We start from the raw sequence: 101,354 nt of genomic DNA on the forward strand, positions 1-101,354 counted from the left end.
TTTGTTTGAACATTTGAAATGTTTTATTACATTTGAAGTTATTTTTCAGTTGTTGTAGATGGGATTGTTTTAATTGAACTAGTAATTAATGATAATGAAGCTTATTGATTAATCAAGCCTTTTTTAAAAATGGAATTTAATTTTGAATGTGAAGTAAAAAAAAACAACTAACAATGTATTTGTTGTACAATTTAGTGTGACATCTGATGGGACAAGGTATCACAAGCGGACACTCAGGTTTTAAATATGCACAAGTCTGTATTGAAATAAGATATGAAAATGTAGCAAAACAGAAAGTAATGTTATGGACTAATGATCGATACGATATATATATTAAACAATTGGGAGCGTAAAAGGTGCATGGTCTTCTCTATTCGGCTTAGCTGGATACTCTCAGAGGTGGTATACTTTCAGTGGGCGGTGGTCGCTCAGTGGTTAAGGTGCTTGACTAGTAATCAGAAGGTTGCTACTTCAAGCCCCACTGCTGCTAAGTTGCCACTGTTGGGCCCCTGAGCGAGGCCCTTAACCCTCAATTGCTCAAGTTGTACTCAGTCATAATTGTAAGTGGCTTTGGATAAAAGCGTCAGATAAATGCATACGTAGTTCTTAGGAGTCCCCAGTGACCATACAGGCATAGCATGTATTCTTTCTATGACATTGTTATTTAAGGAAAGATTTGTAAATTGCATTCATCACATATTTTATTTATGTGTTCTAAACTATATTCGGAAGTTATGCTATCTAAATAAAACTTTTCTTTCAAAATCTAGCCTTTTTTCTAATGTCAAGGGGAAAATGACACTAAAATCGTTAGTATCAAGGGCAGTGGTAGCTCAGTTAAGATACTTGACTAGTAATCAGAAGGCTGCCAGTTCAAGACAGGTTAAATGAAGAACAGAGAGTTTGTGTAACAGGTTAAATGAAGAACAGAGAGAGAGAGAGAGAGAGAGAGAGAGTGTGTGTGAGAGTGTAACGGGTTAAATGAAGAACAGAGAGTGTGTGTGTGTGTGTGTGTGTGTGTGTGTGTGTGTGTGTGTGTGTGTGTGTGTAACGGGTTAAATGAAGAACAGAGAGTGTGTGTGTAACAGGAAAATGAGTGAAACCTGTCAGCAGCCTTAGCCTGGAGTGAAATATGAGCTGAAGTCTGGAAGCAGAGCTGTCTAATGTTTGTTTTCAGCGTGTCCGCCCTGTAGAGGATCCGGATGCATGGTTCCCGTTGGCTTTGCGGTTCACTGCTATGCTTTTCGCCAGAGGCAGGGTGAAATCTCTGGGAGATAGTGCTTCATTCAAATGTGTACCTGGAACTCTGCATGCAAAGCGCCAGCCGAGCGGGTTTGTAAAACTTCCAGGGACTGAACGGACGCCACAGTCTGGTGCGAACGGGAGTCGACGAACGTCCCATTAGGTTCGCCTTAAGAAGACACTCCACGAGTTATAACTGTGGCCTTTACACCGGTGTGACTCATGAAAAGATTTACATATGCTGGAGGCTCTAGTTTGGAGTCAGTACAAACAAACAAATAAAGGTGTGTACCAACAACAAAATAAAACCCACTTCTAGTTTTCTAAAGGCTACAGCTTTCTGTGTTCTCGGTCTAAGCCATGTAAGCGATCGGCTTAAAGTGCGCTGTCAGAGACACTGGCACATTTGAGGACACTCCCTGCAATTCCCATCTCTCCAGGTTCAACTGCTTTGACAAACAAATTCTTTGTGATACCACTGTGCACACACCAGCACTGTCAAACAAAAGAGACAGTTAGAAAAAACCCACCATAGCACGACATGGCCTGTTTCACACATTTCATTTCCTTCTTTTTGTTTTGGCTATTACTTGTGACGATACTAACAAAATAAATATTTTTTTATTTTATTATAAAAATATGTTTTTTTTTAATTTATTGATTTATCTTATTTTACCAATTCTTCAATTCAGTCGACTGAGCCCACTCGGAGCACTGTAGTAACATCTGTGTTGGCTATTTTTGGTGTGCTAATGATAAAACCAAACAGCTTCCCTGCGTTAGCTGTGTAAGGGTGGTGTGTTATTCCCTCAGGATCAACAGTTATGGAGACCAGAACAATCAGACCTCAATTTCTAAATTGAGGTACATGTCAAAGTGGTGGAAGCTTTCTACAGCCAGCCCACGGGCCCTCCGCCTTATACGCTGCCACACCTCAGTGAAAGAGGGCGGATTGGAGAAATCAGTGTCCATACGCAGGCGACGCGGACAAGGCTTCTACTGTTGTAGGGTTGGTAAACAAATCTGTGGTGCCCATGCAAATGATTGTTTATGTATTACCTGTCACTAGGGTCTGTAATGAGGACAGTTAGGGCTGCATCCTGGTTCAGGCAAGCAGATCAAATCAGAATACTGCACAGGCTGCCAATCAGAAAGAGCGGAGGGTGGAAGGCAGGGCCACAGCGAGCAGGATCCGAGTGCTGAGTCAGTGGGGCGGGACAGAATCGTGCCTGGGGTGGTGGTGGGGAAATGAAGGGACTTCCTCGAGTGTGTGTGTGTGTGTGTAGTGGGGTGTGTGGAGGGTGGGCATTTGCTAGCCTTAATATATATTTTTTATTAAACAGACAAGGATTAAATAGAGATTAATTATTCATTTGCCCCTGTAATAAATTGGCTCGTATTTGCTCACCAGTGTAAATCTTTGCCACATAAACAGAGCTTTAAAATCAACTTAGAAAATGATTAAATTAACATGTGTGTGTCAGCATAACAAATAAAAGGTCAGCTTGATGCAATGTGGTCACTCGTGCAAAGTGCGAAGGAGCAAAAAAAAGTCACAAGATGCCAAAAGATTCAGAGACGTGGTCAGGGCAGCAGCAACAAGACAGGTGATAGTCAAAAGCTGTTAAACGTCAAAAATGAGGCTTTCCCTCATGACAAAAACCCTCCTGTCTACAGAGAGGGCCCAGGAATAATATGTGGCATTCTTCACAGCTTCACAGGACTCCGTCTGCCACGACGTGTCCACACGCTGCTCCCTGATTGGACACGTTCGTGTGCTCATTCAGCTAGACTACGCTTAAAGCATGACATTATTCAGCCGGAATGCACATTTATGAAGACACATGGTGACACGAGAGAAAGAGAGAGAGAGAGAGAGAGAGATTAAAAGAGAGAGAGAAACATTTGTTTGGCAAATGAGTCTTATGCAAATGAGTGTGTCTGTTTCTGCTGAAGGGTTGTATTTTGGTCAAGGCTGCAGTATGAGGTGGACTCACAACAAGGGCTATCACAGATGAAAACGTTTCCCTTCAATACAGCTGCCACTCAGCTGTCTATCAGTGTGTTGAGAAGGCCAGACTGGGGTGTATGTCCAAAATACTTTGACATTATTCCATTTTTAATGACACTTTATTTAAACTACACAGTTGGTTTATTTTAACCTAACTTGTTTTTGTTTCTTTTCAAGAGTCAGAATGTCTCAAATATTTATCCACATGTGATTGCGTCACTGGGTTTTGTTGGAAACTAGCAGCTAAACTCTGAAGGATCAGCTTGTTGCTAACTCTGATGTAAGAAACACACACACCCACACACACACAGGTCTGCAGACAGATGCACGTGTTCATCTAAGACACAATTCACAGTTAGGTTTCTTTAATGACGTGCACGTCACTGAATTGCCTACATACTATTAGGTGCTTCCATCATAGCTGTTTTCATCGTAATTACTCAGAGTTTTGAATTCAATAAACGCCATAGTGTTGCAGTCCAGACCGAGCCACAGTATCATTTACATATCATACATTTTTTGCTTGTTCATACACACGTGATGCCTCTGCCGGCTGTATGATAAGTGGCATCACTTTGAGTCATCCTGAACTTCTGGACACTTCTCCACAGGCACTACGGGTGTCCTTGCCTTTTATGAGACGAGAGATGACAAAGAACCGCAGGCGTGAAAAAGCCTGGCTTGGCTCGGACAGTGAGAACCGGACCACACCAGAAACGCACAGATTACACACAGTGGCACGGAGATAGCAGCCAAGCATTATCTAAATGCACAGGGACGATTATTCATGCATGAAAAGTGCACACGTGGACGCGGAGGAGCCGCAGCCGTGTGGTTTGGTGCCGGAGCAAACGCCACACTCGTCCTGCGGGCCGGCGTAACCAACAGTAGCCGTTCTCCTCCTCCAAAAAGAAACGGACATTCGGAAGAACTTGAGGGCATTTCAAATTTCCCCCTGCGGACGACACTATGGTTTAATGTATTTTTTTGTAAGCAGTAATGTCAGATCGTGAAGCTGACCTGGTGGAAGCTTGAGCAGTAGCTCAGTAACAGGGAAGAGGCAGTCAATGGCGCTTTTTCTGGACACAGGAAGTGTGTGGGCTTTCTTTCAGCAGGGTGGTGCGGGCCGATATTACGTGATTGACAGATAGAACATAAGACAGTGTAAGCCTGTTTGCAAGTTACAAACACTGAAGGCTGAGAGTTTCCTTCTGTGAACTCTCTTCTCCCGTTTGTGATAAAAACCAAACATGGCAACCTCGGCTTCCACAGAGAGAGAGAGAGAGTGCGTAGCAGTGAAATCTGGAGTGGCAGGCTTTTGGGAACAGGCCTCTGATGGCCAGCTGATAGGCTATCTGTCCCGAGCCAGGCCTCAACGGTCAGAACATGGCAGCCAAGTGTCAGGGTGGAGCTGTGGTCGTACGGCAGAGATACATCCCATAGAACCATAAGCAGCCATAATCAGAGAGCCGCAGAGCCCCCGGGACAGATCCTCCTCTCCGTCTGTGCACAGCGCCGAGGCCACAGATTGGCCAATTCCATCTTTCCTTCATCCATCCATCCTCATTTTTCTCAAAGCACAAAGTTCCGGGGGGGGGGGGGGGTGATGCGTCACATTTTGTGTGTACAGAGGGAGCGCAAATACAAAGAGCTGATTTCAGGAACAGAATATGAATGTTTCTTGATCAGAGGCTTCTATTAGCATAGTCATGTGACAGAGTAAATGTTGTTGTTCAAGATAGCTCTCTTCCAGATAACCTGCTCCGATCCAGTCTCGGAGGAAATACTACAAACATTGCAGTGATAGAAAACATTAGTACTGAATCCTGTTATAGCTTTTATGGAAGCATTAGAGCTTATAGGAAATTCCAACACATAACTTTACATTTTTAATTGCATTTGAATTAAACTACATAGTTTGTTTTATTTTAAAAAATAATCACTAACTTGGGTAAATATTGTTTTTACATGTAATTGCTGCACTGGGTTTTCTTGAAACTACCAGATAAAGTCTTTCTGGAGGATCAACCTGCTGCTATAAGATATACACGTCATATAAACCCCCCGTCCGTTGTAGCATTTAGGACACTACAGTGAAGAACCAACGAGTTAAAGGAAATTCCCACTCAACACAGCATTCAGAAGAGCAACTGATCCTAGGAAAAGTTTCTTCTGCCTTTTGGAATGAATATTCATGTGACATAATAGGATAATAAATGTTAAGAATTAAATAATACTGCGGAAATTTAAAAAAAAATAATTAACCCCCCCCCCCAAAAAAAAAACAATGGCATTGTGGGACTCCACAGACTTCTGTTCGGTTTTGACTGCATTCTGTCATTTATTTCTGTGTACAAAAAAGTATTTGATTGTTTTGTGCAACCACCATCGATAGATTTGCTTGACCTAAGCTAAACACTACTGCGCCCATGTGGGCGTATTGAGGAATTAAAGAATACTTGGAGAACGCACACCGGTTTTTCATTGAAGATTTAAAAAAAGAAAGACACTGAAACAACAATTACATAGATAAAGGAGGCTTTATTTATCATTTGTGTACAAACAGAGGTTGCAAACGCCTTCCAAACTGTTGAGTTTTCAGAGAGAAGTGTCCCTTTTAACAGCTCCATACCCAGAACACCAGCATGTTGGCTAGATAGGTCAGTAGTGGTTGGGATGTTGGCAAGATACAGGGGAGAAAACACCACATGTTGATGTCCACCAATCTTCATAATTACCCTTAAAGCTTTTAACACAATCTAATATAATGTCCAGGGGTTTGACAGACATGCCCATAAAATAACATTTCAAAAACTATTACAAAAGGTTTTTGGGTGTCTCGCAATTTTTAATATTAACCAACTAGGAATTCTGCTCCACACTTCGAGCGAGCCGTCATAGACTCGGTTAGACTGGAGCGTCTTCGCTTCTCTCAAGCTCACACTCACACTCCCTGTTCTCCAAGGCCCAGTAAGGAAGGAGGGTCACGACCTCTCCGTTCTGCGCTGGTCTTCTCTAGACCAGACTGCGATATTACGCTGCTCTTTGAGAAGTGAAGCTTCACCAAAGGCCAAGTGGCAAGATTTCTCAAAATCGTGGCCGAATGCAAACAAACCATTCTTAAATAAATTGTTATCCTTCCCCTCAGTTGATGTCTATTTCTATATGTAATTTCTTAAACATTTAACAACTAACAGCACAATAAATAAAGAAATAATCACAACCAGAGAGTTTTGTATAAGGTCCTGCTTTAATTACGGGAAGGAGATGAATTTGGCTTCTGCCTTTGAATCTACTGGCAGAAACCTGGCTGGCAGAGACTCGCCTCTCAGCAGTGCCCTGCACTAGCGACTGGACTGAAGCGTGAGGAAGAGGAGCGTGAGGAAGAGGAACACGGTTTCATCTCCCAGCAGATGAGAAGGGACCTGAGATGAGCAATGTTGTGTTCAGGTCTGAGAAATGCCAAGCATCAGGTATTAAAAAAAACCAAACTCAAACAAGCATCTCCCCACTCTTTCCAGTATTCCCAGTATACCTCTGTAAGCAGCCATAAGGGTATGAGGCAGTGAGAGAGCAAGAATTGCCAATATGAATATTCAGAATATTCATATGAATATTCCGCTTAAATGGGAAGAACTAACTGACAGGTGATCTTACTGACATGAAACAAAGTGGAATGATGTGTGACAGAACGAGAAACCGATCGGGCGATGCTCCAGTCGGCGGTCAGTGAAATCGCGTCCTGCCGCGGGTCAGGTGCTTTACAGTGAAATTAAAACGAAGCCCCGCCCCTTCCTTATGGGGCCGTTATCTGCACATTTGATGCGGGCGTCAACGTCTTGAAAGCAGTAGCCAAAATACAGTTTAAAATCAACCGCAAGCTGAACTGATATTAAAACAAAACAGTCCAAAAATACTTTAATCAATGAACATGCCTGCATGTTAAATAAAGGTACTAAACCACTTGTAACTTCCTTAAATGAAAATAATATTAAAAAATTAAGAGCTTTAATCTTCTCCTGCATGGGTAAATCACCTGCGTGGAGACTGATATGAACAGCGGATGCTAGTTGGCACAGCAGAAAATGGCTTCTGCATGTTACAGTGCTGAAGGTGAGTAAGGTGTAACAGGGAGGACAGCCTCCCTCAGCAAAGCATCCTACAAGAAATCAGGGGACAAAAACCAGTGCTGTCTGTACTTTTGGCCATGACACCACATATAGGACTATATACAGCGTTACTTAGACACATACTGTAATTTCTTACACAGACACAAAGAGGCACTGCTGTATAATAGTGAGAAAGAGAGACAGAGAAAAAACATACACTGTGCTAAACATCCACATGGCTGAGGCATCCATATACCTCAGGAAACCTCTGTGACGAGGCTGAGGTGAGACGGATGTGTCTGGCGTCTGAGACAGAAAAGACTGGAGTCCCGCCGTGAGCTCCGTCTCCGTTTTAAGCTCTAATTCTAAGAGGGCTTTGTGCTAGCTCGAGAACGCGGCGTCCTTCACAGGACGGGGTGTGCGGGAGAAGACTTCTCGCCTGTGCATCAAACTGAACACAGAGAAAAGGTCAAAGGTCACTCCAGCTATCAGGTTGATGCATCTCATGAGCTAGACACTTAATTATAAGGGAGCAAGCTCATAATGTCTGTCCCCAAAATAAATAATGACAATATATATTAATGCGAATTACACTATTCCAAAAAGTCGTGACTTCAGAAAAAGCTAATAGTAGTAGGCTTTTTAAGTTATGTTCTTACACATTTTTGCAAGGCTGTCTCTCAATACAAAAACATGTCGGCAGAACAAAAAAAAAAGAGAAGAGAACAACTAATCACAACAGAAAAAACTGTCTACTGAACATAACAACTTGAAGAAAGTTAACCTACTGCTTACATAAGGCCAACACAATACTAACTGATAACAGCTGTACTCCACTCAGTAAACCAGAGACTAGGAGAAAACACAACTAAATATTTCAGTCTTCTTTCCCATGTTTCATATATCTCAGCAGAGTAAGCTAAAAACCTAAGAGATCCCCGTGAGTAGTGTGTGTGCCGCGTGCAAAACGGTTAGACACCCACTGCCCCGGAGCTCTCGCGCTGACGTCCGGCGGCGGTTACTTCAGTATTGCTTCCATGAGGCTGAAATGGTTGTAACTTTCGCCACGTCAACACTGGCGATAAACAGAATCAAGTATGTGGTTTGAAACTTATATCTCCTAACTTGTGGACTTTAACTACTGAAAAAAGGAAAGGTCCTAAGAGCTGGGTGTAAGCTAGCCAGATGTAGCTGTAGGAGCCCTGGCGATGAACCCAGCCTCTGTCAGACTGCGGAGGTGTAGCACAGCCTGTCTGTTAGCAGCCTAAGAGCGCCACGGCTTGGAGCAGGCGCACCAGAAAGGAAACGCAGGGAGGTAGGAGGAAGCAGCAGGCTCCGAGAGGCAGCGTCGATGGCGGCCGGGCAGACGTGACAGAGTCCAGGGCTGTGAGGTGGGTAAGGTGGATTTGGGAGCATGGCGTAAGGGCCCACAATCTGTGTAGTTCTTCACTGGAGAGCAAAAAGGCAGAACAGAGGACTAACGTTCAGACATTGCTAAGCTGTGTCCGGATACACTGGAGGTGTTAGTACAGCGTTGTTATCCATGTCTTCAGTTTGGTGGCGGTGCCATCTAGTGGTGATATGTAGAACAGAAGCGAGAGAGAGAGAGAGAGAGAGAGAGAGAGAGCACCGTCGTCATTCCCGCTACTGTCCAGCAGGGGTCTCCCTCGTCCCTCGCGCCTGGGTCCAGTGAGTAAGGCGTAAACAGTGGCTACTGGAGACCCACTCTACACCTCAGTGGAAAAGAGTATGCTCTGTCTCTTACTGTCCGGTGTGGGAATGGTCTCCAGCTGAAGGAAGTACAACAAAACCTGCACCTAAAGCAGGAAATGACAGAACACAGGAAAACACAGATCAGCAGAGAGAGAGAGAAACAAAAAAAAAAAAAACCTGGACGCTAAGCGCGCCTATTAAGTGCAGAGTCTTTGCTACGATGGCTTAGTCTGACATCTGACTCAGGGAAGGACGAAGGACCGACTGTGTCTCCCCTCAATCGTGTAACGCCACAGTAGGATTTGTTTAACATCAGCAGCCAAGCGGCGCGGTCGGCTCTGGAAGGTACCTGGGACATGACCTCCAGGGACCAGCTGTCACCCATGCTGATTGGCTGCGTGGGATTGGCGGGGATTTTGCTGTCTTTCTCAGCCGGCCGAAGCAGAGTTGGCCCGAACACGGTGGCCAGGTTGTGAAGGGACATTTTATTCACACTCTCCTTTTCCGCAACCCTTCAAAAAAAAACACAGTCTGGTTGCTTAATGACACAGAGAGACATGCGCAGACGCACCGCGAGTGAAGAGTGGGAGGAGTCTGAGTGCTCCTACCTCTTCAGGTGATCCAGTAGGAAGAGGAAGGTGACTAGGTTAGGCTCAGGCAAAGACAGGAGCAGGTTCAGCATACAACTCTCCTTCGCCACACTGTCAGAGAGAGCTGCACACACACGCAAAATCAGACGATCTGAACACACGCGCAAAATCAGACGATCTGAACACACTGTGTGAGAGAGCTGCACACACACACACACACGCAAAATCAGACAATCTGAACACACTGTGTGAGAGAGCTGCACACACACACACACGCAAAATCAGACGATCTGAACACACTGTGTGAGAGAGCTGCACACACACACACACACGCAAAATCAGACGATCTGAACACACTGTGTGAGAGAGCTGCACACACACACACGCAAAATCAGACGATCTGAACACACTGTGTGAGAGAGCTGCACACACACACACGCAAAATCAGACGATCTGAACACACTGTGTGAGAGCTGCACACACACACACGCAAAATCAGACGATCTGAACACACTGTGTGAGAGCTGCACACACACACACGCAAAATCAGACGATCTGAACACACTGTGTGAGAGAGCTGCACACACACACACGCAAAATCAGACGATCTGAACACACTGTGTGAGAGAGCTGCACACACACACACGCAAAATCAGACGATCTGAACACACTGTGTGAGAGGGCTATACACACACACACACACACACACACACACACACACAGACGATCTGAACACACTGTGTGAGAGAGCTGCACACACACACACGCAAAATCAGACGATCTGAACACACTGTGTGAGAGCTGCACACACACACACGCAAAATCAGACGATCTGAACACACTGTGTGAGAGAGCTGCACACACACACACGCAAAATCAGACGATCTGAACACACTGTGTGAGAGAGCTGCACACACACACACGCAAAATCAGACGATCTGAACACACTGTCTGAGAGAGCTGCACACACACACACGCAAAATCAGACGATCTGAACACACTGTCTGAGAGAGCTGCACACACACACACGCAAAATCAGACGATCTGAACACACTGTCTGAGAGAGCTGCACACACACACGCAAAATCAGACGATCTGAACACTGTGTGAGAGAGCTGCGCACACACACGCAAAATCAGATGATCTGAACACACTGTGTGAGAGCTGCACACACACACACACACGCAAAATCAGACGATCTGAACACACTGTGTGAGAGAGCTGCACACACACACACGCAAAATCAGACGATCTGAACACACTGTGTGAGAGCTGCACACACACACGCAAAATCAGACGATCTGAACACACTGTCTGAGAGAGCTGCACACACACACACGCAAAATCAGACGATCTGAACACACTGTGTGAGAGAGCTGCACACACACACACGCAAAATCAGACGATCTGAACACACTGTGTGAGAGCTGCACACACACACACGCAAAATCAGACGATCTGAACACACTGTCTGAGAGAGCTGCACACACACGCGCGCAAAATCAGACGATCTGAACACTGTGTGAGAGGGCTATACACACAGGCGCGCAAAATCAGACGATCTGAACACTGTGTGAGAGGGCTATACACACGCGCGCAAAATCAGACGATCTGAACACTGTGTGAGAGGGCTATACACACACGCGCGCAAAATCAGACGATCTGAACACACTGTGTGAGAGAGCTGCACACACACACACGCACAAAATCAGACGATCTGAACACACTGTGTGAGAGAGCTGCACACACACACACGCACAAAATCAGACGATCTGAACACACTGTGTGAGAGGGCTATACACACACACACACACACACACAGACGATCTGAACACACTGTGTGAGAAGGCTGCACACACACACAATCACATGAACTGATCTTCCAAATGTTATTACATGTGCACATAGTAGAAATAATGGGACAATTAGCACATTAAAAATTAAAGTGTTAGAATATTTTAGGGAATATGAATAATAATGGCAGATGGTGTGGAGTGCCACCCAATGCCGGTGTCTACACGGGAGGGAAAGGCCCTGATAGGTTATGCAATCTAGAAGCCAAACGTGTACGTAGTCCTGAGTGTACTTGGGAGTGTGCCGGTAGGTAAAGTTCGGAGTCTGACCAATGCCCCCGGCGAAGTTTGGATAGAGCTCGTCCGTGAAGAGAGGCTCTGGAAGTTCCCGGAAGTACAGCTTTAATGTTCCAGCGATGGCGTTCACATCCATCTCACTCATCATTACTGATACATCCTTATTATCTACGTGTGGAGTGAGGGAGGGAATGATAGAGAGAGAGAGGCAGGCAGTCAGCCAAGGAATCATTTCTGTCACTCACAATAAAAGCTGTTCATTAAACCAAAAGCACACTCAGCATGCGCACGTGCGTGCACACCCACACCCAGACACCCACCCACACACACACCCTTACAGTGTAAGGGGTGTCAAAATTTGAAGAGTAAAAAGCAATGCTGGCAAAGATCAGCACTTCAGTGGTCAGTGATTATATGACCATCAATAACAACTAATATCCTGTAATCATGAAATAAATCTCTTAGAGAGCTTGTTAGTTTATCAGACAGCAAGATTGGGTCATTGGTAATCAAGTGCGCCTGCTCAAAGAGACGGAAAAGATCTGAGGATGGTGTTTTGGCTATTTTGAATAATAAACAATTTGACATCCCTTGGAAGCAGGGTTCTCGGGACTTTGCCCCGACCTCATTTAGCATTCAGGGCCAGTTCTCCCTGTACTGTACCTATAGGGCTGAGCTGTGTTGACTGGCAGGCTGTTCGCCTGTGCATACTCACTGGTGTCAAAGGCCGTTTTGAGAGCCTGGATGTCAGTGGCCACCCCCGAGACGCGGTAGATGCCGACCTCCTCCATACCTCTACGCTCGATCTCCTCCAAGCACTGGCGGACGATGTAGGGTACCTTCGAACGCTCTCGTCTGGATGGGAGAGTGAAAGCTTCAAGTCACTCCAGCCGCGTGAGCGTGCACCGGTGTTCGCCGACAGGCAGGTCACTCCAGCCGCGTGAGCGTGCACCGGTGTTCGCCGACAGGCAGGTCACTCCAGCCGCGTGAGCGTGCACCGGTGTTCGCCGACACGCGGGTCACTCCAGCCGCGTGAGCGTGCACCGGTGTTCGCCGACACGCAGGTCACTCCAGCCGCGTGAGCGTGCCCCGGTGTTCGCCGACACGCAGGTCACTCCAGCCGCGTGAGCGTGCCCCGGTGTTCGCCGACACGCAGGTCACTCCAGCCGTGCATCAGAGCAATCGGGTCACTCCAGCAACTAAACTGCACAACCCTTAATCTGGGCAAGTCCTCTCTACCCCTGCCTTACGGCTCTGTTGCAGCAACATGCAGGGAACAGCTGCATTGTGCAAGCTGCCTGCTACTAGCACCCAATGCCATCAGAAGATGGGGTGTTTTCTGGGGTGTTTTCTGACTAAAAGCACCGTGTGTGTGTGTGTGTGTGTGTTACTAGTGTTACACCGACTGCCTCCTCCCTTTAAAACTGATTAGGCTCAGTAATGGCAATCTGTGTTAGAGTCAATCCACGTCAGCCACAAAAACGTGGCATGGAAAGGTGAAGAGGTTTGTAATTTTCTTCTCTAAAGAGACTTGCCTTCGTTACAACCCTTCTTATTTAGTGTGCACTGTGTCTTCTCAACTTCATGGGCTTTTATCCTGAACTGTCAGTTTCACTCCAAAGTCCCCTGTGTTATCTCACACCCCTTTAGGAAATCAAGTGTGCAGATAACATCCCCCCCATCAGAGAGAGTCCGAGAGTTCCTTATCTAATTACACGCTAATCCAGTCGCAGTTCTGAAGTAACCCTGCCACCAGTTAAAGATGGTTTTTACTCCTTTTGTTTTTTCCCCCAGTTTATTTATTTATTTATTTTTACTTTCTCCTGCATTTCCAGTGAGTGAACTTTTAACCCTTCCATGACTTGTACTGGGATCTCCGGTCCAGCTGGGATTAGGATTATCCCTGGCCAGTGTGGCAGTGACCTCAGAGGAGCAGGAGGAGCAGGCCCCAGCCTTGTTATGGGATTATTGTGGCACTGCGTTGCCATGGGACACAGTGATGGGATTAGGAGGCGGAGAGCCTCTTATCAGGAGAGCTCGTTACTGCTCTCTATTGCCTCTCAGATTAGCATGTCTGTGGATCAGTGAGTGCTGGCCACCTGGCCCTACACACACACACACACACACACACACACACAATCTTGACCCCCAACTTCCAGAGCTGTTCCTTATCCACCTCTACAGCTACATCACCTCTCTGGACCACCTCTCTTCTGTTGGCCCGCCACAGCAAGAGTTTGTTTGAAGTGTGCAGCCAGGCGTGGTCAGCAGCGCAGGCAATAGGATCGTTTACTCACTTGGTCACTGTGGAGATCTTCACCCCAAACACGCCTGTTTGTTTACACGAAGACATTCGCTTCAAGCTGAATTCCCTACTGGTGAACTTCATGGACAACTTCACTTCGATCTACACGGCAAAACAACCACACACAGACCATCAGAAAACAGCAATTCAACAACACACAGACCATCCGAATTATGTAATAATTCAATACATTTGTCAGTTTTATCTCTTCAAATGTTCTTTTCACACTTTATTATGGCGTATATATCAAGAGCTTGGAAAACTACGGCTCCTGCCGGAATCACATGTCAAATGGACATTGCATATGCCGGGGTGTCTGACCTACAGGTGTTGGAGCACAGTGGTTTGCACTCTGGTTGAAGAGTAGGGAACTAGTACGGAATTCTTCACAGCACATCTACAATAGGAAGTCAGGGAGGAAACGTTCTTACGGGAAGGTAGCTTCCATACTCACTCCATTCATGGGAATGACCGTCCGTTGCCAGTCTTTACCCTGGAGCATCTGAGTGTCCAGCTGAGTGACACATACACACACACACACACACACACACACAGAGCTCAGCATTAATGGCATCAGATGTTCTTTAGGGTTTTATCTTCTATGACCTGCGTGGAGCTGTGAGCCCGGTTCCTCCTGTCCCCATGTTCTCATCCGAATCTGAAACCTCCATATGGTCGTACGAAAAGTCAGATCGCATGCACAGATCTGATCAGATCATCATCATCGTCGTCATCGCAGCCTGTTGTGCGTCCTCACTTGCGAGCCAGGGTGAGTACTAGGACATCACCCAATCACCCACACCCACACCCAGGTATTTCCACACACCAAGTGCCATCTCCCCTTGGCACACACACATTCCAAGTGTGTTAACATACACAAGACTGACTGCACTGGAATATTCAATTTCAGATGGAGTTTATCAGTCTAAGTGTAACCTCATAAGATCTTGGCATATTTATCAGTTACTGGTTATTTTTTTAACAACCACTAACAAATATGTAGTGACTACAGTGAAACGAATCTAAAGTTGTGTTGTTAAAAGAGGACTAAGTGAGAGTCTGTGTCCAAATGGATTCCTTAAGAAATAATTCCACCGTCAAAAAACCCCCATACAACCTGTAACTCCAGCACCCCATCATACATACATTTTTCTGTAATCTTATAATAGAACCTTCACATAAATTAACCATATGAGGCATTTTGAATCAAAACGTATTTTACAGGGAATCGTTTCGACATTAGTGACAAAAAAAGTAAAGCACTGGTATGTTGATCTGCACAGAGCCCAGTCTGTCCCACATACAGTGCTCTATAGTAGAGACATCTCAAATGCGTGTGTGTGACCCTGCGTCGCCCCAGTTGGGAGCCTCTGACCTCAGCAACCTTATGGTCAGGGAGGGTCCAGCTCCCCCCACAAACATCCTGGGCCTGGTGGAAACTCTCGCCCCATAGCGGTCACTCTGCAACACACCTTTAGCCATCTCCAGCCCGGCCTCCGTGAGAGCCCTCCCACGGCACCGCATTTCCCTGCAGCCGTGCTGGATGCCCTGAGAGGCTGCTTACGGCTTCCGCCCGTCACTAAGGGCACGCGACAGAAAATTAAACCCCGTTTTTTTCCAAAAGCCCCAGCAAAGAAGAAAAAAACATCAGCACAGCCCGCTGAGCCTTGGTCCAAACGAGCAAAATGGCTGGTTTAAACGCACCCTTCGAGTGCTACTGGCCCTACTGCCAGGCTGAACTGTTACATTCTCACACACGCACACTCTCTCTCACACAACGCACTCTCTCTCCCTCCCTCAAACATACACACATACTCCCTCTCTCACTCACACACACACACACACACACACACACACACTCTCTCTCCCTCTCAGACACTCTCTCTCCCTCACAAACACACACACACTCTATCTCCCTCACAAACACACACACTCTATCTCCCTCACAAACACACACACTCTATCTCCCCCCACACACACACACACTCTCTCTATCTCTCTCACACACACACACTCACTCTCTCTCACACACACACACTCACTCTCTCTCACACACACACTCACTCTCTCTCACACACACACACACACACACTCACTCTCTCTCCCTCTCAGACAGTCTCTCTCTCCCTCACACACACTCTCTCTCTCTCACACACTATCTCCCTCACAAACACAAACACACACACACTCTCCCTCTCTCAATCTCTCTCCCTCCCTCACACACACACACACACACATACACACACACACACACACACACACACACACTCTATCTCCCTCACAAACACAAACACACACACTCTCCCTCTCTCCCTCCCTCACACACACACACACTCTCCCTCTCTCACACACACACACACACACACACACACTCTCTCCCTCTCAGACTCTCTCTCTCACACACACACCCTCTCTCACTCACACACACACTCTCTCTCCCTCTCAGACACTCTCTCCCTCACAAACACACACACACTCTATCTCCCTCACAAACACACACACTCTATCTCCCTCACAAACACACACACTCTATCTCCCTCACAAACACACACACTCTATCTCCCCCCACACACACACACACTCTCTCTATCTCTCTCACACACACACACTCACTCTCTCTCACACACACACACTCACTCTCTCTCACACACACACACTCACTCTCTCTCACACACACACACTCACTCTCTCTCACACACACACTCACTCTCTCTCACACACACACACACACACACACTCACTCTCTCTCCCTCTCAGACAGTCTCTCTCTCCCTCACACACACTCTCTCTCCCTCTCAGACACTCTCTCCCTCACAAACACACACACACTCTATCTCCCTCACAAACACACACACTCTATCTCCCTCACAAACACACACACTCTATCTCCCCCCACACACACACACACTCTCTCTATCTCTCTCACACACACACACTCACTCTCTCTCACACACACACACTCACTCTCTCTCACACACACACACTCACTCTCTCTCACACACACACACTCACTCTCTCTCACACACACACTCACTCTCTCTCACACACACACACACACACACACACACTCACTCTCTCTCCCTCTCAGACAGTCTCTCTCTCCCTCACACACACTCTCTCTCTCTCACACACTATCTCCCTCACAAACACAAACACACACACACTCTCCCTCTCTCAATCTCTCTCCCTCCCTCACACACACACTCTCTCTCCCTCTCAGACAGTCTCTCTCTCCCTCACACTCTCTCTCTCTCTCTCTCACACACACACACACTATCTCCCTCACAAACACAAACACACACACTCTCTCTCTCTCACTCTCTCTCCCTCTCACACACACTCTCCCCCCCACACACACACTCTCCATCTCTCACACACACACACACACACACTCTCTCTCACACACACTCTCTCTCACACACACTCTCTCTCACACACACACACACACACACACTCTCTCTCACACACACACACACTCTCCCTCTCACACACACTCTCTCTCTCCTCCTCTCTACCTGCGGACGGGTGCTTGCGCTCTCAGTCAACCCCCTTCGCCCCACGCTACGTGCTCCCAGCTGGCTACTAGCCGTTGCTAGGGAACGCGGCCCAGTGCAGTTATTTCACCTGATCCTTTTTGGTTTACACAGCCGATTGTTAGCTTCTTGGTGCAGGGCTTTTAAAACCAGGTCTCATCTGCGGGAAACATCAGTCCCCGCTCACTGCGTCTGTGGATGTGTGTAAACGTTCATTTGTTGGTAAACTGGAAGTCTTTGGTTGCTGGGTTGCTTTTATGTGATCGAGCCCTTCTTGAGGGAAACAAAGCTTTCAATCATTCTGGCCTGCTGAGGCGGGGAGGATTGGGGATTAGATAAGACTCCTTAGGACACGTGGGAGAGACTTTAGGGAAACGAGACATCCGTACGGACTGCCAGCAGATCAAAGCGCAGTCCTCGTCATTGCTGAAACACTAACCCATGGCAGGAAGAGTCAAGGCCTCCCAGGGGCTGACTTACACAGGCTAAAGAAGACACTGGAGTAAAGCAGGCAAATGCACGCTGAGAGAAAAACCCCGTAAACCCCAGGGACGAGAGCAGAAAAGCCGATCATACAGTTACGTTTCCTGCGTTGACATTTCCGAAGAGAACAGCTGAATTATGGACGATTTCATTGAGGTAAACCCAAGACATGCAGGAACGCTGTTACAGAAAACCTTCTGCCTAGAAAAGGCCTAGAAGAAAGAGTTCAGCGCCATGTGATGACACTGCCTTCCATCAGCTTCACCTTTGACCCCATCCAGGCCAGTCTGAAGCATGTCCTGAAGTAGGTCCTGACTAATGCATGAAAACCTTCACTATGACACATTTCCACTAAGTGTTAAAAAGGAATCATCTCAGGAAAATGGAACATAACCCAAAGGTCAAAATGGGGTCAAAGAAAGCATGAAGTCTTTGCAACGGTCAACTCACAAAGTCCTGGCGGGAGTGCCAATATAATGCAGGTGACCGGACGATACGGCTCCTGTGAGCCAAGGCGACGTACCGGGATCTGTCCTTTGCCAATGATGCGGTCAGTGCCATCACTGCTCTCTTTGTTCATCTTTGTTTTATTGTAGCTCTTCTCATAGCAAAGCAGCCTCAGTGTCTGGGAGCCTTCTAACTCGATCTCAAACTCCTGCAATACAAAGGCCAGGGGGGCGTTACAAAGATTGCCCATACTGCAGTGTGCCAGCATAAACACAGAACTCTGCCTAACCCACATTATTTTATATGTAGCGATGTCTTTTTTTAAACACTTTTTCAAAAAAACCCTTGAGGTGTTTGCTGAAGAAAAGCAGAGAACTGCTCCCAAGGCTGACTCACTGCTCGCAAAGAAAAAGGGAGGAAGGTGGTGAATGTGAGCATGTGCCTTGCAGGAAGAGGAAAAAAGCATTTGCACTCTCTGTGGAACTTTTGCCCTCTATTACAACCCCAAGCCAAGCCACTAATGGCATTAAAAAAACTACACATCCAGGCAAAACGTCACCCTTCATTAATAGAGGACCATTGCCTTAATTCACTTGTTAATGATTTCATGTGTAAGACACTAAATAGATTTTTGCTCTAAAAACAGGAGTATGTAGTCTGTTTTCCAGCTCTCAAGTCTGCTATAAGGGGAAGACGCAATCTCACCTCATTCCACTTGGGCTCTGTGGTGTACCTGTACACCCGCGTTTTGGCTTTGTTCACAAACAGGCCGAAGGAGTCGACCTCCAGCGTACAATAGAGATCTAAGATTGGAAAAGGGCCGTCAGCAGTGGTCAAGGAAGCGGAGAAAGACTAAACCAGTACCAGGGTGTATGGAAAAAAGTGAGTGAGTGTGCGCACGCGTGAGCAAGAGTGAAGGAGTGAGAGTGTGAGCCAGACCACCAAAAAAGATGGAGTGTGACTAAGAGAAAAAAAGAACGAAGACAAAAAGAAAACGAAGAGGAAGGAAGTCAGAGACAGACAGAAACATTCACACAGACAGAAGGACTCACTTGAGCTCTGCTTGAGACCGGAGGCAGAGTGGATGATCACGGTGAGGAAGCCATGCAGGCCAGGAGTCTCCTCCTCTACAGGACAGACAGAACAAGAATATGACTCACACATACCATCTCTCACTCCTCCACTACCTAGCAGAGGTCTGTGTCAACACCGCCATGTTGTGTCTCAAATGTTAGGAACTTTTTTTTCCCCTAGGTCACAGGTGAGCTGCTGATTTGGAGATATAAATGGGCAAGATGGTGGACAGTTTGACCACTCAGCTCACAGAGCGTAGCGTTGAGGCGACTCCACCTCGTCCTAACGTGTGCCATTGATCGTGCTCACTGGACAACACCTGAGAGGTGTTGAGGAAACCTTACCTTCTTTGTTAATGCTAAGAGGGACGTGGTGGACGGTCTGGAGCTTCAGGCAGGAGTTGGTGAGCATCTGCAGTTCCATGGAGTTCAGGGAGAAGCTCTTAAAGCCTAGAACAAGCAATGCACTCAGTGTGTCTGAAAAACGAGCCACTAGTTATGAGAGGCTAATACACATTTACGGTCAAAGCCTTCCAGTGCATGGGATGGTGGATTAGTGCATTAGCTGTACACACATGGTCACCTATGTTTTCTTGTTTCTCAAACACAACACACTTGTAATGTCAGGGTTATGCATGTTAAAGAGGTCAGCAGAGGTCAATGCCCTTCGGGCAAATGATGCCGGAGAGAGAGGGAGGCCCGCCCACCGCCTGCACGCGCGGACACCTACATTTCTTCTGCTGCTCCCGGATCATGTCCTTCCACTCGGCACGCTCGTAGTCAGACGAGGTCAGGAACATGTAGCTCTGGAACACGGACAGAACACATAAACGGGAATTCAACGAGGAGAAGTAGGGCCAGTGTGTGTCTAGACGCTGGGAGAGGAAAACCGGAATGGCCGTGGAAACGGCACAGGAAAGGAGGAATGGGAAGCAATCTTCCTCCTCCCCTGGGGTTTCACACACTGGTTTTTCTCATCCCAGTGCTCCGAAACTCCATGGTGTTGTGGGGCCCAGGATGAGAAACGCCGGTCTGAAGGGGAAGCTGAAAGGGTTTCGTACCACTGGGGTGGTATACTGCACCTTGCCGTTCCTGTTGTGCACTCGGAGCGCCATGCTGGGTGAGGTTAGCAGCAGCAAGGACTCCTGTTCGGACAGCTTCTTCCTCAACCTCTCAATGACCTTCGACCCTTTGTTTGCTCTCTGGGGGAAAGGAAGAGAAGTGGAGCTAAAGGCTTTCCAGACCCGTAACTAGTGCTCCACTCGTTGGCAGCACACCTGTACAGGTGTCCCCTGGGAAAGGAACTGCCAAACTGGAACTCCTGTTTTGCCTGATCATAAATAAGCTATTCTGCTGGCACACTCCCAACAGTTGAGCATGTTAACCAATCGGCAGCCAGCTAGCTCTGCCACTGTGGAGGAGGAGGAGGAGGCCAGCCAGTTGTTTAAAATGACTGGTGGGAAGGCCATGTTACTCAGCTCTGCAGAGAAATTCTACCCAAGATGGCTGGAAATAAGCAATACGTTGTGATTATACAATCCCCTCCAGTGTCTATAGTGGGCAGTACCTTCTCTCTCTGGATCTCATTCCTGAGGGAGGAGATCTTGATCTTAATAGCGTCGAGCTCCTCGTCCGGGACCTGTGGGATAGGGAGCGGCTCGCTCTCTTCTGACGCCTGGAAGGTCAGATCAGGCAGAGGGACGTACCATTTACAGTCATACTGCTGGCTCTTCCTGAGGAGAGAGAGAGACAGCCAGAGAGACAGAAAGAGAGAGAGAGAGAGACAGCCAGAGAGAGAGAGAGAGAGAGAGAGAGAGAGAGAGAGAGAGAGAGAGACGGGAGGACGAGAAATAACCAAATAAAGCAGACAAAAATACCCTCCGAAATCTAATAAGAGAGAAATCAGAGTAGAGACGTTTGCGTTGTACAGAGGCTGCTCCCGCAGACCAGTCTCAGTTTACAGACTAAACAGACTCTAGACAAAACGTTCTCGTAATGGGGGACAACGGCAAATGAACAGCATCGGCGGCACGGAAGATGGACGCAGTCTGTCACTCACCCCCCGATCTGCTTCTTAAGCTTGGCGCACAGCAGCAGGTCGGTGAAGAGGAAGACGTGACGGAGCTTCCTCGTGCCCTCCACCAGCTCCACCATGAAGCCGTCCTTCAGGAGCTGCCGATTCTACGACGCAGGAAGCACAGCACACGGCGGCGCTCAGCACGGCTGCACAACGTATCGCTCGCGGACCGTTATCGAGATGCTGGCCTATGCACTGCCAACATGGCATGAGGATTCAATGTGCACGTGTGCCCTCTAACAAATCCTGACATTTTGTTGCTGTGCGTTGAGAAGTAAGTGTTTTGTGGGAGTTTCGATGAATCACAGCCTTCACACGCCTCAACAAACAAACAATTTTGGCCACAATAATGCAGGTAAATGTCACAGTCAAGGGTTCACGAATGTGTTTTGAATATATTACAAAGGCATATTGCAGTTTACCTGTAATATGCAGCAGTATGCGTTCACCACCCACTTTATTAGAAACATGTACTAATTTGAAAAACCTTGTTGGATGTCCAGTTAGACTAATACCTAATCTGTTGTCATTAACAAATGATCCTGCACTGGCAGACCATGCTTGCACTGCTGAGAGGGTGAGAATGATCAGATATACCCAGTAAGCACTGGTGAGAAAGATCAGACATGCCCAGTTAGCACTGGTGAGAAGGTGAGAATGATCAGATATACCCAGTTAGCACTGGTGAGAATGATCAGACATGCCCAGTTAGCACTGGTGAGAGGGTGAGAATGATCAGATTAGCACTGGTGAGAATGATCAGACATGCCCAGTTAGCACTGTTAGAGGGTGAGAATGATCAGACATGCCCAGTTAGCACTGGTGAGAAGGTAGCTGATCAACTGCATGCCAACAGGTGCACTACAGTCTGTTCTTCTACAATAATAAAATGCAGACACTTTGAAGACATCTGTAGTGAATGAGGCCACTAAACATATGCACACACTAGGTGTTTCTAATAACTTTGGACCTAATTTGGACCTCAAACCCTGTCCCCACAGGAAAGGTAGGATCGTTACCCACTACACTATACCAGCCAAAACAGCAGAAATATGTAGGGATTGACTTTAACAGTGTTCAAGATTTCACTGTTTGCTGCATTGCCGAACCTCCGGAAGACTATATATTAGCTACTCTGTGAACAGAGCTGCACTGAAAGAGCTACTGTAGTGCTGAAATTCCTTGATTTTGCCAATAGGGGGCAGTATTGTCATATTTTGACACAGAGTCACCAACCCCCAGGAAAGGGCATTAGAGAACGGTGTCTGGAAGCCTTTGTGTGATTTTGAAATGAGAGCATGCGGAGGACATTTTGAAACAGGTAAACCCTGTATACGGATCATATGCTGAGATAATGACGGGCCTGAAAGTGAAAGTTTAATAAAAACCCTAGCACGCACGCACACACACGCACGCACGCACACTCGTACCTCCTATGGCTATGGTTCATGCATCAGTGCTCCCAGAGCAACACGTCATTCCTGCAGTGAGGCAACAAAAGATGACATCACAAGCGTATCATCCAATCTGATGCCTCTACCTGCAATCCCCCTCCACAACCCCCCCACCCCCCCGGACTGGTTACCAGGACAATACACCGATACTGACCCAGACACATCATTCCCAACACACGTGCATACAAAAATGCATGCACAGAATTACACACAGCCTATGGTTACAGATCCCACAGAAGTGCTCCCAGAGTAAAACATCACTCTGAAGTGAGACAACAGAAGATGACATCACAGGCAGATCGTCCAATCTGATGCCCCCAATACATTGCTACTTGCCCAGTCACATCACTCACACACACTCACACACACACACACACACACACACAAGCAAGCACACAAGATACTACTTCCCAAGAGATGTTCCTAGTGCAGCAAGTATGTGTATGCATGTGTAGGTGTCTTGTGTGTGTGTGTTTGTGTGTGTGTGTGTGTGCGCTAGAGTTCCAGAGTCTTTACTTGGCGCTCTGGATGAATGAGGGGCACTCACACATGGCGAGCACAGCAGCTCGGCTGATGGCCTGTTTCCGGTAGAGTGCCCTGCCAACATAAGAACACGGCTCCACTCCAAATGGGCATTTGCCTCCCCAGCAAGAGGAGTGGCAACGAGTCACTGGACTCCTGATCCATCTACCCACTGTGCCACGCAATTTAAGTGTTCCAGCAGCGGTTGCTGAACAGTTGGGAGAGAATAATAAAAGCAGACTCTTAATACTTGACTCAGCTGTTCTGTCTGGGTCTGAGAAGAAAAGCAGCAACTCGGAGCTGAAAACCTAAAAGGGGAAAAAGAAAAGGGGAACACCTAAAGGTGACCGTGGAAGCCCCACATGCCATTTGAAACAGAGCTGCGTTTCAGATCTCACCCCAGAGCACGCCAATCTGACTCTGAACAGCTCCTAGCCACAGCGGCTGCGCATGTTCCCTAGGCTCTCCCCTCCAACTTTCTGGTCCTTCTTCACACAGGACATCCAACAATAAGTTAATATCAAACAGCCGTCTGAAAGAGGAATTCTGAGATTAAAATGAGTTGATCCCAAAGCCCCGCTGAGTCAGATCAAAGCAGACGGATTCGTGGGAATGAACCAACGCTGTCTGGAAGTAACGCTTGCCTAATGACATCACCGGTGGCTGATGGGAGCAGGGATTCTCAGAAATGCTGCTCAGAGGGTCTGCGGTCAGATAACATGGGTCCTCAGAGGGGGGAGAGACATGCAAAATTAAGGACTGGATCACCAGGGATCCACCATAAGGGTCATGAGAGCTGGCTTAAGAGCTTCTGATTGGCCGGTTGCAGGCTCAGGCTGAACGCACCAGTCCCCACGTCTGGAGGTTTACCCTCACACCAACGAGGCCTCTCAAACCCGCACTTCAACGAGCGTCTGAAAGAGCAGTCAGAAACAACGGCTAGCTGGGTAAAAAAAAAAAAAAAAGAAAGAAATAGAAAAAAAGTTTAAATCTGTTATTTAAACACACAGGGAAAAATGTATGTCTTGTCTGGAAATACTTGCTGCTTGCTATCAGTATATGCCACTGAGTAGTTGCTGTAAAATATTAACATTTATATTTATTTATCTTAAACTAGCAATCTAATTTTAACTCTGCCCATGTTGGATTAAATCTTATTTAATAATAATTATTAAATAAGAAGGAAATAAGTTGCTGTTTGTGACAACAAAATGATGTGACAGTAATGGTGATGTGTCAGCTCAGAGTTTCTCAGACTGAAAAGACAAAATCAATAGAAATTGCAGAGTGCTACTCACCCTGAAACAGACCTCAAAAGACAAGACAGGAACAAAAAAAAAAAACAAAAAACAGTCACACAAACACACACACATGCACACAAACACACAGGCATGTGCACAGCACAGTGCATAAAGCTGAATTAATCCACTGTCCTGCACACAGGACATTCCAGAACAACACAAGCTACTCACACACTATTCTACCCCCACTATTACCACCACACACACACACACACACACACTCCTAACATGGACATGAATGTCTTGCTTCCTCCATGTCTGAGGAGGATTTGCTCATCAGGGCAGCTGTCTCTGCGCATCACATGCCATTTTCCTAAAGTCCGCCACCAGTAGCCATCTTGCATAATTGCTGATGACAAGCACAATTAAATGATGCAGCTATAAAAAAACCAAAAAACTTTTAATTAAAAAATGACAACAATAAGTGCCTTTACATCCAGCAGTAGTGCATTCGCTTTACACTACAAATGCCCCTGTATGTACTAGAATCAGAATACACATGGTTAGTCATTTAGCTGTATTCTTGTCATCTGATACATATTCCAAGAAATGAATTTCCCCTTTGCCTTGATAAAACATTGCACAAGCAATTCCACATTATCTGACCAAATCACAGAGTTTATAGTATACTTACTGAGCATTGCATTGTTTACAAAACACAGCCAGCTCTGTGGGGTCTTACAGCACCCATTCTCTCTCCGTCTCCCTGAAACTACAGAAAGCTCCAGAACACCTGCTACACTGTACCAATACTTAGATCTGGTTGTACCGACTGTCTCAAGAACTACAGGCCCGTGGCACTCAATGCACACGCAGCTCACCATCTTTGAGAGGCTGGTTGACACGCCAGGAGCACACAGGTATGGTCGACATTCTGATTTAAATGCTTCACACTTGGAACAACAATGTTTTGGGGTTTTTTTATTTCTTAAGTGCTTTCAACACAATTCTTCGTGCACGATTCACTAGGAACCAGTGAAGGGCAGTGAAGGTAGCCTCAAACACACATTAGGACACAGCTTGTGAGGCTCCAGGACGGTGGTGAACAGGACTGGGACACCAGAAGAACTTTACCGTCCCCTTTCCTCTTCACTTACATTTACGGCATTCTGCAGACACTCTTATCCAGAGAGACTTACGAAAGTGCTTTGTCATAGCCAGTATAGTACGTCGCAGTTCAAGATACCAATGATCTAGAATGCTGTTTAAATACAGGAATCGGTGCCGATACCTAGAAGTGCTCAGACAACGATAAATGCAATAAACAACACCCTGCAATAAGTAAAAGAGTTTCAGTTACTCGATATAGGTGCAGGATCAGTGGTCATTTAAATACTCCATAAACAGATAGGTCTTCAGTCTGCGTTTAAAGACTGCAAGAGTCCTGCTGTCCAAACAGCCAGCGGAGGTTCATTGCCGCTGGATTTAGCAGATAGGAACAGAGAGGAGGACTAGGCAACATTCTGAACAATCCTGTCCATCCTCTCCACGACAACACATCCACGCACACCTTCAGCCATAGACCTACCTACCTATCTATCTAGAATTGAGAGAGAAAGTGAGTGAGAGTCAGAATGTGTGTGGGATGGAGCAGGTGGTTTCAGGTCATAGAGGGTAATGAAACATGACATCACAAAATGACATCATCTGCAATGATCTCCATATGTGTATGTGTGTAATCTGTGTCACTGAGATATGGTAGGAATTTGGTGTGTACGTGTATTTGTATATAGCTCTGGTTATGTAAGCTGCAGGTGGGATTCATGTACACATGCATTCACAGTGCTTTGTGCACTTTTTTTTGGAGGGGGGGGTGTTTGCGCTGACAACATGAAGCGTTTGTGGGGGCGTGCAGACGTGGGCCGAGGTGAGTGCACAAGCACACTAATGTGCACGGTGCAGGATTGTGATGTTTCTGTGACGGAGTTCAAACGATGCCTCCACACTGCAGAGTGTGTGTGTGGGGGGGAGCAGCACAATGTGCATGTTAATTAAGCAGCTTCTGCCTGGCCCCTCCCCCCACGTGACCCGCGTTGGTCCCCAGGGCCCCGCCCATCCCAGATCTTCTTCCTCACTTTCTCATGCCAGGACACACCTCCTCAATGCATTGCCATCATCCTGCACACTGTGCACTTCTGATCTGCACCGCTGCGCTATAAAACACAGCTCAGCGTTTTTTGTTTGTTTTTTTTCCTAGGACTACCTGCAAAGTCGTTTTGACCAGACACTGCACCGATGGCCTACAGAGCCTCACTGGAAAAGACCAACGGTCTCCCTTCACCCAAACCGATGGCTGACATTTTTACCGGGTGTTTGGGAAGGTGTTTTCTGGATTGCTTCTGTGGTCAGTGTGAGATGTAAGAACATAACTGATCTGTTTCAGTGTCAGAAAAGCCTCACTGCTGTAATAAGGCTGGCGATATCTCTTCACAAGGGCATGGTTAACAATAGCACAAAGACAATAATGAGGTCCACAGCAAGCCAGTGATTCCTATCTGCTCCTTTGATGTAAACATCATCAATATTTGATGATCGGTTCGGTTTGTCCACCAGGGACTCCGTGTGGTTTATGATTGGATTGTGTGTGTTTTTTTAAGGGAGGAACCATCACTTCACGAGAGGGCCCATCTCATGAATAATGAACGTAATGCGAATCACAGAGACTTGGCTCGTTAAGGCGCATTACACGCAACCCTTCCTCGCCATCAGTCAAACGACAACAATTCATCCAACAGTCCCACAAGACTGCACTGCTGGAATGAAGGGGGTGGAAACTGTGTGTGTGTGTCTGTCTGGAATTAAGACAGACATTTGTGTGTGTGTGTGTGAGAGAGAGAGAGAGAGAGAGAGAGAGAGAGAGAGAGAGAGAGAGAGAGAGAGAGAGAGAGAGAGTGTGTGTGTACTGGGGATTCACCCAGTTGAGCAGGTCTTCTTTCTAATTGCAGTTTTGAAAACAGACGTGTCTGTAATACAGGCAGAGGGTAGCACTCCCTCCTCTGAGGTCAGCGAGGACACTTCCTCCATCACAACTTGATAAGATCATAATGACTAAAGGTCATTAAAACCAAATAAGATGATGACTATGTAATACATCTTAATTATACTTTTGATCCACAAGCACAAACATGAAAGATTAAGAAAGAATAAAGTTGTGTGTGATGCACAAAGGCATGTGATACACACCCACACACCACACATGAGCACGCACACACACAATTTAAACGGATTCCACCCAGACCAGCTAGCAGCGGGACAAGAACCCTGCGAGTGCTCATTCATTGTTATCCACGTCAGCCGTTGTAGTATTCCTTCAGGAAAGAGGCCGAGAGAGCAGGCAGCATCTCTCCCCACCTGGCCCCAGATCACAGGTGAAGGTGACTACGCCCCCTGGGCAGGTGCCGGGAGATGGGAGGGGCCCAACACAGGCGACGATGACCACGCCCTCTGCTCACCTCGCCCTTTTTCACAGTCATGGCCTGCCGGCGCGGTGTGCTCTCCTCATTAATGCTGGACAGGAAGTTCTGAGAGATACGCAGGGCATCCTGCAACAGTGGGTGGTCCGGATGACTGGAAGGGGTGTGCTTCAATAGATCCTAACACACACACACAAACATAACACACACACACACACACCCCATAACACACACACCCCATAACACATACACCCCACACACACCCCATAACACACACACAACACACACACACCATAACACACACACACACACAACACACACAACACACACCATAACACACACAACACACACCATAACACACACACACACACCATAACACACACACACACACCATAACACACACAACACACACCATAACACACACAACACACACCATAACACACACACACACACCATAACACACACACCATAACACACACACCATAACACACACACCATAACACACACACCATAACACACACACCATAACACACACACACACACAACATAACACACACCCACACATACAACATAACACACACCCACACATACAACATAACACACACACACATACAACATAACACACACACACATACAACATAACACACACACACATACAACATTACACACACACACACACAACATAACACACACACACACACACACAACATAACACACACACACACACAACATAACACACACACACACACACACAACATAACACACACACACACACAACATAACACACACACACACACAACATAACACACACACACACACACACAACATAACACACACACACACACAACATAACACACACACACACACACACACACAACATAACACACACACACACACAACATAACACACACACACACACACACAACATAACACACACACACACACAACATACACACACACACACACACAACATACACACACACACACACAACATACACACACACACACACACAACATACACACACACACACACACAACATACACACACACACACACACACAACATAATACACACACACACACACACACAACATAATACACACACACACACACACAACATAATACACACACACACACACACAACATAATACACACACACACACACACACAACATACACACACACACACACCATAACACACACACACACACCATAACACACACACACACACCATAACACACACACCATAACACACACACCATAACACACACACCATAACACACACACCATAACACACACACCATAACACACACACCATAACACACACACCATAACACACACACCATAACACACACACCATAACACACACACACACACAACATAACACACACCCACACATACAACATAACACACACACAACATAACACACACCCACACATACAACATAACACACACCCACACATACAACATAACACACACACACACATACAACATAACACACACACACACAACATAACATACACACACACACACACAACATAACACACACACACACACACACAACATAACACACACACACACACACACACAACATAACACACACACACACACACAACATAACACACACACACACACAACATAACACACACACACACACAACATACACACACACACACACACCATACACACACACACACACACACAACATAACACACACACACACACACACACACAACACACACACACACAACATACACACACACACACACACACACACAGACACACACACACACACACACACACACACACACACACACACAACACACACACACACACACACACAACATAACACACACACACACACACACACACACACACACACACACAACATAACACACACACACACAACATAACACACACACACACACACACACAACATAACACACACACACACACACACAACATAACACACACACACACACACACAACATAACACACACACACACAACATAACACACACACACACAACATAACACACACACACACACACAACATAACACACACACACACAACATAACACACACACACACACACACAACATAACACACACACACACAACATAACACACACACACACACACACACAACATAACACACACACACACACACACACACCATAACACACACACACACACACACACACAACATACACACACACACACACACACAACATAACACACACACACACACACACACACACCATAACACACACACACACACACACACACAACATACACACACACACACACACACAACATAACACACACACACACACACACACACACAACATAACACACACACACACACACAACATAACACACACACACACACACACACAACATAACACACACACACACACACACCATAACACACACACACACACACACAACATAACACACACACACACACACACACAATAACACACACACACACACACACAACATAACACACACACACGTACAACATAACACACACACACACAGACATACAACATAACACACACACACACAGACGTACAACATAACACACACACACGTACAACATAACACACACACACACACAGACATACAACATAACACACACACACACAGACATACAACATAACACACACACACACAGACATACAACATAACACACACACACACAGACATACAACATAACACACACACACACAGACATACAACATAACACACACACACAGACATACAACATAACACACACACAGACATACAACATAACACACACACACACACACACATACAACATAACACACACACACACATACAACATAACACACACACACACATACAACATAACACACACACACACATACAACATAACACACACACATACAACATAACACGAAATGCCTTCTTAAGAATGGACCAATTGCAAATGTGCAAATATATACAAACATATATGTAACATTATACACACACACATTAACTTACATGTAAAACTAGTGTGCTCCTGGTCACTCTATCCACCGGTTTGTAGAGGAGAGCTAAGACATGACAGCGCACACACATACAAACACACACACACACACACACACCAACAGCAGTGACTCAGCAGGACAACTCAATCTTAAACCTAAAATGGCATTTTTTTTCTGTAACAAAATTTTCTTTGGCAGTTATAGTTTCCACATTTGTATGTGCTGTACATATTTTGGCCTGCCATTACTATACCCTGTTACCTCCTTATACAGCACATGTAAACGGCGCAGAATAAAACCAGTACCATTTATGCATGGGTTCGCATGTAAAATAACTACACCTTTAACGGCACCGGTCACTGATCACACACTGACTAAATACTAATCTTCCATGTGCTCACAACGTAATGACAAGCAAACAGACATCAAGTATGGCTGTGTCATGGCCATGAGCGTCTTTGTCTTACTGGCCAATGACAGAGGAGCTATTCTACGACGACGGGACCACAAATGAAAGCTGTCTGACAGGTGTATTTCAAAGGCTCTTACTCTCCAGTGAGTACTTGGCAGTCTGATCTTTGCATTCCTTGGTGCTTCGTACCTTCAGGTTCTACAAAGAAAGCACAAGTGTGAGATGACAGCAGCTACTCTCGGCATGCTGGGAAAACGATATCCCTCCCTTACTGCTGATACCCCTCCCTTACTGCTGATACCCCTTTCGTACTGCTGATATTCCTTTGCAGCTGGTATTTCTGATTAACCCCAGTCTGCCATGTGCTACAAATCTTCACTGCTCACGCTCCCGTCTCTGGTTCCCAGTAGCACCATAACTCTGAGCATCATGAAACTTCTTAGTTGGTGTCTGAATGTAAAGACGTTACATGTGAGCTGCTGGGCATCTTGCAGTCTCGCAGGTATCTTTTCTGCACGTGGGGGGGGGGGGGGGAGGGGGCTCGAGCTTGTGTCTGCTAGGGGGAGTCGGCACATTAGGCCGTCACACCATACATGCGTACGTGGAAGAGAGTGTGCATTTCAGCGCAAGCTCGAGGTTCTGAAAACCCACTCAACACAAGACAGCCCCTCTGGCTTTCTCCACCTCTCTATCCCATTAAATACACAATTATCCTAATGTTCAGTTCTGCTACTATCAGGGGAACTGGGGGGGGGGGGGGGGGGGCTTATTGTAGTAGATGAAGTAGTATCAGTTGACAATGCTCCACTGGGGGGTACAGGAGTGGGCTGAACTGGGGCTGAGCAGTGCTGGGTAGCCTGTGTTTTACACGCTTTCATTCCCTTTAACGTTCAGCCGGGCCCACGAGGACAGAGGCTCCCGGTTTCCTGCGCTTTAAATGAGGGACTGTCTCCATCCACCGTGACTGAGGAGTCCAGAAAGCTGTTTCACTCCATTACAGGAAGACACCCCATTTGGGCAAGCGAGATTCGAGGTCACGCTACTCCCTAAGTGACCAAGCCAGTGACCCGTGCCTATTCCTGTCTTTCATCTGCTAAAACATCACGTGTGAACGAGTCTAAAAACTCCAGCCTCTAAATTGTTTTTGCTGCTGCTCCTAAGCTGGATCTGGTGCTAATGCAAGCGGGGAAAAACTGGCCCACAAAAAGCCCGAGCATGCTATCGTAGCCAGGGCCGGCGTGGGCGGGGCTTACCTCAGAAATCTCAGCGAACTGCGCGTTGGCTTGGCAGCACTTCTCTGCAGTCTCCACTGCCAGTTCGTAGTTGTCCACGAAGGCCCGGTACACCCCCAGCTGGCTGGCCTGCAGGGGACACAACAGCCAATCGCATTCGCACGCTCTTTTCCACCTCCCTGTGTGGAGTGGACGGCGGTGGTTCCCGCCACCGGCCCTGTGAACCCAACTCCAACCCACAGCTGATCGCCCCCAACAGCACAGGCCGAGAGGCAGGACACCGGCAGCACCACCGCACACGCCGGGGCCGCCGCCGAGCGCTACTGGAGGGCCAGCAGCGGTTGCCATGGCAGCGAAGGCGGGCTCTCGGGTGAGCAATTGATGTGCACGGCTGGCGCTTGTAAAAAGCACATTTGAAAATCTAATTCAGTCATCCAAACTCATGAGCCCTGCCCCGCAGCAACGCAATTTATCTCTCTCCAGCTTAACAGCGCAATCAATCCCCTTAAACACAAGTATACATGGGGATGATGAAGGGTCTGATCTGTGTGTGTGTGTGTGGCATGTGTGTGTGTGTGCGCGCGTGTGGATAGAAACTGTAAGCCAAAGGAGACCAACAGATGGAAAATCTGCAATGCCCAGTGTCGGCTGGTATCAGCCTGTATCCACTGACAAATGGAGCCTGATATCCTCTGTTCAGGCTAGTTCATTTATCCATGGTTTTGAAAGCCATGGTAGACCCTGATTGTGGAAGCCTCAAAACCATGATGCCCTGCTCCTAAAAGACATGATACATGTGCTGGAATGCTGTAAATGACTTACACAAATTACCCATAAACAAACACCCGTAGCACTGGGAGGCTAAGCTGCTACTTTCCCCTCCACCGAGATCTTAGCCTGAATCACAGCCACTTCCTCTTTTATTGAACCAATCACCAGACGCCAAGCTTCACTGCCTGCTCATGACTCAAAGCTCATTGGTGCCTTGCAGCAGACTCAGCCCGAGACTCTCTCTTGCAGTTTAGCGGCAGGCTGCAAGTCCATCTCTGCGCCTGGGAACGGTCGCTCCGGGTCACCATCCATCAGCAGGGCGGAGCGCAGCAAATTCCAACATGGAAATCTCATCACGGCCGCCGAGTCGGACGGCGAGCGGGACAGTGCGGGGCCAAGCAGAGGAGACAGAAGACAGAAGAGTAGGCAGCACACACTGCGCCTGCGAGATCAGCTACCACAGGAGGATGCTGGGACTTCTCTGTCCCAAGGAGAAGACAGCAATGATGGAATGGTGAGAGTGCAACAGTGGAAGCACAAGACGACACACACTTCACACGTCAGACGTGTGCATAAACAGGCTTGTGCGTAAGCTGAGGAGTCACCGTCACAGAGACTGATGGAGACACACACACACACACACGCGCGCACGCACGTATCAGCTGGCAGCGACAGCCCAAAAGAGCCAAACACAGCAATGCTGTCTGCTGCTGACACCCAACGCTCACGTCTCCACGTATCGCGTCACAATGACAGGAACACATGGCCAGTCTATCTAGAAGTGGCGCCGCGTCTTCGCTGCGACGTCTACCGTGAGCAGAGATGGAGCAGGGAAAAAGATCTGGCACTGAGAGAGCACGCAGACCACTGGGGGCTGGACAATCCGCGCGGGGACACCGTCGTCATCCACCCAAGCATGACAACACGCATTCAAAGTGCTTTCTCCAGCAGCATTATGCCTGCAAACTCTCATTAACGGCACCTGCCTCCCGTTCCCACCTTTCCGATTTGCACCGTCTCCCTGAACGCGAGCTGGCAAGTGCGGGAAACACCTCTGCGCCAGCAGGACAGGAGCTCACGTGGAGACTGCGTGTGAACGCGTCCGTCCCGCTCGCTCACTCGCTCGCTCCCCCCCTGGAGATCGGCCTCGCGGGGAGGCCTTTATCTCTCCTCGGCCTCCCCTTTCTAATCTCCTTGATGGGCTCCTAGACAGAGCCAGAGCGGAGAACGTCGGGATAGCCGATAGCCTCCGGTTAAAGGGACTGTCCAACCAACCGAGTGACTGGGAAAAGCATTACACAGCAGCTGCTGCCATAGCGCATTCATTGTGGTACAAAATAAGGAAAATGAGTAAGGAGGAAAAATGAGAGAACAACAACAACAACAACAACAACAACAACAACAGCAAAAAGTGGAGTATTTTCTGTACACACTGCCCTGAACAGAGAAAGAAGGCACTGCTCTCAATAGTAACCAGGGACAGAGAGACAGACAGACAGTTGAGAGAGATATGGGGAAATCACAGTCCCTGTACAGTATATCACCCTACTAACAGCCGTCTCTCAGTGACACAAAGCATATAGTGTTATATTAGCCGAGGTGGCCACTGCAGAAAAAGGATGGCATTGTGACCGTGTTCTACTGTATGCTAGCCACAGCCCCCTGTATAAGAGGCAGACCGGCATATAATGGGTTGCTTTAAAGAAATAATTAGAGATTCTTCGAGATTTACCACAATGAGTGAGATGCTCAGATGTAATGTACAGCAGAAGTAGTGTAGTTTGGCCCTGTGTGAGAACCCACCCGTTCCGGCATGGCACCCACCTGTTCCGGCATGGCCAGGGATCTGGGTTTTCAGCACGTCTAAACATACCTCACTGTGCGCACAGCCTTCCTGGGGCTTCCCAGCTATTGGCACTGTCACTTTAAATGCACGGCGAAGGGGAAACCGGAGAGACTGACTCACTTGTTTTTGGAAGAGATCTCCTACGCACTGGTGGTGGCTCCACTGTTGCACTCTGGGAAGGAGGCCGTCATAGAACTCCTTGTGGATCTCGTAGAGCTCGGGCACTTTGAAGAAGATGGTCTCTATCTGCTGGACAGTCAGCACCGGCTGGGACGTGGTCGCTGCGGCCTTCAGAGGTTTCATGGGCTGTAAAGCAGAAGAACCTGCCGTGTAACTTTTGGCAAGTTTTGCTTGTTTGATTTTAAATGCCCCCTGGAGACCCTTAATTCCCACATGTAATTATTCGGTCTGAAACTTAGGTACATCTGAACCATCTGGTAAAAGGAATGATGGGTGATTTTTTTTTTTTTTAGTTTACAGGACTGGCATGAAGACTCTAAAATGGGAGTGTTAAATCACCTCAGTGACCTGATCAGATCTCATCACCACACTGAACACCCACACTCACACACCCACACAGTCGCACTACCTTATATACACAACAGCACCACACACACACAAATTCACACCCACACCAACCACACACACACTTTCACAGCACGCATACATAATCTCACAAGCACGCATATACTTTCACACTACATGCACAAAATTGCATCACACACACAAATTCACACCCACACCAACTCACTGATGGCTGCCAAAGACAGATGGGCTCAGTTTCTGTGGGATTTCCAGCGTGTCAGTAACCTCTCCCCCTTTAGTATCTTCAAGCCTGGACCTAAGCCGCTCCCATCCCTCATTAACAAGTGCATTTTACTGCAGACTCTTAATCAAAATTATTAAATTGTTGACCCATCCCAGCTCAGTCAACAATTTAATTGCACGATGATGCAAGATTTTTATTAGCAATTTTGCGACAAATGTACTGGAATGTTTCCATCGGTGATATGCTATAAAGACGCAATTGAGTAAAGGCTGCAGAAGAGCAATGGGGCAATAGTATAGGCGGAGAGCCCTCACCAGCAACAGCGCCTCCAGGTGGCTGAGGTAGGTCTCCTCACTGGCCAGGATGGCAGACAGAACCCACTTGCGCATCTCCAGTCCCTTCTCCAGGTCCAGCTCTGCCTGCGCACAGAGTCAAAGCACCTGTAAGCAGCCTAAGAGAAGCTCCATCTCCAGCGTCTCCTCTGCTCTGCTCCAGTGTCTTTCTCTAGTATTCAGGTGTGCTTGTAGAAGCAGGTGGGTCAGGTGTGTCAGTCCAGGAGAAGCATTACATGTGTACTTGCCATTTACATGTCACCAAACTTAAGGAAGCTTAAAATACGACGGCGCGGTTGGCACTGGTCTCAGATGTATTTGTGCTAGTGTCCTTTACAGAAATCAGCTTTCAAGAGAATACAGGCCAAGATCAATTAGACCTTACAAAACCAGTACACAGACCACAGACCTAACATCCACCCACAATACACTGGTTTGTTCCTCAGTATACGTGTCTGTGAGTGGATGCACGAGTAATGTGGTGTAAATAAAACTGAAAAGCTCATTTCCACGTCCACTGCACAGGTAGAAAGAACTGTGAGCACAGCAGATGTCAGTGATGCTCTCCAGAGACACTTTGATCCAGAGTTCAGGAACAGGGACATTCTTTTTTTTTCATATTACATTTTTCCCTCTCTCCCTTTAAGACTCTCAGTCTGCTGGAGAAGATTAACTGGACTGTCATATTGGAAGGCATATACACACACACACACACACACACACACACACACACACACACACACACACACACACACACACACACACACACACTTGGAATGGTAAGATTTATAACTTTTAATGTTGTGCAGTCATGGACATCAATCCCCAGTCCAAATACTACTAAGAGAGCACAAACACTAATAAGTATTTTTCAGTGTGACTACCTTACACAAAGGTAATATTAATATTATTGTTAAATAGAAGTTCATTTTGAAAGTGACTTTCAAATGCTTTTCATATGGCCTTATATGATTATATAGTTTTAGATTATATAGACTATTTACAGTTGAGAAATGTATTTACAAAATGAGAGGAAATACAATATGAAACCTAAGATATAAAACTAAGGCTGCATCTTAGTGGGATGGTTTATTCTTGATCTTTGGACCCCTGCATCTTAGTGGGATGGTTTATTCCTGATCTTTGGACCCCTGCATCTTAGTGGGATGGTTTATTCCTGATCTTTGGACCCCTGCATCTTAGTGGGATGGTTTATTCCTAATCTTTGGATCCCTGCATCTTAGTGGGATGGTTTATTCCTAATCTTGGGACCCCTGCATCTTAGTGGGATGGTTTATTCCTGATCTTTAGATCTCCATCTCCTCTCCTCAGTGAGAAGACTTTAATCTCCACATTATCATTTTTTTATCCATCCAAATATTAATGAAATCCTCGCAGAGATCTGACACACACACACATTTCTAATTTATTCATGAGAGAATATGATTTCATCCTCATAATGTAAGAGAAAAATAAGTAATTAATCCCTGGTGATTTAGAAACCATTTGGAAACTTTTCCTCTTCCTAATATCGGAGGGTACAAACAGGGTAATCAATAATTTGTAAACAAGATATCCATCTGATTGAAACAAATAAATTGGTATTTAAGATGGTCTCAGATCCCTCACAGAGACGGTCAGCGTAGATCCAGTGGAATCTGAGCGGCTCGTGGGGGGGGGGGGGGGGGGGTCTTACCCCGCATCTTTCAAACTCATCTCCATTATGTTGTCTCCTGCAACTGCAGCAGTATACTACAAGATCCGCACCATTCATACATCTGCTCTCATCGTCCTCTCATCAGAGAGGACACTGGAGGTAGAGAGCAAAAGAAAAACAAAACAAAACAAAACAAAACATGCTTCTGAGAAAGCCGTTCTGTTCTGGAAGAGGAGACACAAGGACTGTGACTGACATGGATCTGGTTACACCTCAGCCGGTACGAGGCTTAATAAACACACGTCCATCCCTTCTGCTGTCGGGGGAGGAGGAACACGTAGGTTAACGGTGGCTCTGCCACGCTGCTCCTCCCCTGGTCGACAGCATGCAGGAATTTATTTACTCTCTGAATATCCCACTTACATCTTGGCTCTGCTCCGAGCCTCCAGCTCGAAGTGGAGACGTTTGCTCAGCAGATCTGTCTGCAAATCCAGGTTTTTGCAAATTCAGTCTTGCCTTACATTATACAAACATGTTAAAGCTCTCTCTCTCTCTCTCTCTCTCTCTCTCTCTCTCTCTCTCTCTCTCTCTCTCTCTCTCTCTCTCTCTCTCTCTCTCTCTCTCTCTCTCTCTCTCTCTCTGTGTGTGCGTGTGTGAGTGAGCGAGTGAGTCATGAGGACGGTCTGCGGGATTTTGTTAATTAAAACCTACATGGGAGCTAAAAGCAGGGGTCAAAGGGTAGTGGTAGATTCCTGAGAGGGCACAAAAACTCACTCATCGGCCCCTTAGGACAGTGTATTGGCTGAAAGTACACATCAATCATTCCGACAGCCAATGACTGTGAAAGGAAGTCAAGAGGTAGGGGGAAGGTTCACCTTTACGATCACTGATGTAATTACTGACTGGACCAGTGAATAAGAATTCACCTTAATTTGTGGTTGTGTACGCTGTGTATGAAGTGTATATATCTACCTTAAATATCTGAATTTTTGGTGGAGTTTACATCTTGAATTTCAAACAGTAAAGATTCTATAGCTACTTACGGTGATGACTGCAATCTGTGGAAACTATCAGCCTGTCATGGTTGAACAAGAAAGGGTGCGCAGGGGCTTGTGGGATGGGGCACTCACGGACTTGGCAGACTCCAGCGAGCCGGACGACAGCGTGTCCCTGCTGCTGCGGCTCTTGGAGCTCAGATAAGGCGAGGAGGACGGCGAGTCGTCGATGTAGGGCAGGACGTCATGGTGACGACGCTGCTCCTCTGCCCGGTCTGCGTCGTACCCGTACGTGGGAGGAGTGCCCGTGAACGGACCATCTGGGTAAGGTGTGAGAGAGAGAGAGAGAGAGAGAGAGAGAGAGAGAGAGAGAGGAGAGAGAGAGAGAGAGAGAGAGAGAGAGAGAGAGGAGAGAGAGAGAATGCTTTTGCTGTATATTTACTACAACATAGTTCATTACACCATAATAAAGTGGTGTAGGAGCCTAAACATATACTTAACATTTATGTTGATTGTGGTTTAATGACAATTACTGTGGAATCCATTTACAAAAACTGTAGAACATGGACATAACTTCTGTGTGTGTGTGTGTGTGTGTGTTCTTCTGTCTGTGTTTTGATGAAGACATTTTGGTAACCCACTCTAGAACTCACTGTCAGTTTTTTTTATATCCTCCAGTTACACAATCATCACTCTGTCTCGGAAAAGGTTGCATTCTTAAAGCCCACATCCATAAAATGGCAACATCCAATCCAGAACAAAACTCACCCACAATGTACTGAATACTGAGTAATGCAAGTTGTACAACAGAACAGAATATAATGGAATAGAAAAGTAAACAACACAATACAAATGTCTTTGATGTCTGTGCGTGTGTATACATCTCACTTCAAGACGCACCCTGCAGAACACCACTGCGCAGCTTAAAGGTGTCACTCCACAGTGTGTCTCCTCACTGTCTCCTCTATCACTCCACAGTGTGTCTCCTCACTGTCTCCTCTATCACTCCACAGTGTGTGTCTCCTCACTGTCTCCTCTGCCACTCCACAGTGTGTCTCCTCACTGTCTCCTCTGCCACTCCACAGTGTGTGTCTCCTCACCGTCTCCTCACTGTCTCCTCTGCCACTCCACAGTGTGTCTCCTCACCGTCTCCTCTGCCACTCCACAGTGTTTCTCTTCCTTTATTGCTCGCATCTCCTTGCTATTCATCAGCCGAGTGACCCACTTTGCTCGGCACACGGCATTAATTTTCCTCTGATTAGACAGTATGCGGCACCGTGCCCCATTGGCCCGTGCAGCAGAGAGCTGGCTCACCCCTGCCTGGAGGCACAGCTCAGGCATCTCCTGAGAAAGATGTGATGTATTATGAAGGTTTAAAGGGGACTTAGCCACTGGCAGGGTGGCTCCCAGACACTGGTCCCAGTGTTGCATTCCACAGGCTGCCAGGAGCAACACCAATGGGGTATAACCTGACACGGGATCAGCTTCAATATGCTAATCATAATGACCCAAGCAGCTAAACTGATTTCAAATCAGTATACGGACACCCAACGTCTCCTGAAGCTCACCAGCAAAGGAGGAATGTGCAGCTCATTGACTCAGTTCTTCTTTCTCAGAGAGGCCAAAAGTCATTCTCTAAAGTCCTTAGCAGAGCTGTTTTGCAAACATGCAACACCGACGGGACTGAATGGTGTCGGCAGACTGAAATATGTACCAAAGCCCATCACACCCGCACATTCACCGCAGACTCCCAGAGACAGTGGAGTTATTCGAACTATAAAGCAAGGTATCACTGAACTGTATGAAAATGGAATACAGCTCGGTGCACTTGAAGCAGTTACCCAACTAATTCACGGTACTAACACACACGCACGCGCGCACACACACAGCGATTCGGTTGCTAATGGCTGGTTCTCCTTGGTGCTAAGAGAATATATGAGGGTGACTCTGGAGAGATGACGCGTGTTGCAGCGTCGTGCACTGTACACGGTGAAAAGACGATCTGATGGGGCTTTTAACAGCACTAGTTTGCAGCTTTCACTTCTGCAATATTCGTGTTTGAGTGTTTTCTTTAAATGAGAACAGAACACACAATCCCCCCCAAGTGATGCAAGTCACCCAGCAATCACCCACACCTGTGTACCTGCGCATTGTACTCACCTTTGCTTACTCATACACCGTGGCTGTGTGTCTGTATTATGGAACATAGCCAGCTGCGCTTGTGTGTGTGTGTGTGTGTGTAACCTCACTGCATGAGTGTGACACTGTCCTCTGACTCATAGCAGTCTAGCTGCCATAAAACCCACCCTCCCACTCATCTCTCTGCATTCCCTCCATCCTTGCACTCTTCCAGTACCCCTCCCTCTTGCACTCTCTCTCTCTCTCTCTCATCCTCCCCCAGCTCCACACAGATGGCCATCCCTCCATTCTTCCATTTCTCCACGGCCTGGGAACCAGCCAGCTGTGGCGGGGACATGCACAAGCACTATTATTACCCCAAACGCGCCCCCCCACCCCCTCTGGAGAAAGAGCATGGGGCATCTGTCGTAGTGCACCTCTCCGTGAGCCATGCAAGCCTTCTGCAGGTAGGAAAAGCAAGCAAGATAGAGAAGCAGGGGGCTAGCGTCACCCAGGAGACAAACTATCCCATCCCTGCCAAATCCCAGCATGCACCGCAGCAACTGAGTAATGCCTGGGGGTGTCCAACCTAATTCATCCATATTGGCCAATTGGGAGGAACAATGCAAGTGTGTTTATGAGCTGCTGTCATATTCCATGTTTCTGCTCAGGAGAGACGTGGGCTGGGGGGGGGGGGTGTCTTGGAGCTGGTGGTGACGCGGTGCTGGAGTGTTATGATCTGGGTCAGTCAGATAAATTGAACATGTCCACTACCATGTCCAATTGTGTTGAAGATACAATCTTATTTCAACACTCAACAAGGTGTGTCTGTGTGTGTGTGTGTGTGTGTGTGTGTGTGTGCACACACATGTGAAGGGCAAATGAACAGTAAAAACACAGAGAACCGAGACATATCAAGGATAAAAAGTCACACTATTTTATACTGTGTAGTTAGATCCCTAAAGATCCAAACTGAATGACAGTCAGCAGTGACAATTAAACAAGAATCCCAGATAGTGGCAACAATACACACGCAGAGTTTCATTTGATAAGAAGCACCACTGGAGAAGGATATAGACCAGAATAAACTGGTGTTTCCGTGGACGTGCTAAATGAGGCACGGTGTCACAGTGTCTGAGTCAAGAAAGCCTCCGAGTTTATCCTTCAAGCTGAAGTAAGCCACGTTGAGACAGTAGCGAACTCATGACGATAGCCCTTTATCCCAAAACCGCACTTTACGTGCATAGCAAGTTTGCCTGAAACCAGTTCGTCATTATTCATTAGTGTGTTCATGAGTTATTGCTTCCATGGCAACACAATACCTCTAAAGAAAAGACCTCTATAGTGTTTGTTTTGTAATAAAACTTAGTCTGTAACACCAAACCAGAGCGCAGACCATAATGTCATGTCCCCCTCTCCACAGCTTGCAAACAGCCTGTTATATTTGAATCCGACTGAAACACAAATTGGGGGGGGAGTTGCAATATTTAATAAAGCCGTGTTCCAAAAATATGTGCCATGAACAGAAGTGTCCATTTGTTTTTCAGAAGTACTCTCTTATCTGGGGCTTGTACACAGTATATGTTGTGAGATACAGTACACACAGCGGCAGTGGTCGGGCTGCATCTGGGAAGGCAGCCAAGGACAACAGCCCCTGGCTATGGATTTAATCAGCCTTTGTCTCAGAGTGACAAGACAGAACCACAACACGCACAGCAACGTACGCCAGCCCTGCTATCAACAGAGAGAGAGAGAGAGAGAGAGAGAGAGAGAGAGAGAGAGAGAGAGAGAGAGAGAGAGAGAGAGAGCGCATCGTCTCCCCCAAGCCTGCTTTCTGCCTCTCCCTCCCTCCCTCTCTCTCTCACTCCACTCTCCCTCTTTCTTTTCTTTTCCTGCCCTTCTCCTCTATCTTATATAGGACAAAAGGCTTAAAGGAGGTAAGTTGCTTACTGCCACTGTGTGGAGAGCGGAAGAGAGGGAACGGGAGAGAAATGGGAGAGGGAAAAGAGGATGGGTAAGCAGACAAGCAGATCAGGATTAAGCTCCACCCATTCCCCCCACCTGCACCTCCTTCCTCCAAATGTTTATATAAAGTAGCTAATGGGAACTTGCTCATGATGTTTCATTTCATCATCCGTGTTAAACACCTCAAACAAACAGAACTCTTGACACACATCCACCCAGTAAGAGGCACGATCGTAACCCTCCACCAGGGTTCGGCTGTATCACCGTCTCGTCTTCACATACATCACTGCGGCTCGACGCACGTTATTTTTCTTAGCGTTACTGTCAGTACCTGTAGAATGCCGGCCGACTGCGTGTTTTATTAACAAAACTATTGTTTGTAAATAACAGCGGTGTCACAATATTATATTAAAATGGCATTGTAACATCAGCTGATTGTGCACATGCCTGTGTTTTGTGGGGAGAGACAGAGAGAGAGAGAGAGACGGTTCATCAAAGAGAGATTCTCTCTCGCCCTGTCTCCTACGTCCCCAATTTACATTTAAATGCCTTTTTCGAAATGCGACACCACTCTTTAAATACAACGCGTCCGATGTATTAGCAAACCTTAGAGAAAGTAAATGAGACGTATTGGAACAGAAATGTCTTCAAACGTTGTGATATCTTCTCAGTGCATCACCAACCGCAAATCTCTAGCGTGACCCAGAGCTAAAGGTGGGACCTACTATGTCAACAAAGGGGGTGTTCCCAAAAAGATGATTCACGTGTCACATGACGAACAGCCGTCTTTCACCGAATCAGCACTAACTTGATTAGGCGAGGGAAATTCCAAGGCACGTCTAAATAAAGGAGACACACAGGAGAGGGAGTTTCTTTATCTTAAGAGCGCTCCTAATGGACACCGGTTATCATCTACTATATTTAACTCGAAGACTCTAGAAGATTCTCTCACAGAGTAGCAGCAGTGGGTGTGGGCATCTGCGCCATGACGGCATGTGAAGCAGCCTTCAGGAACGAGGGCGCTGATGGAGAAGTAAATGAGACACAGGGAGCTCAAGGGTGAGACACACAGAGCAGGACAGACAGCACGTGAAAGAAGGAACGAAAGAAAAAGGGAGTGAGCAAAAAAGAACGGGAATTAAAGATTGAAAGAATGAGCGAGAGAGAGCGAGAGAGAGAGAGAAAGTGTGACACAGAGCAAAGCTGGCACAGGTCTGGCAGAGATGGACAGAACCAGCAGGGAGCACGGCCAGTATCTGATGTGATTATGTCACTTCTGTCGGCCTCCTTTGTGCTACAAGGTTCGCGTTTCCCAGAACAGGGTGGCAGGGAGGAGACGATGTCTTGCTCCGCATCACCCTGCCAGCCCTTTGATCCAGCCGAGCAAGGGAGTCAAATCCTCTCAGCGGATATTTGGACCAGCACGGCGAATTAGCACATCCCATCACCCACAGGACTGGAACCATAACCATCACTCGGACAGAAGGCGGTTAACACGGTCGGTCTTAAACGCACGCCGCTGTGGACGCGCGCGCTGCAGTACGCACACGCCGGCGAAGTCGTGGGGCGAGTTAAATCATTGTGATCCAAGGAAAGCAGTCAGGATGTTGAACAACGAGGATGTTTCTGGAGCTTCTTTGTTTATTCCCCTGCTCGGAGCCACGGGCGAAGTTAAGAGATAAGAACAACGCACGGTCATGTCCCGTTACCCCGCCAACCCCAACACCCCCCCCGCCCCTGGCCATGCCTCATCCCCCACCCTACTACCCCTACCCCAGCAACTGCCCCCCTTTGCTCTCCACACTGTAATCAGGTCCTTTTCAGAGCACACAATGAGCAGAGCTCTCCATCAGACATGGCCTGCTGCCTTCCCTGGAGGCTTTGTGATCGGGGCAGAGGAGGCGGAGCTAAAGCTTTAAGACCTCCCCTCTGCCCGCCCCCAATGAGCCCAGAGCAGAGGCGGGAGAGCCCTGCTGCCCCGTGGAAAGGGCAGTACAAATTCATCCGCGTGCAACCCGGAACTGTAGACTGGGCAGACTATCCATGACCCCTACAGAGAGAGAGAGAGAGCGAGAGAGAGAGAGAGAGAGAGAGAGAGAGAGAGAAAAGTAAAGAATGAGAGAGTAAAGACAGAGAAAGAGCTGAGAAACAATTCCCAGGAGGGAGTCTAAGTGCACAGCCGAAAAATTAGCTCACTTATGGTAAGCAAGCACAGAGCATTATGAGGATGAATGTTAATAATATAAAGGCACCCTGCCCACATGCCAAGTCTGTATATTAAACCGCAGATCATTCCGTATGGCACTAGCAGGGCAGAGGTCTTGTAGGAGGCTTCCTCAGAACTGCCAGCATGCCCTGGGGGTCAGAGGGCGCCTGTGGCTTTGTAGACACCTTTGTTGAACATAAATGTCCACTTTTATTCCAACATATGGTCCTCCACATGGGTCTCCATGGAGACAGCAACACAATTGCTGAGCCGGCAACTCCTCTAGCCAACTTTATTAGGGTGCACTCACAACCACAACCCCCCACCCCCCCCCCCACACACACACACACACACACACACTTCCTCTCACCAGATTGGCTGTAATAATGCAGCGTGGCCCTTTAACGCGAGCACTGATGGCCACTGGCTCCAGGGGAGAGGGCGAGGTGAAACCTGACTGGACGCCTTTATCAGGGAGCACGCAGGGTAACCGATACGGTCTTCGTGAAGTGGCTAACACAGGGCCACACGAACCTAGAGAAACCCACAGTCTGCAATGGACTCTCGATAAGACATCCATGCCATCCGAAACCAGGCTCTAAAGGAGAGACAGAGGAGAGAGAGAGAGAGAGAGAGATAGAGAGGGGATAGCGAGGAGAGAGGTAGAGGGAGGGGAGAGAGAGAGCCAGAGCCGGAGCAGGGTACTTGTCAAAAAAAAAAAAAAACGCACACTACATTACTCCAATTATGGGCTCTCCAAACAGACAAGAGCCTCACAAAGGCAAACACGTACGCACACACACGCACGCACTCACACTGACATGCACACAAGCGTGTATGTACGCAAGCTCACGCACGCGCACGCACGCGCACACACGCGCACACACACAGTCAACAAGACGTGGCCGCAGTAAAAGCAGCCTCACAGAGACCAGTAGCAGGCAATCTCTGTTTCTTATCACCAGCAAACAGGAGACTCAGACAAAGGGGCAAAATCAGCCGTAATCTCCGTCTGAACAGCCGCCCGGGTGTTAGACACTTGGCACTATGACCCCACCATTTGCTCTCTTACCCAGAAGCCATTGCTGGCATGGATGCCCTCAACTGGACTGAAGCATATATCTCCTGTTGTGGGCCTGTAGCCAAGGCAACCGGTCAAAACTATGAGTGCTTAATAACTTGCAATGTGATAGGCTCTTGCCTGGATATCAGCGGGAAAAGGAAGGTGGGTCTTCTCCGGGAGTTTTTTTTGGTTAATATTAGTTACTGACAGGGGGAATTTGGTAAGTCTTTTTTAAATCAAATCAAATCTATTTATTATTAGGCTACATAATATGACATTGTTTACAGGTTTGCAAGGTTTTGATCAGCAAAACAGAATGTAAGAGCAAGGAAGCTTTACTTTTGACAAACACAAGAACTGGAACACCCTCAAAAGCATGCACATTACATTTCATCACATACAGCAAGAACACACACACACACACACGCACGCACCCTACTACACCGTGGATCAGCTCCAAATGGAAAAAAAAAACAAAAAAAACAAACCCAGCCCTACCAAACGAGGCCACTCAGTAATTAGAACGTCTGCAGACCTGCTTTTCAATTAGCGGCGCTTTCTTGATTCCCGCTTAACATTAAGATGCCGGTTTAAGTTTGATTGTCTTAGAAAAGCACAGGTGGCAAATATATACAGAGGTTGTATTCAGGGCCCCTGGTCTGATCTGGGCTTTCTCTATCAAGGGCAGGATTAACAACACGGCAGTAGGTGAAAAGGTGCTTTACTGCTGCTGGAAAGCAGCCAGCTCAGAGCTCTGAACAGAGCCACTTCTCCTGAGAGAGGCCCTGGTTTCCTTGACAACAGGGCCCAGAGCTAAGGACATTCTCCGGGCGCGCACCCATTATTGCCTTCCCACTGGAAACGGCAGTTGTGTTCTCAGGGACTGCACGGCAAGCTTCTCGGACACGTACATCGTTGTGATTTAAAAAGAATTTTAAAAAACAAACGTAAAAGACAACTTTGGACCATGGTTGGTTGTGGGATTTTTTTTTTTCCCCCAGAATGTGCATTTTTCTGCATGCTTAGCACTTTATAAACATGGCAGAAGCTATCTAACCAAACAGCGTCACGTCTACGTTCTTTTTCGGTTTGGGCGCATAATACTTCTGCCTCGCTTCCCACTCTAGCTCATTACTCTAGCCTCATAAAGGCCAGGGGGGACCATGCCCCACACCTCCCCCACGCCACGGCATACAGCAGTCATGCACTCCATCAAAGAGACAAGGGCATGAAGATGACAGAGGATGCACTGTGATGTGACCTGCATTGCACCAGTGAGAACTAATATATCTAATCGTAGTTAAAAGAGCACAGTTGTTGTTTTTTTTAAAGGCAACATCTCTACGGACTGGCGAGATGAGGCAGGGGATAACGTGGGACTTCAAGTTTCTCACCAGCTGTAATGGAAAGGTTCTGGGTGGGGGCTTTTACAACGAGACAGCATCGAGCTGAGATCTGGCACTAGTTTTAAAGCTTCTACAGAGGTTCTATAAAATGTGTGTGTGTGTGTGTGTGTGTGTGTAGCAGTTCTGGGGGGTTACAACAAACAGGGGTGATGTAACATGTGAGGACTTCATGTATTTCACATCCCTGATCCCCACCCCAGGAATAAACCAGGATTCCCCCCCCCCCCCCCCCCCCCCCCCATTTCAAACAGCCCTGTGTCCCAGTCTCCATTAGCAAGGTTATGACTTTTATTAACCAAACGACTTGGATGATCTCAAATCTGCAAAAAAAAGGCATCTGGGGTGTGAAATTTCATATGCAGCACAGACCGGACCCCACCCTGCGCCTCCCAAGCACCTACGAGTCCCTCGCTACCCTGAGCTTTCATTTCCTGTTGGCCTTCCACGGGGCCGCAAGACATCGGCCACACAAAGGAGATTTCCCGACGGAGCGGAGAGGGTGTCCTTAAACGACACACAAAAGACGAGGAGTGGGGGGGATGGGAGGAGAGAGGGAGGGACTGAGAGACAGAAGAAAAGAGAGAGAGAGAGAGAGAGAGAGAGAGAGAGAGAGAGAGAGAGAGAGAGAGAGAGAGAGAGAGAGAGAGAGAGAGGGAGAGAAATGCTCCACCCAACGTTTGCAATGCTGCACCAAGCGCTCATCTCTAAACCTACACACCATCACGTACCAGATGCACATGAGACCCACCCACCCACCCACCCACACACACACGCGCACGCAAACGACACGGCATTTCCAAGGACGATAAAACATTTACGGCACACACGAAGGCAGTTCCGATGAAAAATGGGACACACGTGCGCGCGCGCACACACACAGCTATCTGAGAACAGACAGATCTGAGGGCAGCACTACTATAAGGAGCAGAAGCACAGTGGAGGAGTCTACACGAGACAGAGCTCAGGCCAGTCCTAGCTTAACACAGCATGCCTTTCTAACACATGGCACATAACCCAGGCCAAGACTACTATACACACAAGGAGGGAGAGTGAGAGAGTGAGAGAGAGAAAGAGAGAGAGAGAGAGCATGCAATGCTTCTTTGAGCCATCTGTAAGTCCTGACTGGCTTTCCAGTCCAAAAACTTCAGAAATCACTAAAGTACAGTCGCTAATACTGAGGTAACTCAAAACTGCCTGATACACGTGAGCTCCAGGAACAGAGCAGTCAGAGAAACAGGAAGCCCAGTGCGGCTCTCTTTCGTTGGTGATCTCTCCATCGCCCAGCCAGGGTGGGACTGTGCGAGTGTCTTCCCCCATCACAGCGGTATTGGCCAGACAGGGGGAATGCACTGGGACTTTCCCTCTGAAGCTCTGAGTTGTTGTCAGGACCATCACAGTCACTTAACGCAGGCACAGTAGCTGAAGTTATCCTTCATTAAGCTACTGCGAACTCTGAAACACTCCAAAGGAACAGCCATTCACACACAAAGAGACAGAGAGAGGGAGGGAGAGAGAGCACGAGCGCGAGCGAGAGCATGGTAACCATAAGTCAGCTACCTCCACACGTCACCCCTCCACAAGGTCACCTAAACAAACACACACACACACACACACACACACACACACACACACACACACACAGGGCAGGAGAGACATCCAGAGAGAGAGAGAGAGAGAGAGAGAGAGAGAGCACAAAACAGATATATGCACTCGCATAGATTCATTTATAAACACACACACACACACGGCAGGAGAGACATCCAGAGAGAGAGAGAGAGAGAGCACAAAACAGATATATGCACTTGCATAGATTCATTTATAAACACACACACAAACACACACACACTCACTCACTCACACACACACACACACACACATACACATGCCAGCATTGGTGGAGGATGGGACAGATTTCACATGAAAAACATGGTACCAGTGCCAAGTGACTACGAACCGTTGACTTCTACAGGACGCTCAGTACAGCTCTGTGAGGAGAACGCAACGCACAATGCCGGAACCACAATTAGACGTGCACGTTGTCCGCATGGGGAGGAAGGAGACGGTGACGCACGCCGACGTTGCGCACAGCTTGCGGGCGGACCGTGTCGACAGGCTGGCGGGGCCTCCGACACTTCTGCCAGCGCAGGGAGCAGCTGTCTGCACACACCGATGCCCCTTCACCAACAAGCCGAGAAAACTGTTGCCCTCCTGGTCTCTCACCACAGCTGAAACCATGCGACATTCTGGAAGTAAACTTCACTGTGCCTTGTGATGTTGTGAGTAAGCAGGGCTGTTGTTTTGGTGAGGCGAACCTCAGTCACCCAAGGGTAGAAATGCGTGTGAAACGCTACCACGGTAACTTCAGCGAAACGCAAATCTCACAAGAACAGCAGCAGCATGGGAGCAAAGCACCAGCCCTCCCCGGACATCACAAGACAGCTTCTCCCATGCCATGTCCACCCGAAGACCTGGTGGGTGTCTCGTGTGTGTGTGTGTGTGTGTGTGTGTGTGTGTGTGTGTGTGTGTGTGGACGCAGAACAACACTGGGGTATTTTTAGGCCCGTGATGCAGCACAGGCACAAATCTTCCCCCAAGGGAGCCACACGCTCCAATAATCTCCCTACGGAGCAGGCAGGGGTGGGGCAGGGGTGGGGCTTCGCTGGGGCAGGGGAGGGGACAAAATTAGCTCTATCCAACCCCACGGAGTGCTGGGGGGAGGGTTTACAGGGCAAACACAACAAGGCATTGCCCCAGGGGCAATCACTATAAAAACAGTGAGGTCCTGAGTTACTGTCTCATTACACAGCGTTATTGACACAGCCTTGAGGTGGGAGATCCACCTGTCAGGTCAGCGTACAGGGGTAGCGTATTCCTGCTGTAATGTCCACTCCTATTATCATACATTTGCATAATCCCCTATGGTTGTATGGTAATAGTTATGTTCCCCCCCCCCCCCCAAGTGTACGTGACTGTGAGTGTGTGTGTGTGTGTGTGTGTGTGTGAGGGCGTGTGCACCTTGGTTTCAGACTGACTGTGGCCATAGGTGAGGGCATGTACTGTTCTCACAGTGCAGACGGAATAAACAAGTCCCTTCTCCTCCGTCCCGGGGGATGCATGACCCAGGCTCAGCCGAGATGGTTAATCACACACACACACACACACACACACACACACACACACATTTCCTAAAGGCTCAGTCACGCCATTCTGCCATTTGCAGTGTTTATTGCTGATTGCTACTGGCCACACTCTGCTTCACTGGTTTCGGAGCCAACGAACCATCGCCGCACACCACAAAGTCAGCAAGAAAAACTACCACATGACAGCTCCCACGATGGGGGGTGTCTGAAAACAACAGAGGGAACTAGAGTTCCTCTCAGTATGTGTAGTCAACAGAAACACAGGACTGGCAAACAAAACTGAAATGCCCAAACAATACCGTTAGGTTTTAACAGTGCAGTTAGATCAATTATTAGATTTAGCTTGGGGCAGAAAGTGAACGCAGTGTGGTAGTTACCTCTAATACAGTAAAGTCTCACATACAGTAAAAATTACTTAAAACAAAGCTGACATTGAACGGACAGCCAAAGAAAGGAGTTGCGGTTAATCAAGCGCGTCTAGCAGGCTGAGCCTATAAACTGTCTGAGACAAGGACATCACCAATATACAGAAATCTTTTAATCGGACATGCAAATAAATACCCACCTTCAGTGCTTTTGGGTTGAGTCTACTGCATGACTTTTTTATGAGCCTCAACCAGTGTGTCTGGAGGGGTGGTAGCACTGTCTGTCTGTCTGTGTGTGTGTGTGTGTGTGTGTGTGTGTGTGTGTGTGTGTGTGTGTGTGAGCAGGCAGACAGCCCTAACGTACAGCCATCAAACATTAATGAGCAGGCATATCAGAGGGCAGCACAGGTCCAGAGGCAAAAAGCAAGCAGCCATAATCTTACGAGACATCAGAGAGCGCTCCAGCAGACCCTAATCAGCCATGCCATTACGAGACCACACCCACCAGATAATCCCACACACCAGTGCAAAAGGCTTTACCCAACACAGTGCCTCACTGTTACCTCCACCGCCACCATCCGCTTGTTGCTGGAAGGATCAGTTTACCCCGATTCAAACCCCGAGCCTACCAGCATCCGGTCAACAGTTTTGTGGCGCATACAGAGGGGCAACGCGGGTTCTCTGCCTGTTTGCGCGAATCCAGCTGACCTCTGTGACCCCGCTCCCCTCCGCTGACGGCACTGCGCCATACACGGGCCCTCCTGCAGGTAAATCGACCCTCCACCCACGGGGGCAGGACTTACACCTCCCGATGTGCTGTTTCCATGGAAGCGGAACGAATCAAAAAAAAAAAAAGGGGCTGAATGGAATGTGCCGGGTCCTCCCCCTCCCGGAAAATGTCAACACACACAGATGGGAAGACGGACCCAGAGACCAGGTCCAGACGTTACCACGGCAGCAGTTTCTCGGGTTTGTTTACACAAACTGTAGGTTCCACACAGGTGCGAACACCGTACACGCGTGTGTACACACACACACACACACAAATACAAACAAATCATCAGAGAGAGAGAGAGAGAGGAAAAAAAGACAAAGAACAAACATCCTGTATCTAAATGTCAGCGAAGAATAATAGGAGCGTGTGAAAAGGGAAATGTCGGAGAACCACGCGGCCCAGGCGCTCCACCTGGGATGAGTAGTGGCGATCTTGGGAATCTACAGCAGAGGCCACAGGCCACCAGCCACATCATTCACGCCGTCTCCCGTTTTAGCGCGCGTGTGTGTGTACTCACATGATCCTCACTCACTGTCCCAAAGAGAGACTCATGCAACAGTGGGGAACGGATAGTGTGTGTGAACCAGCATGTGATATCCTCCCCCTCTCTCATTCTCACCATCTTTCTCCCTCTTCCACTCTTTCTTGCTCCGTCCTTCCCACTTTTCCGCTCGCTTCCTCTTGCCCTTTCACTACCTCCCTTTTTCCTTCTCTCTCTCTCTCTCTCCCCCTTCCCCCCCCCCATGCAGTGTCCTCCGTCCCTATTGGCCTAGCAACTATTCTCCCTCCCCCCACTCCCAAACGGAGACCAGACGCCCCCAGAAGACCTGGACCCAACCATTCTCCATTACAGCAGATAACCCTTGACCCCACTACACTCACATGCTGTCCAACACTGGGGGAGGTAGTTGGTAGTTCCTGGATTCCAACCAATAAATCACACCAATACACATCTCTGTAAAAGAATACTACCTACCTCCAGTATCCCGGCAGACACAGAGTCAAACGTACACTCATCACATACTTCATTAAAAAAGCACCTACGTTCACTGACTCTTTAACGTCCCCTAATAGACGTACGCAGTGAATCCAAGAGTTAGTCCGCTCTGCACTGCCCATCACTGAGTTTCTGACCGGACACTGTTTGAGTCGCACGCCCGTCTCGACCCAGCCATGCCACTGTCACGGTACTGGCATGGTAGTGGGCGTCACGCTGGTATGAGTGCTTCACACAGAGTAATCTTGGTGACGATTTTCCACTGGTCAGCGTCACCCGGAGCGGCGTCGCCCAAGGATGAAGCGCTGGAGAACGGCCAACGCAAACGTACGGCCTGCGGTCGCTACAAACCTCCAAGGCGATACTAACCAATAAACATACGTAATAAAGTCGCTCTGTGCGTCGCGTACACGTGGAGACAGGGTGAGGAGAGGATCGGCGGCCACAGAACGCTCGGCTCGGACTTGTCGTTTTCCAAGCTGTTAGCTCCCTCCATCACCACCTGCCTCGCTAAACCCAGACACATTAGCACGTTCTCCCTCTCCGTTTCCGCACCTCCTTGTGTGTGTGTGTGTGTGTGTGTGTGTGTGCGCCTGAGAGAGAGAGGAGATGTTGTGAGGAGGGCAGTGATGAGTGAGGAGCAGAGTGTATTATTGAAAGGGATGTACGACATCTCTCACACTGATGAGGCTTTACCAGCAGGTGCTAGAGGCTCTGGCCTGAATCCGCCCTGGTGTGTTTGTGTATGCCCTGCAAATACAGGCACGTTGCCCCATTTCACTCTCCTACGAGCAGAATGTGGAAGTGTCTAACCCCCCCCCCCCCCCCCCCCTATAAATTCATTCAACAAAGCACAAAGGAACCTAACAAGAAACGTTATCGACCCAATGTAATGCTCACAAACACACTACCAGAGAGCGACAGACAGACAGACAGACAGACAGACAGACAGACAGACAGACAGACAGACAGACAGACAGACAGACAGACAGACAGACAGACAGACAGACAGACAGACAGACAGACAGACAGACAGACAGACAGACAGACAGACAGACAGACAGACAGACAGACAGACAGACAGACAGACAGACAGACAGACAGACAGACAGACAGACAGACAGACAGACAGACAGACAGACAGACAGACAGACAGACAGACAGACAGACAGACAGACAGACAGACAGACAGACAGACAGACAGACAGACAGACAGACAGACAGACACTCACTCACTCACTCACTCACTCACTCACTCACTCACTCACTCACTCACTCACTCACTCACTCACTCACTCACTCACTCACTCACTCACTCAATCTACTTTTAATTGAAATGATCAATAACAACCTCCATAACCCGTGAGAGCGGCTCCGTCATGTAATATAATGTAATATAGCTGCAGTGTTCCTCACTCCCTTGATGGTTGTAATCTCTTATCTGCAGAGAGGAAGTGAGAGATATAGGGGGCGGGGCTAGAGCGCCCCACCCCTCCGCTCCTCCACCCCAGCTTCTCTCCATTCATCCATTCCTCCACCCCTGCATTCCTCCACTTCTCTCTGAGCTACTGTTCCTCACACACACAAGCATGCACACAGTTGCTCACAAGGTTCGTTCCATGGTTTCCATTGGAGTCATTACCCGCCGCAGGCCTGCTGAGTGCGCGTGCTCACTGGCGTCCAAACCTCCGCACATGCTCAGACGGTCCCTCGATCAAGATCGAGCACCGCCCCATCCCCCCCGGCAATCGACAGGGAGGGGGCATCAGCCCACCAGCATCAGCCCAGAACCGATCGTTACTATGGACACCATCCGGCCCATTCCTTTGCCACGGTATTAACCCGATTGTGCAGTCGTGACCCGTGTAGCGAGAACGTAGTTACAGACACGACGACAACGGAAGAGAAAGTTACAGAGACTCACTGTCTCAAAGGCACTGGAGATCGAGACAAGGAGACCCTTAGATCGAAGGTGCGAGCCAAAGACTGAGGTTTTATTAATATACACGTGAGCCCCAACACATTGGAAATAAAAACAAAGAGCAATAAACAAGGCACAAGAGAAATGCAGTTAACAGGTTATTGTCAGGTTCATGTCCCAGCCAGGGACACGAAGGAGGGGCCCCAGAAACGGCACCACCATTCCATCCTACGAGTTAAAATAGAAACAGTACTGAGGCCTTTATGATCACTAAAGTCAAAGCTAACATATACGAGCTTAAATTCTCACCACAATAGTCAGCATCAGCAGGAAAAGGGACAAAACATGATACAGTTCTGGCTAACTCCTCCAAACGGACTCGCATCTATGACCGTACCAGGAACTGTGACTGTGGTTTGGATTTATCGCTATTTTATGTTTCTAGCTTTTGTGGGCCCTATACCCATCAGAGAGAAACAGGGTGTGTACCTAGTCAGCACATGCATGCACGCACACAGACACACACACGATCACAGCCACAGACGGCCCAGTCGAGAGCCGTAGACGTTGGACGGTGTAGCTCAGCTCCGCGACTCCGCACCCGCCCGTCCGTTAACATGAGCAGCAGGCCGTAACGGACGCAGATCAGCGCGGCAGCCCCGTGCCTCAGAGCTGAGGGAGGACACGTGCCCTTACGTACGTGTGTGGAGAGGCAAAGCAAAGAGAAGAAAACCTTGGATCTGTCGTATGGATCATGGCAGTAGCAGCAGTGGGATTCTTCCAAAAGGCCTGGAGCATTATTGGGAAATAGACAACAACGCGAGCAACAGTCGCTATTCTCCATTCTTTGTAGCTCCTGCCGACCTTTTGTGATGGCCTGAGAGTCAGCCTCCACAATCTCACTGATCTGGGATCTGTTAAATGGGCACGCCCTGCACCCAAAGCAAAGCAGGGACCCAAAGTCCACTTCCACCATACATGCGGTCATTTCCTGAGCAGAGGTCTAAACACCCAAGGTGGATAGGCAGAGCAGGTTTCTCCACCTGCTGGGGGGTGGAGACCGTCGAACCGCAAGAGCCGAAGCCCCTCCTCCTCTCCCCGAGACGGGCTCAATAAACATCCTCCCATCAGCAGACGTCACTCCAGCGATGGAGACGGGCAACTGCCAGAACAAACCGCAAAACGGGCCCTGATAACCCAGAATTAGCACAGATAATTAGAGCTCAGCTCTCTCTCCACTCAGTAATATACTGTCTAAAGAGGCCCTTTATAATTAGTAGGTTTAAATAGGTCTGGGTGGCCATACTGGCACAGTTAGGATGAGAGAGAGAGAGAGAGAGAGAGAGAGAGAGAGAGAGAGAGAGAGAGAGAGAGAGAGAGAGAGAGAGAGAGAGAGAGAGAGAGAGAGAGAGAGAGAGAGAGAGAGAGAGAGAGAGAGAGAGAGAGAGAGAGAGAGAGAGGTGTGTGTGAGTGGGGGCATGGGGGACCCGGGTGGTCACATCCGGGTAATTGCTCCAATCTGGAGCCAAAGCAAATACCAGCAGACAGACACACTTTTTTTTTCAGGGGAGGCAGGGGAAGCCAGAATCAAGCCAACCTGACAGGAAGGCACTATGCTCTTCGCGTTCTCTCACACACACACACACACACACACACACACACACACACACACACACACACACACACACACACACACACACACACACACACACACACACACACACACACACACACACCACAGCCCAACATCTCATCAGTCCAATTCACTTTCCCATTTCAAAACCGCCTCCAAAGGCTACAGGCAGTTGAGATGAGCACGGATACATTATTCCCCAGGAACTGATTTAGGGCCGCAGCGTGTTGATTTAATGTTTCTGTTTTTTTTCCTCTTTTTTTCCCTCCATCTTGGCTCGTCACACCCAGGAGAGTGAAAAGAATTCCCAGAGCTCCTACACGGGGTTAAGGCCTCTTTTCCCGTGAGAATGTTTGAGTTCTCTCTACAGAAAAAGCCACATACATATGCTGTAGTTATAGTGTAAGTTTATTTATATAACACACTTTAAACACTAGGCAATTTAAGGTGGCTTACAAAGAAAATAATTAAAGACAATTGATTAACATGTAAGGTCATTTTAAAAACAAAAGTTTAATTTTAAATATATAAAGTGCATAAAATCAAGTAAAAGATCAAATATAAAGATTAAAGACAGCAGTGCAATATTGTTACTGAGAACTAAAAACAGAGTCTTGAGCCTAACTAAAAGCAAGCAAGCAAGCAAGCAAGCACACACACACACACACACACACACACACACACACACACACACACACACACACCCTCCTGACTAGAGGTCAGGGATATGACTGACAGGCTGACAGCAGGATAGCAGTGCCCACCAGGCATATGCTAATCAGTGTCACCAGGGCGGAAGCCGAAAGCCGTGTGTAGTGACGGCGGTTCAAAGCCAGGCCAGCGCTGTCTGCTGTGGCTCACGGTCAGTTCCTCTCCACAGGAGTCATCTGGAAAAACACGACTAATCTGCGCGCGTTCAACACATGAAACAGCTCTCCTTTATTGCAAACTGTGGTTTCAGATGTGCCTAAAATGGTACAGTTGTTAAGGTAATTGCAGACAAAGTGGAGGGGATGGATAAGGCAGAATTCCTCTGTCTTTTCTCCCCCAATATCAAAGAGACAGCGTGATGTATCGATATAACACGGCAGAGTTCTCTCTCTCTCTCACACACACACACACACACACACACACACACACACACACACACACACACACACACACACACACACACACACACACACACACACACACAAACAGATGCTTCTGTAAACACTAACCAAAACCATTAGCATGAAAATGAGCTCTGAACTGAAAAGGTCAGACTAATCATGCACTATTAAAGTATGGCATTGGTTAACTAGCAGCACAGCTAAACTGAGGGGACAGCCCTACACTCTCTAAAAATGTCTGCTGAGTCCATTTTGTGTGGGCTGGCTAGCACACAAGGTGCTTCAAGACAAATCGTATTTGTGTGTGTACTTAGTGTGTGTGTGTGTGTGTGTGTGTGTGTATTTAGTGTGTATGTGTATTATTTATTGTGATCCAAGCTGAAGCTCGTTTACCCTGAAGTATAATTCAATACCATACTCGTGTAATCACATTATTTTAACCACACAAAATTCCGTCATCCTTTCATCACCCCCCACAAACACACAACCAAACCACCCACCCACCCACAAACACACACAAAAAGTTCATTTCTGCTTGGAAGTGCAATATCGTTACTGGGAACATTGCCGTTCCACGGCGGATTCCACTCACGCATCGCACCCAGGTTCCGAGGGGGAGCAGGTGTTTGCCTGACGCAGTCACCACAACAACAGTCCACAGTTTGCTCATTTTCAGTACACAAGGTCACCTTGACAACAGCTCCCCTCCGCCACCCCTCCATCTGTATCAGCAAGAAAACGCCACCTCTTGCTGAGGGTGGTGCGCACCATCACATACCATAAATGCAAAAGGCAAAGAAAGAGACTGCATTTTTTTTTTACGTGATGTGACCTACAAACGCCTTGGCCACAATCTCTTGGGTTAGCGGAGGACGCATCCTGCAGTAGTGAAATGGTCAAGGACAGTGCTGCTTCTGCACAGCTAGCAGCCCGTTCGTCAGAGCCCATCCAGATCAGGCCCGACAACACCTGCTTCTGGAGAGGAGCTGTCTGCCACGTTCACTGTGGCATGTACGCAAGCCTTCCCTGACAGCACCCAGATGGAACCTGATCTGAGCTCCGTGTGGGTTTATCAATGTCAGTATATGGGTGCTGCCTGTGTGTGTGTGTGTCTGTGTGTGTGTGTGAGAAAGACAACTTGAATTAATGTCTCGCATGACACCAGGGAATTCCTCTGTGGTCATGCAAGATGCTTTGTGAACTGTAGTAACTCCAAACCAGCAAGCGAGACAGAAGCAGAAAATGGTCTGCAAATCATAAAGTTGCTCACTTTTACTCTGCTACAGGGGAGAGGGGATGAGCCCCGCCCCTGCTACAGGGAAGAGGGGATGAAGCCCCGCCCCTGCTACAGGGGAGAGGGGATGAGCCCCACCTCTGCTACAGGGGAGAGGGGATGAGCCCGGCCCCTGCTACAGGTGAGAGGGGATGAAGCCCCGCCCCTGCCACAGGGGAGAGGGGATGAAGCCCCGCCCCTGCTACAGGGGAGAGGGGATGAAGCCCACCGCTGCTGCAGTGAATAAGGGGCAGTGCTCCAAAAAATAAAACACCAACTTTTAAAAACTATTAAATGAATATAAGTGTCTCTGTCAGCATTGGCAAGGTGCAGTCAGGCTTCCTCTCCATCGTCCCCAACCAAACCCAGCACAACACTAACCTAACTCCACCCCAACCCAACGCAATACTAACCCAACGCAATCCCACCCCAACCCCAACCCAATCTAAACCCAAATGCAAACCTAACACAATACTACCAAAATCCAACAAACCCACAGTGAGATGATGCCCAATGCAAACATACAGGCGACCATCCTGGAGCAGGCAGGGGAGGGTCTCCCTGCAGGAGTGTGTGTGTGTGTGTGTGTGTGTGTGTGTGTGTGTGTGTGTGTGTGTGTGTGTGGGGAGTGTCTTCACAGGCTGCCACATGGTGAACACTCCACCCACTCCACCCAGACACTGCTGAGGCAGGAAGTGGGCACGAGCATGAATTATGCATGGTGGCGCTGCATGTGGACCCCTGGGGCTCATGGCGTGGGGTGTGTGTGTGTGTGTTGGGGGGGTGTAATGAAAGAAAGGGGAGTGCAACACATGCGGCAGACCAGACCAGGAGATCTACCTGGTGTGGACGTTCTCTTGTGAGGCACCGTTTGTTGTAACAACCTACTTTACTGGCCTAAAAGCTGTAGAACCGAGGCAGACGAGGACGGAACCATTAGCTCAGTGCATCTGAACACTAATTTGAGCATAAATAAAACATGCGTACCTGAGGCAGGTATGAATGAGGAAGAGAAAGATGAACATCCAGTGGCTATTTCGGGGTGGGAAACGTCGTGTAAGCAGCAAGGCCAGTTCTGCAACGGTTCTGACAGCCCTGAAGCCACGGCATTAAAATTCAAAACATATTTCCCTTCTGAGAGCTGGAGAGTGGAGGCTAAACTCTGGCTAGCTCCACATTCACTGCTGCCGAGAGAGAGAGAGAGAGAGAGAGAGAGAGAGAGAGAGAGAGAGAGAGAGAGAGAGAGAGAGAGAGAGAGAGAGAGAGAGAGAGAGAGAGAGAGAGAGAGAGAGCGAGAGCGAGAGAGAGAGAGCGCGAGAGAGAGAGCGCGAGAGAGAGAGAGCGAGAGAGAGAGAGCGAGAGACCGGCAGCATACCACAGACACGGAGGGGAGGATCGAGTGTGACTCCGGGGACTGAAACCACAGCTTCCTAACAAAAAAACAAAAAAACAAAAAAAAAGGAACACCAGTGGGCCCATGAGAAACCGAAGCCTCCTCCTGCTGCCCTTACACCCACCCCAACCCCGCCCCCCCCTTGCCCCGGGGGCTCCTCAGGTCTGTGCTTTGGCACAGAGGCTGCTGCAGGCAGTCCCGCGCTCTGGCCGACTGCAGCAGGAGGAGCCGCCCTGGCTGGGGCCCGCTAGCAGCTGTGCAGGGAACAGGGCCCGTCTTCTGAGTGTTAAATCAGGGAAGGGCCACCTGCCTCCGGCACCAGAGACGGGGACCACGCTGCGGGCAACCCCAACTGGGCACCAGACCGCCGTCTCACTCGCTAATTTGATAACGTGTAATGTTCGTGACGGAGATGCCCCTCCCTGTCGTACCACGGAATCCCTGGCAAGTGCAGCGAATCCGAGAAAAAGCTTTGGCTCACGCTTGCTCTGCACCTACATAAATCCAACTACAAAGGACCAGATGGGACGAGGAGGAAAGATGAAAGAAAGGGAGGGAGAGAGAGATGAGGAAAAAGATCGTGTAGAACAGGCCGACGAGGCTGTCGAGAGGCCGAGACGACGCGCGCACACAGAACCGCAAGAAGATCTTTAGCGTCTCTGCTCCACGCCGTTTCCCAGAATTCCTAAATAACGTAAAGTGATGCACTGCGACTTGAGTGATAAGCGCTATTTAAATCCAAAGAACTCGCTTCCTTCAGGGATTACGTGAGGTAAACCCCCTGACCCTGGCAACCCCTGCACTGTCGAGGGAGACAGAGATGGGATGAATCAGGTCTGACAGGAACCTAAGCCTCTACTTTCCCTCACACACTGCATTACCCACAGTATCCGCACGTCTCCAGCAGTCAGGGGGAGTTAGTGAAGACACAATCACACACCCACTGTGGAAGACCGTTCCCGGACACAGGGCAGCCGGGTCCAGACACAGGGCAGCCCCCAACCTGCCCGTCACCCCCAACCTGCCCGTCACCCGATCCTGCGCGGCTCTTCACCTCACACCACAAGGGCACTACACCCGATGCCTCGGCAGCGGGAGCAGCTCCGGATCGGACAGGAAATCCTGTCATAGCGTTAATAACGTCTGGAGCTCACCTGCTTGCTTTGATCCCACACTGACAGCCTCGAGAAAACGTAGGTGAATGTCGCATAAAACCGGGAGAGCCTTGGTGAGCTTTGCCCAGCTGCCATGTGTGTGACCCATCGAGCAGAGCCTCCACACAACGTCTGTGGACGTTTGCTTTCTCTGCAGTTCTGACATACTGCTCGCCAAAGCCACTAGAGCTATGCTGAGGCCTGAAGCCTAATAAAGACAATAATATCAGATGTGTTGTCACAAATTTCACACACCTGTCCTCGACTGTCAGATTCACAGGTTGCCCTACGGACCGGCTTGCTCTGTGATGAATGCCTTTTTCTTTCGACCTTCGGACCTGTTAGATTTTTCATTACACTGTACATTTAAGCGGCTGCACCATGACCTGGCTGGACAGAATTGAAACGAACTGATAAATAATGCAACACAGACAACATTAACAACGATGCTGCTGAACAGAGTCAAGTATCGCGCAACTCATCTATAATGCACTGAACCGAAGGCCTCATTCTGATGTCAGCTACAGAGGGGGTTCGGAGGCGGAGCCAGTGGAGAAGACAGGCCGCATCACAGACAGGCTCGTTAAACCCCCCCAACTGGAACCGCCCAGTAGTGACCCTCCGACAGGCAGCTGAACCCAACCATCACGACAGAGGTTGCTGGGCTTCTCGTTAAACAGGACGCCAGGGTTTCAGCCATCGCTCAACATGCGAACAGTAAGGCTATGAAACCAGGGGCCATGCCATCATGTTATTACGTGATTTAAGCATTATTTAAATGTTATGACCGCCCCCCTCAACCCAAGTTGGAGGCTTTGATCTCACCTGCCTCTCCCTTTGTTTAGTGGAAAACACAGCCGAGCAGCAGACACACACACACACACACACACACCAGATCTGAAGCAGCTGTTGAGGCTGCATGAACGTGCATATCTGGCTCAGGGAAATAGTGCTTCATTTAGCCACAAGAAAGTACAACGTGGAAAGTCTTCATTTTACCAGGCACAGCAAACAGCATTTGTTCCATCGTAGCCAATTCGAGGAGCGCCATAAACTAATGTTGTAAAAGTGTTTTTTGGTGGGTAGAGAGACCAGCAGGCCAGAAACCCTCTGCACATCTGCAGTACACAAGACAGATGGCAGGTGAAGACACGTTTGCTGTGATGAGAGGAGCAGAAGCAAAGGCGCCCAGCCCGTCGTCACGACTAAAGCATGATTTTCAGCCGGATCCTGGCCCTGTTAATCCCGATCCCGATCTCGTCTCCCACGGTAACACACAAACACCCTGCGCGACTGGGGACCCCATGGGGCCAATCAGCACAGTAATCAGAGATGAACAGCAGCAGCTCGGAAAATGTGGCCCCTCCAGCCACAGAGGCCTGACATTGCACTGAGCGTTGGGAGGGCTCTGCTCATTCCAGCTCTTTCCTGATGGCTTCTCACACACACACACGCGCACACACACACACACACACACACACACACACACACACACACAAACACTGTGGTCTGGGAGGAGTGTGTGTCAGGGTCAAGGGCAGTGTCTGCAATGAAGGGCGGGTGTGGTTCTGTGTTGTCACTAAGGGGCAGGGGTCACGGTCCAGACCCTGCTCCTGGCTGTATGTTGTGGGAAACCCACAGAGAGGTAGCCAGAGTACCGGCCGGCACAGGAAGCTCTCGGCGGGCGGTTACCATGGTTACCATATGGGCCATGGCCTCCACCTCTGCCTGCCAACTCCCTACACACTGCCAGACTCCCCTCTTCGGTCGGATCTATAGCCAAACTCCACACCACGGATCCACTCTTAACCTTATATTGTTATTTGCAGTGACACCAGCCAACGCCTCAGAACCCCAGCCAGGGAACTGGGAGAACTGATTTTAGCTCCGCCAACAGGAGCTACAATCAGGGAAAGATCTGTAGTGTGAACAGATTCCATCACTGCCATACGCACCAAGGAGCAGGGTCTCCAAATCCAGGAGGACCCCTGTAGGCCATCGCAAGGGTTTTTCCTGTTCCCAACACAGCTGAATCATCTTTGAGAACATGCAGTGCACACTAAAGAGTGAAGACTACTGCACACTAAAGCATGCTATACTTCACACTAAAGCACGCATGCACTGGGAGACTCTGCTCTGGTGTGACTAAAGCTACAGACCCAGCTGTTAACAGCTGCTCGGCCGAGTCCAGCAAATAAATACACGGGCAGGAATAACACCTTCGCTGTAACACAAACTATTCAGTGCTTCCAACTGCAACCACGCAAACGTTTGACTTAGTGAGAGAGGAATGGGGCAATATTTTAGCGGAACCGATAACAGAAGAGATATGTAACTGAGACACCTCTAAGGAATGTGCACAGACTTGAAAGCAAGTTGACTAACATCTGGAGGGGAAAAAAAACAAAAAAAAAACTTTATTCCACTGCAGGAGACACTTGATTCCTATCCAGTGTTGAAGATGCCTGAAAATGGAGATTATTTTATTCTATTATTTATTATTTTATTCCATCGCCAACGTGTGCCTCTCCTTTACTTCTCCTCCAGCCTGAACCTCTTCTCAAGCTCCGTTAACCCCTTAAACCATCCCTAAAGATATCTGCGCTTTGCTCAATACATCGTCCAAAAAAAATTCTAGTCTCTATCCGGGACATCCCAGGCCTCCAGTGCCTGGCCCCGCCCCCAACCCCGGCGATGCATGCCCAGGCCCTGCCCTGGCAGCAGGGGAGGGAACTGGGCACCATCCAGCCCATTCCTGCCTTCTGTGGCTCCTGGAGGTTCCACTTTACAGCCTGCAGCAGAGCACCAGAGCCTGAACTCACACAGAGGCGCGCTGACTGAGCCAGCCCGCTCTCCCCAGTCCATCCCACTCTGCGGAAAAAGCAACTGGGCCACCAGGGTTAGTCAGAGTTTTCCGTGGGATAACCCCCGCCCCCGCATGTGGCCCGTGTAACATCTCCCCAAACGTGTCGAGATGCCTGACAAAAGTCTTTTCTTTAACATGAGTGCGCTTCTGTTTGCTCAGCGCTCTGTATCCCTCAGCCCTCTTAGTGGATTCTGGCTTTTGGGTGGAAATGTTTCTAGTGCTGTGGGCTATGCCTGTTCACACTACCATGGCAAAAGATAGCAAATGTGACTGTACCAACATGCTAAGCTAGAACATTCCGAAATCCTGGCTTGTCCAACTTGCGCATCCAGAAATAAAAGTAGAAAAAACAAACAAACATACTTTTCAGGGGTCTAAACAGGGGACTACCACAGTCTCCCAGTCTGCCTGCGTGCTCTAGTGAGGAACGCTCAGGGAGTCTAAAAATAAGGCCTGGAAGGACTGACCTCAGACCAGCGCTGCTGGACAATGAGAGTACTGAACAGGACACATTTCTCTCTTCCCATCCATCCAACCATTGATCCACCTCCATGTCACTCTCTCTCTCTCTCTCTCCATCACGTACACACTCTTATGCACACACTCGCGTGCACAAACACATACACACACACTTACTTTAATTACATCCAAACCCAAATCCTTCCACTCAGTCTAAAATTTGCAAAGTGCATAACTGAAACTATAATCTCTGACCAATGAAAAGGGGGCTCTGTCTACACACTCTTTCCACCCATCACCTTTCCTGAAGTCACCGTAAAAGGAATGTGTTGCTTCGGCTTTCCAGGATGAATCGGCTCTCCACTTCAGGAACCAGTCAGATCTGCCAAGCTGGATGCTCCATGACAGCATACATCAACGTCTTCATAAGCTCGGGAATAACAGGGTGTCAGGATTTCCTGTTTTCCCCACATGAACAAACAGTCAATGTGTACGAGAGAGGATTTGCACTACTGGTACGTCCACAGCGTCCAACAATTATCATTCCTTAAAATTCTGTTAATTCAGTTATATTCTCAAATTCCTAATCGTGCCCAGATCCAAACTCACCATACCATCTCACACGACATGAGACCCCCAAAGCCCAAGTTCAGCTGCGTTCTCCGTTACTTCACGCTCTCAGCAGTGGAATACTATCATCATCATCAACATCATATAACACCCAGTTAACTGGGAGCGTCTTCCACGTGTGTCCTAACCTGACCAGTCGTAGCATATACAGAAGGAAAACAGGAAAATACAGAAAATGTAAAGAAGTAAAGAAGCATTAATCAACATGCACTTCGTCCTGTGCAGCCATGTTGCTTGTTTGTTTGTTTGTTTGTTTGTGTGTGTGTGTACAGAGGCAGCTGGACACTAGCTTGGGTCTTTCATCCATAATAAATGACTGATATTTTCTTGGAAGCATGAAGGAGTTTTGTTGTCCTCTCTCTCTCTCTCTCTCTCTCTCTCTCTCTCTCTTTTATTCTCTTACTCCCCATTTCCCTCTCTCTCGCTCGCTCTCCCTCACTCCATTTCTCACTCTCTCTCGCCATCGCAATCTCTCTGCCAATCTCCAACACAAGGATAAGTCTTGCTGAATGCCTGCTTTAAAAAAAAAAAAAAAAGACATCAGGAAACAACTGCGTCTGTTGTTTACGAGAAGGACGCTCACCGTGGGAACCGGGTGTCAGGGAAGAGGAGAGGCATGGCTGGAACTCACTGCCCTTGCAGGAAAAATGCAGCTGTTAAACCCTTCTGGATGTTTCCACAGCAGACATGCAGAGAGGAGGTCACATTGGCATGGTGAAGGCGGACAACCGAGATTCTTCGGAAGAGTGTCACATCGTGAGTGCGCCACATTCACGGCATTTTAGCAGACACTTTTGTCCGAAGCGACTTCTAATTGTGACTGAGGACAATTTGAGCAGTTGGGAGGTTAAGGGGCTTGCTCAGGGGCCCAACAATGGCGGTGTTATAATGGTGGGGCTCGACCCAGTAACCGTCTGCATCCTTTAACAGCTGAGCTGTCCCTGCCCCGTGCTGTGCTGGGGGTCTCTGTTTGTAAGCACAACACAGAGATCCTTGGTAGTAATTAGCGCTCGGAATTCCAATGCCTGATGAAGCCATATGTATGCGTACACATATATAAACACACACACACAAACTCTTTCAAGACTATAACAGACAAGACACAACCACACACAAAAAAAAAACCTACTCTCTTTCAGGATTATACACAACCACTCACACACATGCGCACACACACACACAAGCATACACACACACACAGCAATCAGGCATTGAGAAGGCTGTTCATGCTGTTACGCAATAGGAGAGCTCTACCCATCTGTGCCTCTATGCATCCCCCGCATCTCTGACCAGTGAAGCAGGAGACACCACTACCACCACCTATCTCTCTCTATCTCTCCCTCTCTCTCTCTCTCTCTCTCTCTCATCAAACAGCACTATGTCTCTTTCTCTCTCTTACAACACAGCACCTCTCTCCTGCTTCCACCCCTCCCTCTCTCTCTCTCTCTCTCTCTCTCTCTCTCTCTCTCTCTCTCTCTCTCTCTCTCTCTCTCTCTCTCTCTCCCTCCCTCCCTCCCTCCACCCCCACTCTTTATTCTCCTTGTCTCTGACCACGTTTGCCAGGGTCTTACACATGTCTTACTGAGGCTACAGTGCACACCTTTCTTTCCTGGTGCTGTCACAGGTAACCCTTTGCACAGTATTACACAATATAGAATAAAATGATCTATCTGAGAATTTGAGAATCACACCTAAGAATTAAATCTGAATTAAGAATTTGGTATTTTTTATGACTACAGAACACACAGTCAGCTCGGACGGCATCCCAATGCTTTCTCCCATTTCTAAAATGTCTATGCACTTCAGAATGCAATATTCCGTCCCCTCTGCTACCAAGATGGCTTCATTTCTCATCCATCTGGATTACAATGGACAAATGATACTAAGTTCTGAAGGTTTAAGTGGACTTGCTGTGATATGGTTTTTCCCTTCCTTTAAACAGGAATAGCAAGCAATGGGGAAGCAGGCAGCTCCGTTAGGACCTAGTTAGCGTCACATTAAGCCTAGTCATCGTACATATCTGAGTGAGTCACAGTAATACATGGCCAGGGATCATACGGTACTGCTCATCTTGAGGTGACTCTGCTGTAGGAGGATGAATAAACGTGACGTCCTGTTGTTTGACGAGAGACGAGGAGAAGCAAGCCCCGATGTCAGCGGCCGCCGGCACATCTCCGACCGCCATCCACCGGACCTTTCACCCTCCAGAGAGAAGTCCTTCCCCACACTGGGCTAGGCGCCCTGAGCCAGCCCTACCTAGACACCTCTGCTTCCTGCAAGCATGCCACAGGACGGCAGTGCCCAGCTCAGCAACCCACCCATGTGCCCCACGGCCCTGGAGTTTACACGAGATTGGGTGCGCTTTGAGCAAGTGGTTGGGCCCCAGTCCGAGGTACCTGCAAGCGTGCAAGTGCGTTCATAAAACCAGTCGGGGGTGGAAAAGTTTGACTGATGAGTCAGCTGTCATTCTGGCTGAGATCTCGCAGACACCTGGCTGAGATCTCGCGGACACCTGTGGCAGAGCTTACTACGCATACCATTTGTCTTCAAAATAATCGGTACTGTGCCATGGACAATCTACTTTCACTTAAATTCAGCACACACACACACACACAGACAGTTTTATCTAGAATGGTGTCAGGTTACCCTGCGAAAGGAGTCAGACTAATCTGGAGCACGTCTTGCTAGCATAGGTGCACAACATATAATGAAAGAGTGAAACACAAACACTGCAAGAGTGAGTCTTATCAGAGTAGCCATGTGACTCTGACAAAAGCCCTGCACATAACAAAGAGATTCAGCAGCCACTCACACACACATGTGCGCACACACACAAAGAATCTGACCCCATCATCCACATAAGGTCTTTCAGTTAATTACTCTACGTCACTCGGTCCCAGCGCATCTGAGTCAGTGAGGACAGAGCCCGTGGTCAGAACAGAGCCCTGCGTCTGCATCTGGTAGACACAGAAGTTCAGCAACATACACACTCTCACAGGAGAAAAAAAATGAAAAGAACCGATAACACCAACTGCTGGTGTTTTTACTGCACAACGTCTGTGACACAATGCTCCGTACAGGAGGGTTTTGTTTGTTTGTTTGTACAGGCAGCTGATATCAATTCTTTCACATAACCCAGTCAGTAACTTGTGCCCAGGCCGCAAAAAAAAAAAAAAAAAAAGAAAGAAAAAAAGACAAAACACACAGGAAGACCCATCACTTACCGAGGTCTCCGTGGTAATTGTTGTCATGGGAGGCCCTGCTAGAGGGTGTGGAGTCTCCGTCGTGGGGCCAGATCTGCCCGGTCTTCCGGACACCCACGATGGTGGCCTCGGACACCACCACGTGCTGCTGCTGCCGGTGTCTCTTCTGGGACTGGGGCGTGGGCGGGCTGCTGCTGTCCAGCGAGTGTTGCGAGTTTTGCGAGGGTGAGCGGCTCTTCTCGCGGAAGGGCCTGCGGAAGGCCGCCGTGGGGCTAGGGGACACATGGCTCGACTGGCCCGAGGAGAAGTCCTCCTCGCTGGACGTTAGGTTCTCATTGGAGCTGCAGTCCGGGGTGTAGCCGCCGCCTCCGCCGCCCAAGTCGTCGAAGCTCCCGGGCGAGTACGACCTCCGCGGCCACGTGAGGGGGTGCTCATCCCCTCCGGCTCCACCCACGTGCTCCCGTGCCGCCGCCGCCCGCCCGTCTCCACCCTCGCTGGCCACGCCCCCCACGTACACGGTGCTGTAGGGTTGGAAGTCGGACGGTTGCCATGGCGGTGGGGGCGGCTTGCTCCCGTTGGGACGTGCGGCGCCGTCTCGGACGTAGCGTGGGCTGGGCTCTCCGTCCTCGTATTCCGCGTCGTAGCCGCAGGTGCTCTCGCTGGAGCGCCCCCTGTAGACGGGCTTGGCGCGCAGCTCTCCCGCCACCGTGGCCAGGTTGCCGGGGAGAGAGTGAAGGGAACGCTTGCGCTCCATCTGCATGGCCTGGCTCCCGAGGGCGCTGATCTTGTCCGAGACGTCGCGGTCGTTGACGCGGACCAGGCCCCGGTCGTGGTGGAACTCCACGTTGGTGTAGAACGTCTGCTTCTCCGCCGCGCCTTTTCCGTCCCCTGCCGCGTGCGAGTTGGTCCTCTTGATCCGCTCGAAGTTGGAGCGCAGAGCCGCCACCCCAAGCCCCATGCCCGGCTTGTCCTTGGGGGACGGATCCGTGGGGAGCTCCTTGTCAGGGGGCGGGTGAGACCGGCGAGGGGAGACCCCTCCCCTCTGCTTGGACGGGGAAAGCCCGTCTGTCTCCCCCGCCTGTCCTGGGGGGAGGGGCTCGAAGCCCGGCTGCGGCTCCGTGCCGTCTCCGTGCGAGGCCGACTTCCTGGCAGGAGGAGGCCGCGGCTTGGCCCTGCCCTCTCCGACAGGCTGGAACCTCTGGCCGACCTCCTGCACGTGAGGGTGCTGTGGGCGGAGCTGGGGGTCAACTCCGCCTGTCAGCAGCTCCCCCTCGCTCATCTGAGCCCTCCTGAAGCCCCAGCGCTGTCGGTCATAGCTCTTGCGCTCCTTAGCCAGCAGCGTCTGGAGGTAGATCATCCGGAAGCGCTCTTTGTTCACCTCCATCTCCAGCCTCCGAATGGACGCCTTGCACTTCTCCAATTCCTGCTCGATGCCTCCCACGGACCTCAGCTCCATCTTCGGAGGTTCAGACTCTGGAAACTGGGCCTTCCAGGCCTCAATGAAACCCACAGGCTCCACCATTGCTGACATTAACTGTACTCGCGTTAACGGACTTCAGATATTTAAAAAAAAAAAAAAAAAAGACGGCCCCCGATGCCGCCGTTTCCAAATGGATTTGCTCAAATCGCCCTGAATCTGCAAAGTGTCAAAACTCAGAGAAGTAAGAATTCATAATAACAGGCACGAGCGTGCGCGCGCGCGCGCGCTCTACTCCGTTCAAGATTTTCCAGGGATTGTCCACGGAAGTCTGAGCCTCTTCTCCTAAATCGTTCTCGCTGTGTTTTTTCCACGAAAAAACGACCATCAGCGGGCAACAACGAGGTGCCTCGCATCACTCCGACACGACTACTAGCAGAGCGTCACGCGCGCACACACCACGGAGGCGCAACACAATGACAGCATCTGTAAACCGCCCCCAGCGCGAGCACAATGAAAACCCCGAAACTCGTCTGGTCCGTGACAGAGCATCAACCTGTGCTTACCCCCGTCCTGTGCCCTCTGCTGCTTTAGACCAGCACTCCGGAGCGTGTCCCCGTCGTCCCGGGCTCATGCATGAGGCGACGTCGTTTTTCCATCATTCTCCTCAAACCCCTTTTGTGCTGACGTCTTTGAGGAATGCAATAAAAAACAAACAAACAAAACAAAAAGCCGCATCCACATAAGAGGCTTTTAAACCTCGTCGTTTTCCCGCATGCTGCGCTACTGCGTGCAAATCCAGTGGCAGTGCCGCCTCATTTCGCCGCTGGTCATTAGTCGCGATGCTTTGCGCCCGTGCAGCCCTCTACGTAGTGATCGTGTGTGCAAAGGCTGCGAGGAGCTCAACGCAGAAAAGGGCGGGACTGGGTTGTGGACTAGCTGTGGACTATTTTGCATGAGGTAGTCGCTACTGTAAGTGAAGTCTAATTCAACCCCGAGCGATAAAAGTTTGCTTTTAACCCCTAGCAGAAAACTACACTGAGAATAGAGGTAACAAACGCAATGCAAATCTGATTAAAATACAGTATATGAAAGCTGGGGGTATAGCTTATATAAAGGTTGATTAATGAAAATTGATTAAGGAGGCGCATTTCTTTTCCTTTCTTTTTTTAAAAACATAAAACAGATATATGCAGCAGAATGCACAAATCTACCGTGTCTAAAATAAGCATCAATTCACGAATGCAATGATTCGGTGTTTGGTGTTTAATGTTTCGACTGTGTCGCCCTCCAGTGTCAAGGTGCAGACACTACAGCGCTGAAGACTCAGTCACAGAACTCTCCGAGACAACGCAGTTGGCCGTTTCTGGTTTTTTACTTGTTTTCAAGACAATACTACACAGTAGTTTCATTAATGTTAATGAAATGTTAATGTTAAATACGTCATGGACATCCTACAAAAAAAAAAAAAAGTCAACCAGTGCAAAGTGACTGAGTTACAGCTATTAAACAAAGAGTTAAGAACTAAACTATTATGAATGCACTCCATTATCAGAAGTGGAACATTTAATAATGGGATTGTGCGTCAGTAAAATTAAACTGGTAAGTTTATTTGCAAAATTATGCTTATCATGTCATACCATTGAGCAGGAATGTACACAGCAAATACTATAGAAATATAGATAAAATGTCTTGGCTACTTGCAACTGAAGCATGCATTTTACTATATTGTATATATATATATATATATATATATATATATAATTATACACACACACACACACACACACACTCTATATAAAACTGACATTTTACACAGTAAAAAAACTCTTGTTGCAAGTCGGTATTGTATAATGGTAGAACATTTTTTCCATGCAAAGTGGAGGACCAAAGATGCTGAGCACTTGCACACAGCACGCATTTGCACACAGCACACATTTATACATACATACATACATACATACATACATACACACACACACACACACACACACACACACACACACACGAGCGTGCGCTAAGCAGCAGTCATTAGCCTCTTCTACACTGCCACCAGCTGTCTTTATTATCCGTTCAGTGTCCATAACCACACCTAAGTCCTAAATCAAAAAAAAACAAAAAAAAACACATTTGATCAGTCAGTGCAAAGACTGCTGTGTTTTCCTGGTCTGCCTGTTGATTATACACAGAGAGATTGAGAATGAAATGCCAATCAAAATACATCCACAAGAAAAAGCTTGCAGTTTCCCCAAAGCCAGCTGGAGGGGGGGCGAGAGTGCACGCATGTGGGCTCAGCTATACAAGCCATAACCATGCTTACAGCAAGCGTTGGGTAATCTTGTGTAGAATATTTTCATGTCATTGAATACATAATAGAGGCTTCTAAGAGAGGAGTGATGAGTGATTTTTTCCACAAGGTGAGTTTAGCCTATGTAGACAATCATGATCTGGAATGCAACCCACTATATGTAGTTTTAATGTGGCTTTCTGAGTGTACACACTGAGCAGCAGAACGATTTACTGTAACAATCATAAAAAGACAAATTATCGGGTGACCATTAACTTCAGAAACCAGCTAATAGTATTGATGGAGTGAAAAGTCATCCTCAGAAAGCATCTGGTTATCTCGTTAATCTCATACACTTCTACGTCAGAACAATGGAAGAGACCATTTTAACTGGAACACCAGTACCACTCAAAAAGGTGAACACATACCAGACAAATGCCATGAAACACATTGTAGGAACATAGGAATCACTAGTCTACATTTTATTGGGTTGATGCTCAGAAACACCTAATGTTCCCTGATTTCCAGCACACCCTCAACATGAGACTGCAGACACGCAAGCCCAGTGAGGAAGGTGTGGAGGAGCATTAGCCATACTTACTCGGTTAGAAGGAACCCCAGAGAAGGCATAGGGACAGGCTGAACAGCACAGAACGGTTACACACCCACTCTTACAGCGACACGAGCACACAACACACCGAGGCTCAGGCTTTGTATCATTTTAAAACAGCGTACAGACAGACATTGGTACCATGCGGCACACGCGCTGCAATGCCCACCGACAGGGCCGTCCAGGAGAGGGGGCTGGATGGCAGTGCACATGGACAGGACCATCCAGGATAGCAGGCTGGATGCGAGGTCGGGTTGCCAGCTCTCTAGATTCTGCTCATTCTGCTTCTATGTGCACAATACATTCCTGCACCCAAGTAGACTGGCTTCTGCAACTACACTCATCATCTTAAAAAAAAAACAATAGCACTGCCAAGAAAATGAAGACATACGCAAGGTTTCATTTAAACGGTCCGTGAGAGTGTATTTTCCTTAGTAGAAAAGAAAGGAGGGGGAAACATTTTGGTTTTGCATTGTAAAATTCATATTCTAAATGCAAGACAAACCGATCGTGTTAACTTCATCTCTAAACCCAATCCACAGATTATAACCCTTACATCTGAGTCTCTCCCACCTACCCTGCCTCAAAAACTCACAAATTAAGTTAATACAAGTCAATTATAAAATACTAAAGAAAGAAACATCATTAAAACAAAAATAGTAATAGGGAGGGGATGATTTGATTTCCTTTTCTGCACAAGCCAACAGGGGGCGCACCTGAAAGCGATCACATCGTACGCAGGCTGGGGATCAAACGTGTGAGGGGAGGCAACACGACAGGAACTGGACTGAGGTAGCTGCACTCTGCTTAGTGCAGAAAAACTGGCTTTACTAATTAAAAATGTAAAGGTTCAAAACAAAAGAAGAAAAAAAAGTTGTTTTTTAAAAGAAACAGCAAAATGGAAGTTATTGTACAAAGGAGAAAACAGGCAAGTCTTAAATGAAAGCCCTACACAATGCATGCAAGATTGAGAACATGCAGCTTCCGTCTCAGGAGCAGATTTAGTGGACGCATTCAGTGTCTCTCCATCCCTCATCCCACTCTCCCGCCACGCCACTCCAGTTTAGTATTCCAACTAGACGATCGTAAACACAAATAAACTGTCCCCACCCACATCACCCTGGCTACATTTAGGCAGCTGTAAGGGACACTGAAACTTGTGGGTTTTGTTTTTTATTATTTTAATGATTTATGGTTCGTCTCCATGGCTTTTCAAAAGATTTGTGCGTTTAGACTACTGAAATGCATCAGTACACAAAATGTGGTTCAGATCAGTACAGAGTTGAACCCATGCGTTATGGCTTTAAAGAAAATATCTATATATTCGTCAAATATGTGGGAGAGAAGAGAAAACAGGATTTGAACGGCTGCCCAGATGTAGCAGGGGTCTCGTCTGGTCTCTCCCATCCATGGGCATGTCTGTACTCAAAGTAGACCCGGAAACAAATGACTTGTATAAAATAGTGTTCAATCTTTGTATCTTATAACTTCATGCACTCAAAACAAAAACAAAACAAAGTTAGTATTTATACTGGTTTGAAAGGAAACCATGGGAATTAAGAAATGCATCCAAATGATTAAAAAAGGGCAACAAAAATATTGATCATTTTAAGACCAAATCAGCAGAAAATCCACAAACGTGGTAATAATAATAATAACAATAATGGTCACTAATACTTAAACACTTCAACTCTGTGGTCCCCTCCATAGCGACTAGACTTTTTTTTTTCTAAAAAGAACAATGTTACATTTTTATATTATTGTTATGATCGTTTTAACTCGATCCTTCTCGTGCACAGGCACACATCTTACACACATACACGCTTGTACATACACACATTTTCCTTATCTACACACAGGGCAAGGGGGTTTTTGTGCTCATGAGTCAAGACCAAAACATTTCAGCCAGGTTAGTGTCGGTGCTGTAGATCCAGACCACCAGGGGGAGCATGAGAGCTATGAAGGGCCAGGAGATGCCCTCAGTCCAGGCAAAGAGCGAGCAGGCCCTGTCCGCGGCCTTGTCCAGCTCTTTACCAGGCTCCAGGTAGTTCCGGGCCGCAAACTTGAGCACCTCGTCCAGCAGGATGACAGGGAGAGAGATCTTCAGCACCATCAGCCACTGGGTCACGTTGAGTGGGGTGATCTGAAAGATCATCTGAGGAACAAAGATGATAAACATTAGAGGAAGAAACATGCCTGTTGCGGTAAACAACAGAGATGACAATTGTGTCAATGACATCAAAGACTACTGACACATGGATTAAAAATTACTGGTCAATACCAATAGTCAATAATACCGATAAACAAACAAACAAACAAACAAACAAACAAACAAACAAAAACCCACACTAGCCAATACCGATACCATAACTTTTGGCTACACTTACACAAGGTTACACTCCACTTACATAAGAAGAAGCATTGATTTTTATAACTTTTCCTCATATTCCCCCAATTCCTCCTCTAGCCTGGGTGAAGCTCTAAGAGCTTTTCCAATTCATGCTGACCATCAGCTGACAGCACAGTAAGAAATCCAGAACAGTGGACCATATCCTTTTACTGCTCAGGTGATATTTGAAATTGTTTGGAATTTTTAGGTTTGTTAAATTTTTTTTTTTTTTTATAGTTAAAAAGTTTGACGAGAAAGCCTACAGCCACATTCAGTACTTAGCACTACCAAAACAGCATTTCCCCGGTGGATCCTGCACTGTTGTAAACCACTTTGTTTCATGTGGGCACGTTCATGCCACAGAACTGTTTTAATGTTATGTTCCAAGCGGCATGATTGGCTGTATAGAAACATCAGTCACAGCCACATGGCCCCTTCCTTTCCATTGCAGACTATTTTTGGCTTCACAGAGTGACAAAACGTAAACGCCTCCACTTGCCCCTCCCACCCCCGCCCTGTAGAATCTAGCCCCCCCCCCCCCACTCACGCATACCGGCAGAGGCTCCACATAGAGGATGAGGAAGTGCAGGGACATGGAGAGGCAGATGGCTCCCAGCAGCCACACGTTCTCCCAGGGAGGCATGCGCAGCAGGGACTGGTTCTCTGACACGCTAACAACAACGACAACAACAACAGTCCTGTCAACAAGTTGGTCAACATGTCATGGCCCATGTCTGGAAAGGCACTGCATTGCAGAGTTTAGTGTCACAAAGTCCGCATGTCAGCAGCGAAAAACACCGGAATCTGCAATGCTAAAACGCTCCTTGCCTGAATGTGATTCCCAAGTTCTAGTGGGAAGCTGTGTTTGTGCTGCACTTCCTGCACTGACCTGTTGAGGGCGTTGCACATCTCAATGGTGACCAGCACAGACAAAGCCATGGTCATAGGGTATGGAGACTCAAAGACTTCGCACTTGATGTCCATAAACTCGGGGTTCTCCGGGCCACACTGGAGGAAGTGACTCTGGAGGAAGAAAACGTGGCCTGCTGAAACATTTCACACTGAGATGAAGAGTTTTGGGAAAACTCAGCTCAGACAGGACTCGTGCGTGAGCCTGCGCACATGTGCATGCGAACGGAGGAAGCAGCAGCGGCACTAACCAGCTGATAGAAGGTGACCCGTGGTCCGTCTTCAGCAGCAACGAACCACCATGCTGCAGCGCCAACTGTGGCTGCCCCAACATAGCCTGGAGGGGAGAGAGTTAACCCCATCATTTTTGCTCACACACACACACACACACACACACACACACACACACACACACACACACACACACACACACACACACACACACACACACACACACACACACACACACACACACACACACCTCTAAATCAGATCTAACCTAAATTAGGGTGGTTCTGCTTGGCTGGGGGTCCAGCACTGGCTGGCTCAAACCCAGCTGAGTCTACTCAGTTAACGATCAGGTTTAGTACCTCTGTTAGAGCAATGGGACAATTGGCAAACTGCCCTCCAGGGCTGGAGCCGGACACACCTGCCCCTTGGTGGGGGGGGGGGGGGGGGGGGGGTTCTTAAACTTTTTAAAAAAAAAGCATAAACCACCGAGACTTTGCCAGAACACTCACAGCCGATGGCCAGGTATCTGAAGAAGAGCCAGCCGGAGATGAGGGGCTCGCGCGCGTTCCGGGGTGGCTTGTTCATGATGTCCAGGTCGGGCGGGTTGAAGCCCAGTGCTGTGGCGGGCAGGCCATCCGTCACCAGGTTCACCCAGAGCAGCTGCACGGGGATAAGTGCCTCTGGGAAGCCCAGCGCCGCCGTCAGGAAGATGCTGCAGTCGACACGACCAACAACCACTTTTAACGCCATGAAAGAGATTTACACGCCATGGTAAGCCGAGAGGCTTTTAGAGAGTAAAGAAAATCTCATGGTATCAAATCTCGTTTCCTAGGACTCCTACTAAGTCAATCCTCATCATAACCCGACACCAGTTATGAGAACGAGCAGAACTAATGAAGAAGCATTCCCAGGGCCAGTTAAGACCCGGCACGGTTACAAACATGAGGCTCTTACCACACCACCTCGCCCACGTTGGAGGAGATGAGATAGCGGATAAACTGCTTCATGTTGTTGTAGATGGCCCGCCCCTCCTCCACCGCCGCCACGATGGTGGCAAAGTTGTCGTCAGCCAGCACCATCTCGGACGCCGTCTTGGCGACGGCCGTACCGGAGCCCATGGCGATGCCGATCTCTGCCTTCTTCAGGGCAGGAGCGTCGTTCACGCCATCACCAGTCTAGAGAGGAGGAGGCGGAACGACAGAACTATTAAGGACCCGAATGTCTGGCAGTAGGTTGATTGGGTTAACGGTTAGGTTTCTGTTTTCTTTCATCTGCTCATGCCGTCTCAGCCTATAAACGTAATCCATCCTGTAAAGATGGGATCACAGGAGCTAGCAGTGGACGGCCAAGCCGCCACACGGAGTTCCCAATGCAAGATGTAAGCAGACCTCAGTGAACCTGTGTCTACCCTGTTGGTGTCCTGGTTATGACCCAATTCATTTGAAGTCTTTAAGATAAAATAGTGGTCAAAGCTGAAACCTCACCCCCCCCCCCCCAACCCCCATGAGAGCAGGGAGGAAGGGGTTGCAGCGTTACCATGGCAGTGATCTCGTCGTAAGACTGCAGGTACTCGACAATCTTGGACTTGTGGGAGGGTTCAACGCGGGCGAAGCAGCGTGCAGTCAGCACGGCCTCGCGCTGGGCGTCGGATGAGAGGTCGTCGAACTCGCGCCCCGTGAAGGCCATGCGCGACACGTCCTCATCCTCGCCGAAGATGCCAATGCGGCGGCAGATGGCCACGGCTGTGCCCTTGTTGTCACCTGTGATCATGATCACCCGGATGCCTGCCAGGCAGCACAGCTTGATGGAGGCAGCCACCTCCGCCCGGGGCGGGTCCAGCATGCCCACGCAGCCTACGAACGTCAGGTCTGTCTGCAGGGGGGACCATTAAATCGTCAAGCGTGTTACTTTCTGCCAGTCACTCAGCAACACACTCACTCACATTCAGGTGCACAGCTGTTCACTACGTCCATTCATTCACTCTCTCTGGCCACTTATGAATTTGAGAGTTCTGCATTTGTTTCAGATGAGCGCCGACTTAATTCTACGGCACGGTGGTTTTCTGTTACAGCTCTGTTGCCTGCCTGCACCCAGTTTGTCCCAGCCTTTTCACTTACAGACTCTTACACATGTGGAAGAACTCAAAAGGCCCTGCTCAAGAACCTGGCAGTCTGACAACCCGAACAAATCACAAAGAGGAAGGGCACCCCAGGAGGGCACCTTCTAACTAGGATCTGGACAGAGCTTCTGATTCCGATTGCCCAACACCGTTAAGGTCCAGAGTACTGCAGCTGCCAGACTGAAGCCCTTCTGCACCTGTGCCAAGGTTCTGACCTCGTATTCGACGAAGCGTGAAGAATCGTCCAGCACCAGGTGCTCCCTGCTGATGGGGTTGTCCCGCGTGGCCAGAGCCAAGCACCGCAGTGTGTCCCGCCCGGTCCCATACTCGCGGATCACGGACAAGAGCTTCTCCTTGATGCCTGCCGTCAGAGGGACCTTATTACTGCCCACACGGACGTGTGTGCACCGGTCAATCACACCCTCCGGAGCACCCTACACACACACACACACACACACACACACACACACACACACACACACACACACACACACACACACACACACACACACACACACACACACACACACACAAAGTGAACACAGATTGAGTGATAATTAAAATGACCATCAAACACACCAGAGCAAGACTACAGATCTGATTTCTGCTTTCATCCTCAATATCGATTTGATCTCTAATCACAGAAAGCAGAGCAGTGCTTCAGTCCAGAGGTTTCAAGACAGTTTTGTGTTTCACACTCTTCATATTCAACACACAGAATGTGTTTTTTTTCCTCCTGGATCAGCTCCTCAGAACTGATAGCAGGTCAGTAGCTTTCTCTGATGCTCCTCGTGTTCCCAAGCTCAGGTGAAAACGCAGGCGCTCAGGACACGCAACGCGAGAGCACCACGGCAACTATCCGCAGAGGGGCGGTTACCTTGACGAACATCTTGCCCATGGCGGAGCGGGCTTTGTTGGGGGTGCAGTACACAGACATGGACTTCCTGTCCCGTGAGAACTCCAGCGTGAACTCCTTCTTCATCAGCTGTTTAATGACCTGAGTAAAAGGCACACAAAACAGGACAGCTGCTGAATAGAGGAGCCCCTGCATGCCCCAGCACACAGCCTCGCACAGGGGCGGTGGACAGCACCACCAAAGCCACTCGCCTTCCTGGTGAGAGCGGGACAGGACTGGAAACAGCAGACTTACAGAGTTGCAGGCATTGGCACGTTCAATCTTGGAGAGACCTTTGAGATCGGTGTCAAACACGTTCATCTTCTCCACGAGACAAGCAAGAGCCGTTTCTGTGGCCTCGCCAACCTTCTCATATACTCCTTTGACCTAGCGGCAGACAGACAGACAACCCAAGGCCCATCAGGTGAGCTGCTCTGTGGTAAAGGACGCTGTAAAACGGTGATGTAAAATGAACTTAAACTGTGATGCTTATTTGATCCAAATTTGGCCTCAGACCTCGTTATAGTCCAACGAGGAGTCGTTACAGAGTGCACAGATCGTCGCCATCTCAACCAGAGCATCGTACTTGTAGCACTTCACTGGTTTGCCATCCTGATACCTGAGGAAAAGGGCAGAGTTAGTCCTCACCTCTGCAAAGCTATTCAACGTCAGAGTGTTTAGATGAACACGTTTGTGCGCTCGCATAGTGCACAGAGGACTCACACTTCTCCTTCAGGTGCATATGTGGAGCCAGTAACGGTGAACTGCCTGAGAAAGCAGCTGTCTCCCTCCACCTGGTCTACAATGAACATCTGACACACACACACACACACACACACACACACACACACACACACACACACACACACACACACACACACACACACACACACACACACACACACACACACACACACACACACACACACGCAATTCATAAAACCTCCTGCAGGTGGTACACTCAGCACCAAGACACTGCAGTGCCTAGGACAGGCAGTGGTACACTGCCTCTGAATGCGAAATCTAAACACTAAAGGAAATTTCTTTAGGGGTTATCCAAAGGTCACGAAGCACTGAAAGACACCTAAAATGGATAAGTGGCCGGGGGGTTGGGGTGCCGCCCCTGACAAAAACCAGAGCCACAGGACATGGCAGACATCAGGGTGAAGTAGAAAGGGACATGAGGACTGGTCCCCGCCACGTCTCTTCAGGGCTGACCCAAGCGGGGACAGGCTCTGCACAGCTACAGCGATGTGATTAGCATCAAAGTCCGAAAGTCTCTCGGGTCCGTCAGCACTGGACAGCCACGTCACAGCCCGACAGGGAGAAGCAGGGTGAGACTTAAAAGATAAAATACACCAAAAAATAAAAAGCGGTCAATTTACTCAACCTTTTCAGTACAGCACAGCTGCACAAATCAGTCATTAGAACCCTGTTAACACTTCCATTTCTAAATAAGTCCTGGGCATGTTTGGCCCTGGCTTGCGTCACTAGAAGTGACGCATTTCATCTCATATACGGTGCTCTTAACACAGCTTGGAGCCAGAGGTTTCAATCCTGCTTCAGCGTGTCAGCAAGAAGACCACGCATGTAGAGAACGACTGGCACAGTGTGTGTGCTTGCGTGCTCACGTGTGTGTATGGCCAGAGCACAACTGTGCTGAGGATCAGAGACAGACTACACACAAGGTCAGTTATGCAACACTACAGCATGTAAGCGACTAGCGCATACTGATCAGCAGTCACAACAGAGCTGCACTGGCGGGGGGGGGGTAGAGCCTGGAGGAGAGTAATGAGTCAAAACTAAGAAAGAAAGAAAAAGAAAAAGAAAAAAAGAATGGGAGAAATGGAGGGAGAGAAATAGAAATCTAAAAAGTGCATGAAAGGAGAAAGGAAAGCTGTTCTGTATTTCCTTGAGCCTGAGACCAAGAGAGGCAAAAACAGGGGTGGGGGGGGGGGGGGGACAGGATCCTTTGAAACTGTTAAACACCTTATAGAAAAAGCCTGGACAGCCATGAAGCAAGTCTGAGAGGTCGATACAGTAGCCAACATTAAAAAAAAAAAAAAACGCTGCCACTGTTCAGTGATGCATGAAATAAGTGTCCATATTCACAATCATTTGCATAATACACACAAAAATATGCATCATCATGACGGCGCTTCAAAGCGCAACAGATCAAAGGGATTCTAAAGTATGGAAGCCCCTCCTCACCCTGCACACGGACATCTGGTTGGTGGTGAGCGTGCCCGTCTTGTCGGAGCAGATGACGGAGGTGCAGCCCAGCGTCTCGACGGAGGGCAGCGAGCGCACGATGGCGTTCTTCTTGGCCATGCGGCGGGTGCCCAGCGCCAGGCAGGTGGTGATGACAGCAGGCAGGCCCTCGGGGATGGCGGCCACGGCCAGTGCCACGGCGATCTTGAAGTAGTAGATGGCGCCGCGGATCCAGGAGCCGCCGTGCACGGGGTCGTTGAAGTGGCCGATGTTGATGATCCACACGGCGATGCAGATGAGCGAGATGACCTTGGAGAGCTGCTCGCCGAACTCGTCCAGCTTCTGCTGCAGCGGCGTGCGCTCCTGCTCCGTTGACGCCATCTCGTCTCGGATCTTGCCGATCTCCGTGTTCACACCCGTCGCTACCACTACGCCCACCGCCTTGCCTGCCGCGATGTTCGTGCCCTGCCAGTGCCAAGGGCAAGATCAGAACAAATTGCTAAAGCGGTCACCCTTAGAGCTTTGAAGTCACTTCTAAGAGCTGAACATTTACCAGTGGTGGCATGCAATGGCCCTGGGCACAAAGGTGGGTACGGCCCTGGAGATCTTTTACTCTACCAGAGGACCAGAGCAGACCACCTCTGCCAAATACCATGGGGTTTTACCCGCAGGAATGTTTATACTTAAAATTCAACAGCGGATCCTTAAGTACTAACTGCAACAACAGCTCAAGACAACTCTAAATCCACAAGTGTGGGAAAGGGCGCCGTTGCACAGGGAGACGCAACACTCCCAGCACTGAGGAAGGCACCAGAAGCAGCAGCTGTACAGAGCGAATTCACACTTACGGAGAACAGCATGTTCTTCTTGTCCTGGTTGACGGCGCGCGGGTCGGGGACCGGGTCTGTGTGTTTAATGACGGACACGGACTCACCTGCGGAGGAGGAGCAGACGCGGGGGTGGGGAGTTAGTGAAGCCAAGGACAGAAGCACACGGCTGGGTGGTTCTCTGTTACCCAGTCTGGCTGGGGAAACCGGCCAACCTATACCTCTGTTCAGCACTGCAGCTTATTCAAGTAACAAATATACAGGGAAATCCAGATGAACTAAACCAGTGATGAAACACTTGACCTAACAACAAGTTTCACCTAAATCCCAGTTGCCAGCAAATCTTCATGATGTTCTGACCCTGTTCTAGAATTAGCAGTTTCTCGCGTCTCCTGGAGGCTCCAGCTGACAGGTTTAATGCAGCGCCAAGTGTGCGAATTCGTCATCAACACCACCAAGAACCGAGCCGTGGAGCATCAAGCAAAGCTGTGAGCAACTGCTTTCAGTCTACACAACTATGCTTAGCATCGCAGAAGTTCCCCATTAGCTGTAAGATTCACGTTCTGACTGCGACCATTTGACCAGTTTAGACCTTTACAATATCTAAAGCAATGGGACTGTCATTACCAAACATCTCCAGACTCTAAAACTCCAAGATTTGCAGCTTGCTCATCTCCCAGAGAGAGGGGGATACCACAGAAACATCCTAACAGGCAGAGCAGACTGCTAACAGGGGGAAATCGGTAACTGTAACTGAATGATCAGTTACTGAAAGATCCGAGGTCAGTTGTGCAGCACAACAAGAAACAGCCAATAGTGGAGAAACTAAATCACTGACTGGGAGCTTAAACACTCAGTTACCAAATAAGGAAGGAAAGGAAGATGTGAGCCCTACAGTACCATCTCCCCTCCCCCACTCCTAGCCCCAACAAGGTGATTCTTGCTTGCACTGTAGACGTAGCCTTTATCCTTTAGTGATTTTTTCTGTTGCTTTTTGGCTTTTCCCGTTTGTTTGGTTTTTTTTTATACAAAAAGAAGTTAGCATGGTGGCATCACATTAAATATGTCTTCTCTTATTACATAATTTCTCATCAGTGTTTTGGCAGCACCTGCAATACTTTTCATATTTTAATATATTCATAATATATTCAGTGTCTATAGGTTGGCACTTCAACAAACACAACTGGTCTCACCTGTCAGAATGGACTGGTCCACTCTCAGCGTGGTGGACTTGATGGAGGTCAGGCGGATATCAGCAGGAACCTTGTCACCCACTAGAGAGGAAACAAAGTGTGCTGTCAGACACGAGCACAGTGTACGTGAAGGAAAGAGCTGTTTCCACCACTCTGTGGCGGCCACACACTCGCAGCAGGCGCAGGCTTACGTGAACAAACTGATCATTTCAAACCCATCAACAGCCTCGCTTCTGCCAGCATCAAGGACTCGCCGTGCACCAACCAGCAATGGAACACCCTTTAGAGCCTCGTTGGTCTGTGCAATCCTGAAGCCCTTATTTTACACAGACACTGGAGGTTCAGGCTTCCCAAAGGCCAGAAGGGGGTCCTCGAGGGTCCGGATGTTGGCAGACCGTTTCTCATGACATTAAAGGTCCAACCACCACACTGACGTCACTGCAGTGAGGAACTCGGCATCGCACCTTCTGCACTTCAGAACCAAGTGTAAATCAGCCAGCAAGAGAGCCTGTGAGCCTGCTAGTTTGTTATGGCACTGGAGCAGCAGCAGCATCAAACTAGGAGAAAAAGTGTTAATCTGCATTTTGAAAAGACAAGTGGAGAAAAAAAACTTGAGTGAGGACTGAAGCCCTTGATATCAAATTTCGTTTGATTCCAGCTGAGAACATACCAGGCCAATAACACAGGGCTGAACTGACTGCACCTGGCAGGCCGTGGAGTGGCCAGTGCTAACCTGATAAAGGTGGAGGAGCAATACCTGATGTAGATTTAGCACCACCAAACGCAGAGTTACCCAACATGTCTCATGTTTCCGTGAGGACACAGAAATCGTCAGCATTAGTTTCACCAGGCAGGCCTTGCCAAAAATAAAATAATTAGATAATATCAAGCGCTTTAAAAATGTTCCAGTGCTCTGTGACGGATGATAAAAATAGACTACACATCATTCTTTCCACAAACGAGAGGATTTTAGTAAATGCTTGGGGCAGTGGTGGGGGGGGGCTCCAATGTAAACAGCTAATTTTTTCCACCAAATAAATCTTTGAATGAATGAGAATATATATATATATATATATATATATACACACACACACATATACACACACATATACGGGCCCTCCAAAATCCGACATTTATTAGCCACATGGAGAAGAACTCACTTGAACCATCCACTTTAAAATGTGTAAACGCTGAGTTTATGTGGAGACCGCTTCGACAACAACCAGCGTGCGTCCTCGCCACTAGACATGCATAGGCTGAAGCTGAGCGCAGCACCCGCGCGCAGATCCGTGCCAATCCTCCACGTCCGGTAGGGGAGCGAACGCATCTCCTTTCCTGGATCACGTTTTCATAGGCATATAAATCTACGCGTAGGCCTTCGCTGCCCCACTGGTGCCGGCATGGCAGCAAGAGCGTACCAAATATGGCAGAAGTATCTTGATATGGTCCACGGTGTACGGATGGGTTTACAGCACTTCTTACAGTGCTATTGAAGAGCTGGCCAGAGGGGGATTTGACTGGAGTTTACCGGACCATGCTGTGCCTTGATCTGAGACAACTTCCTCTCAAACAATGGCCTGGGCCTTCATGCAACCCTGAGCTGGGTTAACATCCTACCACCTCTTCAGTGGACTGAAGAAAAAGGGCAGTGGTAGATCAGTGTTGAAGGTACTTGTAACCAGAAGGTTGCTGGTTCAAGCCCCACCACTGCCAAGTTGCCACTGCTGGGCCCCTGAGCAAGGGTCCTATAACCCTCAATTGCTCGAATTGTACTCGCTCAAAATTGTAAGTTGCTTTGGATAAAAGCATCAGCTAAATGCCATAAATGTAAAAAGGAATTCCAAATACTATGGGTGAGGTGACAGACGCAATTTGTGTTTCCATATCTCAATATTAGGCATGCAATATTTTCCTTGTTGAAGCATTGCAAGTGGAATCTAAATACATCACCCCTCCAACTGACCTTCTGATCGGAAGTACTCAGTTTAGCTCCTGGAGTGCTACGGAAAACAGATCTTCATGATCCCATTTATAAAAATACCTCACCAACTTTAAAATGCCCTAAACTGAATGAATGAATGTAGAGCATGTTTTCAATATATAGCTCAAGATAAAAAAAGGTTGGATGGTAGGGTAACCTAGTTTATGCAATCAGGGAAAACACGGTTCTGTAAGAATAACTCTCCTTGATAAGAACTAATCGGAGATTAGATTTTACTTAATGAACGGCTTGAAAGGAATTTCTCAACAGCATCGCCGCCTAACTGATCCTAACGATTACACCATTTTATGCCAGTTTAAGCACTTCCCTTTTGGGAAACAGCTTATACGAGCCCTAGCTGATATGAGTTCTTCCAGATGCAGCATATGAAATGTGATACAATTCTAATCGTCTTAGAGGAGCAACATTAAAAGAAAAAAGGGCATGGCCCAGGAGTGTTGGGGAGGGTTCAGACTTGGTAGCTTTGGTTCCATTGAAATTAACCCTGGTGCAATTGTACAATTAGTGCAGATCACTGGAGTGAGCGAGAACGCTTTCTTGCAATGCCTGGTGCGCGTCAAATAAGCTCCTCGGGCAAAGTTGGTCTCGGCCCGCTTCCAAACTGGTTCGCTTAGTATGAAAACAGGACGAACCAAAAAGCGCCGAACGCAGGATGTGATGTCACAAGCTGCGAGCCAAAACTCTGAGTGGGAGAAGAGAGTGGTGGAAGAACAGTCATGGCAGCAAAAATGAACAGTAGAGCAACAGGGAGGTAAAATGCCTCATTATTTGGTACAACGAGCTAATCTGTACTGTGCAGGAAAAAACTTCAAAGATGCCGCATTCAACACATACTTCCTGTAGTTGAGGAATTCCTCATGCTGTTTCTCCTCCTTTGCACTTTTCAGCTCTTCCTGAGCATTCTTTATAGTTACTTTCGCAATGTGTGTAATTAAAGCTGTTGAATCAGCAAACAGCTGGGGGGCTAGCTAGAACTGCCCATCATAAACGTACAGGGGAAGGAAAAAAAAAAAAAAAAAAAAAAAAAAAAAAAAGCTTTTTGCCTTTGCTAACAAAACATGACTAATGCCTCCTGGTAACAGTTTGTGTAGATTGACAAGAACACAGTCCTCTACAACAGACACACCAACACATCTCACAGGAGAGTAAAACGCAAAAACAAGAGTGTTGAGCATCTGATTAAAGGGTTACTTTGATACAGTCTGGTTAAGGTAAACTGTAAGGGCTTTTTGGGCCAGCTGTCTGGTCAGGACACTTGTCAACACGAGTATCGTATCAGTCTCCAGGTTCCAGACAGCTCACATATGGCACCCTTCCATCTTAGCACAGGACAAACACTTCCGTATCAAAGGAAGAAGGAAGAGGAACACTGATGAGTGCAGGCACACGCGTCAACCAAAAGCTCTGAAAACAAGCAGTTACACTGCTCGCTTACAAGGAATCATTGCCTACGTGGACTTGTTATGTAACAGCTCAACAGTAACAAATTCCGGTTAAAGAGGAAGAAACCCTTTTTTGACATTTAGTTTAACTTCCAGCCCCTCCCTGTACAACCCTGCCCCACCTCTCAAAGAACAATCCTACTGAACTAAGACTAATACAGTTCTCATCGGGTTTCAGCTGCGGCTCGGGGTCTAAAGCAGCAGGGGCCAACTCTCAGCTCTCCTGCTCCTGCTAAACGCTTTGCTCCTTCTCTCCGGCATGCTCCGGGAGCTCCAGGGTCCAAGCTGAAAGCAGACGTGCAGCAGGGCTGGCAACAAGGGACATGTTGTAGGACGGGCACTCTCCGTCCTGGAGGAACACGTCCGTGCTCGACACTCCGCAGGCCACGTGAGAGCAGGGAGAAGCCATCTGTTGCCATGGTTACCCGTCTCCTCTGATCCAACCTGCTGCGTGATTCTCGGCCTTCCTCTGGCCTGCACCTCCTTTCTCAGCTGTGGGCGCAGGTTTGTGGTGGTCTCACGTCGCCATTCTTCACTAGACCATTACTCACACGCACCGCCTCCGTACCATTATCAGTTCGTTCAGAGCTCCCAAGCGTCAGGCCGGTTACCACGGCAACGGAGAAACCATTTAACAGTGGACAACATGAAAAGAAAGTCCACAGACTGCCAAATCCTTAGGCAATGTCACTTCAGGTCAAAGAAATGCCATCATGTACTAGAGCATCGGTCCAATCAAACCCTCCTTCATGAATGCCAGGTCCAGAGAGACAGGGCCCCTGAGACTAACAGAGGACTTTTTTCGACTGGGGAGTGAGTACAATAACGCGTTTGTGTGCAAGCCTGTGGAGTGAAAAGATCAGGCAAGCAAGCACAGGGGGCGCTCACATGTCACTTAGTCACGCACACACACTCCCCCTCTCTGCCCCAACGGATTATTGAGCGCACTCAAGCAGTTAGCAGGTGGTGATGGCAGCTGTCTAACATACCCAACATGCTCTGTGCCCTGTTCTGAGGTCGCCAACCCTTGGCAGATGCCATCACCATCCCTCTGGGACAATGAGACAGGAGAGCTTAGCTCATCTCAGGGCTCATGCACACATGCATTACATAGAACGGAACCCACCTTGTCGTGCCTCTTCGCCACAGCCATTATATGCAAGCATGACTCACCATTCTTAACAAGTCTACAATAACATTTAAATACATCATGTTTATGCTTGCGTGTTTTTCCCCTAATGCTCCAGTATTTCACAGCTGTCATTTTGCTGTCCAATATCTTATTGATGAGGTCAGTGGCGCATTGAAATGACTTCTTCGAAACACAGAGCAGCAGATATATGAGACTCCTCACTGAAGCTCTAGAACATCTGTTTCTTTTTGTGTTGAACTGAATGCATCTTAGATACTTCACAAAACAGCCACTCTACCGAACCAGCTGGTGCATCGGGTATGAGGAACTCGAGCTGGGGGAACTGGCATTGCATTACACAGCAATAGCAACGGCGCAAAGGTACCTCCAAGAGACAGGCAGAGGCAGAAAGACAGGTGGCGCAGAGGGGACATGTCCTGTGTGGCAAGCGGGATGGGCAGGGGTCAACAGGATGTCGGTTCCCAGAAGGCTTTACAAGGTCAGCAGGGACGGGAGAGCGAGGCTGCAATTCACTCCAGTCAGCCAAAGCAAGGACGCACCGACTTCAGGCTGCAGCCAGAGGAGCGGACCAAAAACACAGACGCCATCGTCTGCAAGGCAATGCTCCAGGACGAATGGTGGCACGATCCACGGGTCTGCCTGTGGGAACCTGACACATGAACAGTGACTGGGACCAGAGAGCCCTCGAGTTTTTGGGCCAGAGCGTTAATGAATAGCAGGAGCAGCTGATTTAAGATCAGCTTTGGTCCTGAAAATAGTAATCAATCGTATTATATTGACAGCAGAGGGACTAATCCCAGACCAGCACTCCACAATATTCTCAATTTATGCAGTATGGGCTCAGAAGTGTCTGCGCACACACGCAGAGATCCTTTAGATGACTACTTAACATTCCTGTCATGAGGCACCCTCCCCTGCCCCCTACCAAGCTCCCTCAAAAGAGGCATCTTCCTTCTTCATGCTCCTGTTCACCTCTTCACTCCGGCAGCCTGCACCACGCTCAGTCTGGATCAGCAGAAATTAAACCTATTATGTCACCCCAGTGTTAGCCAGCCAATGCACGGTGTTAAGGGAATCAATCCCCCCCCCCCCCATTTCTCCTTCCCAAAGAGAAAAAAGGTACCATCCCCCAATCTTCCTCTGTTTCTGAGGCATAGGCGGAGGCTGGGGAGCGGGGGGGGGGGGGGGGGGGGGGTCCTGACGACACAGGTACAAGCCAGCCAATCCTGCTCCGGAGACTCAACAATCTTAGGGAGCAGAGATTTCCATCCTGCGGGGACAAACAGGGGCTGCTCTTCCTCATTCTTCCGGCCCCCAGCCCCCCGCCAGCTGGGTTCCAAGCAGCCCTGACAGCCTCTTCCCCCTCTCTGTGCTGCATGACCCTACATTTGAGTGCAGGGCTCCTGTAGCCTTGCATAACGCGTTCACCTGGCTGCCATACGAGAAAGGATGAGTCATTAGAAAGAGCACCAGCGAGCTCCTCCGACCAGCAGGCTGCCTGCTGGCGGACAGTGATACCCTGCTCCCCTGTTCCAACTGCAGGTGACTAAGCAACGCAGTTCCACCAAACTTGCATCAGTCTAATTACAGCATGCAGGACCTGGTGACTAAGAACAAGGCAGTGGCACTCATACTGCTCCTATGGCGTCTAGGCACTTAAAGATGGCACAGCGCCCAGATCCGGTAGTAAATTTGCTTATGGGTACTGCAGGATGGTCAGGAGCAGGACAGTGAGATAGCAAAGAGCACTGTTCCTCACACAGTGGAGAGGTCCACAGCCTCTCAACTCGGCGAGCAGATGACCCAGGCTTCAGTCTGCCTGGGCTGTGACACCCAACACACCATCACGTTTAACTAACTACAGGCTTGTTGGGGCTTGGTGAAACGTTTTCTGCTCCAAGCCACAGATGAGCTCTGGGGTTTTTGTGTGCTTTTTTGCAGCACATATGCATCTCATTTTTTTGCAGTTACATAACTATTAATTAATTAAGGTTACAAATAAAAATGGTATTGATGTTTTTCCCCTTAGCAAGTATGGCGCCAAATTGCATCAGATGTGCCAGGATATGACTGTGACACTTGGGAACCGGATCTGAGTCCCAAGCCCTGTTTAGAATGCAATTTGATGCGTTTATTCACAGCTGAATAAACAACTCCACACCACACCAGTGGCATTAACAGGATGAATCTGAAGAACAACTCAGAGATAAGTGCAGTGTTTTGATTACAGTGAAGATTCAGCCAATCAGGACAAGCGTTTCGGCAGAGCGATTGGGCGCTGTGCAGGAGCTTGGTCCAGGTGGTAGTACTACTTTAGTCTTGAAGAAGGAGCCATCTTTCCCTCTACGCTCTGCCTCACTAGCGATGCCATACCAGGCAGCAGCAGCAGCAGGAGGAGGAGGATGGGGTGGCTGGTCCAGGAGTTGGGGTCGAGTGGGGTCACCAAAGCAGCAGTCGCAGGTGAGGTGTGGCGGTGACGCAGATCAGTCCTACTCCCTCCCCCTCTCTCTCCTCATACCCAGGCTCACTTTACCGTGCTGCCTTTATCCAGAAGCTGCACGTACACACCCTGTCTGCGTGATCCAGCGGTCAGAAACACAGTGAGGGTAGTGTAAGACTAAACTATGGGTAACCCGACACCTCACAACCTGTAGACAGACCGTGTGGGTGGTGCAGAAGATCCTGGCAACGTGGCACCAATTCAGGCCGGCCATTGTCTCTAACGGGAATACTGATTAACGCAATTCAGAGCACTGGTTAGATGTTCACAAAAGTCTAAAAGTAGATATCCTTACCAGCAACTTCCACAATGTCCCCGGGAACGATGTCCCTGGCTTTGATCCTCTGCACACTCTTCCTGTCCTGCCGATACACCTTGCCCATCTCAGGCTCATACTCCTTGAGGGCCTCTATGGCATTTTCTGCGTTTCGCTCCTGCAAGCACACGCGAACAGGAAATATGAAACAGCAGTTCTGGGTTATACAGTAGACCAAAACTACTTTGTAGGCATGGACATTCAGTACAAATTTCAGGCCTTATCTACCAAAGCAGTGATGGCAGGAATTTTGGACTACTTTCAGTCATATTCATAGATCTTAAAAAAAAAAAAAAAAAAAAAAAAAAAAAAAAAAAAAAAAAAAAAAAGTGGAAGAAAAAAATGGAAGAATGAAAGAAAATGAAATGAAAAAAATCCAAGAATATTTAACAGAAGTCCAACCAGACAGGAACCATCATGGGAATTTCTCTTTTTCAAATAACCAATGACACTGGATAGGTTCAGAGAATTCCCCTCTCGCACCCACCCTTCCCAAATCTAAACATTACATTTGGAGTGACCTTTTGGTTGCTGTGATCAGTCCTCAGGGGAACACTGTCTAGAGGCTGCCCCCTGGGCTTGCCAGGGGTGTTTTTTCTTCCAAGAGGCTTCTGTTGGCCTCCCTCATATGATGGGAACACACTGCATTTGTTTCAGGCCAATGCCACCAGCTAGCTCCGGGGCAGTCGAGAGGGACTGGGCTCCACACTCAGACCGCTCGGGCATTTCCAGCACTGAGAAACAACCTCATCTCCCGCAGATCTCGACTGCTTCGACATACTGCTCCTGCACTATTTATAAAGAGTTTCCTAACGTGCAATTGAACAAAAATGACCAGTTTCCCACCAGCATTAGGTTAACAAACAATTTACCATACTAGTTACGCACATTTTTTCACACACTTGTTTCTCTTTACATCTAGGTAACTGTAATTCTTAATAGCGGAATAATGGGTGTTCCTAGTCATTCTAGCCAACAGTAAAATCAAGAAGCAAGGAACTGAAATGCAAGAGCCAATGACAACAAAACGTGAAACACGTGGAACACCACATAGAAGGAAATGCCATAATAAGCACAGGACGCGGTTATAGATCTCGTTGCCTAATAAAATCAGAAGAGCATTAGATTAAAAAGGTTGGGCAACGTTCCCACATCATGAACAGTCCCAGGTCTCGTGCATTATCTAGTTCATTTGAGAACTACAGTAGGATGTGTGGTTGGAATTGGACAGATACGCCCTTAACAACCAGGTCTGCAGGAACCCCATTTTCAAATCAGACTTAGAGAGAGGGTATAGCACTCAAGTGTAGCTACTGGAACAGCAGGGAGCTGTGCTTTAGATGGAGATCAGAACAAACGTGGTCAGGAAACAAAAAAATGAGCGAACCGTTCAGTTGAAAAGAGAATGTGTAACCAAAAACAGTGCCCTGACTTCCCTGCACCTGCAGGGCACACCTGCACAGCTCTGCCTCGACCAATTCAAATCACCATCGGAATGAAACCATCGGGATCCAGAGAGTGCCCATGTTGTTTGCAATACGTTTTAATTATACATGGTTTTGTTGTTGGGTTTCTTTTTTTGGCCAGGAAGACCAGAACACAGGGGGGAAAAAAAGTTAGTCTGTCTGGGGTTTTAATTCCAAGCCCCATGATAATTAATCATCCTAATAAAACATTACAAAGAAGCCACAATCAACACCCAGAGCAGAAGGGCAATGCACAATAGTCACCTTTGTCCCTCAGTGGCAACACCTGTCCTGGCTGCTAAGAAACATGTATTTACTGGTTATATGCTGTGGACACTTAATGGCTCTGCAATGCTCCTGGGAGCAGCAGGAGTAATGAGTCCCAAGACAAGAGTGGGGGGAGGGGGATTACTCCAAACAGAGAAGGGGAAGTACAAAAGTGCAAGGATGAAGAGAGTTAGCCTCTGTGTCACTTGTTGCCGCCCATCCCTGTGTGCAGATGAGACCGCACCTCCAGGACTTTAGCCCTTCCAGAGCAAAGGCCATGAGAATTGCATTTTTTAAAATCCATAATAGGAAAACTTGGCTAGCGTGGGCAGAGCGCGACAGAACACGACTGGTGCCTGCCAGAGACACGCTGCACCGGCTTCTCCTTTAAGGAGTGGAGCTGGAAGCGCGGCAGGGGTGAAGGCAGGGGATTCTCAGGCCAGTCTGGGTAATGAATGGTGCCTAAAATAAACCCACGGAGCAGAAACTGGGACGCGGGCTTCAGGGCCACTGGGAGGTGCTGGAGAAAAACAGGCCCGCAGCTCTCCAGCTGGCATCCGCTGAGAGCTGAGCCACCTTAAGCCAAGACCTCCACGTGTTTTCGTTTCAATAACGAGGCTAACTTCCCCAGGAAAGAGGAGCAAACACACGAAAACGTGTGTGCGCGGCAGAAACACACTCCCCCAAGCGGCTCCAGGAGAACCACGGCACTGAGCTCCTTGCACACAGACCTACATGGTCAGGTGAAAGCCTGAGACACAGCGTGAGTTGGGAAGGAGAGCAAGTGTAAGCTATAAAGGGCTAAGAGCAACAGATGTCTAGAAAGCCCAACAAACAAGACCATATGCCTTCTGAAGTGATTCCCTGTGAAACACAAACACTAAGAGGTGGGGTGTAGGGGTAGCACACTTACCTGCCAGACCCCGACTATGGCGTTGGCTATAAGAATTAGCAATATTACAAAAGGCTCCACAAAGGCTGTAACGGTTTCTTCTCCCTCTTCAAACCAGGCCAGTACCTAGAGAGAACAACGGTGAGAAAAAATGTTTAATGGGAGTTAAGATTTACAAAACTGTGGTAAACATTCAAGTTAATTTCCTATCCAAATCACATGGTCTCAGATTCAAAGCTCCAAACCAAGTTCATATGCAAAGACAAGTACAATGTCAGAGTCCCAGCCCACGTGAGGGCACATTCAGCGGGAGACAAGGGGGCCAAGCGTGTAAGGGTAATGACCTGGACCGCTACATGGCATACTGCACCTCAGCCACCCTCTTCTTCAGTGGCAAGCGTGACCGCAGTCTCTGGTGCCTGCTGTTGGCTGGGTAATGAGACGAGTTGTGTTTGATGCGCGCTCGCCCTGCTGGCCTGGCACAGACGAAGTGAGTGCCCTGCCTGGTCGGGTGGCAGTTCAGACACTGCCACCGAAGCTTGTTAAGCATGTCCCACAGGGACTGGAGACAGACAGCTTTCCCAGAGAATGGGAGACAGGCACTGTGAACACTGCAGTATGGCTGCGGCTAGTCATCCGGTGCTAACGCTGACGACAGCATCTGACACAATTAGCTCAACACAAAGCTGAATGACCACAATGCACTAAAGAGAATTCAGTGCACCACCACAAAGGTATGTGCATCATGCACGCGCACACGTCACAGTTATTTAGGCACTTGCAGCATCATCTCACTATAGACACAAACAGAATAAACATATGGTATAGTACAGCAAATGTCTTCATTCCAAACACTGTTACACCTCACAGGGCCTGTCTTAGTCGAGAAAACACAAACGTCACTACTCTCCGCAGTACAAACCTTCCAGTCATCAGCAAAGAAAGCAGAGGATGGGCCCTTACAGTTTTGGACATCTACAGAAGATATTATCTGCAATTGTATCATCACTGCTACTGGTAAACCCCCCCCCCCCCAAGCTCTGGGGACTGGGCTTTAGCCACAGATCATTAGCCAACATTAGCTGCAAAGAATTCAGAAACAAACTCCTTGGTTTTGTGGTAAAACACACAAATTTCTGCATCTACAGAAATAATCTAGGTCATTCCACAAATGTGTCATGTAAAACTCCATCATGCCTCCAGCCTATAACCTATTTCAAAGTCCACAGACACAAAACAAAGCTAATGGGAGATTTTACCACGTCGTTAAATACTGTTTCTAAATCCAAAATGAACACCAGTTGGATAAACCGCAATTAATTACTCTTTTTCATGACAAGATTTCTGACTGGTCCACCATCTCTGGGCAATAACAACTTCTAAAGAAGAACTGTTCTAAAACAAGTTCTAAAGAACTGCAGACATGATGTTAACACCACTTAGATGACTGGCAGCCAAGAAACTATTGGGGCTCTGAGTCCAAACGGCAGAGATGAGAAGAAAGTCTACTAAACTATGGAAAGGACACAAAGTGCTGACTGACAGGACAGCTGGTAGGACAGGAACACCATGGACGAGCAAGCAAGAGAGAGACAGAGTGATGGACAGAGAGACTGAGTCACTGAGAGTGACAGCAAAACAGAGGGAGGGCATGAGGGAGAGAGTCTGAGAGAGACCAACGGACAGATCTATACGTTCCAGGATGGCAAAGAGGTCATGGAGGTGACCGTCACAGCTATGACTAACTTTGTCAGGGGGAATATCTTTCTAGTGCATGTACATTCCCGGTGTGTTCATTATGGCAACCCCAGTGTTGTGGTAACAAACACCGCAATCACAGTACAGCTATGGGACCTGAAAGGAAGCCAACAGGACAGCCAGACAGAGGGAGCAAAAGGTTACGGGGCCGGTCACAGGGGCCTCTAATCTCTCGCACATATTCACACCATTCCAGACAGGGCTGGCACACTAAGGACCCTTCAACTCCTGCCCGTCACTACAGAAGTGTCAATTGTGGGACAGGTGAGAGCCAAAGGCCACATTCGCACCGTCTGAAACATCCGGTCTAATCGCCGTCAACACTTCACAACTCAACGACAGCAGCTGTCTCACTGGAATCACATTACCCATGCATCAGATTCTTAACTGGCAAAACAATAGACACCTTTGATCTTGACAAAGATCTTGGATCCAAAAATTATAATTTCAACAGTATCACACGTATCCAGTGGTGCTACACAGCTGAATACAGACAAAGATTTGCATACTAGTCAACATTACTATTTACAATATTTAAATAGCCTGTTAGAAAACATTTACAACTGTGAATGAATAAGTAAATTACACGCTTCTGAGAGCTTTCAGGAGACATTATTATAGTCACTTACATTTACGGCATTTAAAAATGCGCTCTTGTCCAGACCATACATCAGCTTAAAGATATCGAACATTTAAGAATATAGTAAAACAAACTTGCTGGTACTGGCAATGAAACTGTCTGAAACCACTAATACTACAGTCTCTATTCCCATCACAAACACAAACCTTTTTCATTCTTTTGAAACTGCTACGGGACAAACAAAAAAAACAGTACTTACAAAAGATATGCATGCTGCCAGAAGTAGAATTCTGACCAAGAGGTCCTCGAACTGTTCAACAACCAGCTCCCACAGCGACTTCCCTGCACAATAAAGAACTCACATGCATAAGAATAGGCACTGGCGACACAGCAGAATTCCCACGTGCATTTGAATAGTGAACGAACCACGGCGCTTTACCTTCTTCCGCTGGTAATTCTGTGGGGCGGCGAAAGATCCGTATGAAGGAGAGAGAATGAGACATTTAGTTGCGCGATCACAATTCATTTTCTTAAAACCCGGGCATAACTTAACCAAAAAAAAAAACCTTAAAAACAAACGTATAATGTTACAAATGACTCGTCATTTCAAGCATCGTTCGCCTCTTATTTTGAGCTCATCCCGGCCGGCTAAGACCACGAGGTCGCCGACTGCAATGACGTCAGGTACGGGTCGGTTCATTTTCAACCGGTTAAACATTTTTAGTCTGTTGATGTACCGCAAAAGCCCGTGAGTGCACGCTGGGTGCGCGTCTCACGAACGTTAACTATAGCGCTGTGCAGTTAAATACACACCAGCATAAGCGAAACCACCAGCTAGCGTAGGTTAGCTAGGTTCGCTAGCCGGGGCAGCTGGGTGTCTAGCTCACCTAAATGCTCGCTAAACCACTCACCGTTGGGTCCCCATCTCTCTCTTTGCCGTTTCACCTGGTCTAGGCCGAGACCCGTGCTTTCATTAACACTGAAGTGACTGTAAACCTCCTCCACGGTCTTGGTATGAGCGTTCTCCATCACGGACAGTCTCCCGAGGGCACCAGTATTAACCTACACGGCGCGTTTCCAATCTCAGCAAGTCGAGTACCTAATAATAAAAATCTAACCGAATAACTTCACAGCAAGCTCTTCGCTGACAGTGAATCACACGCGTTTCGCTAGCAAAACCAAAGGCTCTTCGCCGAGTTGTGTAAAGCACAAATCTTTGCGCTAGCTAAGTTAGCTAGGCTAGCTAGCTGAGGGTTACTTCACGGCGCCGCAGAAGTTTTGAGGTAAACCGTCTCTCTCAGACCCGAGTCCCGGCTCGCAGGGTCGCTCGGCCGCCCTTCACCGAGTAAAATAATCGCTTCTTTAATCTTAATAAGGCAGCTCCGGGGAGCGTCTAAACGGTCTGTCTTGCCGCCGTCGCGGATATCTGTAGCTCACTCCTGACCCGGCGATCACCATCAGCACCAACCGCCCTCGGCTCGCGCCGTCCTCGAGACTGCTCCGCGTGCACTGCGCGGTGTCCGCATGTGGAACGCGCTCATTGGCTGCGGGCGCTCCGGAAGTCCCCGTTTCCTCCCTGACCGGATCAGCCGATCCGCCTCGAATGTTTGCTCAACGTCAGTGACTTTCGGCTTAGGTTTAAAGTAAAATAAATAAATGCCAACTCTTTATGTTGGATGATAAGTGACCGGTAAATGTAAAAATTAATTGCCGTTGTATATTTTTGTAATTTTTCAATTTGCATTTTGGGGGAAAAAGGTGGCGGTAGCGTCATGCAACGTGGGTAAAATGGCAGTCGAATCGGAGAGTCACCTGTCCACAATTAACTACGGCACTGAAAAACTCAGGTCAGGAGATGGTCTTTCCTTCGTAGGTGAAGTTTACTGCTAAGTACCAATGTAGTCCAACACGACCTGTTTGCTTTGTGGGTGAAGTGAGCAACTATTTGAACTAATTTTGGCCTACAGCGCTTTTATTATATCATTTTTGATTTGTGGATATTCAGTTGAGACAAGTTGTGCATAAGTTAAAGTATGAATAACTCAAACAGAATGGTTAAGCAATAAACCCAATTAACAAGAGAATGCCATTTTAAAAATGATATTTATTTACACATTTATAGAGGAGACAATAAAGGGGGATTACATTTTAAATATGTACAGATGTGTCTGTATCTGTCCTAGATGTCTATTTCTCCTGACTGCAGGTATGCACCCTTCACCTTTGGTTTATACCTAAAGTATATTGTATAATTAGCCTATTTTATTAATTCAGTATTGAATATAGTTTTCTAATACAATACCAACTTTTGCACTTTCACTGCTGTTTATGCCTGTTTATACTAGAAAAAAACCACCAATAAATATAATTTCTTATTTAAGAGGATGTTTTTCTGAATTGGTTTTCAGACTGTAATCAACCTTTTTCCTAATAAAATAATAACTAATATGGTCACACATACACACACAAAAAAATATTGCTGCAATAAATAAAGGTGTGAGGGTAAAATTAGTGAGGCTTAACACATGCTATGGAAAGCCATGCTTATACTCCGTGCCTTCTATTACAGTAACTGCTGTGTCGATTTAAAAAATGACAGACTCCTTCAGTCAAGGTCATAGCCAGTTTGCACCATGACTAACTCCCACCAGTGGCATCCTAAGCACTGTATATACTTGATTATGTATGGAACTTGTTAACAGTTATCTGAACCTAAATAAAATATTATGAAATTCAATTGTCAGGTTGTGTACTGGATGTAAAGTTAAATTCTAAGCAGTCATTCTAAATCAAACATAAAGAAATTAAGGAAAGGGGAGGAAATTTTAATGCACCTTTGCAAATATTGTGTGAGTATGAATGAAAATCACTACTAAACAACCAACAGATATCATTGCCTAACAGCTTCCTAGATGACACACGATTGGAAAAGGCAGTAGAACACTGTCTTCTTCTTTCAGCCAGTTGGGAACGAGTTGGAGAATGTGGATATATATGGACACTGTGATAAGTCCCGTCCCCCCCCCCAGCACAAACTGTGTCACTGATGAAAGAGCTCACTGCAGGAACAAATCACAGCACTAATTTAGAGCCAAGGTCTGCAAACATTCTGACATGCAGCAAATGTACATAAAAGAATACAAGTGCACTAAATCAATTTTCGCAGCTCTTGGTTGTTATGGAGATGTTTCCAGTACATTTCATGCAGGTCGTTTTTAAGACCACCTCGGACGTACTGTCTGTGAGCCTAACATATTACATGAATACATTCAGGTGGTACCTCTGATCTAAATAAACTTTCAAACACATATTTCAAAGCACACCAATCATACACTGATCCTAGAGCATAAGGACATGATGATATCAGTGTAATTGACATATCTATAAAAGGCATATAATGTTTTGAGTCATTGCAGTCAAACCCAGATTTCTAACATCTGCTATCTTCTAAATTTACAAGCTACTGAAATTTTTGGGCTACTAAAATGTATTTGGTTACACCAACTAACAGTGACACTAATAGTTTTAATTTCAACTTAAAGTTCTAATATAAAGCTTAAGCCACCTTAGTAGGTACAATATCTGTCATTTAAAAAAATTTGACTTCTGGCTATAGGAAATACAGACTGGATTTGTCTCTATTATATTGTGATAACATTTAATACAAAATATATAATATTATTGCAAAGACTGCTCTAAATTCCAAATTTACATACTTAAAAAAGACTAAAAGTTGGGTAGCAAAATTAGTTAGGGTGATATAAATTTTCAACAAAACAAAATAGAACAAGTTTCCCAATCGATGGTGCAGAAATCATGCTGACCCAAAGGACAGTTGATCCATTTATAGGCCATTATTCACTAACTTCATGACTGACATGTTAATTGACTAGTAATTCAGTAAGGAGAAGTATTCATTAAAATGTGATCTGCTTACTGACTGTTTGAGGTAAACCACTGCATATGGTTCACCTCAAACAGTTGAGGTCAAAAAGTGGTCAACATAAACATAAATACAAACAAGGCATTTGGAAGTGAAAATGCATGTCATTTCAGTAGGAAAAGCACATAGGATAAATGAATCAGTTTGCGTCGGTGGGAAATCTCCTAATGCATCCGTTACAGCGCCCTACTTTTGTTACCTGAGTCTGGTTGTTTTATACAGAAAACTGTCCACTTGTTTTGGTTTCGTGGGTGAGGAATGTAACTGCTAACAACCCTTTCCCATATCAAGGCTATATTTGGTATCAACCTCTGGGCACAGAGCCATGGGTGTGCCTTATATGGCCCTGTAAAAAAAGCAACTGTAAGAATCTGGCATGTCAAGCAGATAATAATTATGCTCTCAAGATAAAAGACGGGATAGAGACCCTGTGCCCTTATGAAGACACGGTCAACTGCTATTTCACCTTTTTTGAGACACCCACACCTATACTCCACCATGGAGTAGTGAGCAACTGAAATTACTTGTAATGTACAAAGCTAAACTGTCCTACCGATTTACCTACCAAACTTTGGGATATCCTTGCCTAGTAATGTACTTTCATAGAGTCTAGGCACGTGAGCTGTATGCCATCTAGTGGGAATTAATTGTTACCGCAGTGAATACTCTGTATACCACTCCACGGCATACTACTGGGATATGTCCAGTCCTAACAATGCTTTACTCTATATACCACTCCACAGCATACTGCTGGGATATGTCCAGTCCTAACAATGCTTTACTCTATATACCACTCCAGGGCATACTGCTGGGATATGTCCAGTCTTAACAATGCTTTACTCTATATAGCACTCCATGGCATACTGCTGGGATATGTCCAGTCCTAACAATGCTGT

General features: G+C 47.9%; 3 protein-coding genes and 1 long non-coding RNA gene across 7 annotated transcripts in view; 2 read left to right on the forward strand and 2 right to left on the reverse strand.

Annotated features, from left to right (window-relative positions):
* gfi1b (growth factor independent 1B transcription repressor) overlaps nt 1-496 on the forward strand; it is a 4,899-nt gene extending 4,403 nt beyond the window's left edge. For both annotated transcript variants that reach the window (XM_027004261.2, XM_027004262.2), the window contains exon 7: nt 1-496. This exon is cut by the window's left edge and continues 719 nt beyond it. The gene's annotated coding sequence lies outside the window, so the exon portion shown is untranslated.
* A 5,278-nt stretch (nt 497-5,774) lies between these two features.
* bcr (BCR activator of RhoGEF and GTPase) lies at nt 5,775-71,328 on the reverse strand. Of its 3 annotated transcripts, XM_035526924.1 has the most exons (24): nt 69,073-71,326; nt 39,508-39,692; nt 36,703-36,807; nt 35,740-35,925; nt 33,024-33,131; nt 31,908-31,968; nt 31,372-31,424; nt 28,403-28,543; nt 21,656-21,777; nt 21,164-21,329; nt 20,679-20,798; nt 20,327-20,402; nt 19,942-20,046; nt 19,576-19,650; nt 19,229-19,326; nt 18,600-18,731; nt 14,515-14,574; nt 14,053-14,162; nt 12,471-12,610; nt 11,789-11,923; nt 9,684-9,789; nt 9,425-9,587; nt 9,128-9,179; nt 5,775-8,932 (listed from the first exon to the last, which is right to left on the reverse strand). In XM_035526924.1, exons 1-24 carry the CDS (start codon nt 70,580-70,582, stop codon nt 8,886-8,888), a joined length of 4,056 nt encoding a protein of 1,351 aa, XP_035382817.1. In that variant the 5' UTR covers nt 70,583-71,326; the 3' UTR covers nt 5,775-8,885. The 3 variants fall into 3 exon arrangements, with proteins under 3 accessions (XP_035382817.1, XP_026859947.2, XP_035382818.1); XM_027004146.2 differs by having other exon boundaries at nt 5,775-9,179; nt 69,073-71,325; XM_035526925.1 differs by lacking the exons at nt 5,775-8,932; nt 9,128-9,179; nt 9,425-9,587 and having other exon boundaries at nt 9,696-9,789; nt 11,752-11,923; nt 69,073-71,328.
* A 29-nt stretch (nt 71,329-71,357) lies between these two features.
* Nucleotides 71,358-73,725, forward strand: LOC118241534. Its single transcript, XR_004776149.1, has 2 exons — nt 71,358-71,440; nt 71,763-73,725. It is a non-coding gene; the product is annotated as an uncharacterized LOC118241534 (long non-coding RNA).
* A 37-nt stretch (nt 73,726-73,762) lies between these two features.
* Nucleotides 73,763-97,544, reverse strand: atp2a2b (ATPase sarcoplasmic/endoplasmic reticulum Ca2+ transporting 2b). The gene is made up of 20 exons (XM_035526926.1): nt 97,427-97,544; nt 96,955-96,972; nt 96,775-96,857; nt 94,199-94,303; nt 91,532-91,670; nt 84,140-84,220; nt 82,968-83,053; nt 82,120-82,584; nt 80,632-80,720; nt 80,425-80,527; nt 80,164-80,295; nt 79,891-80,010; nt 79,229-79,447; nt 78,431-78,766; nt 77,849-78,069; nt 77,404-77,606; nt 76,915-77,000; nt 76,644-76,777; nt 76,308-76,425; nt 73,763-75,520 (listed from the first exon to the last, which is right to left on the reverse strand). Exons 1-20 carry the CDS (start codon nt 97,542-97,544, stop codon nt 75,251-75,253), a joined length of 3,126 nt encoding a protein of 1,041 aa, XP_035382819.1. The 3' UTR covers nt 73,763-75,250.
* Between the last annotated feature and the right edge of the window lie 3,810 nt (nt 97,545-101,354).

This window comes from Electrophorus electricus, chromosome 6 (assembly GCF_013358815.1).
Source record: "Electrophorus electricus isolate fEleEle1 chromosome 6, fEleEle1.pri, whole genome shotgun sequence".
Taxonomy (NCBI): Eukaryota; Metazoa; Chordata; class Actinopteri; order Gymnotiformes; family Gymnotidae; genus Electrophorus; species Electrophorus electricus.

Excerpts from the sequence above, each read along its gene's own strand:
- bcr (XM_035526924.1), bottom strand. The coding sequence starts at position 70,582 with ATGTCAGCAATGGTGGAGCCTGTGGGTTTCATTGAGGCCTGGAAGGCC. Across the intron at positions 36,808-39,507 it reads CGCTGGAGTCTGCCAAGTCC|GCAGAGCTGGACCTGGAGAA; the intron begins GTGAGTGCCCCA and ends CTCTGTGCGCAG. Across the intron at positions 14,163-14,514 it reads CGGTCATTCCCATGAATGGA|ATCGAAGTGAAGTTGTCCAT; the intron begins GTGAGTATGGAA and ends TTTGCCGTGTAG.
- atp2a2b (XM_035526926.1), bottom strand. The coding sequence starts at position 97,544 with ATGGAGAACGCTCATACCAAGACCGTGGAGGAGGTTTACAGTCACTTC. Across the intron at positions 80,296-80,424 it reads CCTCGTTGGACTATAACGAG|GTCAAAGGAGTATATGAGAA; the intron begins GTCTGAGGCCAA and ends GTCTGCCGCTAG. Across the intron at positions 77,001-77,403 it reads CAGATACCTGGCCATCGGCT|GCTATGTTGGGGCAGCCACA; the intron begins GTGAGTGTTCTG and ends TCTCCCCTCCAG.